General features: G+C 46.9%; 2 protein-coding genes and 2 pseudogenes across 4 annotated transcripts; 2 read left to right on the top strand and 2 right to left on the bottom strand.

Annotated features, from left to right (window-relative positions):
- The first annotated feature begins 27,885 nt into the window (after positions 1-27,885).
- Positions 27,886-75,220, top strand: ST3GAL5 (ST3 beta-galactoside alpha-2,3-sialyltransferase 5). 2 transcript variants are annotated; one of them, XM_087823672.1, is made up of 7 exons: positions 27,886-27,970; positions 48,151-48,274; positions 50,611-50,722; positions 62,176-62,519; positions 66,524-66,710; positions 67,943-68,101; positions 72,213-75,220. In XM_087823672.1, the coding sequence occupies exons 1-7, from the start codon at positions 27,886-27,888 to the stop codon at positions 72,459-72,461; spliced, it is 1,260 nt and encodes a 419-aa protein (XP_087679798.1). In that variant the 3' UTR covers positions 72,462-75,220. The 2 variants fall into 2 exon arrangements, with proteins under 2 accessions (XP_087679798.1, XP_087679799.1); XM_087823673.1 differs by lacking the exons at positions 27,886-27,970; positions 48,151-48,274; positions 62,176-62,519 and having other exon boundaries at positions 50,706-50,722.
- LOC148091677 (large ribosomal subunit protein uL13 pseudogene) lies at positions 53,460-53,985 on the bottom strand (annotated as a pseudogene).
- A 3,924-nt stretch (positions 75,221-79,144) lies between the features above and the next one.
- ATOH8 (atonal bHLH transcription factor 8) lies at positions 79,145-142,467 on the bottom strand. 2 transcript variants are annotated; one of them, XM_087823671.1, is made up of 3 exons: positions 141,651-142,467; positions 134,450-134,641; positions 79,145-79,353 (listed from the first exon to the last, which is right to left on the bottom strand). In XM_087823671.1, exons 1-3 carry the CDS (start codon positions 142,398-142,400, stop codon positions 79,240-79,242), a joined length of 1,056 nt encoding a protein of 351 aa, XP_087679797.1. In that variant the 5' UTR covers positions 142,401-142,467; the 3' UTR covers positions 79,145-79,239. The 2 variants fall into 2 exon arrangements, with proteins under 2 accessions (XP_087679797.1, XP_016057288.2); XM_016201802.2 differs by lacking the exon at positions 79,145-79,353 and adding an exon at positions 113,825-114,063.
- LOC148091676 (small ribosomal subunit protein eS6 pseudogene) lies at positions 110,083-111,278 on the top strand (annotated as a pseudogene).
- Positions 142,468-143,200: the final 733 nt, after the last annotated feature.

The following is a 143,200-nucleotide window of genomic DNA, read 5'->3' as shown; positions in this document are numbered from 1 at the left end:
TTTGACAAATACATACATGGTGTAACCACCACCCTAATCAAGACATAAAACAAAATTTCCATCACCTAGAAAGTTCCTTCTCACCCTTTTCCAATCAATCCCACTCTTCTGACTACCATCACCATAGGTTGATTTTACTTTTTCTAGAGTGTCTGTTTCGGACCCAATGTTTGTGTCCCTCCAAAATTCATATTGGCAGGGCCCAAGGCAGGCTGTTCTAGGACATTCCACAATGGCATATTGATTATTTCAAACTAAATCACCTGAGAAGCAGCCAGAGCAGGAAAAGCTCTCTGACTCTCCTCTGTCCCCTTAAAAGCAGAAAATAAATCTCCATGACAGGTGCCCTTTCCACTCCTGAAGGACGAGAGACAATTTTATCTTATAAAATCCAGAGTAGAAAAAAGTGGATATAAACAAGTCTTCTAATGCCTTTACTAATTTACTAACCAGGCCCAAACTTTGTTTCGATTCCTCACTTACGAATAGCCAGTCCTGCTTAGATTCCTTTCTAACAAGCACTAACTTTCTTTATCCTGTGAATTGCTCACACGTTTGTTGTTTCTTTATCTAAAAGTATAAAAAGGCACCTAGTTCAATCACTTTGATTTTCTGAACGTCATACTGATTCTCCTGTGAACACATATTAAATTGTTTTTTCTCCTGTTAATCTAGTCTTGTGTCCATTTTATTATTTAATAACTAATCCAGCCAGAACTAAAGAAGGGTAGAGTGGGGAAATCTCTTTTGTATCACCCATATATGTTGAAACCTCAACTTCCAGTGTGATCGTATTAGGAGGCAGAGTGTCTGGGAGGTATTTAGGTCATGAGGGTGTAGCCATCACAAATGGAATTAGTGCCCTTGAAAGAGGGATCCCAGAGAGCTCCTGTGCCTCTTCTGTTATGTGCAGACACAGTGAGAAGAGAACCAGGAAGAGGGCCCTCACCAGGCACCAAACCTGCCTGCACCTTGATCTTGGACTTCCAGCCTCCAGAAATAAATTTCTGTTGTTTATAAGTCACCCAGTCTATGGTATTCTGTTAAACAGCCCAAACTAAGACAGTGTCATATAAATGGAAACAAACAGTACATAATCTTTTGTGTCTGGTTTCTTTCACTTAGCATAATACCTGTGAGATTCATCTATGTTGTCACGTGTATTGGCAGTCCCTTCCCTTTTACTGCAGAAGAGTTTTCCATTGTATGTAGATTCCACAATTTGTTTATCTATTCATCTGTTGATGGACATTTGGGCTGTTGCAGTTTGGGGCTGTTAAGAATAAAATCGCTATGAACATTTATGCGCAGGTCTTTGTGTGGGATGAAAAGAAGTTACATCTGTCTAGGGTAAAAGTACCTAGTCATGGAATTCCTGGGCTAGAAGTGTATGTTTAACTTTATAAAAGATTTGTGGCTTGTTTTTCATGTAACCTTCCTAAAAAGATGTTTAGAAATCAGCTTGTAAAGACCACACCAAAAAAAACCTCCCTAGAGAGAAGATGGTAACAGAGAGGTGACAGCTCTTATTGAAAAAAGCTGTTTTTCAATAACTCCTGAATTAACTAATTCCTAAGTAGGTTTCATAATTGGTGCTAACTTTGGGCTGTACCCAAGAAAATAATTTATTCACATTACTAATGGAAATGGACTAAGCAGGACAGCAGAACTAAAATACACTGAAGGTTATTTACGCTAAAATGTTGACGAAACCTTCTGGAAGATTGCCTTAAGCTCCGTCAATTACAATTTAGCAGGGTGATTTATTGGGAATATAAACCATGGAAAGGTCATCCTTTGAAAAGCTAATGTGAGTTCTGAATTTTCACTGCTGTAGACTCCTGTCCTACCCCAGGAAAGATAAACAAGCTTTTCTGTGACTCGAGAGCCTTTACTCCCTGCCAGGCATAGCATCAAACCATATTGTACAAGAAAGCAGCATGAGAGAGCTTTTGTGTTTGGGTGACTGAACAGAAGAAAGGGGTCTGACCCTGCTTGGACCCCTGGGAACTGGAACAAAGGGGTCTAACCAGACCTGGTCCCACATGGGGGAGTCTGCTGGAACCCTTGGGAAGCCCTGCTTCTCTTGGCAAGGTGTCAGAGGAAATGGTTGTAGGGTAGCTGGTGAAGCCAGAAAGTAGAGATTCTGGCTTAGAAAACTAATGTGAGAGCCTGTACTAGCACAGTCCCCTACCTGGAAAGTGGGGCCATCAAAGTGGGAAACTAGAGCAGGAGACTGCAATTTTAAGAACGGCAGAATCAGTAGGCCCCTGGGAGACCTCGGGGGACCAAGACCACTGATACTGCACCCCCTGGCAATGTTGGCTATCCTCTGTTGTAGGATGAATCATTGTTCATTCCAATACAGACACTTCCTGTATTGGAATTTTATACTCACACCCTTTGTCATGTGATTTTGCAGTGTTCCCCGTTGGCGTGAGTGGAGTACACCTCTTTCTACTGACATTGGAGTGGTCGTATGACTTGCTTTGGTCAATGGAGTGTGGGCAGAAGTGACTCAAGAGGTCTCAAGAGGTACCACGTGCTCGCTTTCCTGTGCTCCTGCAATTTGCCATGAAAAGAACTTGTCTTAGTAGGGCTGGTCCAAGGAAAATCTGGACATAAGTAGACGAGCCAATTTAAAGCTTTAATCCTAGCCCAGCAGACTGGTAGCCTCAAACAGAGCTTTCCCAGCCAACCTACATACCTAAGAGCAAGGAAAAGAAATGATCCTGGTTGTATGTCATTGCATTTTGTGTTGCTTGTTATGCAGAATTATTATAGCATTTGCTGACTGATATTAATGCCGTTCTCCCCTCTTCCAGAACAATGCAAATCTCAATTTTTAATGGCCTATTTGGAATGAAGCTAAATTCCTCAGCCTTCCTTACAGCTAGCTGTGGTCATATAACTGAGTTCCGGTCAATGAGATGTTAGTAGAAGTGTGGTGTGACAGCTGCTGAGACCTTTCGTATAGTCCCATGGCATGCATTGTTGATCCCTTCCTACTTCTTGCTATCTGGAACAAGGAGGTGATGGCTGGAGCTCTGGCTGAGATGTTGGATCCTGAGGAAGAAAGCCATATCCTAAGGAAGATGGAGCAGCGAGTTACCTGGAGCTACTGAGGCTATTCTAAGAGAGAAATAATGTTCTTTAAGTTTCTTTATTTTTACAATTCCCCTGCTGAGCTTATTCCTGACACAATTCTCAAGCTACCTTTTACTAAACCTGATAAAGAACTGTGACATTACTTTAGAAGCACACTATTGTGCAGCAATGATCAACTGGTACTACTAGTCAACTGTTTTTATACTAATCAAAATGGGTATAGCACTAAACAGTTTAAAAATAAACCTCTTGTGGGGAGAAGGGAAAGTGACTGATAATCGGTACAGCTTTTTTGGGGAGTGATAAGAATGTTCTAATATGAGATAGTGGAGATGGTTGCACAACTCTGTGAATATGAAAGGCAATGAAAGTGTATACTTTAAAGGGGTGAATTTTATGGTATGTGAATCTCAATAAACTGTTAAAAAATCAAGGGCCTATTCATTGTTTACACCACTGTGAGATAGGCACTAGTATTTCCCCTACATCACTGTACATGAATCTAAGGCTCAGAGACCTTCCATGACCCTCCCAATTCATTCATAAATGTCTGGGACAAGACTGGAACTCAGGTCTCCTGACGTCAGCACCCATGCTGCTTTCAGCCCACCCAGCCATAGGGTCCCAGGGAAACTGGACTCAGGGCTTAGACAGCACTGAGCTATGGATACAACTTGTTTTCAGCTCTTCTTTCTAGCACCTTCTCCCTTGGTGCCCTCTTCCCTTTAGTCACCTCTTTCATATGCCAACTACCCTGTTTGTTCAGGGCCCCTGCCCACTCTCTTTGACAAGCATTCTTGCCAAGAAATATAAAAAGGTATAAACAAACATACTATGTCACAACTGCAAGTAGTTTTGCCCAGGTTGCCAGGTGCCGCAACTTTCAAATGCCCCTGCCCCCCCTTAGCATGGCTGGAGATGTGAGGCACCTTCCTCTGGGGCCTGCATCTGGGGGCTCTCAACTTGCAGCAGCACACACCTCTGGGAGGCCGCCTGTGAACCAGCGATTTTGATGAATGCTTGAGTGTGCTCTTAAACTCCCACAATCCACAGAACGTGGGCACTGAGGAGCGCATTTCACAGATAAGGAAACCGAAGCTCAGAGAGGTTAGGTAACCTACCCAAGTTCTCACACACAGAGAGTGACCCAGCCAGGGTTCCAACCCAGGTCTCCTAATTCCAAGTCTGACATTCTTTTCTTTATTTCGTACATGCGTTTGTTCCTCAGAATGCCCCATGGCGTCTACCACAGGCCTGGAACAGAGGAGGAGTTCAAGAACGGAATGGCAAAGAAATAAATAATAGCCTGCTTTTGCCAGCTTGCCCAAGGGCCTTTTCCCCTTAAGCAAGATTTACGAATCAGCCCTTAATCCTGGCACTTGTGTGTGTGACAGCAAGACTCACTCGGGGGCTTTCATTTCCAAGAAGAGAAGAGTACCAACAGCCCTACGCTGGCAGAGGTTGGGCATTAAATGGGCAGAAGGAGGAAGGGGGAAGACAAGCAGGAGATATGTGGCTTCACCTTCTAAGAGGCAACAAAAGCTGTCTACTAAATAGCTGCTGGGGAGATGGGAGGCAAGCACCCTGAGAAAGGAGTCCGCTGGGAGAGTTTGAAGGTGATTGAAGGTCAAGGAAACTCACAAACTACAGAAGAAAAGGGGAAATTGGAAAAGCCACAGCTTGGCAAGATGTAGAAACTCTCTTGCAAAACTAACATCATATAGTATCGTTTACAATACCTTTCCCCCTTTCAAAATGGATTGTAGGTAGCTGGACACTGGGCCCTCTGCCAGCCCTGTGCTCACTGTTGGCCCCAGTGCCACCAATGCCAGGACACTGGATGTCCGATGCCATAGCCGTCAGCCCCACCAGAAGGAATTCTGATTACATTGTTTCGTCTGGATTTAAAAGTCTCGGGTGAGGATCTGATTGGCTGTACTTAGTTCATATGTCTGTGCTCCAGCTGCCAGAGGTCTAGGGGAGCTTGTTTTCCTCTCAGCATTCAGAGTGGGATTCTCACACCAGGGCAGATTCCCCAGAATCAGGACACATGCTCAGATGCCACACAATTATGACAAAAATATGTCTACTCTAAGCAAGACAGTGCTACCTACTTCTCAAGGTTGCTGGGAGCATTAAGATCGTTCAGTTATTCTACCATCATATATTGAGTTATCTATAATATTCCCAGCACTGTGCTAGGTGCTGGGTAACATCTGTAAGTCCTGGCACATAACCAGTGTTCAATGGTGACTGTCTTAAAGGAAGCTATGGCCCTGGCCAAGGTGGCTCAGTTGGTTGGAGAGTCATCTGTACACCAAAAGGTGGTGGGTTTGATCCCTAGTCAAGGTGGGTGCAGGAGGCAACTGATCAATGTTTCTCTCTCTCCCTCCCTCTCTCTCTAAAATTCAATTTTTTAAAAAAAATTTTAAAAAAAGAAGCTATGAAATGGGAGAGGAGTGGAGAGAATGACACTTAGGAGGGGATCTCTGTTGAGCACTCAATTGAGCTCTGATCTCTGAGCTTCCTGGAAGCCAAGGGGAATAGTTCTAATGATGATACCACAAATAGCTGATTTATTGAGTACTTTCTATGTACCAGGCAGTGTGACAAACATCTACATGTATTATCTGACTTTTAATCCTCATAACAACTCTATAAAGTAGATATTATTATTGCTCTGATCTTATAGATTATGAAAAAAGGTTCAGTGTGGTTAAGTAACTTGATCAAGATCTTTCCATTAGTAAATGGTGGTGCTGGGATATGACACATATCTTTCTAACCCCAGAGCCCAAAGTATTAATCACTGCTCTGTAATTCTCTTCAGCACCAAATGTTTGGGGTGAGTTACTGAGGGGCTGCCAACTTCCACTATTGTGGACCAAACTTCCCCAAAGCTCCTAAGGTCAATTTGCTAAAACTGCCATCTTTTCAACATTTTTATTTGCTGGGCTGGGTTGCATTTTATGCTGATTTGCATTTTATGCAACCTCTCTTATCCTTGCCTAGGAACAGTGGCAGAAATAAGTGAGAAGTAAGTGAGAAGGTGCTGAGGATAGATGGGGAGGGAGCACAACTGCTTACCTGGTCATGGCAGATTTGCCATGGCAGACAGCCTGGCAGGAGGAGATGGGCCTTTGAACCTCTGTTTTCCATTAACTCTTGGAACCAGCCCCTCCCTGGCACAATGGTAAGAAAGACAAGGTTGATTTTCTTTATATTTTTGTAATCCTCACCCGAGGAAAGGGGTTGGGGTAGGCAGAAGACAAAGGAGGGGTAAATAGTGACAGAAGGAGACTTGACTTTAGGTGGTGAACACACAATACAATATACAGATGATGTATTATAGAATTGTACACTTAAAACCTATACAATTTTATTAACAAATGTCACCCCAATAAATTCAATAAAAACTTTAAAAACTATTAAGAATTTCAAGATGGTGATAGAGCATTTAACTAAGCACACCCCTCACCACCACCTATGCTGGAGGAGCATGGAGTGTGACCAAGAAATAAATCTATTTTAAGATACTGATATTGCAGGGTTGATTGTTACTGCACCATAACTCACTACATCCTGACTAACATGCACCAATGCCTCCAAGTTCCTACATATTTTGACTGTCACTCTGCCCATGTGGTTGTCTCCTTGACACCAAACAGGACAGCCAGAGTTGTTTTCTTGGAAGGAACATAGCTGGACTGTTATCAGAAATTCTTTCTCAAAATTACATGAGGCACAAAAATATTCCCGAATCCTATTTTTAACACGTGAACTTTGCCAGTGTAATGAAACAGATGCTTTCTACCAACATTCAGATAAAATAGTAAAATGTGTATTTGGAAACATTTAAGTACATCACCACAAAATAAAAAGATGTATGTTTCATTGGCTGCTTCTCTCTTTTGTGAGTGCCAATTTCCTCTCACTTTTCCTGGGGTTGAGGGGAGGCAGCTCAAACCTACTACTTTGGCTTTTACTGATTTCTGTAGCTACCCTCCTTCCTGGAGGGGTCCTGGGTGAACAGAGAAAAAGAGCAAAGCCCTGAGCAGTGCAGGCCTCAGAGGGGAGCTCGCAGCACCTCCTCCCACCCAGTTCTCCCTTTCCTACTCTACCCCAGGCGGGCACTGAGGTGGGTTTATCAGCATCAGGGCTTGGAGGGAATGAAGTGCTCAGGGTTAAGGAATACACGTAGCCAGAGGTTCAGAGCAGGAGTGGAAGGAAGGGATGGAAGCTGGAGCCCAGGGGTGGATACATGTCATTAAACCTACAGAACGTCCAACACAAGAGTGAACCCTGATGGAAACCATTATACAATAATGTATTAATTTTGGCTCATCAGCTGAAATGAATGTATTACATTAACGCAAGATGTTAATAACAGGGGAAAATAGGGATCAGGGTGTATAAAAGAACTTTGCATTTTTCACTCAACTTTTCTGTGAACTGTTCAAAAAGAAGTGTATTAATGAAAATAATAATAATAACAAATGCGTACTGGATAAAATGCTCTCATTTCTGTTTTCCCCTGCCTGTTACCACTCTTGCTCAGCGCAGCATGGAAGGATAAAGAAAGTGATTTTGCAGGAGAAAGGCCACTGGTGCTTGGCACTTGCTCAAATCTGTAGCAGAGCAGAGAGGAGCCCAACAGCAGCAACTCCAAGCACTAAGGGCACAAAAGAAGATGCAGCTCGGAAGGTATCGGGTTGAATGTAAAGCTTTGTGTAACGTAGAAGCAGAACAAAAGGGATTTATTGACCAATTTATGTTTCCGAAATGAATGGAAAATTTCCTTTTATAGCAGCAGGGCAAAAGAAAAAACACACAACAACAAACGAGACACAATCCCGATAAACAAAACCCAGACACCTCTGAACCAGCCCAGTGACTTTGACTAAGGAGCAGAGTAGGCCGGGCAGGATGGCGTGCGAGGGCCCAGCATCTTGGAGGTGAGAGAACAAATCGGGGAGAGCTCGTTTGGGATGCCAGTATGCATCTGGTGAGCCCCCAGCCTTCTGCATTCTTAGCCTGAACTGAGGAGTCTGTAGACTTCAATATATTTTTTGTAAATTCCCAAAACTTTGGAAGAAAAAGCAATGTTATTGTTTTCAAAAACAGAGAGAAATGAAAGAACCTTGGTGGAGGTAATAATGTAATAAATGTGTAGACACAGGATAGGGTGAGGCCTGTAAGAGACAGTGGGTCGGGTATTGGGCCAGGGAGCAGGGTAGAGGGAAGGGAAACACAGGAGATGACGTTGAACGGGTGTCTGGGACCAATAGGTGCCCGACAAAGGCTCCAGGTCAAGTGGGTACAATGGGGCTAATTCCCAGGTCAAATTCCCCTTTCCAAGTCATGTGCCCTGGGCCTGGAGCTGCAGCAACCCGTGGAAACGGTACGTCTGGCCCTGGGTTTGTACTAGCTGCTGCCCTGGGACCAGGTGGAAGAAGGCCTCTGAGGCCAGGCTTAGGGGATGGGAGTCAATTCAGTAGGAGCCTGATGAGAGTCTGGAAACAGGAGAGCGATGTATAGAATTGAGTTAGACTGAAGGATGGATTCATTTATGAGCCGGATGCTGAGAGGGGAGATGTGGGGCTACACCAAGGTTAATTGGGAACCCCTGAGATGAAGCAGTGTCCATATTTATACGATGAGATGGAACTGGGAGACCAGAAAACCGAAATTGCTCAGAAGGGAATTGAGCCCTTTGGATGGGAAACAAGAACTCGGGTGGAATGCAGAAAGAGGGATTGCGCAAGAGAAAGAAAGTGGTTGCCAGCCTATCGGAATGAAAACAAACACCTTGAACTTGAAACGAGACTTCAAACATTACTAAACTCTTTGGCAGTTTTCTCCCCTTTAACCAGCCTAGTGCTGGACTATAAGGGAGGGATTATTTCCAATCCCATTGCTGTGGTGTTTTCAGCTCAGAACAGTCTCATGGGAGCATCAACGGTGTAGAGAGTCTGACCAATGAAGGAAATTTGTGAAGTTGTGCTTTGTCTTTGGTAAGTCTTCCCCACCCCCAGCCTCCTGCACAAGGAGATAACAAGGTCCCCCCTTTCCCGAGGAGAATGGCAGTGCCAGCAGGGTATCCTGTGGAGGGATCAGGACTTCTGCTCAGAAGTGTCTCTTGCCAGTGTTCCCCTGAACTTAGTTATTTCCTACTCTTTTCTCTAAATAAGAGCATGGGAGGTCATGGTTATAAGTACAAATAATTTTCTGGGACAGGAAACAAAAGTTCATTACTAACCACTGATCACACTTTAGGGTAAATTGAAGACTTTCACATTCATTATCTTGATCTTCTAAGTAGCCCGGAGGGCCTTAGAGGATTGATGCCTCCCTTTTACAGCTGAGGGAATTAAGACCCAGAGAGGCTAAGTGACTTGCCCAAGAATACACAGGTAGTTGTTGGCAGAGCTGGGACTTGAACCCAGGGCTCCTGACATCCAGTGTGATGCCCTTTCCTAGGTGTGGATGGTGGGGTGGGAGCTGTGATAGTCTGGGGCATGGTGCCCTCTCCAAGGGTGATGTGCGGTAGGGAGGGCACCAGCGGACCTGAGAGAGCAAGAACTGGGAACTCTTTCGGCACACCACCAACTGCTGGGACTGAAGCCACAGTCAGGCTCCTCTAAATTTCACCCATCGTCCAGGCCTCTTCTCTCAGCTCTGGGTGAGAGAGATAAAGAGGAGAAGAGAATAGTGGGCAGTAAACCCTGGGCCATCCATCAATCCTAAAATCCAACCCCTCATCCTAGTTCTTTGCTCATCTTGGGGAAGCCTGCCCTGGAGAGCCAGCCCTACAATCACCACAAGCTCCAGCTCTCCCTATTAGAGGCAAGATCACCGTGTAAGACCTTGGCCCCTCTTGGGAACCTCTACAAGCCCCCTTGTGCCATGTGACCACCCAAGCTCACGGTCCCCGAGGTGCTTAAAGCTGGGAGTTGACTGCCTGTGGGTGAGCCCACTGTCAATGGCAAACACGGAGGATGCTCTTGGTGTAGGAGCTGATACTCTCCACAAAGGACTTGGCCTCCAAAACTCAGGCCCTGGACACATGCTCACAGAAACTATGTCTGAAAGAGACAATGACTTGGCCTTGACTCTAGATTCAAACACCTAGGTCCCAGATAAGCTGCCTCTTGAGGTCAAAGCTACCCTTCCTCAAGGCCCCTGTGGGAGATCCATGCACAGAGGAAAAGCTCAGAAGGGACAATTTATAACTTGTGGGGGCTTTGACCCAACCTCAGACACTGGATCATCAAGACCTCCTTTAACTTCAAGGCCAAAGGAAGGAAAGAGGGCATCCAAAATGCTCTTTGGACCTGGGCCCCTTTGGGAATTCAAGGAGAGCTTTGAGACCCCCCTCCTGACCCTCCCCCTACAGCGCACGTGTACTCAACAGTTTGCACATGATTACTGAGGTTTATAGGTCCAATGCTGCCCATCCAAGGACGCCAGAGGATGGACCCATGAACCGTAATGAAACTAGATGACCACTTCCTCACCCCTTTCCCGCAGGCCTCACAGGGAAAGAATAAGAGACTGGGAAGTAGCCCCTCCTCCACCCTCTAGGCTCAGATCATGTCTTCAGTATACTATTCTAAAATAAAAAATCGTTAAAAAGTATCAGGATAGGAGTTCAGATGTGACCCATTAGAACATCTTTCATGCTTTAATGTTCTTGATGGCCTAATGAATGTAATTTAATTCAACGTAGCACGATGAGAGCCTACTTAAGTCAGGCTCTGTGGTGGGTGTTGAGGATAGGAAGAGAAATTCCAGGTGGTCATTCATGAAATAGTCACAACGTAGTCAAGAAAACACATACACCACTGGTTATCGTTCAGGCCAGTGCTAGGGTTGAGTAATGGCAGAACAGAGGAGGCACTGATTTTTTTCTGAATAGAAGAGAGAAGTTAGGTAGCAGGCTTAAAGAAGGAAAGATATTTGGGTCAGGACTTTGGGCTGTCTCCAGGAAAGATTCACGATCAAAGGAGGAAGGTGAAATGCATGTATGTATGAGAAAAGGTTAAGAGCTCTTGGGGGGGGGAGGGTGCTGATGCTTGACAAGTATTGGGTTAAGGGAGAGAAGAATTGAGCCAGCTGTGATTCAGTAAGATCTGGGGCCCAGCAATAAACAGATTAGGCCAGGTGAGGTTGTGGAGAGAGAGAGATATTAATAAGAGGACTTGCAATATTGAACACTTGGACAATGTTACCAGAATTGACGAGTTTCTCTCCTGAGGAGTAACATCTATGGCAAGAAATGCGTTGAATCAGGGAGACTATTCCTAGCTTTGGCACTCACAGCTGGGGGACCTTGGATAAGTGACTTGCCCCCCTGGGTCTCAGCTAGCACTTGTACAGGTGCAGGGAAGATATGCTAACCACTGGTGGTGTTTAATAGCACATCCCTCCCAGCAGGAAACAGATCGCTCCGTAAAGGGGGAAGCTAAGGAAGACTTAGTGAAAAATTGTTAATAAAGGGTTGGGCACAATTAAGAGAGCCAACAAGAAATGGTAAAATGCCAGGAACTTGCAGCATCTGGAAGCCATTCTCACTCCTTGACCTGAAGGTGTAAGGGGATGAAAGTATTAGCTCTGAGGGAGGGGCCTTTCCCACCAGACCTGTAGTCTCTGAGAGAGAAGGCGGCCGCTGCCAACTGTGGTAGGGCAGCACAGAGGCCAGGGGAATAAATACCCTGACCTCTAGCCACCTTCCTGTGCCTCTCAGCTGAACACAGGCCAAAGCCAGAGAGCAGCTTCCAGAGCAGAGTCTGGAGGTCAGCTTCCCAGACACAGCAGTCCAGGGAAGGGACGAGAAGACAGCAATAAAGAATATCTCACACAGTAGCAGGCTGACAAAATTTGAATCATTATATATCTATTTTAATGTGTAATAAAAACAATATAGCTATGCGTTTATAGCTATGTTATAGCTATATAGCTATATTATAGCTATAAACAATATAGCTATGTAAACTCTACAATATTTAACAATATAGCTAAGTAAACTCAACACTATGAGTTTACAGCTATTACTGCTTAGTATAAGACTAAAGCAGGTCTTTAAATGATTAAAAGTTAGGCAGTTGAAAGAAAAATATTGTGCTAGTACACATGGTACAACAATATGGCAAAAATCACAGAGATGGAATTTATCAAACTGAAGCTTGGGGAATTCGGGGCTGGGTGATATACAAGATTTCTTCCTCTCAGACTCTGTTTGAGTTTCTAAGTGTCTAAACTGAGTACAGCATGTCCTCAAATAACTTCATTTCGTTCAACATCGTTTCGTTATAACCTTGATGAGAAAAAATCGTTCTGGGCAGGGCCACTGTCTGTGTGGAGTTGGCGCATTCTCCCCATGTCTGTGTGGGTTTCCTCTGGGGACTCTGGTTTCCTCCCACATCCCAGAGATGTGCACATGAAGAAAACTGGTGTGTCTACACTGTCCCAGTCTGAGTGAGTGTGAGTGTGGGTGGAGTGGTCCTGTGATGGAAGCGGGTCCCACCTTGTGACCTGAGCTGCCGGGAGAGGCTCCAGCCACTCCAGACCCTAAACTGAAATCAGGGGGCTGGAAAAGAGAATGATCTGACTTGTTTTTATTAATCTTTCTAAAATGTACGTATAGCTTACATTTATTTCCATGTTTAATATTAGAGTTTTAGGGTCTTTATTCAGAGTTTGGTGATGTTTTTGTGACTAGATATATATATAAATGATACATATATATATATGATATATCATATATATATGTATATCATATATATATATATATAAACCAGATATATATATATAAAATCTTGTTTATATCAACTAGCCTATGGTCAAACTGGTTTCATTGTACATCATTTCACTTAAAGTTGCGGTTTCCAAGAACCTATTGATGACGTTAAGTGAGGCCTTACTGTACATAGAAAATGCCAAGAATATGATAATGTACTTTTAGATCATCTCAATTCAATAAAATCTTATGATCATGAGCAATATGATGAGATGCTCATGGGACTCCTAGTCATCTACTACTCATCTGAAGATTTTAATTCCTCTTTTGAAGGTTAAAAATAGCACAAGGACATGAGCAATAACATGCATAGCAGCACTATTTGTTATAGTCTCCAACTTGAAACTGGCCAAATTTCCACTGAGGGGATAAAAAAATTGTGATACAGTTACACTGTGTGGCAATGAAAATGAACAAATTTAAACTGCATACAGCCACATAGATAAACTCACAAACCCAACATTGAGTGAAGGGAGCCAGGCACAAAGAGTCTGTACTGTAGAATTTCTTCTATATAAAGTTCAAAAACAGGCTAAACAAATCTAAGGGGTGGAAGTGAGAAGAGCGGCCACCATTGCAGGAGGAGGGTGAGGTTGGTGACCGAAGGAGCCATGCAGCAGGCTTTGGGGAGGTAGGTAATGTGTTTCTTGATGTGGTCTATTCACTTAGAGATAATGCATTGAACTGTACATTTATGATTTTTAAACTTTGTGGTAAGTCTCCTATACTTCAGTAAAAAAAGTTATTTTAAGTGTATAGAAAATGGAAAAGCTGTGATTTCCCCCCCCTGTTGACCCTAGTAAAATTGGCCACAAAAGAAGTGCCCTTTTGGGATGAGCAGAGATGACATGTCCCTGATGATTGAAGGCGTGGTAATTTCTCCCATTTCCACCAACTCCCTTCTCCCGCCTCCCTCAATTTCCGTTCTTGGTGGAGCTTCCACAAATATTTCACAAATGCCCATGAGATTGGCATAACAGTGCAAGGGACAACGCCCAACCAACCACACTGGCCAGGGCTTGAGTTTATTCTTGTGCATGGTTTCATTCTTTTGCAGGTATCTGTCCAATTTTCCAAAATTTATTGAATTTTGAATAGACTGTCTTTACCCCATTGTATGTTTTTACCTCCTTTTTCAAATATTATTTGAGCATAAAGATGTGGGTTTATTTCTGGGCTCTCTATTCTGTTCCATTCGTCTATATGTCTGGGTTTTTTTTTTATGCCAGTACTATGCTGTTTTGATTACTATGGCCCTGTAGTATATTTGATATCAGATAGTGTGATTCCTCCAACTTGGTTCTTTCTCAAGATTTTTGTGGCTATTCGGGGTCTTTGGTGGCTCCATATAAATTTCTGGAATATTTGCTCTAATTTTGTGAAATATACCATTGGTATCTTCATAAAAATTGCACTGAATCTATAGATTGCTTTGAGTAGTGTGGACATTTTAATGATATTAATCCTGCCTGTCCATGAATATGGTATATGCTTCCACTTGTTTGTATCTTCTTCATTTTCTTTCTTCAGTGTCTTATAATTTTCTGAGACAGATCTTTTACATCCTTGGTTAAATGTATTCCTAGGTTGTCGTGTGTGTGTGTTTTAATGTAATTATAAATGAGATTCTTTTCTTATTTCCCTTTCTGATAATTCATTATTGGTGTATTAAAATGCGACTGATTTCTGGATATTTATTTTGTATTCTGCTACTTTACTGAATTCATTTATCAGTTCTAGTAGGTTTTTTGTGTGGAACCTTTAGGGTTCTCTATGTACAGTATCATGTCATCTGCAAATAATGACAATTTTACTTCCTCCTTTCCAGTTTGGATGCCTTTTATTTCTTCTTGTCTGATTGCTATGGCTAGGATCTTCCCATTTTTTAAATGGATTGTTTGTTTTTGGTGTTGAGTTGTATGAGTTCTTTATAAATTTTGGATATTAACTCCTTATCTGATGTATCATTGGCAAATATGTTCTCCCATTTGGTGGGTCTTTTCATTTTGTTGATGGTTTTCTTTGCTGTACAAAAAACTTTTTAGTGTGATGTAGTCCCACTTGTTTATTTTTCGTCTACCTTGCCTGAGGAGCTATACCAGAAAAAATATTTCTAAGATAATGTCCAAGATTTTATTGCCTGTTTTCTTCTAGAAGTTTTATGGGTTTGAGCCTTACATTTAAGTCTTTAATTCATTTTGAACTTAAGGAAAAAACCTCTTGAAAATGCTGAATTAGTTTGGTTTACTGATGGTTCTTACCTAAAAGATTAAACAAACCACTGTCAAGCAGGCTATACAATAGTCTTTCTAAATAAAACCAGAGACCAGTTTGATGCTTCAGGCCACTTCTGCTCTAAAAGCAGAGCTCTTTGTATTAATTCAAGCTTGTGATTTGGCCAAAGGCAACATGGCTAACATTTATATTGACAGAAGGTATGCCTTTGGTGTTGCCCATATTTTTGTATGTTCTGGAAACAAAAGGATTCTGGACAAAAGATAAAAAACAGTTTTTCTGTTTTAGAACTCTTAGAGGGTATCCAATTACCTAAATCTTTAGCAATCATAAAAGTCCCTGGACAGTCAATAGCAAACACAGAGGTAATCATTTGGCTGACACTACTGCTAGATTAGTAGCATTAAAATAGTCTCAGCCCCTAATGCAAGCACCTGTGCTAGTCACTGAAGCAGTTGGAGATTTAAAAGATAACATTATGGAAGCACAGCATTTAGATGTTCAACAAAGTAGAAAGTAGTAGTTAGAACGAGGCTATAAATTTGACCCTAAAAGAAACCAATGGGTAGGTCCAAGTGACTGACCCCTCCTCCTTGATTGCATATATCACACATTACAATATGTACATGACTTAACTCACTAAAACACTGACAAAATGGTTTTATGGGAGAAACAATACTACTGTAAGCCATCTCTACAAATAGCTTCCCAGGTATACCAAAAATGCCAAATCTGTCCAAAGCACAACCCTGGAAAGCCCTCTATGGGGCAATTTCCCCTGCCTTTAGGACACTCTGAGGTCTGGCAAATAGAATGTATTCAGTTACTCCCTTCTCATAACACCTATGTTAATAATTATTTTGTATGTTTTCTCATTGGGTGGAAGCATTCCCATGCCACAGAGCTACAGCTTCAGAAATAAGAAAAGATCTTCCCCACTTGGGGAATTCCCTCAGAGCTCCATAGCAACTGGGGAACTCCTTTCTCTCTCTCTTTTTCTCTCTCTCTCTCTCTCCCTTTTTTTTCTTCTTATTTTTAATCTTCACCCAAGGTTTTTTTCCCCCATTGTTTTTCAAAAAGAGTGGAAGGGAGAGACAGAAAGAGAGAGAAATATCGATGTGAAAGAGACACATCGAATTGTTGCCTCCCACACACGCCCCAATCAGGGCTGGGGATTGATCCTGCAAATGAGGTATGTGTCCTTGGCTGGAATGGATTCCAGGAGCCTTCAGTCTGCAGTCCAACGCTCTAACCACTGAGCCAAACCAGTAGTGCTGGGGAACTCATTTCACAGGACAAACTGTACAATCTGTTTGTAAGATCTGGACAATTTTACATTTCCATTATCTTTATCATTCCCAGTCCTCTAATCTTGTAGAATGGAATGAGGTAATCAAAACTCAATTGGCAAAACTCATCAAATCTTTTAATCTGCCTTGGTATTACTCAATTTTATATCTCCCATTGGCAAATATAGACTGTCTCCATTTGAAATGATTACTGGCAGACCTGTGAGATTAGATCAAGGAATGTATGAACCTGCACTGCTAAAAGCAGACCTCCTGATCTACTGTGAAGAATTTATAAGGGCCCTTAAGACTAACAGCTCATACAGCAATCATTGTATAGCGTGTTTCTGGGAGACGCAGATCTACAACATCATGATCTCCAATCCTAAAATAATGTCTATTGGAAACACTATCTCCATAAAGATGCCCTTCAGTCCCAATAGAAGAAGCCATATCAGGTATTACGTACTCTTATGCTGCTAAACTTAAGGGTATTGACACATGCACTCACATTTCTCATCTAAAAAAAACAGCCGCACTTGAATGGTCATCTCAGCCTACTGCAAATCTTAAGTTAAAAATCTCTAAACAACCCAAGACCACCACTAGGATTATCATTCCGGTATCAAAGCAGATAGCACCTGATGTAGATGGCTCTCCTAAGACCCCCAACCAGGCCAGTCATACATAATTCCACCCAGAAACCCTTGTGCTTAGTCTTCCTTTTGACCACCTTTGTTTCATTTACTGATTACATTGCTATTATGACCTAATTTTTGCCTGAACAAAATTCTTGAGAAAACATTCTTCCTTTTCTTAGCTCTTTAACCTAATCTGAAGATGAACATACTCAAATTTTATGTCTGCTTACTGGAATGACTACTCTATTTTCCCTTCAGCACTCTTTTGTTACTGCCATTCAACGATTATCCAATAGCACCAATTTAGTCATACTCATGATGAACCAGAATTAGTGACTTTGCCTTTAAGCTCTGAAAGCTTACAAAACCTAATTGGACATGAAGTTGGATTTAAAGTCCTACTTTATTCTCAAACCTCAAGAAGTGTTGATGGAGCACTCAACCTTCCTGTAGCCAGATTCATTCATAAGGTTCCCCCAACACACAAGGAAATACCCATAAATCCAATCTGGATTCTTCCTGATAACTTGTCTGTTTTGAAAAAATACATGACTCAGGCAGGATCTTGGATTTCGTCCCTTTGAAAATGTGTAACTACACTCTTTTGGATGATTCAGATGAGCATGACCTTACACCTCAATGAGCCTGAAGCAACTACCATGTTACTACATCTTGCAATGTCACTCTAATGTGGGGAAATTTAGGGAACAACGCCGCTCAGTCCTGAAAAGCAGATGTCTTTCCACTCCTAAACACTAGTTCTGGACTAGGTAAAAAATCTAGTATTTAATGAAAACGAAATGAAATCTCTCTCTTAGGGAATCCCAGGTGGAAAACTTGGAAGAATCAAACCCATGCTAATCTTTCTATCCTGACCCAAATACATAGAGAGCACCTGAGGTTTATTACCACCCAAAGTGTGAGGACATGGAGTCACTGCCTCAGAAATAGGACTTAATACTTCCCTCAGAGCCTGGTTTGAGGGCACCTGGTGCTCCTTCTTTTTATTTTTCCCTTAATTTTTTAATTTTATATTTCAATTACAGTTGCCATTCAATATTATTTTATAGTAGTTTCAGATGTACAACACAATGGTTAGACATTTATGGAATTTATGAAGTGACCACCACCTCCCCCAGTAAGTCTAGTACCTATCTGGCACCACACAGTTATTACAGTATAATTGACTATATTCCCTACGCTGTACTTGACATCCCTTGACTCTTTTGTAACTATCAATCTGTACTTCTTAATCCTTTCACCTTGTACACCCAGCCCCCTAACCACCCTCAAATCTGGCAACCATCAGTTTGCTCTCTGTACGAGTCTGTTTCTGTTTTGTTTGTTCGTTTTTGCTCTTTTTTAAAAATATATTTTTTTATTGATTTCAGAGAGAGAGGAAGGGAGAGGGAGAGAGAGATAGAAACATCAATGATGAGAGAGAGTCATTGATCGGCTGCCTCCTGCACATCCCCTTGCTGGGGACTGAGTCCACAACCCAGGCATGTGCCCTGACCAGGAATCGAACCTCCATTTCCTGGATCATAGGTCAATGCTCAACCACTGAACCATGCTAGCTGGGCCATTTTGCTCTTTAGATTCCACACATAAATGAAATTATATGGTATTTGTCTTTCTCTCTCTGGCTTATTTCACTTAGCATAATACCCTCTAAATCCATCCCTGTTGCCCCAAATGGTAAGATTTCATTCTTTTTTATGGCAGAGTAATATTCCATTGTGTCTATGTACCATTTCTTTATCCATCCGTCTATTGATGGGCCCTTAGGTTGCTTCCATATCTTTGCTATTGTAAATAATGCTGAAATAAACATACAGGTGCATGTATCTTTTCAAATTAGTCCTTTGGGTCATAAGGTAGTTAGTTCCACATTTAATATTTTTCAGGAACTTCCCTACTGTTTTCCACAGTGGCTGCACCAATATGCCGTCTCACCAACAACAAACAAGGGTTCCCTTTTCCCCACATCTTCGCCAACACTCGTTTGTTGGGCGCTTTCTGCTACCTTATTTTCCAAATCGCTTTCTGATCCTCTGTGTTCATCTAACCTGCTATTGATTTCTTCTAGTGTGTTCTTCATTTTAGTTATTATATTCTTTAATTATGATTGCTTTTGTTTACGGTTTCCATGTTCTTTTTTATGCTTACTACCTCTTTGTTGACGTTCTCACTAAGTTTCTTGATCACCCTTAAAGCCAGCGTTTTGAATTCGAAGCTGGTAGTTTACTTGCCTCCATTTCGTTTCGTTCTTTTTCTGGAGTTTTGTCCTATTTTTTCCTTTGTGACATGTTTCTTTTTTCCTCATTTTGACTGTCTCCCTGTGTTTGTTTCTATGTATCAGGTAGAACTACTACATTTCCCAGTCTTGGCAGAGTGGCCGTATGTAGCAGGCGTCCTGTGGGGCCCAGTGGTGGGTCTCCTCTTTACCTGAGCCAGGTGCTCCAGGGGCGTCCCTTGTGCGCGTTGTATGTGCTCTCTTATTGTAGTTGGGACTTGATTGCCGTTGGCACGTTAATGGGTAGGACTGATGCTCAGGCTGACTGGCTGTGAGGACTAGCCTTGACTACGGGGGACAAGCTGTTGTGTGGGGGATGACCTCATGAAGCAGGATTCACTTTAGCAGGTTTCTGGTGTCTGTTGAGTCCACCCTTTGGGTTTGTCATTTGTGGCACTAATTGGGTGGTGCTCTGTTATGTTCTGAAGGCAGCAACCAGGTGTGTTGGTTCTGGGGACTCTTGGGAGGTGCTCCAGTGCAAGCTAAAGTCAACTACTCTCTGTGTCTGGCCCAAGGCCACCTGGTAGGAACTACAAAGTATTCCTTGGTTGGAAGCTTTCTACGCTGGGCTTGGAGGCACGCGGGAGTGGTTATGCTGTGAACGAAGGCTGGCTTCCACCAGTGCTGGGTTTGGGCCACATAGCAAGAGGTACGGGGAACTCTGAGGCCAGCTGCTGCTTTTTTGGAGCTTGTAGACCTTTGAGAGGTTTTAGGAAAGTTTGCAGTGCGAAGTCAAGCTGGCCACTTTTGTGGATTAGCTCTGAAAGAGGTTCCAGCTAGGTGCGTGAATTGGGTGGGGCTGGAATAGTGTTAGGTAGGTTAACGGAAAGCTCCGATTTGGCGTGGCCTGTGCCTGAAGGCTCTGCTCTGTGGAGTGGGGGCTTGAGGAAAGCACAATGGTACCTGAGGGCACTTTAACTGGAGAGAGCTGCCCCACTAGCCCTCACCCTGAAGCCAGACAATTTCGTTCCTTTTGATATGTACCTGGCCCTTTTCAAGCTGCTGCCCCAGCCCCAGAGCTCAGAGCAAGTGAGTCTGTTAGCAACTAAATCCTTGCTCAGCCCTTTAAAAGGAATACATGGGACTCCAGAAGCCCTCTGCCCCACCCTGATGGATTCCCCGCAGATTTTCACAGCCAGATATTGTGGGGACTCCTCTTCCTGACACTAGTGGTCTGAATTGGGGAGCCCAGTATGGGATTGGGACTCCTCGCTCTCAGGGGGCACATCTGAAGCCAAGATATCCCTGCTGATTCTCAATCACCACACATGGGTGTGGGACCAACTCATTTTAGGTCTCTGCCCTTCCTATCAGTTTCCACATGTCTTCTTCTTTATATCCTTAGTTATAGGAGTTCTGTTCAGCAAGGCTTCAGGTGGTTCTCAAGGGTGGTTGTTCTGTAATTTAGTTATGATTTTGATGTGGCCGTGGGAGAAGCAAGCACAGGGTTTACCTATTCCACCATCTTGACTGGAAGTCAAAACTGAATGTTTGATCTGGGCTAACCCAAATGGCTACATCGTGATACAAATGGTTCTGCATTATTGAACTTTTTATTAAAAAATAAAATTTTCACCTAGCAATAGACATAAGCAGTTAATCAGGTATTGCATACCATAAGTCTGCTTGTCAGCACCAATTACAGGTCTTTCAACACAGCTTGTAATCCTTTTGAAAAACCCCCTTTTTCTGTCTTTATAAACTATCTCCCTATCTTTTCCCTTTGGAACACACTTGGGTTTCTACCCAAATCTGTGTCTACTGGATTGCAATTCTTTAAAAAGACCCCCAAATAAAGCTTTTGTTTGTCTTGCAGTTCTTGGTTAAAACTGATTTCCACACCCCTCTAAGAGGTGTCCTTGAGCTCTAAGGAATATCCAGCCATGATCCCCTTGAAGCTCCCAGGGCTCTTTGTTAATAGTTCTTCTCTTATATCTCATCGTGTTACTGGTTTTGTTAATTTATTTTAAAATATCCTCTTCAGTTAGACCATTTGGTCCTTCAGGGCAAGAACCATGACTTAGGTGGGCTCTAGAGTCTAATGGCTTAGGTTCAAATCCTGACTTTCCATTTCTTGGCCATGAGACCTTGGGCAGTTTACCCATTTCCCTAAGGTTTTCCAGACCTCACTGTCCTTGGAAAAGATATGGGAATAAGAAGATCCTACCACATAAGGGTGTTCTGAAGGTAAAAATGATTAATTTATATAAAGCACTTAGCATAATACCTGGCACATAAGAGGCACTCAGCAAATGTTTGTGCAATTTAATATAATGGACAGAATGAGGACCTGAATCTACGTGTGTGAAGATGTGTCCCACAGCTTCCAAAAAAATTTTGTCTGTGTGGAACTCTTTCTTCCATCTGAGCTGCCCTCTGCCAACAGAAAGCCTCCCCCTGATGTTTTTGTCTTTTTCCCTTCTTTGTTTGTTTCACTCCTGTTTGCTCACAGGAAACATTCCTAGAAAAACCTCAAGGGACTGACTTCCTTTGTACTTCAGGGCAGCAGACAGAGCTTGTGTTCTGTTGGCTGCAGCTGTGCTCCAGCCCCCCTGGGGACTGAGGGAAAGACTGCATCTCAGGAAGATGAGAATGGGAATTGGACACAAGGTGAAGCCCGCCAGGAGAAAAAGACAAAGGCAATGGCTGGGCCAGAACCCCCACAACAAGGTGGTAGTAGAGGGCCAGGGATTCCCGATCCCCTACTTCACACACATCCTCAGTTTTGGCTGCTACAGCTTCCTTCCTTTCTTTCCTTCTGGCCGCTTATAAAAAAAAGTCACATCAGTGCCACCCCTAACAGCTTTGAAAATACCAGGTCCTGGAAAAGGCACAGCTTTTTTCTTGGTGTCAGATGAGAGCCATTTGGCTGGCGCGAAGAAACAGGCCATCTGGAGAGGACTCTGAGACCTCAGTAACTTGAACCAGGGACTCCACTCATTTTTATTTATTGTAAAAAATAATATTATAACAACATGAAAGGCCATTTCTTAAAAAGGAAGAAAAGATTACTCATGATCCCACCATCCTAACACCACAACTGTTTCCTTTTCCTAAGCTCTCTTCCAGTTTTTGGCCACATGATAGTTTGCATATAATCTCTCTCCTCTTTTTTGTTTTCAGTTAATATTATATCTTAAGCCTTTTCCAGTGTTAATATGATCTTCACTTTGGCCTCTCTCTCTTTTTTTTTAAACGGCAAATATTCCAGCTGATCTGACCGAGGCATAGTTAATGATTCCTTAACCCTTGGGATTCTTGCTCATCCCCTTGAATCTTTGAGGTTGGCTCTTGGCAAACTGTAAATGAAAGGAAGTTTGTTTTCTGGGCACACAGCATTCCTTACAGAGCTTCTTTCTTCCCTGCTAGCAATTTTAGCCCAAGAGCTCTCTTGGCATATCCCAATGCCAACCTGCTCTCTAAGCCTATTCAGTGGGCTATTAAAAAATAATAATATAGGCCCTGGCCAGGTAGCTCAGTTGGTTAGAACGTCGTCCTGAATGCAAGGTTGCAGGTTCGATCTCTGGTCAGGGTACATATAAGAAGCAACCAATGAATGCACAAATCAGTGGAACAACAAATCGATGTTTCTCTCCCCCTCTCTCCCTCTCTTTTTCTTTCTCTCTCTCTCTCCCCCCTTCCGCTCTGTAATGCAAACGATCAAGGCAGGGGGAGGTTCACACTAGATCAGGACAGTCCGAAGGAAAACTGTGGAGCCAAAGGTGGATGAGACATGACTATTTGTCTGAGGCCGGCTGAACGTACACAAGAGACAAACCACACACTCTTCTTCCCGGTGGCAGCCCGCCGGGCATACACGGGGGGATGAACTGCACCCCAGGGGACAAGCTGAACCTCTGAAAGTCCCCGGCCAGTCTTATAGGGGCCAGAACAATAGTGGCTCTCAGGCAAGGATGGGTCAGACATTAGTCAGCTAACACGGCATCTGTTATGACTCTGTTATGTCATGTTTATATAATTGGGGTCTTCACTGGGAGAAGGGGGCGAGAAAGCCTAAGTGTTTTCCCTTTTCCCACACTTTCTCTCTAAAATCAATAAATAATAATAAAATAATAATATTAATATAGTTCTAGTTTTCCCTTAAAATAAAGGCAATACATGTTCATGTCCAATTTGAGAAATACATAAAAGCAAAAAAGATTTAAAAATCTGCTGTAATCATGCTATTCAATATCATATGCCACAGTTCTTTATTGCTTTCAAATATGTTAGCATTTTTTATCCCACTTGTCCCGGCTAGGTTCCTTTCCTCACAGACCCTGCTCTGCCTTCCAACTTTACTCAGAAGCTAAATCGTGTTTTAATGATAATGGCTGAATAAGTATACCCTACAAAGTATATTATCTGAGACATTAGGTACTTGGTTTAGGTAAAAATGTGCACAAACAGGTCACAATGCATCAGATGAGGCACCTGAGGTTAACTAGTTTAACCTATAGTGGAATTGATTGGCTCAAAACCGGGAATGTATAGCAAGCAGTAGGGTGGGCTGTGGGGTGGTCTGATCTAATGGCTCAAAAATGTCAAAAAGGAAATGGTTTCTTTCTAACCTCTCTGCTTCCCACAGCATTATCCTCTTCCTCAGATAATCTCTTCCTATAGTCACCATTGTTGCTTTATCAGCAGCTTGTGAGGCTACTTACTGCCTGGCTCCTGTGTAGCAGGAAATGGAAGCATCTCTCTCCCACCATCCAATAAATTCCTGAGATTCCCTCTGATTGGCTCAGTCTGGTTCCTATGGCGACCCATGGACCAAACCTAGAAGCAAGGAGGGTGGGGTGACTGGGTGGCTTAGACCAGCAGATCTCAAACTCTGGTCACAAGACCCCTCTTACACTTCTAAAAGTTACTGAGGATCCCAAAGAATCTCTGTAATGGAAGTTTTACCTATTGCTGTTTGCCAAATTAAATTAAATTCTTGCCCTGGCCAGGTAGCTCAGTTGGGTAGAGCATTGTCTTGATGTGCCAAGGTTGCGAGTTTGATCCCTGGATGGGGCACATACAAGAATCAACCAATGAATGCATAAATAAGTGGAAAAACAAATAAATGTTTCTCTCTAAAATCAACCAATAAAAAAATAATAAATTAAGTTCTGTTTAAGACCAGGTTGATAGAAAACAGCTGAATTTTCATATCTGCTTCTGCATCCAACCTGTTGCAAATTGTTTTGGTTAAAATACATGAAGAAAATCTGCTTCACATCAACATGTACTTGGAAAAGGGAGAAGTATTTTAATAGCTTTTAAAAGAAAATTGTGGATATTCTTCTTTGATACTACACCAAAACTCTCCAAGAGGTAATTTCTTAAAGGTTGGTTGCACTGTGGAATCTGAAATCTTATATATAAACTTTTCATATAGTTAAATTAAAATCCATTGTCTGCCTTGCATATAAAATCAATTATTTTGTAACATCATACATTAGCCATTTGGAAAACATTGTTTCACTGAGTAAATGCAGATCTTCTGAATGTTGACACATAATACATTATCCAATATCCAAAAATCACATTCCTTAATTTCACCATCAGAAAAGTCCTTAAATATTGAGAAATGCCAAACTCATAATGATACAAGTTTTCCAAAATTCTAAATTTCTTTTGGAAACTGGAATTTTTTCATCACTGGCAACAGTCAATTATTTTCCTTGAACAAATAGGCTCACTTAGTTCATTTTCAAGGAAATGTCTACCAAATACCCAAGCTGGAATAACCAGAATTTGTCAGTTGTTTTATCAAGTAAGAATAGTGTTTCATGATATAAAACAAACAGCTAGTTCAGCTTGCAATGCAAATGACTGCACAAGTCAATCATCATACTTTAGTAGTTTGTAGCAAAAGTGTTTTTCAAGCAGTTTTCATTGTTATTAAAAAGAGGCACATTCAATGACTGAGATTATAATAAAGTTAATAGTTTTTACTGCTCTAGTAAGAATGTTCTTAAATGAAACTGCACATTTCAATTTTTTTTTTTTTACCATGAGTATGTGGTGGTAGAGAATATTAGTACAATTTGGTGCAACTACCTTGATTTGTGAAGGCACCTGCAGATTTGCACATTTTTGCTTTGAACCATCAGTGAGAACGGTAAGTAATACCTTAGATTATTATGAAATAATTTTGACTTCAGAGATTCCCTGAAAGGTCCTTAGAGACCACCAGGGGTCCACGGATCAAACTCTGAGAAACACTTAGATCAATTAAACCCCACTCACGGAGCTAAGAGTTGGGCAAACTTACTTAAGAGGGGCAGGGTGGGATGGATGCTGGGGGCAACCAAATGCCTGCTAACACAATGACCAACGTAATGAGCATAAGGAACTGAATAATTAAAAAATCATGGTTCCTGAACCAGATTTACAGCCTCTCTTTCTAAATATATCTTTACTGATTTCAAAGAGAGGAAGGGAAAGGGAGACAGAGATAGAAACGTCAATGATGAGAGAGTCATTGATCGGCTGCCTCCTGTACGCGCCCTACTGGGGATGGAGCCCGCAACCCGGGCCTGTGCCCTGACCAAGAATATGACCAAGAATACGATCTCCTGGTCAATGTTCAACTGCTAAGCCACGCTGGCTGGGCCCAGGTTTACAGCCTCTCTGCTAGTACCGTCCAGAAGCTTTTTTTGACACCAGGCACTGACATGAAGAGGTTCCAGGTGAGGCTTTGAGATCTATCGGCGGATCCTAATCTACTGTTGGGGGATCTCTGTCTTAATCCAGAGCAGTCGCTAGAGATGGCTCTGCAGTCCGTGAAAAGGATGTTTTGTGGCAGGGCTTGTTTTTGTTTCACAAGTGGGTCAGCCTGTTTCCCCACCAAATGTGAGTGGGTTGCAGCAGGTAGTGGGTACAAGCGAAGCTAAACAGCTGTCCTATCAGGTTGAGATCGGCAGCAGCTTCAAGTTCCTGATTTTCGTCACCACTACCTTCCAAACTAGGGTACTGCTCACCCCCAAGCCAGCCAAAATGCTTTCAGGGCCTGTTCTATGGATAAGGAGTACCTGGGAGAAAAGGGGAAGAGTAACTGAGCAAAGAGGGGTAAAGTGTCTCATCAGGCAGGCAGGCCTCAGGCTGGTCTCCAAGGGAGAGGGGGTGAGGTGCTCAGCATTCTCTCTGCAGCTGTCACCGACCCAGGCAGCTGCTCTGCCTGGCCAGCCTTGGACAACCTTCTGGATTAGATCTCCAAGTGAGAGCTTTTCCTCCACTTTTTTTTTTTTTTTTTCTTTTCAAAATGCTCAAGTGTCCTCACCTTAGAACAATCCAGAAACATTTTTACAACAAAATCTTTTTGGGAGGTGTGAGGACAAAGTCCTCCCACCCTTTCCTTTTGAAGGCTTCTTTCCTTCCTGAGTAACTTTGTTACTCAGATACACATTTTTTTCTAGCACTCCTGACCTCAGAGAAGAACACAGACATCTTCAATCCTGTTTGGAATTGTGCAAATCCTGCAGGAGCCCTTGAAATAAAAGAGTGACAAGACTCTTGGCTTATGCGAATATATTTGGCTCAAATTCTAGGATCTTCCCTTTCAAACAGGAAGTGGTATCACAGGCACAAAGGGATGATGCTATGAGTTCCTTAACCTTAAGGGAAATTCCGAAAGCGGAACGACTTCACTGAAGCCAGTCAACAAGGCATAAGGCACAAACATGTTGCAGGTGCAGAATACAAAGCCGGCTGTTACAGAAATAACACATCAGCGTTTTAAGCTCTTTCTAATTTCTGAATTTGGGGATTCGCTAATTCTGTTTTCTTAAATTCTAGAATCAAAGGGGACTCCGGAGGTATGGAAGTGGCCGCTCCAAGTACAGCTTCTGATTCTGGCTCTGTCACTAAATGATTTAGGGTGACTGACTCACTTCTGCTCTCTGGACCACCATTACCCCATCTGTAAAACTGGCGGATAATCCGCGCCGTCCCTCTCTCTTTTATCCTACGCGTGGAACAATATAAGGCTGTTCCACAAGTTCCCAGATACGCCCAGGCTGCCTTCTTGCTGGTCTGGAGGGCCCCAGAAGTCGTCCTGGGGTGCAGTGCTGGCGAGCAAAGCAGGCGACTACGTAAAGCCCCCCCACTCACTGGCTCGGCACCTACAGTCCTCCGCGCAGTAAAAGCCTATAAGCCGTCTGAACACATCTTTTGTTCCTTCCACCATCTAACCGCACGCGGAGTTCGAAAGAGTGGGGGTTGCGCGGGCGCCCCAGCCCCAGCCCCAGCCCCAGCCCGCCCTGGGTGAGCCCTTGCAGGGTCGCCCGGCTCCCCCAATCCCACTGGGCGGAGGGGCGGTGCGTCCCGGGGGCGGGGCCACGCGGTAGCTCTCGCGCACTCCGATTGGTCCTCCGTGTCCTCGTGACTCGGGGTCCCGCTCCCACGCCCTCCTCCGCATCCGCGCGGGGGCGCAGAGGGTCCGGGGCTGAATGGGCGCGAGCGCGGCGCCCGGGGCAGGCGGGCGCGCAGGGCCGGGTGCTGGCGGGGGGCCGGCGCCCTCTCCCTAGTATGCGGACGAAGGAGGCGGGTGGCGTGGAGCGGCGTCCCCTGCAGGCGCGAACCGAGGCGGCGGCGGCGGCACCTGCCGGCCGAGGTACGTGGCGCAGCCCCCTCCTCGGCGCAGCGGGGCCCGCGGGCTGGGGGCGGCGGCGGCGGCGGCGACCTGTCTTCGCCCCTGCCTGGCTGTGCCTGGCAGCTCCGCCGCAGCCCCCGCGGGCAGCGCCCACGGCACCACTGCCCCAGAAGCCCCTTGCGGGGAGCAGGCTCGGGCCGCGTGGGCGGGCGTGGGGCGCTGCGGCCCGCGCAAGTGTGGACGCGGTGGAGGCGCTGGGGTGAACGCCGAGGTGTCGAGTGCAGCCGCAGTGGCCCTTTTCCCCCAAGCTTTCTGCAGCGGCTCGGGATTTAATTCATTGCTGGAAGCTGTGGAGCCAGCAGAGCCGAGTTAACTTCTTTCCCGGAGCCGGGGTTGGGGGACGCTTTACAAGGTAACGAGCTGCTCCGGAGAAACCGCGGTTTGCATCCATGGGAAGGCATAATGTGTGATGTCTGCAGGTAGAAACTCGTCAGTGACCTTTCCTGCCCCCGCTCTGCGCAAGAGACACGTTTTGGTGATTTTGGTTTCTTCTGATTTGTAAGCAGTGACTTGACCTGGGTATGCGTTTATTATGCGCCTTTAAGTGTGTAAGTAACACCAGGTTTTTCAGAGAGCGTCTCCGAGGAGCTGGGCGAATGGGGAGAGGCGGGGTCCTACCTCCACCCGCCACCAGCTGGGTGACCTTGGCCGACATCTGTGCCCCTGTGGGGCTCCGTCTCCTGGTCTGTGCTGAGAGGTTTGACCTGCTCGTGGTCGAGGTCCCTCAAAGGCCCCTGGTTCCGTGGTTCTGACCCCAGAATGTGTTTAGGAGTGACGAAGGTCCTGCAGAATCACAAGTTGATTTGAAAGACTAATTTTATGTCCTCATGTCTTAATTCATGTACTAGACATAACCTCTGCTTAATTAGGTATCTTTTGTTTAAAAGAGAAAATGGTTTTACCTGCTGTGCTTTAGCTGGCACCTTTGGGTTGCCTCCTCTTTGTGCCAAGCACTGTGCTGGGTGCTGGGGTTATAAAGAGGAGGGAGACTGATCTGGCCTTGGGACTGCTAATCGTTTTCCACAGAGGTGCATGTCCTGAAACTGTGGAAGAGGAATCCGTGTCTGTTGGAAGGAGGACACAAGACTCAACAACAGCCAGGACGGGTTGTGGTTTTACTTGAGTAATCCTGTAAGCTTGACAGCTTTGAAGAATGCCTTACAGATATCTCTCGTGGTAGTCCTGGGAATCACCTAAATTCCAACCAGTGCTTGCTTGGGCAAGGAGAGGCTGCTGTGAGCTGCAAGAACGCTGTCATGGGTCTTTTTACATGTCTGTCCATTATGTGTGAGTGCTGCTGTTCCTGTGATATGAAATGAACCTTGCTTATAATTAGTAGCCGTTTCTTCCTCTAGGCAAGAAAAGAAATGGGTGAGATAAGAAGGCATGAAGAGAGAAAGAGAGGGCTGACAGGCATAAATGCTAAAAACTTAAGCTTATGACTGTCTATTTTGAAAATAACTATAATTTTGGCACAAACAACCAAATTGTCCCATGTTACCAAAATAGATTAGTATTGAATTTTAAGGATATATTCAAGGCAGAATAAGAACAAACCCTTTGTTCTTTCATTTGCCTCCTCTAGCTCTTCCCTGCTTTGGCAGCAATAAGGGACATTTATCTAGCAGGTTGGCTCTTGGGAGGTGAATGGACAATAAAAGAGGATGGTAACAATTACCTGGCTGCCCTGTCAGTCTTCATATCTTCATGGGCCTCCTGTATATGTGTATGTATGTATGTATGTGTGCATGTATGCTCAGCTTTGAGATCTACAGACAAAGCTATTTTATTCCGATTTTTAATAACTACATTGGTAGTTCCTCACTGCTAGGTGATTAGTGCAACTGTCACTTTTCATCGCCACTTTTCACCAAGGAGACTGAGGCAGGAGTTGGACTAGGATTTGCACCAGTTTCTACCTGGCTGTACCCTGTATGTTCTCAGCAAGTGCCGTCACCTCTGGGCCCCAGCCTCCCTTGGGTCAGGCAGCAGGACTGGCTGAGCTGTGGGAACGCTTTAGCTCCAGGAGCCCCTGTCTTCAGGGAAGAAGTTCTCTGGCCAAACTGCTTTTCTCCATCTCAGCTCCCTTATTTCTTACTGCAAACGCTGCTGGGAACCTCTCCTCCCTTAGCTTTCGTGACATTGTACTTTCTATACTTTGTTTCTCCTTCTCTGATCTGCCTTCCCTGCACCTCTGGATTTCCACTTAAGAATTCCCTCTTGCCATAATGCAGCAATTGCCGATTGCTGCAAGAATTTTTAAAACATACCCCTGACTATTTAGTGAGGGGCACTGGCCTCTTTTCCCTTACATTGTCAAATAAAAAAAATGGCAGCAGCCAACACAACAATAGCCATCCGGTGTAAATGAATCAAAATTATACCTAATTTTTTTTTTTTTGTCAGATCTGCAAAAAAACATGTTTCGGTGTGCTGCAGAATTTTAGTAGTTTATGTGTGCATGAGATGAAAAAGGGTGAAAATCGCTGCCCTAGAAGAAAAGCCCCTTTCTTGTTTTGTTTTTTGAGGCCATACAAGACATTTTTGTTTTCTTACATGCCATAGGAAACTTTCCAGGATTAAGCGATTGGACGGTTCATCAACTCATGTACCCATGAATTTCCCCACTTCCCTTTAAGTTTTTAGTATCTGGAATCATAGTAGTTAAGAATCATATGATATGATACGATTCATTTAAAGAGAGAAAATTGATGAAAACAAATTAAATTTTAAAAGTCTACTTTGATGAAATAGTAGCCCTGTCTTTTGAAGTTAAGGCTTTTTTCAGGCCAGGTGCCATTTTCATGAGTAAAGGCCCGTATGTGTTACATTCAGAGCAGGAGCAGTTTCTCTAGCATACATTCAGAGCTCCCCCTTCCCTGGCCTTCCTCTCGCCCCACTTTCTGCCTGTCTTTGCCCCGCTTTTTCTTCCCCTTCTATCTGTCCTTCACCTCTGTTCTGCTTTTCACATCTGGTGCTCATTTCCTACGTAGACTACAGCAGCAGGAGAGCACCGAGCGCGTGCTTTATCAAGGCCGCCGGTATGCTCCCCTCTTGGCTGGTCTTATCTGTAACGAAACCCTTAGTCACCCAGGACGTGGTGGCTGGTGCCGGCTTCTTGCTTACCTTCCCTAGACCAGGGCCGTCCAATGGAAATATAACCCAGGCCACACATATAATTTAAAGTTTTCAAGTAGCTACATTTTAAAAATGAAAAAGAAATAAGTGAACCAAGTTTGAATTTTCCAGGAAGACAAAAACTTATCAACTTCTGAACACCTAATTACACAGCTTTAAACAATGTAAAGTAAAATAACAAAATAACAAAAACAGTTGACAAATCTGCCATCATAGTGGGAGATTTTAGTATAACCTTTTAGTAACTGGTAGAATAAGCTGACTAAAAACTAATAATGAATTATTTTTAAAAAAACAAAACACAATTAATAAGCTTGATCAGACTGATTATATAGAAAACATAATCCCAGCAAGTGAAGGTTATACTTTTACAAAAATTGAGTATACGCCAGGTCATAAAATAAGCCCTAACATATTTAAAATAATCAGTATCATACTAAGTTCTCTGAACACAATGCAACAAAATTATGTAAATTTTAAGAGATAATTTATTTTATTTTTTAATTTGAATTTGAAATTATTTAAATTTGAAAGATAGAGAAGTAATAATAATGAAAATATATATCAAGTGCTGGCCAGTGTGGCTCAGTTGATTAGGCTGTGTCTCCTGTACCAAAAGGTTGCCAGTTTGATTCCCAGTCAGGGCACATGCCCAGGTTTCAGGCCCCATCCCCAGTAGGGGGCGTGCAGGAGGCAGCCAATCGTTGTTTCACTCTCACATCGATATTTCTTTCAATATTTATTCCTCTCCCTTCCTCTCTCTAAAAAAATCAATAAAAATATTTAAAAATATATATATATATCAACACTTTAGGATGAATCATACACTTAAAAATACTTGTGGGATGCAACTAACTCAGTATTTAGAGAGAAGTGTGCAGTCCCAATTGTTCATATTAGCAAGAAAAAAGGCATTAATGAACTGACCAGCTAAATTAAGACGTTAGGAACATAACAATTAAAAGAAATCCAATGAATGGGAAGGAAGCAATTTTTTAAAAAACAGATGAAATTCACTTTAATAATATATTTTAGTTAACCCAGTATGTTCAATATATTATCAAATCAAATTATAAAAATTGTTAATGACCGATTTCACATTTTTTTGTTCAACTGTGTCTTTAAAGCCCGGTTTGTTATCTTACCCTTACGTAGAGCGCATTTCGGTTTCATCTGGCCATATACGAAGTGTTCAGCAGCCACAGGGACAGTGAGAGCTACCAGTGGGGGGACTCAGTTATCTGCCAAGCGCATCTAGAGTCACGGTGATCTAGCAGTGTTTTTGTGAAAACCTCAGTATTAAACAACCCCCCTCCCCCAAAAAAACCCATGTGCTACAAAACATAGGGTAGGAAAAAGGCTAAATACTCTACTGACTCACTTTATCCTTGCCTGTTCTAGACATGTTATGTACATCAGCCCGTTTAATTTTCACAAAAGCCATATGAGTTTGGTACCATTGTCATCCCCAGTTTACAGATGAGGCTACTGAGGCTCCAAGAGATTAAGAAACTCTAGGAAGAGAGAGCTGGGATTCCGATTGGGGCAGCCTGGCCTGCAGGTGGTAGATGAGGCAGTTGCATCCCTGTCTGTGTAGCCTATAGTGCATTCCCACTCCGCCCCTCAAAAAGGCTCCTGTGGAAATTCTTGGGAGGGTTTAGCGGAGGTTGGTGAGATGGCTGTGTTCCCTGCTCCAGGTCTTGCAGTCCCAGGCACACCTCCTGACTAGTCTCAGCTCATAAGAGGACTTCTCCATCACCAGTCCAGCCTCGAGAGAAGTCTCTCCAAAATCCAATTCCAGTTTCAATTCTCCCCTCCCTCCCCCCCCCCCCCCCCCCACGCCAGTGGTTCCTTTTAGGATAAAATTCCAACCTGCCATGGCACAGTCTGCTTCCTTTTCTAGCCTCTCTTGGTACACTGTTCCCTCCTGGGCTGGACCTGCAGACACTCCACTGGGAATTGGTATCCTCTGTGCCTGCTGTCCTTGCTCAAGGTGGCACCTGCCTCTTCCTGCTCCCAAGCCCCACCAAGCCCCACTCATTCCTTTCTGGGGGAAGCCTTTTCTAAGCCCCCTACCAGACACACATGTATGCACACGTACCCTAAATCTAAAACATCTCTTAGCACTGCCCTCATATCCTGTGTAGAGTATGTTAAAAAGAAATACTATGAAAATGATTACATTGGTGATAAATCTACTTGTCCAATTTAAAAAATGAGATAGAGTTTTTAGAGGAGGAGACTGTCCATGTTGCTTATTTCGATATCCCCAGGTGCGTGCTCACACTTGATTAAAAACTGGGTATGTGCATGAAGGCATGCCTGTTTGGAAGCCTGCCCAAATGCTGGTTTCCCACATTTCTGGAGCAAAGGGTAAAAGGAATGTATGGTTGGGGTATCAAAGGAAATTGGATGTTTTAGCCATACCCCCTACAGACCTAAATACGTGTTGGTTTTCGGAATTCAGACATATTTCGCTTGTGCTGAGCTTGATGGGGCCCTAACAAAACTTCCCTTTGTCTCCTATATGATTGCTCCCTCCCTTCAGGCTCTCAACAGCCAGGCCCTGTCAAACTCCAGTGACCGTCCCTTTGCTGGGTCATTACACTTGCTGATTCGGGGTTTTATATGACCAGCCTGGCTCTTCTGTTCCTATAGGACAAATAAGATTATCGAATATGGGATTATTGCATATACTGCCTGTGGAATCGTCCACCTTCCCTTCCCCGTCCACCCAGCCAGATGCTCCCTGAGGAGTATTACTGAGGTCCTGTTTAGTGATGTCACTTCATAGTCCCATACATCAAGAACCCATACCCCCTACCTTTTCTTTTTGGGGGTGGGAGTCTCAGTTACTGTAGAATTTGCTTACTGTTTTCCATTATCTCATCCTTTGAGGTTCCCGTTATACTCAAGTTTGGGGGAATTCCCTGCATTGGAGGCTGCTTATATTGGGTGCAGAGTTGCTTTTGTTAACTCCTAATTATACTAATTTTCTCTTACTCAGGATTATTTATTCTGCCCAACGACTTGCATTTCCCTTCAATTAAGAGTGGAATCTTAAAGAGGTAGCCTTTAGAGTTTGCTTTATTTGTGGCTGTTGTGGGGTTGCCACAGCCTCATTCTCCTGTGACATATTCTGCATATGTAATTTGCTGCCACAGGGGCCACCACCAGAGAGCTATAAGCTAAGGTCTGTTGTTAGAGCTTGGAGGGACGCCAAGAGAAGGGGCAGTTCTATGAGCAGTTTCCTCAGTTTACCGTAATGTCATGTCGTATTCCCTCTGGCCCCACTTCTGCTGTTAAATCATCTCAGAATGGTGGCATATGTGGAGCCTTCTTGCATGCTTCCCCCCCCCCCCATTAGTGGCCTGAATTTGTTATTATGCAGGCCAATCTTGCTGACTGGGTGTTGTAAGAACCGCCCCTGCCAGCTCAGTCACCAAGTTTTGTAGCATCTTCTTCCTGCGCATCTCTTGGCCCCCTTCCTGCTCTCCCTGCTCTGGCTCAGCTCCCCCCTCACCTCTGGCTGCAGTGATTTCAGTGGCCTCTTGACTACCCTCTCCCTTGGTCACCTTTGGCCCAGGGTGAGTTCACCACTCCTCTGCTTAAGAACCACTTAAGGGTCACCTGATGCCTCCTTTGGGGCCAGTTTGGAGGGCCTGGTTCCATCTTGGCCGAATCTCCCTCAGGTCCCCTGTGATCTGGCCTGAACACACCTCTCCAGGCATTCGGCATGCCCTTCGTGCCATCAGGAATGCCCGCTGCTCGCTCTCTGTCTCTGAAGTCCTGCCTATCCTACAGGGACCCGTTTACACACCACCTCAGCGAAGCCGCCCTGATTTCCTGATGGAGCTGGCAGGTCCTTGCCCAGGGCACTTCAGGGGCACTGCCGCTCCTCCATCATGGCGTTATTCAGTATTTGGGGTACCGAGGTGTTTCTAATATTGTGGTAACAGTTTTAAAAAATATTTCTCGAATAAGTGAAATCGGAGCTCCCAAACTTAGTTGTGTCTCAGCATAAGGCAGTGGAGAGTTGGAGGTTTTTTGTTGTTGTTCTTATCTGAACAACAGATTGCTTTTTCAAGAGAGTGGAAGGGAAAGAGAGAGGGAGGAAGAGAGACAGACTGAGAGACATCGCATCTGCTGGTTGCCTCCCACATGCGCCCCCACAATCCAGGTAAGTGCCCTTGACCGGAATTGAACCCAAGACCCTTCTGTCTGCGGGCCAAAGCTCTAACCACTGAGCAACACCTACCAGGGCTGGAGTTCTTGTTTTTAAATATAGCTCCCTGTGCCCTGTGGTAGTGCGCCGAGAATCACTGAGCTGAGCCCCTGGGAGAATTGGGCCTCCGTGTGAGGATACGTGGCTGTCAGGTCTCTGCACCTGGCTGGTCCTTTATGCTGCCACTGGGCACCTTGTGAACGGAAGTTCCTGAGTTCCCAGCAGGCGTGGCTCAGCGTGAGAGAGACTGGCATATTCGTGGATACTCACGGCTGCTCTCACAAGCAAATCCAGAGGTGGAGTTTTTTCCTTAATAGCTAAGAGTGGACACAACCTGGAGTTACTTGAATTAAGTCTGATAGAAGAGTCTTGCATGCTCATCCGCTATCACTGCAACCAGCCCTAATTTTCCCCCTAAGTTTGACGGTGTTTGACCTCACACAGAATGTTATCCTTAATCCAGGCAAGAATCCACCAGTGGGTGGTAAAACAAGTCGGTTTGGTGAACAACGGGATATTTATTTAGTCTCTAAGCGTCTCCCATCAAGTTACTTATTAATTACAAAGGGAAAATTGTAACTTGACAGTGGAGAACCTGCCTTACGCCACTTTAACCAATTGGTCAAATTTGACACCACCAGTATTGGGACAGATCAACATCATGTGCCTCCAGAGAAACTGCATCAAGAAGGGCACAGAGCCCAGCTGGTGTGGCTCAGTGGTTGAGTGTTGACCTATGAACCTGGAGATCACCGTTCAATTCCTGGTCAGGGCACATGCCAGGGTTTTGGGCTCGATCCCCAGTAGGAGGCATGCAGGAAGCAGCAGATCGATGACTCTCTTTCATCATTGATGTTTCTCTCTCTCCCTCTCCCTTCCTCTCTCTGAAATCAATAAAAACATATTAAAAAAAAAAAAAAAAAGGAAGGAAGGGCACAGAATCCCTTCTGTGATAGTCCTGCCCAAAATGGGTAACTTGAATCTAATCATGACAAACCAGACAAACCTCAATTTAGGGACATTCCGCAAAATAATTGGCCTGTACGTTTCAAAAAGTGCCAAGGTCATAAAAGAGAAAGGAACTATTTCAGATGAAAGGAGGCTGAAAAGATGACAGCTGAATGCCACATGTGATCCTGCGTTTCCTCTGAGGCCATTCTGGGGACCACTAGAGAAATCTGTATAAGGCCTTAGAGTAGATAACACTGCTGAAGGAGAAGTAATTTCCTGGTTTTTATCATTATATGTGGTGGTTGTGTAAGGGAGTACCCTTGTTTTTACAAAATACTAAAATCTTTTTTTTTTAAAATATATCTTTATTGATTTCAGAGAGAGAAAAAGAGAGGGAGAGATAGAAACATCAATGATGAGAGAGTCATTGATCGGCTAGCCCGCAACCCGGGCATGTGCCCTGACCGGGAATTGAACCCTGATTGCCTGGATCCTAGGTCGATGCTCAACTGCTGAGCTACGCCCAGCCGGGCAAAATACTAAAATCTTTAGGTGTAAGTACCATGTCTTCAACTTACTCTCAGATGGTTAAAAAGTAATATGTGGGTTATATAATAGAATGTGGTAATAGGACAAGTGTGTTGAATGTTAACAATTGGGGAGTCTGAGTGAATGGAATATAGGATATTCTTGCAGTCTTTCCATAAGTTTGGAATTATGTCAAAAAATAAAGTTTAAAAACTTGGAAGCCTCCGGGTCATGGTGCTGCGGCCAGTCTGGCATCAGAGCCAGGTGGGGCTTCTCAGCATCCGCCTTTTCTATGGTCGGCACTAAAGTCATTTCCCACCACACCGAGCTCTCATCAAAATTGGCTTTGCTTCCTCTTGCATCTGCAAGAGGTGAAGAAAGCAAGGTGGCCAACCACTAATAGTGTGGCTTCAGCTGACAGGAAGGTTGCTTTCTCCAGCTGCCTGGGGGGCAGCAGCTGCTGCTGCTATTGTTACAGATTCACTCCTGCTGCTTGTCCTCAAGTATGTGGTCAACCGTCTCTGATCTATACATTGACCTGGTTTAGACGAGGCCTACAACTGTACTGTGAAAGAGGCTTCCCATGCAGAATGTGACTTTGAAAATATATTTAGATGCAGTTGAGAGTGTTTGTGCATGAGTTCAGTGCACTTCATTAATGCCAACGTAAGAAATGTCCATACCTGGAGAGAATTTTTATGAGTTTATTTGAGCCAAACTGACAGCGCATGCCGGAAAGCAAGATCTCAGATGCTAACAGTTTTGCAGCTTCTTTTATGCGTTTAGAATTAAGATGGGCACATCAGGAAGATTGGAGAAAGCAAGGCAGGGATTGGGTTATAGGATAGTTATTAAAATTACTTGTTTCCTTGAGGATTAACACCCCCCTTAAAGGGTGTGACTTCTGGTATGTCGAAGGTGTGTTAACCTAGATGCACAGAAACAATGGACAGGGTTGGCTTAAAACCTTTCACTAAAGAAATTATGGGCATGACTACCTACCATGACCTGCCCAGTTAGGACTTTATGATCAGATCACCCTGTGAGGTTACTTTCCAAAGAACCCCTTTTGCCTTTTGTTCATCTACACCAAGATGCTTTGGTTGAGCCCTTGCCATCAAATAAGCCCAGACCCTGAGGGCAGGTCTTAGCCAGAGGGTCAGCACTGGGCAGTTAAAGATGGCCCCCTCTCCTGCCTGACAGAACCTTGGTTTGTATGTTCTGGTAGAAATCCTGCAGGTACTATGTTCTGTGGGGGGGTGGGGGTGGAGGGTCCTTTTCTAGCCCCTAGTTCATTTTTATCCAGGTAAGGGGGACCTCCTGTGCTCTGGCTGGGATCCCTCCTATGGGGTGGGGGTGGTAGGGGCAGTTCTTAGATTCAGAAGGGGAGCTCTAAGCTGGGGCCTGAGGGTGGTTTGTGGGTGGCTTTGCTGCTCTGAATTTGCAAAGAGAAGTTCCTCTGAAACTTGTTGCCCCAGGGAACAGAATATAGTGAGAATAGTGACACAGCTTCTGTTCCCCTTTCTGTCTCCCCTTCCCGCTCTTCTTTCCCACAAAGTCCATCCTTCACCCACACTCCGTTTTCTCCTCTCGAGTCCCCATCCCTCTCCCCTTTTATCTTTTTAAATGGCCATGAAGCATTAACATCCATTGAATAAGCTAAGTATTATATTTCCTGTTCTTTGAAAAGTAGGTCTGGGAGACTCAGAATTTTAGTGGAGGAAGGAGCAATGAAAGTGTCATCGCCCAAGCCTGCTCTTTACACATTTGCAAACATCCTCACGAGGTGACATGGCTACAGTAAAAAAGCCAGCATCGGAACAGTTTAGTGATTTTATCTCTTTCCTCTTCTCTTTAAAAACAAAATAACACCCTGGCTGGGTAGCTCCATTGGCTAGAGTCCAGCCCTGATACTAGGAGGTTGCAGGTTCAGTCTCCTGTCAGGGCACATACAGAAGCCACCAGTGAATGCACAAGTAAGTGGAACAACAAATTGATGTTTCTCCCTCCCTCTCTCTGGAAATCAATAAATTAAAAAAAAGAAAAGAAAAGTAGATCCAGTTTCTTTCCCCTCCCCCCTCCCCCCATGGTGGTAGGTGGGACAATCACTTGATTTCATTTAACCCCTTCATCAACATACATAGTGATTCTTGTTTGAAAAAAGATTCATATCCCTGTTCTCCACGTGCCAGGCATGCTCTGGACACATCATAAACACCCAGTGGTTGTGATATCTGGACCCACAGAAAGGTCCTGTCTTCACATCTGCTGCTTGTCAGGACCATGCCGAATTTGGGTTGGTTTTTCCGTGGGGATCTAGGTGCAGGCCACTGACCAGTGCATTCATTCACTCATTCATTCTTCAGTTCATTCCTTCAACAAGTATTTCTTAAGTGCTTTTTACGCGCTAGGCCCTGTTTTAGTTCCCAGGTTTTCAGTCCCTCTGGCGGGGAGAGCAGATACGGGTGAGCAGCAGTGGGCACTCTGAAGTCAAGTAAAGCAGGAAGTGAGCCCCGGGGCTGGGGGTGCGGATGCTGTTTCACAGTGTGGTCAAGGAAGGTGACTTCTCAACAAAGCGCTGAGGGAGGCAGAAGAAACAAGTGGAGACCTGAGGTAAGGATGGGGTGGGAACAGAGGTCTGAGGAACAGTAGGAAGCCTGCCAGGCCGAGGTGGAGTGAGGAGAAAGAGAAAGTAAGGTGGGGAGGAGAGAAGGTTCTGGGTTTGACCCTGCAAGAGTTGTGGCCCCCTTAACATCTTGGCCACTTCAATGAAATCTTAGAGAAATACTCTGTACTTGCTAGGCGTGGTCTCGTTTTGGAGAATGTTTTTGCACTGGGAGGATTCAGAATTAATTCCCTTAACACTTTTTACAAAGATTGATTTAGAGAGGGAGGAAGGGAGAGAGAGACATTGATCGGTTGCCCCTTGTGTGCACTCTGACTAGGGAGCGAACCTGTACCCTGGGTATGTGTCCTGCCTGGGAATCGAACCCCCTGCCTTCTGGTGCACAGGGTGATGCTCTTATCAACTGAGCCACACCAGCCAGGGTGCCTTAAGACTTTCAAACATGAAAAGCAGGCAGCTGAATGATAGTAATGATGTATTCTCAGCATTAGAGGAATACCAGTTGATTAGAAGTAGATTAAACAGCATACCTAGGAATCACTGAAGGGCTTGCATCTTGGTTGGTGGCCAAAATTAGTGGAGTGTAGACTGTGCATTCACAGAGCAACACTTTTGTTTTTCATTGCTGGAGACAAGTCCTCATAATTTTGCAGTCTTTAGGATCTGAAAATCCTTAGGCTAAAATTTTTTGTAATTATAGCTGCCAGAAGCTTGCTGGAGAACAGGGTTTCTCAAAGTGCCATACCCACGTAGCTCAGAAAACTTGCTTACAATGCACATTTGGTGTCCTTACCTGGGCCTACCAGGCGGGACACTCTGAGGATGAGGTCTGGGAATGTGAATACATTACAGCCTCCTCCAGTGAATCTCGAATGTGGTCAGACTGGAGACTCGCTGACCGAGACAGCTGTGGAGGCCTTGGTCCATTAAACTGAATAAATAAATAATACCTGTAAAATATCGGAGATGGTTGGGTGTGATCTTAGCACCACTGCTCTTGCCAGCGCTTTCTTTATGGTTTTGATATCATGGGTGAAATTTCACAACCCTGAAAGATGGATGAGACACTGCCTACCCAGTGAAAACGGGCAAGTACCATATAGTGGGGTTCCCCCGCCCCGTTGGTGGTAGGAGTGGAATGAGATGGTTGAAGGAGCTCTGCTTGAGTTGCATGGGTCCAGGAATGAGTGGTGTTCTTCCCCCACTCCGTGCACACCTGTGAACCTGTGGTGTGAATGCAGGCTTGTGCATGTCTGTTGGCTCCCGCGTAGATACTGAAGCTCAGGTATCATCAGTATTTAATCCACAGTCTTTAATTTTCAGTTTTTGCATTAAGTTTAATTATCTTTGTTAACATATAAATAAAGGGCCAAAATGAAAGGCAACATGCCTGTATTTGAGATACAAAAGAACAGTTACTCCAGAAGTGCTGGTTCAGGCAGAAACCCAAATAGTGTTTTAGATTAGGTAAAGACAAGAGGTATTTGTGAGAAAGGAAAGGGAAATAATTACATGAATAGAAGGAAGGAATTTATAGGTGTAGATTAGCTAGCATAGTGGTGCTAATGCTAAAGAATGTCTTTGATTTTCAGTCCCATAGTCAAAACTAACAGTTGATTGGACTACAATACTGCTTTAGGTCCAATTTTAACATTCCAAAGTTTGAAGCAGTTTCTCTGGGATGGCAGCTCTGACTCCATTTTAAAGTGGCTCTGTTTATGTTATTTTTTTACATTTTCAATACTTTAAAAATGCAGCAATGTTGGAATTTTAATATATACAATGACTTTATCCCAATGCGTCAAATCGGGGTAATTTTGCCCCCCAGGGGACATTTGGCAATATCTGGAGATATTTTTGGTTGTCACAACTGGCAGGGAGGGGGAGGACCAGAGATTCTAGTGGCGTCTAGTGGACAGAGGCCAGGGATGTTACAAAACATCCTGTAATGCGCAGACAGCTTCCTACAACAAAGAGTTACCCAGTCACTGTTTCCTCAACTTCACATTTTTGTTTATAATGATCTGTACCTTTGTACACCTTCATCATTAAAAACAAAGCAAAAAACCAAAAATCTCTTCACATATGTGTATACCCACCTGTTCTAAGACCTACCTCTCCTAAGCACCCACAGGTGGAAGGGCATGGACTTGGAGGTGAATGGCTGTGGGTTGGAATTCTCAGCTCCTTACTTAGTCATGTGTGGCCATTGGCAGGTTAAATGCAGCTAGTGAGCAAATGAAGTAGCTGTTTTTAAGGCTTAGTGATACCACATGTAGGCCTGTTCCTCCCTTCAAATATTAATGCCCTACCCACCCTTGCACTAGTAACTGTGTGTACAGTTATTTGGCAATTCATCATGTACCACTTTGTGGTGTCTATTCTACTCTTGTCTTGAATGGCTAATTCTTAATTCTGAAAATGTTAGTACCAGTTGTACAAATGGACTGAAAGCCTGGGCCTTGCCCTATTGTTCTACATCAGTCTTAATAAGAATTGTGTCTTCATCAGGCATGCAAGCATCTAAGAAGAATCGCTTACATTTTTATATGTGAGTGTAAAGATGGTAAGTGAAGCAGTGGTGTGGAGGCTCTCCCCCTGGCAGTCTGTGTGGAAGAGCCTCAAATTTGTGATTCCTGACATGCTAGCTCCAGGTAGCCGCGCTTTAAGGGCCACAGCAGACTCCATGTGGTTTGCACCATAATTTACCAACAAATACTAGATGTTTCAGTAGCACATTTTAGATATTGTTGGGCATTTTTGATGTTTCAGTAGAGCATATGCTTTTTTCTTTGCTGTTATAATTTCTGTTAACATTCAGTTTCAGTTTTAGTCTTAAATATAACTGAGAAAACACATTTTGGGGGTTGGGGAGTTTATCTTATCCGGTGACAGGCCATAGGCGTGTAATGTGCATTCCATTCAATGTAAGATGTTTTTTTAAGGGCCTGCTATGTGCCAAGCCCTCTCCTAGATGGTGGAGATACAACGATGAACACACTTCTGGCCTGGCAGCTCAGTCACCAGGTGTTTGTAAAAAGATAGAGGAGATCTAAAATGTTAACAGAAAGTTTCAGTTCACTGTAGTAAACAGAGATAGCAAATGGTATTGAAAAATGGTCTTCACAAAGAAGGAGAGCGTTTAGGGATGAAAAGTAGTTCACCAGGCAGATGGTTGAAGGGACTCCAGACTAAGTGTGCATCATGTGCAAAGGCACTGAGGCAGTAATCTGGCAGATCCAGGATTCCAACAGTACTTCTTTGTGGCTAGAGTGTCACAAGTTTGTCACCTGGAGTCATAGAACTTGAAATGAGCTGGGAACTACCAACCACATAATATATTTTAGAAAGATGGCTTTGAAGGTACAAAATTGAGATGGGAGTCTAGGTAAGTGATCTCCATTAAGGGAATGTCAGTGGGCATGGGAAGCTTAAGAAGGTATGATTGAGAGGCCCTGGGGATTAACCGGATTTGGGAAGAAAGAAGGAAGTCTGGGGTTAACCTGCAGGTTTTGGGCTTGGGTGATTGAGGGGAAGGTACAGCTACCATATAATAGGGATATGCTCGGTAATGGTGTCTGCTTGGTAATGGTGTCTGAGATGAAGATAGTGGGCAGGTCATTAGATATATAGGTCTGAGCTCGGGTGAGGGTTCTGCAGAGAGAGGGATTTGGGGATCCACTCCCTGGATGAAATCTTTAGTGAATTAGTGTGGGGCAAGGAGAACATTGTGTTGAGGGTGCAAACTGGGACTCTGGAGTCATAAGATGTGCACATGGGAGTTGAAGATTGCAGGTCATGAAGGAAGTGTGGTCCCAGGCATGGTGTGCAGGCTGTGCAAAGGAAGGCAAGACTCAGGCCAGGAGTGGCTCAGCTGTCACAGGGAACAGTGGCAGTGGGGAGAAGAGGCTAGTGAAGGAAGCCAAACATTTAGAAAGAGATTAGTGGGGAGAGAGGATATTGACAAGGACCCGACCTAGGCTGAGTACAGGAGTGGCTGGGGGAGGATGTTGCTTCTCCAGAGGCATCCAGAAAAGGAAATGGAATGGACTGAAGAGAGGACTCTGCCATAGGGCCAGAGCCAAAGCCTGTGGCTAGAAGTGAGGGTAACTGGAGGACGGCAGATGTCTTTGAGCCCTAACAGAGCTGGACACCTTTCTGTGTAATAATAGCAACAACCAGCACTTACATAGGGCTTGTTATGTGCAACCACTGTTCCCCATATTAATCCTCTGAGGTAGGTAATATTACACCCATTTCACAGATGAGGAAACTGAGCTATATGAGTTAGTCACTTGCTCAAAGCTTCACAGCTGGTAGGTGGAGAAACTGAGCCCAGGTGTCAGGATATAAATGCTGTGCTCTCCTGAGATCCTCTCCCGTTTGATCAGGAAAACAAAACAAACAAAAAGGAAACACAACCCTTTTTTCGAGCATTTTGAATGGGTTGTGTGAGCATGTTATATGGCAGTGATGGTGAGAGAGGAAGGTGTTCAGGACTGTACATCCTCCTATCACCCCCAGAGTCCCTACTTTCCTTGCTTGAGTCATTTCCTGAAAGTGCAGAGGAAGATTACCTGATGTACCAGTTAGGTCCAGCAGGAAACCAGAAACCACATAGATACTTAAGGCAGGGAGGGCCTTCATGCAGGGGATTGATTACAGAGACACTGGCAGGCCTGAAGATGCCAAAGTGAGAAAGAAGTATTAGCCAGAGATCGAAAAGCTGCTGTCGCCTGGCTTGGCATGGCTCAGCGGTTGAGCCTTGACCTAGGATCCAGGCGATTGGAGTTCAGTTCCTGGTCAGGGCACATGCTGGGGTTGCCGGCTCGATTCCCAGTCGAGGGTGTGCAGGAGGCAGCCGATCAATGACTCTCTCATCGTGATGTTTCTATCTCCCTCTCCTTTCCTATCTCTGAAATCAATAAAGATATATTTAAAAAAAAAAAAAAAGAAGAAAAGCTGCTGTCACTCAGGGCTGACACTCATACGTATTACAGAACTGGAGGTGCTTTCACTTCTGTCAAGTAGAAACCTAGGACGCCGGGTGCTCACCACACTGCTGGAGTCCCATGTTCACCCTTCATTGCCCGATACTGTGGCTGCCCCATCAGAAGCTCCACCAGATCAGGGGAATGTAAAGGCTGTTTCTTTCCTCTTGTCTTCCAGTCTTCCTCCAGAAAGTCCCATATCACAACTTAACGGGAAACCAGCTGGCAAGAGACAGTCTGAGAAATGTCATTTACACTGAAGGGCAGAGTAGAGCCAAGAGCAGCAACAGTAGGCAGAGGTGGAGACCGGGTTCCTTCTGATACCACAGTCAGTCTCGTTCTCTGGAGGTCCACTTGGCTGACTATGTATTTAAGTAATCACAAAGTTGTGGTGTTTGAAACCTCCCAGGGTCTCAGTTGTTCTAACTTCTCTTTTAAGAATTCAGTAGATTCTTCAGTAAGGGTTTACTAGTGAAGTCCTTGACACTGTTTTTTAAAACTACTCAAACAGAATGATACATATCTATGAAAAGTCTTACACTCTAGTGCTACACAGAATTGGCGTTGAAGGAGAGATTGTTTACAGCAACAAAAAAATTAAACACTTGAATGTCAGTTTGATAAAAGTTTGTGGTTTCTTTAAACAGAATAGCACAACCCTAATGGGGGAAATGAAATGAATAATGAGATATAACTTCCTCTTGGCTAAGAGATTAAATATAGTATAGACATTTCTTAAATTAACATAAATTTATTATTATAGAAATAGGTGTCTATGTTAGTTGAGATATGACATTGCATTTAACTAATAATTGCTTAAACAAGACAGAAGTTTATTTCTCTGTCGTGTAACAGTCCAGAGGCAGACAGTCCAAGGTGGAATAGCGACTGCCACTGGGATTATTCAGGGACCCAGGCCCCTTCTCACTTGTTGCTCCACCAGCCCTTGGACGATGTGCTTGCTCTCTGTGTGGTCTAGAGTGGCTCATCGTGTGTCAATATTCCAGCCAGCATGAAGGGGGTTAAAGGAAAAAGTGGGAGTATGCCGAGAAAAGCACCCTGTAAGTTGTACAAGTCACTTCTGCTCATAGCCCATTGGTCAGAACTTAATAACCAGGCCATACCTAGCTCCAAGGGAGGCTGGGAAATGTAGTCTTTATTCTCGGAGGCCATGTGCCCAGTTAGAAATCCAGCCTTCTATTAAGTTAAGAGCAAGGGAAAAACTGATTAGGGGGAAGGGAGGAGATATGTCCATTTCTACTGCAGTACCTTTTGGAATACTATTTAGAAACTGAAATTTGAGAATAAAATTAATTCAAAAGAACAAGTAGACAAACATACCCAAGAGCACAGATATTTTTTAAAGAAACATTTAAAAAATTGCCATATTTTCTTTTTTCTTAGTGTAGCACTTTTCTTGTTTTTAATGTTACACTTTATTTTTAGACTTGTTCACTATAGAGAACTTCAGGCAAAAGTATGAGTATAGAGTCCCATGTACCCATCGCCCAGCTTCAGCAGCTATCAGTGTAAAGCTTGTCTTGTCTCATCTGTTCCCCCACTACATGCTTATACCCTGCCTGACTTTTTTGAAGCAGATCTCCTTTCTTCTCTTTTATCTGTAAATATCTCCATATGTATCTCTAAAAGGTAAAGCCTCTTTTAGATACGTACTCACATTTATTTGTATTCTTTATTTTGCCAGCTATTGAATCATTTCACTACTTATCAATAATTCCATCATGTAACTTGCTCCATTCCTTCTTTTTCTGTCACCTCTCTCTGCTGTCAAGCTTTCTGCTAATTTTTCATGTTTTCCTTCATCCTCAAATGTACAAAGTATCATCAAGCATTAGTAGGTCTTTGAAACGTAACTTTATTCACTGAATAAAGGGAACAAGTGTCATCCTCTCTGGTTCTTACTTGGCCAGACAGGCATATTTTAAATTGCTTTCTTGTCTCTGAATGTAACTTCATCCTGTTATATATGTTTTGTATTCATAACTTCTTTATTCACTTGGTTAATTTCAGGACAAATTATTTGAATTGGCTTTCATATCAGTGTTGTCTTTTTCAGATAGTGAACATTTGGAGAGCAGGAACTAGATTTATCAACTCCGTTTTCCCCAGTCCTTCCTGCTTTTTGTTGATGGGGGAAATTCCAGTCTGAAAAGTTATGAGCTGCCCGGCCGGCGTGGCTCAGCGGTTGAGCATCAATCGACCTAGGATCCAGGAGATCGAGGTTCGATTCCCGGTCATGGCACATGCCCGGGTTGCGGGCTCGATCCCCAGTCGGGGGCATGCAGGAGGCAGCCGATCAATGACTCTCATCATTGATGTTTCTCTCTCTCCCTCTCCCTCTCCCTCTCCCTTCCTCCCCCTTCCTCTCTCTGAAATCAGTAAAGACATATTATTTAAAAATCAATAGAAGTATTAAAACAAAGGCATAATCTATTATACTTTAAAATAAAATAATTAAAAAGAAATTTTTTTAGATAAAAAGTTATGTGCCGATTCATAAAGCTTCAATTACCCATGACACTGCACTGAGATGTTTGTATGTGTTTCAGGCTAACTTGAAAGAGTGAGATACCCTTTTATATGAGACGTTACTTTTATGTAATGTGAGTGAAATTCAGGAAAGCCAAGAAGGGATATAAAGAAAATAGTTTGCCTTATTTGGTTATCTTAGCTAATCTAATGTTCAAGCACTTTGAAGTTAAATTTCCGTTTTCAAATAAAGTTCTCTATTATATTCTAAAGTAAATATTTATGGACATTCTAAATCTGTGCATTCAACTTTATAAACTATTTACACTGATGTTTTCATCAATACTGTAAGATTGTATAGCTCTGAATTATCGGAGAATTTAATAGTTATCATTAAAACTCCTATTGTCCCCAACCCCTAAATAATAAAATAATAAAATAAATAAAATAAAATAAAATATAATAAAATAAAATAAAATAATAAAATAATGTAAATTTTTTAATATGTCTTTATTGATTTCAGAGATAAGAAGGGAGAGAGAGAGAGATAGAAACAATGATGAAAGTCTGATCGGCTGCCTCCTGCACGCCCCCTACTGGGGATCAAGCCCACAACCCGGCCCTGACTGGGAATTGAACCGTGATCTTCTAGGTTGATGCTCAACAGCTAAGCCATGCTGGCCAGGCAAAAATTAGACTTTTTATTTTGGGATAATTGTAGATGCACATGCGATTGTAAGAAATAATACAGTGAGATCCTGTGTAATCTTTACTCAGTTTCCCCCAGTGGTATCATCTTGCAAAACTATAGTATGTATCACAACTGGCGTAGATACAGGCAAGTTACAGAACATTTTCATTACCACAAGATTCCTTCATGTTGCCTTTATAGCCTTACCCACCATCCCTGGTATAACCCCTGACAACCACTATTCTGTTCTCCATTTCTATAGTTTTGTCATTTCAAGAATGTTCTGTAAATGTAATCCTACAATAGGTAACCTTTTAGTCTTTGGCTCAGCATAATTCTTTCTTGATTCATCCAAGTTGTTGCATGTGTCAGTAGTTCATTCCTTTTTGTTACTGATTAGTATTCCTTGGTATGGATGCAGCACATAAAGGCTCTTTAAGAACGTCGTTCACTTAACTCGTCCCTCTTTCATCTTTCTTCTCTCTTCCCCTGTCTTCCCAGCAATGCCGAGTGAGTATCCCTGTGCAAAACTGAGAAGCGAATGCTCGAGACCCTCCCTGCAATGGTATACCCGAGCTCAGAGCAAGATGCGAAGACCCAACTTGTTGTTAAAAGACATTTTCAAGTAAGTACGAGCCCTCGGGTCAGAAGATCTCCCTGATTTGGGTCAACTGTGTAGAATTGGGAATAAAATTCAGTGAGACCCTTAAGGATGGCTCTTATACTTGGTCACGGTTGGTCAAAGGATCGTTTAAAAGCACATCGATTAGAGCGTCAGTGCACAGATGCCCTGGGTTTGTGCATCAAAGTGCACTTGGTAAGAGTGCAGTGCCCAGCCAGGGGCCTCTGGGTTCTGTACCTGAGCTTGGATACCCAAGAGAGCTGCTCTGTCAGTGCACAGCTCTTCCTGCCATTATTTAACAAAAGAGGGCTTTTTCCCTTAGCTATTTTAAGTTAATCTAAAACATGATTAATTAAAGGCCCCTAAAGGCATTTGAAGAACATTAAATATTGAATACTAAAAAGGGTGACAGGTGTCTCAGCCAGGTCACCCTTATGTCCTAATAAGTGGTAGAATTGTTAAAGGAGGAACTTGTCAGTTTTATTTGGTAGCAGCTGAACCAAGTTGAAAATTACCCCCTTTTCTTATCTAACTATAGAAATGGAACCCTGAAGTCTAGTGTCTCATCTCACTTTACTAATTTAGGAGGTGTGGATTTAAAAAGGTGGCAAAAGTAAATGTATATTCATAAACACTTATATCACTTTCCATCTCCTTTTAATCATTAACCAGCGTTTATTGAGGCCTACATGTGCCTGTCATTGTGTTGGGTGTCGGCCACATGGCAACAAACAGAGTAGACTCACGACCCATGCTCCTTACAGTGTAGGCAAGAGAGACGCGTGACCAGGAGTTACAGTACAGTGGGGTCAGTGCTGTAGACACTGGGCCTGCTTTTAACCCCTCTTTCCCTTCCTTTAAAAAAACATCAAAATAAGGGAATTATTACTGTACTGAATGACATACTCTTTTAGGGGCTGGGGAGAGGAATAGGTAATACGACAGTCACAAGATTCAAAATTCAATAGATATTAAAGGTACTCAATAAAACATCTTCTCATTGCTGCTCCCCACATTCCCTCATCCCACTTACAGATAACCAATATTACCAGTCTTGTGTATGTAAGAAATACTGTGTGTGTTGTATGTGTCTCCGCCTGCCCCCCCCAGTGCCTTTTTACACAAAAAGGCACATCCTAAGTGATTAGGATGATTGGTAGCATCCTAATCACTTAACATTGTACTTGATCCCAGGGAGCCTGTTAAAATGAGAATCAGAAAGTGCTGAAATTCTTGCATCAGCATCTTCAAATATTAAGAAATATTTAGCATCTGTTATGTACCATGTACTATGCTGGATGCTATGTTTTTTAAACTGCCCCTTTCTTTAGAAAAATAGGTTATTTTCCCCTTAAGGGTAATCCTTACCTTTGTTTTTTCAGACACAAATTATGTAAAGCAGTGGTTCTTACACATTGGTTTAAACTTTTTTTTTAACTTTTAGTTTGTCAGAATCACTTGGGGAGCTTATTGAAAATGAGATTTCTAGAACCATAACTAGACTCAGTTCTCCTCTCCTAATCCTGTGTGTGTGTGTGTGTGTGTGTGTACCCCAAATGTGTGTTTGAAACTATAAAATAGTGGGAATGTATCAGATTTTTAAAAGCAGTTTTGTAGATGGTCTTAAGTGGCGGGTGGCACTGCCTCACCTCAGTGAGCCTCATTTCTGGGTAGAATTCTTTAGAGGAATAATTAGTAGATTGTCTTTTGGTGTTTTTTTAAAGGACTCAATCTTTTTCCCCCAATTTTTTTACTGTGGTAAAATACATATAATATACAATTTACCATCTTAATATTTCTAGGTGGACAGTTTAGTGATGTTACGCACATTCACATTGCTGTGCAACCATGACACCATCCATCTCCAGAACCCTTTATTTTGTAAAACTGAAAATCTGTACCCATTAAACACTGACTCGCCATTCCCCTCCCCCTGGCCCCTGCAACCACCAGTCTGCTTCTGTCTCTATGGTTTTGACTACTCTTAAGTACTTCATAGAAGTGGAATTATACAGTATTTGAAGGATTGACAGTATTTTAAAGTGGCAAAAATTGAAGCTGAGATTCTGTAGTTGAAAATCTATTACTTGGTTTTTTGAATTCTAGTCACCTGCATTTTGATTCAGATTTTATTATGGTGCTTTTATGGAAAAAGGGTTTTTTTTCTATATTTGCTTGTAACAAAGACAATCATAAATGATTAATTTATCTTCTCAGGAAATATGAAGTAGTGCCTTAAATTGATCCCTCGGTTTGGGTTAGGTTTTCACTTATTTCACACGCTCGCTCTTGGTTGTCACATGACTGCATCATTATACCTAATTGATTTTTTTTTCTAGGTGTATATTGCTTGTGTTTGGAGTGTGGATCCTTTATATCCTCAAGTTAAATTATACTACTGAAGAATGTGATATGAAAAAAATGCATTATGTGGACCCCGACCGCATAAAGGTTAGATTTCTCATTGCTGTGGTTTAAATTAAAACATTTCCAAGCATACATTTAAACAGAAATATCATCTCTGAAGTATTGTAAGTAAATGTTCATGAAAATTAAAACAGAGGGTAAAACACTTAGTCTTAGCACTCTAAAACCAAAATCAGAGACAACCACCCTGAAAAAACAACCAACTCATCTGTATAGCCCCCAGCATTCTTCCGCTTTACTGAGGTCATGGGGTGGGGGAGAGATCCATTTACCACACTAGGACACTTGTCATGTGGTTAATATGCCTCAATGCTGTCCGTGTGCCTGTTCTCAAAGCAGAATGGGAAGAATTTGTTTTAGTATCACCTGTCATTCCTGCATTTCATTTCTCTTTTTAAGGATTTCACATTGTATTTCAAGATTTCCCCCTAAATTTATATTTCTTTTCCTAAGTCATTCGACCTCTTCAGTGCTCATTTCACTGATCATTTGAGTGGTTAAATTATCCAGTAACGTTCAGCCTTAGATGAAAGAAGAGATGATTTAAAGCAAGGTAGCATGGTAATAGTGATAACCAAACATGTATAGTTATTGTCATGACTGGGAGATTTTCCCGTATTCTTTCCATTTTACAGATGACAGCCTGGGGGTTAAGCTGGTTGCCCAAGTTCACATCTGGTTTAGTTAAGTAATCCAGTTTGTTGTGTATTGTGTAACTGTTCTAAAAGTGCTTTAGTAATGTAAACTCATTTAACCCTCTGAACAGTCTTGGGGCTGTAGGTACTGTTACTAACCCAGCTCACAGTGCAGGGAGTAGAGGGGCAGGAGATCGTCACTTATCCAAGGTTACCATAGCTAGTAAGCGGTGGAGTCAGGGCTTGGACCCAGCAGTGTCGTTTGGGGGTCTGAGCTCCTGATGACCTTGTTCTGTGCCTGGGTAGGGAGTGTCCACAGAGAGGAAGCCAGGAGATGTAAGCAGTGTGATGCAAAGAGGAGAGAGCTGAAGTTTCTGAACTACAATCAAATGTAAATTTCACCTAGAAACAACGAGACCTTGGGCAAATTACTTAATTGTTTTGAGACCCAGTGTTCTTAGCTGTGAAATAGAGATAACAGCATCTATGCAGTAGGTAGTCATCCAAGTTAAGTTGCATAATATCCAGAAAGCTCCTTTTCTAATCCTGCTTTTTATTCACGTGGCTCTGATTATAGACAGGTCTAAACAAGTAAATGGAAAGAGTGTAGATAATAAATGCACAGCTTGGCTGTGTAGACACTTGTGTCTCGGGTCTTGCTCATCACGAGCCTTCCTGTCCTCGCTGCACCTGCCCTCAGATGTTCGCTGACTCGGTTCACTTCATCAGCATTAGCACACGTAGCCTCTGCTCAGGCCTTCCCTCTCCTCCCCATCTGGCTGGCCTTGCAGACATCCCCAAGTCTCTGTCAATTCCAAGACCCTTCACAGCTCTCTTGGATAAACTTTTTAGACATCCTATCTCTTTTTTGTCTCCTCGGAAAGGCCCAGATGGGTGAGACTTGATATGACTTACTGATAGCTGTGAACTCTTCCCTTCATTTCTTTGCCCCACTCTCCACATTCTCTGTGCATCCTTTTGCACACTGTTGACCACCTGACCAGCTGCAAAGATAATTCCTCTTGAGTAGGGATTAACTGGGAAATGTGAGGTCTCTTGTGCAAGGGTCGAGCACACCATTACATAAGTACAAGTTGGGAAGATGCGGTTTAGTGACACCCTGGATGAAAATCAACTTAGTGATTTTAGTGCCTGGCCAGTGCCCTCTGCATCGACATGTGCCGTGGCTGCTACGGCCATTTTCCGTAAGCTACATTAATAGACCGGGATGGTGTGCGTGTCCCTGTGGTGTGCAGATAAGTGCTCTGAACATTATGGCCATCACTCTCTTAGGTTCCCCAAGAAATCATAGTGACTGCTGAGAATGACCAGAAAAGAGACTCAAGATCTTGTCCCTGAAGAACCTTGGAAGGAATGGGGACATTTGTGTAGCCTGAAGGAGAGCAAGACCTGGTATAGGGCACATAGCAGCTGCTGTCAGCAAGCTGGGGACCTGGCCCATGGAAGGGTCACCCTGCCTAAGTGGCCTCAGTGTCAGAGATGCGGACTAGGCTATGGCGGCCAAGCTGAAAGAAGGGTTTGATGGTCCAAGGCATCCAAAGATGGAATAAGTGGTCCACCTTTGTGGCAGATCTCTGGAGGTCTTTAAGCAAAGCCAGGGTAACTAATTTGGAAGTCCTATAGGTAGAATTCAGGCATCAGACAGCGGGTGGCTCACCTGACTCCATCTGGTAGTATAATGATTTATGGAAGCATTTCATTGTCCCATCTAAAGTACATGTTTTTGAGAACAGAAACGATGTTTATAAAAATATAGTATCTGGGATTTTAGGAAAAGGAATAATGATCTAAGGTTGCCCTTTGGAATTCTGTGCACTCACCCATTGCCCCAGATTCGTGTCTCCTTGCCCAACTGTGTTTGTTTTTTAATGTTTTTATTTATTTTAGAGAGGGGGAGGGAGAGGGAGAGAGAGAGAAACATCGATGATGAGAAACATTGATCAGCTGCCTCCTGCACGCTCCCTACTGGGGATCAAGCCAGCAACCCAGGCATGTGCCCTGACCGGGAACTGAGCTGGTCACCTCTTGGTTCATGGGTCAACACTCAACCAGCCAGGCCCAGCTTTTTTTTTTTTTTTTTTAGTAATTACCAGCCAATTACTGGCTCAGACCAGGAGTCCATGGGACTCGAGGACCTCTGTGTGTATCTGTCAGCTTTCTTCTCCGCGTTCTTTTTGGCCTGTTTCTGTAGCCTCAGGAGCTGCTTTTCCTCCTGGTAATGGGTCTTCGCCTTCTCCTTTCTCTTCCACTCCAGCGTGGCTGTGACTGCCAGTCTCATGAGCCAGGCTTCCTGGGTAGGCAGACTTCTTTGTAGGCTTAGAATGCACAACCTTGAGGACAGCAGGAACCACCACTTGCTTTTACTTGTCATAGGGTGGCCGGATCCCATCAGACACTTTGGTCTTGAGGGGCAGCATGCCTTGCCCTGTCCGCCAGAAAATGCGCCCAGGGCTTGTAAGTGGTAGGGCCAGGTACTTCAACTGGTTTCTGTAGAAATTGCCAGAAATGTTGATGCCCTCACAGTGCACAACCACCACCTCTGGCCCAGCAGTACCTGCTTGACCACGGTGGCTGCCAGGTGCCCAGGAGATGGCCTCAGCCATCTAGCACTGGGATCTGTCCCTCCGCCATCTTCTGCAGCCACTTGGGAAAGCTCCTTACCTGCCTTTCTGCATCCAGGCATGCCCCACTAATTGAATCTAATTGAATCTAACGTGTGGACTTACACTTTTTTAAAATTGATTTTAGAAAGAGAGGAAGGGTGGAGCGAGAGAGAGAGAATGAGAGAAACATTGATGTGAGAGAGAAACATCCATCGGTTGCCTCCTATATGCACCCCAACCAGGGTTGAACCCTCAGCCTCTTGGTGTATGAGACAGTGCTCCGATCATCCTGGCCAGGGCACCACTGTGGTGTTTCGACTGTTTGTTTTCCTCACTATCCAACAAGCAAGCCCTTGGGAGACAGGGAATGTGTGCTAACATTTTACATTAATGAATATGTACTAATCTATATTAAACTCCACAGGGAGTGGAAGATATTACTTGAACCACAGTTTGTTGTCTCGTCTTTGATCTCTAAATTATACAGAAAATGCACAGTTAAATAACAGGAAATTCTTTGAGTACTTTCAGTAATGCACATTAAGTTTTAAATTCCTTTGAGGAGTAGGTCAGATACCACCAGTAGACAGTAAGTAGACAGGAAAAAGCTCCTCTATCACCTTCCCCCTGAAACATGGAATATGAGTTCTCCATTTAGGCTGTGGGGCCAGTTTTAAAACCTAAGTTTACTGCTGGACCAGTAACAGACTCTGATGGCTGTCATTGCCCTGCCTTGGCTCCAGTGAGGATTCCTGACCAACCACCAACAAGGGGGAGAGAAGTACCCATGGGCAGGGTCAGCCTCACAAGCCCATTGCCTGCATGGAGAAGGCGTGAGCAAAACTGTGGTGACTGTCCTGGCCAGTTCTGCTTAGTAGTTAGAGCACTGGCCCTCAGACCGAAGGGTCTTAGGTTTGATTTCCAGTCAAGGGCACATACCAGGTTTGCAGGTTCGACCCCTGGTCCCTGTCGGGGCACGAGTGGGATGCAGCCAATTGATGTGTCTCTCTCACATCAATGTTCCCCCTCCCCCCTCCCACTCTAAAAGAAAAAACCTAAAAAAACTGTGGTTCCTTACAAAGAAGGTGTGGGAAATGTAGAGCCAATAGGCAGCCCATGGTGACCACCACATCAACTCAGTTCTAAAAATTATTTTACCATTATAAAATTAACACCAAAAGTTCAGATAATACAGAAATTAATAAAGTGGAAAGTCCCCTGTAATTTGTGGGGAGAGGGAGGAATAGGGGCAGTTGTAGAAGACACACATTTGTGAAAGTCTCAGTTCAGAAGTTAAGAAAATAGAAAGTAAAACTATCCTATAACCATGGTGGAATTATGGGTATTTTTTATTCTATTACTTGAGACTTTTTTTTAACATAGCTTTTTAACATGTTGACCCTGTTGAAATGCCACACTTTTCACAGTGGTCCTCACAGGTTGTCCTGTTTCATTCCAGGCAGAGGGAGCAGTGTGTGCAAAAAGCAGGTGCCTTAGAGGGCCTTGCAAATTAGAGGGAAGCAAGAGTTGGATATTGCTGAGGATTTGGGGTGGGAATAGCAGAATATGAGATTGAAAATGAGATAGGTCCAGAGAGTACAAGGCCTCGAATGCCACACTAAGCAGCTCCTAAATTTGATATGTAGTTGTGCAGAACTACTAAGAACAGAAACCCTATCTCAAGTCCCCAGAATAGAGGGAAATGGTCATGGAAGCTGGCCAAGGGTGGTCATGTTATTCTGACTGGCTGGGAGATGGTGTTCAGTAAGAGCTCTCCACAAAGAAAACCCTGCCTCCAGGCCATTGGTGGAGTTGGTGCAAAGCTTTTGTACAAATCTGAGTTATTGTGGGTGTATATTAGCAGAAGATTTTCTCAAAGCCGTGAGGGGGGCACTGTTAGCTTTGTTGATGACATTCAGCAACTTGCAGTGTTAGTGGGACCCTGCTGACCCTGTTGGCCTCTTGAGTGTGTTCTGGTTACACTGGGCCTGGCCTGCAGTAATACAGAGATGTGTGGCCATGCTGGTTGTGGGTTTTGTATTTTCTATTTAAAGATGTCCCTTAATGTATCACGTATTTAAAAAAAAAAAGATGAGCAGTGGCCTCTGCAGGAAGCTCGGACACTGTGAAGTTGCACCTACCCTCTTCCACATCGCCTACCCCTTCCCTCTGGGAGCCATCAGATGATTGTCTGATTGGATAAAGATGTGCTATTTATACATATGAGGGAATGCTACTCAGCCATATCAAAGAAGGAAATCCTGCCATTTGCAACAACATGGATGAACTTGGAGAGCGTTATGCTAAGTGAAATAAGTCAAACAGAGACAGACAAACACTGTGTGATCTCATGTATATGTGGGATAGAAAACAAAAAGCAGCATACTTGGATTTTTTTTTAAATACCCTCCCGTGAAATTTCACACTGGCTTTCCATGGCAAATCACCATTGACATTTGCAACTACCAGATGTCTGTTTATTCTTAATTGTGGGCAGCCAGCAAGCTCCGCTTGGAAGACTCTTCTTTTAAATTTTAATTTATTGATTTTAGAGTGGGAGGGAAGGGAAAGGAGAGAGAAAAAAACACTGATTTGTTGTTCCACTTATTTATGCATTCATTGGTTGATTCTTGTATGTGCCCAGACTGGGGGTCAAACCTACAACCTTCGTGTATCAGGACGATGCTCTAACCAACTGAGCTACCAGGCCAGGGCCCTGGAAGACCCTTAAAAACTGAAGCCCACATTCCCATGCCTTGATTTGAGAGATGTGGGAGTTCTTGTGTCTTTGCTTCTTGGTGGGCCTTACCCTGGGTGAATGCCATCCAGACCCTCCCACATCTTTCCTCGCCTGCCTGCTTTGGCTTCCAGCTTTGGAGCTGTCTGCAGCAGAGGAGAGGCATGCCTTCCTCTCTTTATCACAGCCCCTCGAGGTGAGATTCTCCTCCCAAGGTGAGATTCTCCTCCCGTGGGGTTTTTCTTCTGAGCTTTAAAGCGAAGAAGAGGGAGGAGAAAGGCTAGGAGTTTCTGGTTAGAAGAAATTGTCCCTGGGGACTTTCTCAGAGCTTGTTTCACATCTTTGAAGGGGTTAAAACAAAAGAAGAAAAGGAATTGCTGTGGCTTTAGGCATTTCTAGTGGCATTTGAAGCATTTATTTGCCAGGGGTTGATTTATTGCACCCGCTGTGAATGAGGTCCAGGAGGGGTCACAGTCCGAAGACGATGCTAAGCCCTGGGCTCTGCTCACAGTCTAGAAAATGAAGTTTGAAGCCTGAAATGGAAGTCTGCCGAAATGGAAATGGAATGAAATTTCACTCTTTCCAAATGAAACTTCTGAAGAGAGAAATTGGCAGCCCAGCAAATTGCGCACAGGTTTCTGGCCTGATCACCTGCCTCTCCTTCCAGCCAGGAGTCAGTCACCCAGCCTCTCCAGGTCTCTCGCTGCACTTCTGTCCTGGGAGATTTGTAAAACCAGATGCTTGGGATATCACTCTGTAGCGAAGACTTAGACCTTTGTCCCCTTAACAATTGCTGTTTCTAAACTTCAGACCCAGAGTCTAGAGATAAGAGTGTTAAGTATGCGCAGCCCCTCTGCTCTGCCCCCACCAGCCAGGCATTACACAAGAGCCCCCAGGTAGCAGGTGGGAGGGCCTGGCCCTCAGTTCTGGGGCTGCCCCGGACCAGGACCAGTTCTTCTCTGTGCTTTCCCACTGATTCTTCATGAAGGTGCCAGTTCCCGTTCAGACTCCTGTTCCCCAGTGTTTGTGTGCTGCTCTCTGTCTACAAAGGCTGTGGTTTCTGGAGTTTGGGAGGTAATCATTGGCCCAGGTTAGCTTGCCAGCTCTGCCCTTACTGGTTATCCTACCCTGAGCCCACAAAGGGACGATACTAGCGATAGTCTTGCAAGGGGTCATAGGCATCATGATGTGACCTGAGACAGTGGCTATGCATAGTGTCTGCAGTGTCATCTGAGGCTCAAAGAGTATCAGTTTCCCCTGTCAGAACCAGGGCCAGAGCCTTAAGATGTAGATAGCGTGATCTTTCCAGGTACTAATAACTTTTTAAAATTTATTTATTTATTATTTATTTATTTATTTATTTTTGTTAACTCTCACCCAAGGATATTTTTTCCATTGATTTTTAGAGAGAGTATAAGGGAGGGAAGGGAAGAGAGAGAAACATTGATGTGAGAGATACACATCAATTGGTTGCCTCCCACACATGCCCCAGCCAGGGCCAGAAATTGAACCTGTAACCCAGGTACGTGCCCTTGGATCAGGAATCAAACCTGAGACCCTTTGGTGTGCAGGTCAACGCTCTAACCACTGAGCACACTGGCCAGGATAGGTAATAACTTTTTGAAGCTATAATTTTTTAAAAAGGGGGGGTGGTTCTGGTATAAGATATGTTTCTATAAAAAATTATTATAGCGGCTGCTGAAAGATGTACAGAAGCAGTGGTGGCCAGGCTGTGGGGCTGGTAGCCACGGGGTCACAGTGAGAAGGTGGCCATGGAGGATCTGTTCAAGATCGGGGGGCTTTAGCAGCCACCTCTGGAACAGGGAAATCTAAGGTGGCGAGAACACTTGACTAGCAGGCTCCCTGAAGAGTGGAAGGCTGGAAACATTGTCCAAGGAAGATCTTACCAAGTTTGCCAAGAAACAGATGATGCTTATAAAGTCAAGATGTACAGGTATTAGCCTGGCTGGTGTTGCTCAGTGGTTGAGTGTTGACCCATGAACCAAGAGGTCACGTTTTGATCCCCTGTTGGGGCACATACCTGGATTTCAGGCTCAGTCCCCAGTAGGGGGCGTGCAGGTGGCAATCAATCAGTGATTCTCTCATCATTAATGGTTCTCTCTCTCTCTCTCTCTCTCTGAAATCAATAGAAACATATATTTTTTAAAAAGATGTACAGGTATTAGATGGAAAATATCTTCACTACAATATTATTTAATCTTGGTTAAAAAATATTTTTTAATAGTACATTGGCTTGTTTTGTTTACCAGCAAATCAAGTAAAATCTTAGACAGTGTAGTAGAATCTTACTATTTGACACTCTAACCATTTGCCTCTGATGTTTTTTAATCTCACATCTCTAAACTGCAGTTACTTTTGAATTATTAAAATAAAGTCAGGGAGGAGGATTTTTTTTTTTTAATAGATCTTTATTGATTTCAGAGAGAGGAAGGGAGAGGGAGAGAGATAGAAACATCGATGATGAGAGTCATTGATGGGCTGCCTCCTGCATGCCCCCTGCTGGGGATCGAGCCCAAAACCCGGGCATGTGCCCTGACTGGGAATCAAACCTCGATCTCCTGGATCCCAGGTCAACACTCAACTGCTGAGCCACGCCCAGCCCGGCAGGGAGAAGGATTTTTAAAAATAATTTGTTAAAGTTAAGCACATTTTGCATTAAAGACTTAAATGTTAGACCAGAGACCATAAAAATCCTAGAAGAAAACATACAGAGGCAGTAAACACTCTGACGTTGCTCTTAGTAATATTTTTTTTTGGATATGTCTCCTTGGGCAAGGGGAACAAAAGAAGAAATAAACACAGCAAAGGAAACCATCAACAAAACCAAAAGATAACCTATCAAATGGGAGATGGTATTTATCAATGATATATCCAATAAAGGGTTAATATCCAAAAGATATAAGGAACTCATACAGCCTAACACCAAAAAGACAACCCGATTAAAAAATGGGCAGAGGACCTGAATAGACATTTCTCCAAAGAGGACATACAGATGATGCTCAACATCACTAACCACCAGGGAAATACAAATTAATACCACGATGAAATATCACCTCATACCTGTCAGAATGACTCGTCAGTAAATCAACAAACAAGTGCTGTGATGATGTGGAGAAAAGGGAGCCCACGTGCACCTTTGATGGACCTTTGGTGAGATTGTAAATTGGTGCAGCCACTATGGAAAACAGTATGGCAGTTTCTCAAAAAATTAAAAACAGAACTTCCTTATGACCCAGCAATCTCATTTCTGGGTGCTTATCTAGAGAAATTCAAAACACTAATTCAGAAAGATATATGTACCCCTGTTCATTGCAGCATTATTTATAATAACCAAGATACGGAAGCAACCTAAGTGCCCATCAGTAGATCACTGGGTAAAGATGTCATATATATATATATATACAATGGAATATTACTTGGCCATAAAAAAAGAATGAAATCTTGCCATCTGTGACAGCATGAATGAACCTAAAGGGTATTATGCTAAGTGAAATAAGTCAAACAGAAAAACAAATACCATATGATTTCATTTATATGTGGAATCAAAAAAAAATAAGTGAACAAACAAAACAGAAACAGACTCATGGACACAGAGAACAAATGGACAGTTGTCAGATGGGAGGAGGGTTGGGGGGCTGGTGAAAAAGTGAAAGGATTAAGAAGTACAAGTTAGCAATTATAAAAATAGTCACGGGGATGTAAAATACAGCATTGGGCATATAATCAGTAATGTAATAACTGGTGTCCAGTGAGTACTAGACTTCTTGGGGTGATCACTCCGTAAGTTACATAAATGTCTAATCACTCTGTTGTATAGCTGAAACTAGTATAATATTGTATGCTAATAATTGAAAATAGAAAAAAATGTGTTATACAAAAACCTGGCAATAAAATTAACAAGGCTTTGAGAAAAAACATAGTTGGGGAAAACATGTAAGACTATATACAACAATAATTCTACTCATAATAGTACTGACATAGTTCAAAGGACATGTTCAGTCCTAAAAGTATTCCAGTTAACATAGGACTACACACACACACACACACACACACACACACACACACACGAAGGTAGTTTGGTGGCAAGAGGTCTAAGGCAGGGCCAAGGCTGCTGAGGGTGGAGCAGACAAAAAGCCCGGCAATGAGGGAGAATTTTCTGCCAAGCGGTTGGTTCTGAGGCAGCGTTTGGCCAGACTAGGCCAAGAGGAAGACTGTGGGGCAAAATGGGCATCGGTACCATGTTCCTCCACGACTTGCTGTGTTTGGGTGGACTGGTGTACTTGGCGTTAGATAGTTGTTCCTATTGAAATGTTAACCTACAGGGAAATTTGTGTATGAAACCAAGGCAACTTCTGTGTTGACATGACATCGTTCCCTGACTACGTTTAATTTGCATTCCAGACTGTATGAAGCTCATGACCCCAACTGATAAATAAGCCTGTTTCTCATCTTGTTAGATTGGAACCTGAAATATGAAAAAAAATTTAATTGTGGTAAGAAACACATAACATAATATTTACCATCTTAACCATTTCTCAAGCACTATAGTGAAACGGATTTCTACAACTTTTTCATCTTACAAAATTGAAAGTCACGTTGTGAAACAGATTTATCTTACAACACTGAAATTCTACCCATTAAACAACAACTTTCGCCCTGGCCGGTGTTGCTCAGTGGTTAGAGCATTGGCCTGTGCACTGAAGGGTTTCGGGTTCAATTCCCTATCAGGGCACATACCTTGGTTTCCGGTTCACACGCTCCCCGTTGGAGCACATGTAGGAGGCCGCCAGTCCGTGTGTGTGTGTGTCTCTCACATAGATGTTTCTCTCTCTCTCTCCCCTCCTCTCTCCCTCCCATTGTCTCTGAAAAGCAACGGAAAAAAGTATCCTCACATGAGAATTAACAAAAAAACAACAAAAACAACTTCCCATGTTCTCCCCCCTAGTCCCTGGTAACCACCATTCTATTTTCTGTTTCTATAAATTTGACCACTTTAGATACCTTAGATAATGGAATCACACAGTCTTTGTATTTTGGGGTCTGGTGTATTTCACTGGGTGTAATGTCCTCAAGGTTCATCCACGTGGTAGGAAGTGACAGTATTTTATGAAACATGAAATCTTAAACACCTCAAAACGTATCTTTTCCCCCCAAATTTATTTGAACAAGGTTAGGCTGGGAGGCAGTAGGAGGTGGAGGGCCTTCCTGCTTGACTTCTGTGATGAAATAAATATTCTTGTCGAGTCTGTCTCCTTGTCATGTGATTCCCCCCAATTTTTTCTTCAAGTTTCTAGTTTTAAGTTAACTCTTAAAAGCGGATGTTCTGTGTTAAAAGACAGTAATCAAAAGGGGAGGTACATCAGACGCCTTACAGATGACACAGGCAGAGTGCCGCCTCTAAGAGCCTATTTCTAGCGCCTGCCAGTGTGGTCAGCGCAGCTCGGTGCGATTCCATTGCAGAGAGCTCAGAGGTACGCGCAGCAAGTCTTGCAAAAGGAGTGCCGACCCCGGTTTGCCAAGAAGGCCATGGCGCAGCTGTTCGGGCACAGGTACAGCTCGGACTTGCTGCCCTTCCTGAAGAAGACCCCCAGGGTGAACGAGGCCGAGTACCAGTACGACCCCCCTTTCGGCTTCCGCAAGTTCCCCGGTGAAGTCCAGAGCCTCCTGGAGCTGCTGCCTGAGCACGACCTGCCTGCGCACCTGAAGGCCAAGAGCTGCAGGCGGTGCGTGGTCATCGGAAGCGGCGGGATACTCCATGGGCTAGCGCTGGGCCCCGTCCTCAACCAGTTCGATGTGGTGATAAGGTACGTTGGCTTCAAACCATCCTTCCTCCTCTAGAGCCCGTTCCCGGCTGTTGGCCAGTGCGCACCAGGGACAGTGAGGGACACAAGCAGCCCCCCCCGCCGCCATCCGGGGAGTTAACTGTTTAAGAAACCAAACCAAAACCATGAACTGATTAGATGCTCCAAATACTGTGCTGTGCTGACCCCAGTCGGGCAAAGCACTCTCAGAAGAGGTGAGGTTTAGAAGGGGGGGGTAGGTTCAGATAAGCCAGCAAAGGAGGAAAGCTGTGCCAGGCGGGGCCAAGAGGAGAACGGGGGAGACTGAGTCAGTGGGATGCCTGGCTTCTGGGAGCAGGGCTTGGCTGGGCGAGCCCTGGCAGGCCTGGCTGGGCTGTGGGAAGCATACACAACAGGCCATGAGGTAGCCAGCCTAGATTATCCTTGGTTTAGCTGGCTAAAAATTTCTCTGGTTATAAAAGCAAAATATGTTTATTCTTGAAGATTAAAAAATACAGGAAGAAAATACCACTCATAGCACAGATAACCAACCACTATTAATTTGCTGTATTTTTTTCACTTTTGTTCTATACACATACTAATTAATGAGTGCATTTATATTCTTATGAAGTATTTTGCTATTTTATCTTAATATTATGGATAGCTTCTCAGGTCATTTTTTTGGGAAACTAAGTCTACTAAGTGTTATGTTCCTTTACATGAGCATATCATAAGTTACTTAGCCACTCTCCTGTTGCTGGGCGTTTAGAATGTTTCCATTTTCTTTGTTATTATGAAAATGCTTTGCACGTTCCCATACATGTGTCCTTATGTACATCTCTGATTATTTCCTTGGAAATAATTCCAAGAATTCCTAGAATTGTTGGCTTAAAGATATTTGAATTTTTTTTAAGGCTCTTGATATGTTTTAGTAAATTTTCCCTATCTTAATGATATGCAGTACCAGGAACATGATGAAAGTTGAGTCTTAATTAAATTTGTTGAGAGCAGGATGTGGATTTGATTGAAGGCAGGAGAAAATAGGGATGGGAGCCTGGGCTTGGAGGTTGCAATCAGGGCATACAGCGTGGGGGCCTGATGTGAGACTGAGAAAGAAGAAATAGAGGCTAAAGATCACACATAAGAGGCATATTGGAAAAGTGGATTACAGGACTTTCTGGCAGTTTGGTAATTGATGTCAGAGAACACCAGGATTTCTGGTTTGGGGGTCTGAGACAGTAACAGAACTGCTTTCAGAAGTGGAGGAGTTGAGGAAAACCTCTGGTTAGTGAGGGAGGATGACAAGATCCATTTCAGATATTTTAAACTAAAAGCAATGATATGTATACATGATGCCTTTGTCCCCAGCAGCTGAGATCTTGGGCAGGTCTCCTAACTGTCCTGTGCCTTCATTTCCTCATCTGTAAGTGGAGGCGGTAATAGCACATACCTAGTAGGGTTGCTGTGAAGATAAAATGAGCTAACAGATTCAAAGCACTTAGAATAGCAGCAGGCCTATAGTAGATGCTCAGTAAATGTTAGCATCTGTTTGGGGGGAATGTGTAGGAATGTGGGGGTTAAGGAGGAGAGGGCAAGGGGTATAAGGTGTTTGTAGGCAAGAACCAGAGTTTTGTAAGTTCCAAGAGATAGAAGAAACAGGTAAGAACCAAGTTTTAATGCAGAAGGGGTCCCATAGGCCCCAATGACCAGAAAGCAGGAACGGTGTGAAGTGGGAGTGTAAAGGTTGGGGTGAAGGCAGATACATCCGCTGTCTTTCACTGGCTCATGTCTATGTGACAGTGTGTGTCATGTGCTTCCTCATTCCTCAGCGAAGCCATCACTGTTGGCCAGTGTCATAGATGAGGACACCATAGGGCCCAGAGTCCAAGCCAGACCCCAGCATTCCAGATGCAGGGTTTTGAGGCTTCCAGAACCTCCACCCTGGCCTTCTGGGCACAGACAGCCCTGGGGGAGGCAGACGGGACCCCGTGCTCATCTAATGGTGCATGACTGGGATGTGGGAGGAGAGGAGGTGAGAAGCCAGGGGCGCCAATATGCACACTCTGGGCCAGAGGAGAGATGTGGAAGAGATGGGAGGCTTTGAGCAGAAGAACAGCAGGATTTGGCTTTTCAGGGAGGAGGAAGGCAGGCAGCAAGATCTGTGTGAGGAGCCTCACCTGGCAGGAGGAAGGGGGGGCCCTGGGAGGGTGGAAAAGGGGGCTGGGAAGGTGCCCGGTGATGGCGGGCCCCAGACTGGGGAGCGTGGACTTTATGCATAGGCACTAGGAGGCACTGAGCACTGGGTACAGAGAAAGGGTGACAGTGTAATTATGGAGGAGAAGATCAGTTAAGAAGCTTTTGAGGGGTAACTTTTAGACTTAAAGTGATTCCAGACTTAACAGAAAAGTTGCAAAAATAGTACAAAGAACTCCCATTCACCTTTCTTCCAGATTCCCCAATTGTTAACCCTTTTCACATTGGCTTTATAATTTTCTCTCTGCATATGCTATTATTATTTTCTGAACCCTTTCCGAGTTGATCGCAAATATCTAACTCCCTTACCCCTAAGCACTTTAGTGTGTGTTTCCTAAGAACACAAGGACATTCTGTTATAGAAGCACAGAACAATATTCAGAATTAGGAAGTTAACACTGACACAACAGACCTTATCTGCAGTCTTGATTCAGATTTCACCAGTGTTCCTAATGTCCTTTATTTAAAAAAAGAAAGCAGGGGAAAACCAGAAAGAAAAAGAAAAAAAATAATTGGTCCAGGAAAAAGACATGTCTTGCATTTTATTGTCATGTCTAATAAAATCTTTTAATCGCAGGGTTAGGTGTCTAGAAGAGGAAGTGACGGTGGAATAGAAAGGTTAGATATAGGTGACATAATACAGGTGAAGAACCAGACAGACTACAAAACTGTATAACAGGGTGAGTAGTATTGCTTTGGGAAGAATTCTTAGAATTTTCCCCTAAACAACTGAAACCGGACACAGTGGGCCTGGGCTGCCTGTCACTACTTCAGCCAATTAAGCAGAGACAAGGTTGAATCATATATGAGCTTTTATTCCAATAATGCTGGCAACAGGGAGAGCAGCAGGATTTGCCCACATAAAATCTGTTCTACCCGCCCCCCATAAGCCAGTTCCTTATACTGGGTAGGAGAACAATGGTTATATGGGGAAGTGGGCAAAAGAAATGAGAATGGATATAATGGTTTACAGGTTACAAGAAATGCAGACTTTTTGCATTTGGTTTGCAAAATGGTGGGGTGCCTCCCGGACCCCTTTGTTTCAGGAACAAGGTTGTTATCTTTCCATGATAAAAGGAGAATGGACCGAATTCCAAGGTTAACTCCCAGCCAGGTTAGAAAGTGCTTTTTCTAAATAGAATAGAACCGTAACAGTTAATAAAACATGATTAATGTTTCTTATAACTGTAGCTAACAGTCACGGTCAGCAGAGCATGATAAACATCTTTGTCCCCAACACAACCACCCTGGTAAAGCCTTCACTGATCTAACAGTTATAAGTGTCCCAAATCCTTGCTTTAAGACCAGGCTGCACCTGGTCCGGTTGCCCGCCTTGGTTCCACCCTGTCCATATATAACTGCCGCTCGGGTCTGCCTTGCCCTGGTTTCTACGTTTTCCCCTCTGATTACTTTTTTGAAATTCTGGTGAGAGCCACTAATATCTGAGCACAGTGGGAGGCTTTCAGGGAAACATTACTAGTGCCCAGAGAAAGCCCAAATATAATATATTTGGATTGGCCCAAAAGGGCCAGGATTAGAGAGAATTGCTGGACATTCAGAGATGAGATGAGGGCGTCCCTCACAGGGGACTGAAGCTGCATTCATCAGGCACCTGGAAAGGGTGGAACTGGGGGCTGGGAGGGACACCTTACCCCTAACCACTAGTCATTCCCAGTCCTAAAGAAAGTGTGGAGAGCTTGAGGAGGAGGTTATTTTGTGGTGTGATAATTAATGGCTTGCTTTGTCAATTTATCTTGCTGTTTTTATTTAAATAGGTTAAACAATGCACCAGTTGAGGGATATTCAGAGCATGTTGGAAATAAAACTACTATAAGGATGACTTATCCAGAGGGTGCTCCACTGTCTGACTTCGAATATTATTCCAATGACTTGTTTGTTGCTGTTTTATTTAAGAGTGTTGACTTCAACTGGCTTCAAGCAATGGTAAAAAACGAAACCCTGGTAAGCACTAGAAATTCGGCCACCACATGTCTTTGTGAAAAGTGAAGGGGTCTCTGATTGTGATTACAGACTTTCACTTTTAAGCAAACACAGTGGAATGCATACTTTTGTGTTGTGTTTTAAATTAACCACTCCCTTTGTGGAAACTCCTCAGAATTCCGTGCTGGAAATTGCTTTCACAACTTGATTGAGTTACAGCTGGAAATCATGATCATTACTTAATGGGAATATCAAGTTTTGGACCAAAATTGTCATTACTAAGGTTGATCACCCGATTTATTCACCAGACTTGCACTTATATGACTTTCGGCTTTTCCTAGAAATTAGGTTTACATGGATTAATGTAACCATTATTGAGGATATTCAAAAGAATATACATAAAACCTCTGAGGAATATTCTCAAAGAGCTTCTTACAAACTGCTCTGATTGGTGGTGTAAATTCCCAGCATTCCAGAGGGGTGGGTGTGGAGGAGATGTCCCTCATTGATCATATTCCTCTGTGTCTTTATAGTGATCAATCACATTACTTTATAGTCTCAACCCATTATGTTGAAATTAATTTCAGAGGCCAACTGTCATGGAGTGTGTGTGCGTTTATATACACTGGCTGTCCACAGAATTAATAGGATATATTAGACTTTTCACATAAGCTTCATGTGATGGAGACTGTACCTCTGGAGTTTGATTCTGTGCAGGCTGTCATGGTCTTCTGGACTTTCTATTGAGTAGAACTTTTTCTAGTTGAAAGATGAAGCACATACAAAATGACTTACAGTCAGTTACCAAGAGACTTCACAGGATTGGGAAACAGAGTCAGTGGAGAGAGAGGACACGGGTGAGGGCCTGATTAGAGCCGGGTACTCACAGCACTTAATACCCTTGAATTGGCTCTTTTTACGTAGTCTTCTCTGGGCAGGATGGTAACTTTCAGTTCTAAAAAGGCTACCTACCACCTCAGGTCAATTTCTTCCCCAAACACGAGCTGTTTCTGCAGTTTCTCTCCTTGTCCAATGCCACCTTCATAAATCAGGTCCTTTGGAGTTACTTCTTTGCGTTGAGATACTGACTTTGTAGATAGTTAATAAAGTCAGATCTGTGACTTTGCCAAAGAACACATGCTCACCAGGGGTCATGACCACAGCTTGGCCTGATTTTCAGGGATTGCATTCTCACCCTCCAATGATCCATGACTACTGAATACCCCTAACGATTGCTTGTTTTCTTTCTTTAGCCGTTTTGGGTACGACTCTTCTTTTGGAAGCAGGTGGCAGAAAAAATTCCATTACAGCCAAAACATTTCAGGATTTTGAATCCAGTTATTATCAAAGAGACTGCCTTTGACATCCTTCAATATTCAGAGCCTCAGTCAAGGTTCTGGGGCCGAGATAAGGTATTTTTTTGTTACTTCTAAAGTTAATTATTGTTCTCTGCGTTTGTGGGGCCTAAATTTCACTTAGGCTCAGTTCTATACACAGAGGCATGTTCCAGTGGAGAAACCTAGTCCAGATTAGATGCTGCATCTGTATCCACCACTCTGCACCCTGACTTCCCGGCTCCTCGTTGTTTAATTGGTCTCCCCCCGGTGACTCGTCTTGTTAGTATAGTCAGCACGTTAACACTGAGGCCACTGAGATGGTATTTAAGATATTCTTACTCTGAGACTCCATATAGCTAACTGCAGGACACTGAAAGTGATCGTCTGCAAAGTTCTTTACATTTTTAACTCTGCGGGCCACTCAGGTGAGAATTGACATTTCTCGTGACTTTATAGGTGATAGTAAATAAAGTCAGCCCCTGGAGCAGTACTTTTCAGTTGATGCCTGGGTCTTACCCCAGACATTTTTATTTAGTTGGTCTGTGCTGTGGTCGATACATTGGGATTTTCAGAGTTCCCTGGGCGATTTTATTTTGCAGCCTAATTTGAGAATCTTTGCGCTATGGGCTGTTCACCGCAGTCCGTTCTTTACCTGCAATTAGCCTGTGCTGCCAACAGGCTAATTACCTATTACCTATTTCTTTACGATCTGAATAGTTAGACCTGTGTCTTTAAGACTTGTTATTAAAGCAGTGGAAGTCATTCTTAAACAACATTTGGAGCAAAACCGTTATATGTAAAGGAAAGCAAGGAATTTTGAAACGTGGGGGCCACTTCTCACATTGAGGGCCTGAGAGATTTCCTAGGAAGCAGAGCTGGTCAGGGTCACAATTTGCAAACACTGAGCTATACTCTTAAGTGTGGTCGACCGATGGGCAGATCAGCAGGTTCTTCTGTTTGCCATATAAATAAAATTCTAATTATAAAGATTCTTGAAAACATGAATTGTATAAATTGTAAAGGAATAAGTCTGTGGTTATTAAGGAAAATAAACACCTACACGGGCTCCTTGAAAACAAAACCTAGTTCTTTACTGTGATCAGTGACTAAATTCAACTCTGGCTCCAGCCTCAGGCATAACTACCCGGCTCACCTGGACGGTTCATAGTGCTGAAGCTCTTCCCCTAGCAGGCTGCCGTTTTCCGCAGGTGCTCTGCCCTCTTTGGTGCTTCCCTGCCTCTCCATGGCAAGGCCACGAAGGCCATGGAGTTCCTGCCGTTGCAGGAGCTTGTCCAGGACCAGTTTCCCAGTCAGGAGGTGGCGCTTTGTCCCTCTCAGAGGAGAGAGGCTCTGCCTGTCCTCAGTGACTCTCGGGGTCTATGGTTGGAATCATTTAATAGGCCGCGTTAGCTGCTGTCTCCCACACAGAAGCACATAGGGGCCCCCAGAACATGTCAATCTGTTAACATCACTTTTAACAAAAGTTTTTTAAAAAGAAACAGACTTTTACGAGATTCTTAAACTAAGTTATAAAGAGGCTTTACTGTAAATATGCTTGGGTATCTTTCAGTAGTTTTAGGTTTCTGTATCTTTTAAAACTGCCCTGTTCCTTTATTAAATTCCATAGTATTTTTTTAAACAGGCAAATGCTCATTTGTTTGTTTATAGATAGATTTTATTTAAAAGGTAACCTTTTAAGAATGGACAGATTTGACTGCATAAAATATGAAATCGCTGAATGGCAAAAGGTATCAGAGACAAAAGTTAGAACAAGGGGGGGAAATGTAGCATCTATATGACAGTAAATGCTCTCAAAGTACAAAGAGATCTTATTAAATCAAAAAGGAAAAGGTGACCAAACAAAAAAATAGGGCAAGGCTATGAACAGATATTTCACAAAAGAAGAAATTAATACAGCCAGGGAATATGTGATAAAATGTTCAACTTCACCAATAAGCAAATAAAAGCAAATTAGAGCCAAGTGACATTTTTCACCTGTTGTTTCCTTAGCAAAGATTTAAAAGCTTGGCAGTGTCCTTGGTGGTTTTTTGTTGTTGTTTTTTATTGTTGTTATTATTATTAACAGTATTGGGTGGGTAGGCAGTAGGAAAGCAAAAAGTATAAATGAGGCAGAGCTGAGAAGTCTGAGTACTTAACAAAATGGGCTTTTTGGAAGGAAAGCAGATAAAGGCGTTCAATTTAATTCTTAGATTTTGGGTAGAATTTAGTTCTTAGCTTTTAGGTAGAATTATATGTTGGCACTTTTTCTGGGTCATAGTCTAGCAGTATATATCAATTTTAAATATGAAGAATTTTTGACCCAGTAATTTTACTGTAAAATTTTTAGTATAAGGAAATTTGAGAAATATGAAAAGATGGATATTCTAAGATATTCACCATAGCATTTATAGCACAGGACTAAAAACAACCTAAACATTCATCATTAGAGGATTGTATAATCATATTATGGTGTAGTCAGTGCGATATTGTGTGACTGTTAAGGATGAAGAAAAGCTAATGGACATGAAAACACCTCCATAATATATTAAGCAAGGAAATTGAGTTACAGAACAATCCCATTTTTGTTTAAAAATAAAAAGTTGTGTAGAGAGATGCCCAGGAAAAAGCTTGGAAATAAACATCAAACTCTGAAGAAGGCCCTTCTCTGGAGGGCGAGTCTATCGAAGACATTTACGTTTTACATTATAATCCATTTATTATTTGAATTGAATAGTTGTTTATTTTTATAGTTGACAAGATGGTATTTTTCTTTTGGATGAAAACGGTAACTTAAAAGATGACTTCTGATCTGGAAAACTGCACTGTCAGAAACTTGCCTCATGCATGTGGCCCTCCTCAGAGAGAGGTCTGTTGAGGAGTGATCTTAGGGGATATGTTCTGGAGATAACATGGTTGTCGTAGTTTTTGACAGTTTCTGAGCTGCTCTCCACACGTTGCCCCTGTGAACAGTGATTTCATAACACTCCTTCCACAAGCTCTCTGGCCGAGTGTTCCCGACATGCTGGGTGCTGAGCTGACCACAGGTGGAGATGACAGAGCACTGCCTTAGGGTCCTAGGCTAAACAGGAGGAAGACTTCCTTTGGGTTAATGTCTCAATTTCAACAGAGTAAGTCAATTAGTAGATCAGCAGCAGCCTTCAGAGGGGGCTTAGATGGCTGCAGGGCCTTTTCTGCTCCTCTTTGGCCTTGTGTACTTTTTTTTTTTAATTTTCTTCTTATTATTATTGATTTCAGAGAGAGGAAGGGGGAGAGAGAAAGAAAAGTCACTGATGAGAGAGTCATTGATTGGCTGCCTCCCGCACACCCCCTACGGGGGGTTGAGCCCATGACCCAGGCATGTGCCCTGACCGGGAACTGAACTGCCATCTCCTGGATCGTAGGTCGGCACCCGGCCTCTGAGCCATGCTGGCTGGGCTCTGTGTGCTCTCTCTATCCAAGGCTGGGATGGAGAGCCCGGAAACAGGATGCCAGGTCTGCAAGTGGCAAGATACCAGCCGTGAGGAGGGAGTGCTTGTACAGTCAGAGTCCAAGATGGTTTGGACATTTGGGGCCTAAAAATGTAATTGCCCAAACAGAGGGTGAGCAAAAACTGACTTGGCAGCTATACCTGTGAAAATGGCCTGGAAGTTTTATTTATCAGGAAAGCAAATGGGGCCTTAAGTGGGATGTGGCTTCAGGTACGGGGTGAGTACAGTCTCCCCTGGAGGTACCGATGCTGCTGTTTTCAGACAGAGCTCGTGTGCAGGTGCCAGCCAGGAAGGGATATGTCCCGACAAGGACTGTAGAGGGTCCTTTGGCCACTTATCCGACAACAGACCATGGACATTTGTCATGTGAGAGAGGAAGTGGGCTTGTTTTGCAATGCTGGTCGTCATATGCAAGACCGGTACGTAGAAGTTTCAGAAAAAACCCCAAACATCTCTTAAGTTGGTGCAAAAAGAACTGCCACGCCACCTCTTGGTGGCACGTTAAAGGAATTCACACCACTGACCATGTTTCAGAGTCTAGAACCCTGACTTGGATGGAAAGTCAGACCTTACAATTCTGTGATGGATAAAATTGTTTGATGTGTCAAACTACAGCCCCTTTGTTACTTGGAAGAGCCTGTGTACTACTTGAGAAGCAGTGAATTATGCTCAGACTGTCTGGCCTTTTTCTTTTTCAGAACATCCCCACGATTGGTGTCATTGCTGTTGTCTTAGCCACACATCTCTGTGATGAAGTCAGTTTGGCAGGCTTTGGATATAACCTCAAACAACCCCAAACACCGTTGCATTACTTTGACAATCTCTGCATGGCTGCCATGAACTTTCAGACCATGCATAACGTGAAGATGGAGACCGAGCTGCTCCTAAAGTTGGTCAAAGAGGGTGTGGTCAAGGACCTCAGCGGAGGCATCTACTGCGAGTTTTGAACACAGAAAACCTCACTGGAAATGCACCTCTGACTCTGAGGGCCAGTTTCCATGGCCTTCTTGAAGTATTTCATCCTGCAATTACTTTGAAGTGCAGCTGGTGTTTTTAACTTTTAATTTAAAAGACGAAAAACAGTCTTGTTCTTCCCACTCCCCCCCCTTATTTATTTGAGGTGTTTTTGCACAAAATTTTGTAAATGAATCTTGGGAATTGAATTGGAAAGACTTTTCTAAGAGAATTGTGTGTAATGATGTTTCGTTGTATTTTTAGACAGTTATTTGATTTGTAAGGACCCTGCCCATGTCTAGCGCACATAGAATAGCAGGTAGTTAAGTGGAAGGAGAGGGGAGGCCAGTAGTTTAAGGAGGGCCCTGAATGCCTGATTCTAGGCCTTGCTGCTCTGTGTAGCGGGAGAGATGGAGCCACTGTCAGGATGACGTGCTCAGGAGCTAAACCACTTTCTGGCCTGGCCATGCTGCAGTGTGAGGCTGGGCTGGTCGGAGAAGTTCACAGTCCCTCTCTGTTGGTCTGCCTCCTGCCAGGACGCCTGCAGGAACCAACCAGAGGATCTGTCCTAAAGGTCCCTGGTCAGGCCGGGAAGTGACACAAGACATTTCCTGTGTCTTCCCAGCACCGTGAACCTGCTCTGGGCTGCAGTGTACATTATTTTCCCCGCAATTATCGCAGCTTTGAATTTCTTGGGAGTTTCTAACTGCCCTTCCAAAGCACTTAAATGTTAATCTAAGATGTTCCACTGTCCATCCTAGGTGGCTTATAAAAATTAGGGCAAAACCTCTGTCATCCAGAGTCGTGGAAAAATAAGCCCTTTCCAAGAATAACCACGTTTTCGGAAACACTGAAATGAAATTTTCCCAGTATTATAAATTGCCTGTTGTAAAAAATATTTTTTGAATGCCTGACTGGCAGTATGTACCAGGCAGTGTGCTGGCCAAGAAAAAAACAGAACGTTTTTGAGGAGCTCTCACAGTATAGTTAATTTGAGTGCAGTGCTTTAAAAAAAAAAAAAAAAAGTCTACCTGAGATATCCTTTTTGGATGCTGCTAGATGGGGACCTCACTGTGGATGCCAGCAGTGAGGGACCGAGGATGAAGGCTGCCTTGTCCTACGAGGGGTCCCAGGCAGCTGCAAACCCGTCTGGAGAGGGCGGTCGGTGGCAGCTTCTTCCCGGAGAACAGGCTTGTGCAGCTCTCGTCTCTGAATTGCTCCAGCCTTTAAAGTGAGAGACCTGCTGGGTCTCTGTCCTCCCTCCTCGCTCCTGCTGCCGCCTCGCCCTCAGCCCGCGCCTCTCCACCTGCTTCTGCAGCTCCCGTGCGGCTGGCACCCCGCGCCCACTCTGATGTCGTCTGTGTCTGCCGCCCCCTGGACGTACGCAGGCCGGGGAGCCGGGCCGTGGCGTTCCCACAGAGTCCCCTGGGTCTCCGGGGCTCTGGGCCATGCTCCGATTAGCTGGTGTAACCAAATGATATTTTTCTGGTTCTCTGTCTTACAGTTTTCCGTGGATTTTACTGTTTAAGAGAAGATGCTTTAGAGTTCTCCGCAGTTAAGTGGATTAAGGTTTGAAGGTTGAGACGCGGGAAGATGGTCCGCAGCCGTCTTGTGGCTCAGGCGCGGGCAGGCCTAGACCACACACCTCCAGTCCCTCATCCTTCAGGGGCTAGTTAAAGCCTGATTTTTTTTTCTCTTAAGCCAGGGCTTGTAACTTCCTCAGACAACTTTCCCAGTGTTGTGAGCGCCTCCTCACGGGTGCGTGTGGATGTGTGTCCTTGCAAGGTTGCTGAGAAGTGTGTAGCTCAGTGCCCAGCAAACGTCACACCTGGTCCGTCCCACCCTCCTCATCAATATGCCCCTTTCTGCATCCTCAGCTTTCAGTTGCCAGCAGGCAGTAGGTGCCCTAAAGGAGTAAAAAGATGTATTTTTCAGACCTTTTATGGAGTCCCCCAGCCAACTGGAGTTGATCAGAGGCCGCTCCAGGGACGTTAGCACTTTGGCTGTTGCTTGTTGCTTCTGGGCTGCCCCTTCCTTACCCCCCCCCGCCCCTCACTTTTCTGGAAACAGACCTCTAGGTGCTGCAGGTGTCACCAGGTTGATCTCTAGTAACTCAGGTTTCGCCATCACTCTTCCAACTTCCCACAGCTTTGCAGGCGCACACGCATCCCTCTCGCATGGGTTTTGAGGCAACTTAGGACCATTTACACGTTCTGTGTATTTTAACATACTTATTACTGGAACTTGGAGCCACAGAAAATATCAGTGAACTTTACTGTGTGTTTTTGTCTCTATTTTTATTTTTTGTTTTTTGGTTTGTTTTCTTTCTATAGAAAGCATGTTCTCTCCAGACCTAGTGGGCCTTAGAGAAATGCTGTGGCACTGGGATGGTATCACCCAATGACATACCTCATGTTTTTAGGCAAAAACTAAATTGGGATCTGGACAAGGTCGTGTATTCTAGGTGCTACCTTGCCTGCTTCATTGTTCCTTTTGTGTCACACTGATTTTTTTTTTTCATTTCCCAAGAATATATTAATAAGCATAGACAATGTCTGTTTCCACAGAACTGGGGGGTTGAGGAGGCAGCTCATCTGTTGGACCCATAGGTTAAGTTGTCAAACCAGCTTTTTGACTGGACCGCTCGTGTTGACAGTCCTGTTTGTGGGGTAGACGGGGGCTTCATTGTAAAAGAAAAAGCAGTGGTCACACCTGGTCTCCCCGGGTTATTAAAGATTTCTAAAACCAAGGACCACCTTGTCTTAGCTACATTCTAACTCCAGCGCGTTGGGACTTGATATGAGAGGGACTGTCGAATTCGCCTTATTGTCTCGAGAAACTTTCAGATCAGCATTGTACGTTGATTGCGAAACGGTGACTTAGTCTCCTCCCTGGCAGGTTTATAGCACCCGATTGTGGGTTATTTCTCACCTTTTCTTGGGGACACTTCATTGAGTCCATTGGAAAGGAAGAAAAGGAACAGTGCCTGTGATTTAGCTGAACACCCCTCAGAATGAAGTGAGCCCTTAGTGTGCTTGAGGAGCGAGCAAGAGCCATGTGACACCAGGGCTTTCCGTCATTCACGCACACGGTAGCAAAGCTTCCCTCAAAGGGCCCTGTGTTTGCTGCCCCCGTGACCAACGCCCTCTTCAAAGGCACTGACCCTCCGGGACCAGTCGGCTCTCAGCCCAGAACACGGACAACCAGGGAAGCAATCCAGGGAAGCCTCCCTGCCCTTCCCCTGGAGGCTGAGGCACCCTGGCCCAGCCTTCTGCATCTTTACTCTCTCCTTTCCCACTGCCCAAGGTCTCTTTAGACAGCATGGATTTGTGTTTTCAAAACACAAATGTGTTTATCTGTATTTACCTACAACCAACACTCCATATAGGACTGAAGCACATTGGGAAGGAGAACTATTCATTAAACACACACACACTCAGATTTTATTGACTAGAAATTAATGTTCCCCAAAAGGAAATTACAGTCTTAGTAGTTTGACCTTCATTCTCGAAATGATTAAATTGGACTAATTTCCAGTATTAAATTTCAATCCATTTAGCCAGAAGAAAAGCATCCATAGCAGCCGGCTGTGGTGCAGCAAGAGTAAATGGCATGCTATGAAATTTAGTTCTAGCTTTTTTTAAAAGCAGATTTTCCAGTGAGCTGTGTCCAGAAAGCATGTAGGAAGGAAGACAAGTTTATCATTTCCTGTCTGGAAGAAGTGAGATGACAAGTGTTGCGTTGGTGTCAGGCTGCCTGCCACCCAAGACTTGGCAGATGTAGCTGATACAGTTTTGTGCAGATGGAAATATAACACAGTGAATCTTCAGAAAATCTAACTATTAAAGAAACTGACTATTCAGTAGATACCTCATAGCAACACTAGTAACTGTACACTGAAAATCTGTAACTCCTAAAAGAGCAGTGTTTCCACTGCGTCCGCTGTTACCTGGCTTACATTTTTTGACTTATCGAAGAAAATCAGTTCCAAGAAAAACTGATATTAAAAACGATGAGTTCATTTAAAATGTTGGTTAGTTCCTTGATTTGAAAAGAACACTCTAAATTATCAGACAGTGATAAGAATGTGACAGATGACCTAAGGACAGAGCATGTGCAATGAGGGCCAGTTAAGGGCGATTAAAAACAATAGTCAAATGCAAAAGTAGTGACACATAACATCAAGATATTCTATCAGGCAAGCTCATATGGGGTGGGAAGAAATTGGCCATTAGCCCTAAAGCGATGAGAATTTGAGAGTACACCTCTAAGTTATAAACCCTAATAACAGAATTTTATACTTTATCCCATCTACAGAACCTATAACAAGGCATTGCCTACCTTAGGTACTAAATATCTTTCAATTTTATTGGATATCTGTAATGGAATTTAAAGATAGGCAGCTGATAGCCTAAGCTTGACTGTAGTGGAGAGCTCTTGGGTCTAGAAGCTGGGTGAAGACGGTCTCTTATGCTAAGAGGAACAGAATGCAGGTAATAAAGCAATAAGTGAACACAGCCACTTTTTCTATGTGTCATTGTCCTAGAGATTTCAATGATATTTTAAAAGAAGACGCCAGAAGCTGAGCAGGCCTGTCTAATGGCTGTATACATTATCCATACGTTTAGAAAAATAACATTGCTGAAGTATCCAAAACAGGTACGTACCTTGTCTTTTCAGAGACCTGCTGCGTGGTTGTGATTTATAATAAGTACATGTTTTCTGGCACAGAGCTCCCCAAACCCTTGGAATGCCCTAAGCAGTGAGAGTGATAAAGGTGTCTGTTGCTGTTAGTGATGACTTTGGGAACTCAGCTAAGGATGGCGGCTGGTTGCCAACGGAGCCAACGATGTGATGAGAGGGTTGGACCTTTCAGCCTCACCCCTGACCTCTGGGGAGGAGAGAGGGGCTGGAGGTTGAATCAGTTGCCAGTGGCCAATGATTGTATGATGCCTGTGTAATGAACCCCCCTAAAAACCCGAAAGGATAGGGTTCAGAGAGCTTTGGGTTGGGGAGTACGTGGAGATGCTGCAAAATGGCGCATGTGGAGAGCACATAGAAGGGCCCCCCCTTTCCCCATGCCTTGCCTCATGCTTTTCCATCTGGCTGTTCTGAGTCATATCTTTTTACAATAAACCAGTGATCTAGAAACATGTTTCTCTGAGTTCTGTGAGCCACTCTTCAATTAGCACATTAGCTGAACCCGAAGAGGGGAATCTTGGGAACCTCTGATAGGCAACCAGTCCCTCAGAAGTACGGCTGACAACCGGGATTTGCGACCGGCATCCTGAGTTGGAGGGAGTCGTTGGCACCTCCAGTTTGTAGCCGATTGGTCAGAAGTACAAACCTGGGCTCGGAATTGGCATCTGACACGGGGAGGTGGGGAGTCTTGTAGGACCGAGCCCTCAACCTGTGGAATCGGACACTCTCTCCAGGTGGATAATGTCCGAATTGAGTCACGTTCTCTAGCACCCTGCTCGGATCTGAGCATTGCTTGTTGGAGGTGTGGGGAACCCCCCCAAACACATTGAAACTGGGTGCTCAGAACACAAAACACCTACCAAGGTACATCCAGGTCGGGTTGAGGTTTCAGAGGGCATCAGAGGCCCTCTGTTCTGTATTCAAGCAGTCATAGTGAGTTTATTATCTGGAATTTGGAAACCAAGATAGCATACCACTATGGTCTTATGTACGTATCTGTCTGCTTTTTTCTCTCTTTTTTTTTTTTTGCTATACATCGTTTACTCAGTTAAAACTATTTTTAAAAGACGGTAATGCTAAAGAGCTGATCATTTTGAATTATGCAGCCCTGTCTTTAAAATAATGGTAGACAGAAGACCTCTGACGGGCTTTGTCCTGGAGCTGCTTTCTCCTCTAGTGTAATGTTCAGTGTGAAGACTGAGGGACATTCCACACTCACACACACACACGCACGCACGCACACATGCACACATACACACACCAAACAAGCAAAACTAGATTCTCGTGTAAACCAAGAGTCCTGTCCTAAAGGAAAGGTTGAGAGGAATGTCACAGCAGTGGCCGGGCCCTCCCCGTCTTTTGCCTGCGGCTCACCTGTCCCTTTTCTCTGCCACCCTGACCTAAGTGTAAGAACAAGGGTGCACTGCGAGCCCAGGGGTGAGCTGGGGAGAGGCCAGACAGTGCAGACCAGCTGTCTGTCCTCTTCTCAACCTCCTAGTCTCTGCACACGGCCACCCCTGGTCACACGGAAGCCTGGCGTGTGGCCCATGTGGTGTAGCCGGAGCTTGGGGAACCATCCGGTGCAGCTTCTTGCTCCACAGGCAAGCTCTTCCTTTTAGGGTTCACACCCACTAGCCCGCACCCCTTGCCTGGAAGGGGTGGGCAGCCTCAGTTCCAGTCACGCCATCCCATCAGCGGGTCGAGTTCTGATTTTTACTTCAGACAATATAACGCCCCCCACACACACTCATCATTGTTTTGTACGCTTATCTCTGGTGGCCCAGTTTGTGTTTTGTGAAGTATTGACTGAGACACATTTGGAGATTTGGAGTCACTTTAGGAGGGGTTTCTCCTGACCACTTCCATCGCAGCCTGCAGCTACTTCAAGGTCTCCAGAATTTTCGCCAGACCACTTTTTTTCCTAAGAGCTAGTCCTGATTTTCTCCCCTGCCCATTCTCGCTGCCCATCCCCAGCCCTGCTCACATCCTGTGGATGTGAACATAGATTCAGCTTTCCTCCAACCAGAAAACACGCTTCCTCTTCGGGAGATGTCGAAATTTGGCTGCGGATCAAGTTGGTTCTGGCCAGGGGCGAGGACCACGGCCGCGTTCCTCTTTGTCAGACGTCAAAACTTCCTGCAGAAACAAAGGACTCCAATTCTTACTGTCCAGTTTTGAATACTCCTGAAAGAAGATGACATTTTAAATATTATTTAACATTGAAATATGAAACAGAAAAAAAATCTTTTTAAATCATTTTTCATTTAGCCTTTTGGCAGTCTCCTTGTGAACAAAGAGATACAAGACCTTCTTTGTGTAACAAACCTCTGTTAACACACCAATGCAACTCGGTTGTAAGAGAGAAAGGAGAGGGAAATGTTTTGAAGTGTTGGACCTCTGAGCCAGCAGGCCAAACAGGGATGGCATGTTGGGGTGCTTGTCCACCATCAACTTTGTGGGCCCCTCCATGTTGCTGTCATTGGCTCAAGGGTCTATGGGTCCCAACTGTGGGAGAGCTCTGATCAGGTCGGAAAAAAAGCCATGCTGAGACCCACCAGCTCCAGATGCACCCCATTTTCCAAAACTTGGAACTGAAGGCAAACTCAATAATTGCTCTACTTTCACACACATGAAAATATACCAGGTCTCAGAATGTGGAAATGAGACTCACAGTGGGAGCCCTTCTGCAGGACGCTCAGTTCCGTGCCTCTGGCTAATCCTTCTGGCACACATTCTGTTCCCAACACCATTCGTTCAGATGCTGATGCTCTGTCCACAGAGCCAGACAGACACTCCTGGCTGTATCTCAGTACCCGGCAGGCCTGTCCTAAAGATACTGCCCTGTGACACCTCTCTGCTCTGCCAGCATGGCCATCCTTAGTCCCGACGGCCGGACCCTGGTGGACAGGCTGCCCACAGAATGGACCTGTCCTGCCTACCGCCCTGGAGTTCAGTCTAGAAGAGAAAAGTAGTGAACATGACCACGGTAGGTGTTAGAGCGAATGGGAAGTGCACCGCAGAAAATAAGAGGGGCTGTCAGCGAAGTCACCCTGAAGCCAAAGTAGTGGTTAGAGGGGCAAGGGATGACAGAGAAAACAGGTTTGCTTAGGTGACACTGCGTGACAAGCTTTATCAGACCAAACCCAAAAGGCAGGGTGGCTCAGGGAGCACCTTCTAGAGGGACAGCCCCACAGGTCAGGCTAAGAGAAATGTCAGGGTAAGGAGCATTTTGGAGCCACTGGGCGTGCTAATGGGGGAGTGATTAGACCCAGCTTATACTGAAACACGTCACTGTGGCTGCAGGTGGAAAGAGACTGGGGGCGGGGGCTAAGCAGAAACAGGGTGGGTAAAACAGGCGTGTGTTCCGTTGTGCGCAAGACCGCAAAGTGGGTGGTGCTGGAGGTTTCGGCCTGGTGGGCCTCATGGCCCTTCAGGCTTCCTGCAGGATCCTGCCAGCCACTTTTCTGGATTTGTCTCTGGGGGTGGTGACTGAAAAGAACCTGGGACAGGAGGCGAGGAGGTAGGCCAACCTCTGCCATGACACCCGTATATGCTCTGGGGCAAGTCAGAGCCCCTCTCCGGGCTTCTCATTGGTTAAACGGGGCATTTGCAGGGAGGGCCTCAGCACGCATTCATTTCTCTTTAACAAAAAGAAAATTGGCCAATGCAGAAGAGTGGCCACAGTGCCACCTAGTGTCTGTGCGGAGTGTGTCCCTGGTGCGCCGCGGCCTCCCTTCTGGGGCTCAGGCCGTCCTTGGCGGCTGGGCACTTTCCTCCTCCCTGCACTGGCCCTGACCACTCCTCTCCCGGCTCCCTTCCCCGTCCCACGCCTCTGCCCTGGGTCCCCGTGTTCTTTCTCCCTGCTGCTGTCATCTCTTCCTGGGAGCTCAGCCACTCCCATGGGTCACACGGCCCGCTTTGTTATTGTGCCTTTTAATTCTCATACCCAGGTCTGCAGAGGGGCCTCCCATCAAGTCTCCAGAGCCCCAGGCCACCGTGTCCACCTTCTTCAGGACATTTCCTTTTCCCCTGCTTCCCACGAGCCTAGACCTCAGACTCCAAAGACCACAAATGCTGGGCCTCACGCTGGAGCTGACACAGCTTTCCGGCTGAACAGCCCTTTCTGGAGGGCACCATCTCACAGGCACCATGACTCGGTTCTCCAGCCGCTGGCAGGCCAAGTGGATTCTCCCCTGCAGTGTCTCTTACACCCAACCTTGTCACTTGTTAAATGGATGGCGTGGGAGAGTGAGGCTCTGAAAGCAATGGAGCTCCCACAGCCCCTGCAGGACCCCACAGACCCTGCAGGCCCCAGCTCTGCCTGGACACTTCCTTCAGCCGCCAACTCCTTGGCCAGCCATCAGAAAGTAACACTACATGTGTTTTTCTTTATGGTTAAAATAATACATGTCACTGGAGATACATTTAAATATATTCTCACAAAGATAAAAATAAGAAAATGAAAATCACCCATTGAATTTTATGCTCTATATGGATGAAGTATATGGCATGTGAATTACATCTCAATAAAGCTGTTAAAAAATATTGTTCATGTGTTTCTTCATCCTTCTGTTGGCTCAGTAGCCTCCTCAGAACCCAGGGCATCCCTTTGTGGCCATTTAGGTGCTGCAGGCAAACAGCAGTGATACTTGGTCCCCTTTGCAGCCAGTCTCCCAGCCTCGTGCCCCACTTCACCCCAACAATGGGTCCAGCTGTCCTTTCTGCCGCCTGGACCAGACTCCACTTCTAAAACGTATCCTGGAGCCTCAGAGATTGCATACAGCTAATCCTGCAGCTGCCAGAGCACAGCTGCCAGTGGAAGACACTGGGAATGTCCTCCAATCTGGTCTGATGTGGCTCACTCTGAGGCTGAGTGGACACTCACCTGCAGACTCAAAGAAGTCCAAAAGGTCAGTGGAGGTTACATCATCTCCTTAACCCAAGAAAGGGCTCCACACACCTACCAGCATGGGGTCCCCGAGGCCAGAGGAAAGACTGATGCCTCCCCAGGGTCACCCATGCACCATATTTCCACTTCCCCTCATCCCTGGCCACAGAAACCTCCTCTGTTGCCAGGTCACAGCCTTGGCTGGGCCCTGGAGGCCGGGTCAGCTGCCTCATGAGATCCCCATAGCGAGAGGGGACAGCCACACACAGGCGGGCTGCCCAGTCTTGCCTGAAGTGGGCTCATCAGAAGACGCAGATTTGCCTGAAATCAGTGGAGCTTAAGCTCCAGGGACCTCGCTTTTTACTGACTCTTTCCAATCCCATTGTAATCTTAAACGACACTTTGTATGGTTTCTATTTTCTTTTAACTTGTTATGGTGTGTTTCATTGCCCAGAATGTGTCTTGGTGTCTTAGTCTGCGTGGGCCGTTATAACAAAATGTCATAGATTTAACGGCTTAAACAAAAGAAATTTATTTTCTTGCAGTTCTGGAGACTGGAAGTCCAAGCTCAAAGTACCAGCAGGGTAAGTGTCTGGTGTGGGCTCTTCCTGGGGCCTGCAGGGTGTCTGGTGTGGGCTCTTCCCGGGGCCTGCAGGTCGCTGTCTTCTTGCTGTGCACTCACATGCTGTCTCTTATTATATGGACACAAATTGTATCAGATCAGGGCCCCACTGTTATGACCTCATTTAACCTTAATGACTTCCTTAGAGTAATTACAATCTCCAAACACAGTCACACCGGGGTTAGGGCTTCAACATAGGAATTTGGGGGGACACAGACACTTGATGAGCGCTCTGTGTGCGCTCCAGTAGAATATGTGTTCCAAATACGTAATCACTGATTTTCCCTCTGGTTCTATCAGTCTGCCCAGCTTTTCTCTTGTAAGGATGAGAGAAATGACTTCTAAGATCTTTACATGTTGGAGTTGAAACCCCCTCTTTGCTTTTTTGAGCCAAAGGGAGTTACAAAGAGAGTGGAAGAGTGGAGACAGCCCTCCCGGTGGCCTTTGAGAATGTCTGCAGTTACTCCGTCTTCATCCGTGTGTGTTGGAGAGGAAAAGGGTTCCCTTTAGAGTGTGAAAAATAAACGACGGGCGGAAACAGCGACAGAGAAGGAGACGTGTCTACGGGGATCTTGAGTCTGTGGCCTTTGAATCCATCCCACCGTTCTTTTAACATTGTTTCTGTAAATAATTACCTGTTAGCTAATTCATGATTGCAGTTTACAGCCTGTCTGCTTAAGAGTTCTAGGGACTGACTTCAAAAGAAGCAGCCTCCAGCCTGCAGATATTCCAGCTCTGGGAGATCTGCTGACCTTCCACCTGCTACCTGAACAGACTGTGTTGACTTGCACGTAGTGCCCTCAGGGGAGAACTCTCACCCCCTCCTTTTGATTCCTTTGGTCTGGTGTTTTTTTCCCTTCCTCCCCCCTCGTTATAAAAACCCTTGCCCCGCCCTGGCCAGCCTGGCTCAGTGGATAGGGTGTCGGCCCCTGCACCGAAAGGTCGCGGGTTCAATTCCTGATCAAGGGCAGTACCCGGGTTGTAGGTTCTATCTCCAGCCCGGTTTGGGTGCGTGTAGCAGGCAACCAATGGATGTGTCTCTCTCACATCAATGTTTCTCCCCCTCTCTCTTTCATCCCCCCTTCCACTCTCTCTAAAAAATCAATGAAAAAAATATCCCCAGGTGAAGATTAACAGGAATAACAAAAACCCCTTGTCCAGGTCAAATTGATAAGGTCGTCCTTGTGACATTTGTCTGTCATCTTCTCAGGCGGCTGGCTCTTGATTAAACCTACTTTCCTTCCACTGGCCCTTGTCTCTTGATTATTGGCTTTCGAATGGCAGGCAGCTGAACCTGGGTTTGGTATCAGAATTAGCGAGGCCGCCAGAAAGGCTCGGACCCCGACAGGTGTAGCCCTTCTCAGTCTCACATTACCAGGGAGAGAGCAATGGTAGATCCGGAGCCTCAGCTGCTTGCAGCAGGCTGACCCCAGAGCAGGGGTGCAGGGACTGCCCAGCAGCTGCCAAGAGTTTCTTATGTGGGGGGCTTATCCTGCTCTCCCTCCCTTGGCATCAGCGGTCCTTGGGGCATCGACGGGCTCCGAGACTGGGTAAACCGGACCCAGTCCCCCGTCTCTGTCGTTGGGGCTCTGTTCCATGTGGGCCTTGTAAAGGCCATCTGTGGTACCAGCTGGTGTGAGATAAGTCTAAGACTAGTGTCTCAGTCCCTCCTTCCTGAGGGTTTGGTTTGAGAGCACTGGTTTTTCCAACTTAGTCTTTGCTATGCTTTGGACTTTATTTCTGTTTTAAAATGGGCTACTTGGTGTCCGTTCCACCTGAGAGTCTGTGAGGCCGTATTTTAGCTGATTGGTCAACTTACAGCTATAAGCCAATGACTAAGAAGAAAAGTTATTTTTTTTTAAATCCTCACCCAAGAATATGTTTCTATTGATTTTTAGAGAGAGGGAGGGGAGGGGAGAGAAAAAACCCGTCTATGTAAGAGAGAAACATTGATCGGTGGCCTCTCGCGTGTGCCCCAACCTGGTATCAAACCTGCGACCTGGGTGTGTGCCCCGATTGGAAATCGAACCCGCCACCTCTTGGTGTGCAGGATGGTGCTCTAACCACCTGAGCCACACTGGCCAGGGCAGACGTTATTTTCTGTTGTAATACTGCCTGGCCTGTGTATGTGCTGGAGTCTAAAGAAAGAGGGCCTCTAGCCCAGCAGGGCGTGGCTCAGCGGTTGAGCATCGACATAGGCTCCAGGCGATCGGGGTTCGATTCCTGGGCAGGGCACATGCCCAGGTTGCGGGCTCGATCAATGACTCTCATCATTGATGTTTCTATCTCTCTCTCCCTCTCCTTTCCTCTCTCTGAAATCAATAAAGAAATATTTTTAAAAAAAGAAAAAAGAAAGAGGGCCTCTAAATGGTCCTTAAATTATTACACCACTTTACAATTAGAATTTTTTTGCCGAAGGTCTGGTAAATGGGATAAGATCTCTTATGCATAAGCTTTCCTTTGCTACATAATAAGGATTCTACTCAGAAAGGATCTAAATTGATGGTTCAGAGGGGGGGTAATGATTCCGCTCCCCTCCCAGACAGTAAAACTCACAAATAAGGAAAAAAATAAGAAAATGAGTCTTTCAAACACCCCAAATTCTCCTCCTGGAGGCCTGGGAGCTGCGGCGGTCTGGGAACAGTGAGGGGATTGACGCCACCCCGAGCCCTGCGCCCGCTGAGTGGCGGCCCCACCTCAGCGTGAAGGCAGAGACCGGCACTTGTAAAGCTCAAGCTGCTCAAGTCGCCTGGTATCTCCCCTTTCTCTTCTCCAGCCTCCTTAAAAGCTGCCAAGCACAAATAAAACATCTTGTCTCCTCTACAGTTATTAGTAATTCTGTTTATGTGTGTGGTAAAAAATAAAAGCTATCCCAAATGTCGTTGTTGTTTTCCGGATCATGTGGTCTGGGGAAACATTTCCTATTAAAGCTGGTGTAAGTTTGGCTGATGTCTTTTAGAGTTATTAACATAAAATACATGTTTGTTTTGCCTGGGTTTACAAAAACAGTTTATGTTATCTCTGTTATGTCTCTTAAAAATGTGAGTGTGTTTGCCAATGAAAAAACCTATTTCTAGAAGTTATAAAACGTATTCCTTTTAGTTATCACTAGAAATTAAGGTTTCTAAGAGCTAAAAAATCTAACTAGGTTGGAAAAAAAACTGTATGGTTTTGGTAATAAAATGTGTAAGGTATGGAAATATATTTTCAAGGGACTAGAGGAAAAGTGTGTTGCTCTAAAGTTGGTTATTTAAAAGCCAACCAAAAGGGACTAGGAAAATTGTAGAAGGGTTGTGGAGAGGAAATCAGAGGAAAGGAAAGAGAAATGATGCAAAGGGATATAAAAAAAGAGCTCTAGGTGAGAATCAGTGTTCATATCGCAGCGGGAGGGCCCTGGAAGGCTTGTCCTAAACTCAGGAAGGGACGTGGAGGCAGGAAAGGGGGCCGTGAGAGAGGCACCGGGCAGGCGGCTGCGGGGAGGGGTGACTCTGATGATGAATGAAGAGCCCTGGGAGCTCCCCGGAATTTTTCAAAACCAACTGTAATTTCCCCACAGGAGCTCCAGGTACAATTGACAGTGGGGGACAAATTGATTGATTTCTTAGTCAATACGGGAGCCAATTATTCTAAGTACAAAAAATGACCAAAGGAAGAAGGAGACCGTCTCAGTAGCAGGAGTTACCCGACAGATGCACCAAAAGGCCTTTTTCCAACCTTCCCAGTATTTAAATTTTTGTTTGTGTGTTTGTTTGTTTTGTTAACCCTCCCCTGAGGATGTTTTTTCCATTGATTTTTAGAGAGAGTGGAAGAAAGGGAGGGAGAGAGAGAGAGAAACATTGATGTGAGAGGAACACATGGATCAGCTGCCTCCTGCACTCACCCTGACTTGGGCCTGGGATTGACCTGCAACCCAGGTACGTATCTTTGACTGGGAATTGAACCTGAGACCCTTTGGTGTTCAAGCTGACACTCTACCACTGAGCCATACTGGCCAGGGCAGCCAGTGTTTAAATTTTCAGAGACTTTTTTTTTTTAACTGAGAAATGGCTTTGAGTTATTGCAATGGGCTTCTGGAATACCTTCAGGATTTGTTCTCTCTCCTTTAAAAATAAAAAATTTAAACTGATTAGGCCTATTTAATATGCTTGAAGTACATGGAAAGCTTTGTCAAATAAAAAAATAATAACTATGTTCTATTAGTATACATATATTTTTATTTATAGTGGATGTTCTGGGGGTTATTTTAAAATCTCCAAGAGTCTACAAAGTTCTGATATACTTCCATTTGTAATTTTAATTGTTATCTTAAAATGTTGTTACAAAAAGCAAATTCCTTTGTCAACTGCGTTAGACTCAGATCTATAACTATGTCATTTTAAGTTTTGTGGGGTTTTTTGGATTTTTTTTTTGTTATTTAGAGACAGTCATTGTTTCCCTCAGATGCATTTACAAGTATGTTACATCTTCAGAAAGATCCATGGAAAGGACTCTGACATTCTACAATATGAGTTTTCTGAGAATAAATTTTCAGATCACACCTTTGAAATGGATGAAGATTTATAGAATTCTAAGGAATAACTGGATTCATGGAAATACTGGCAACAATCAGGATAAATAAGAATTGATTATGGGACTGAATGAACTAAGGATAATTGTTATTTTTATGACTTTGTTCAAAATTTTGCTGATTTTTAAATCTTTTTTTTTCCAGATACTAGGGAACTTTTCCTTAGAGCAGTTTGGTGAATTATACCTTTATAAGCTATGTTGAAGGATTTATATTTTCTCCCTACCTGATTCCTCCAGAATTTAGAAACCCTTAATGGGTGAGTATTCTTGTTTTTATGGCAGCATGCTTGTTTGCATAACATCAATAAGAATTTGTCCTTTGTATAATAAGACACAGTTGGAAACTGGTTTTATCAACCAAGACTTTGACTGAAATGTCATGTTTGAGAGAGACTTGCCTAGACTCTGGATGTCAGCAAAAAGCTTTAAGGAATTAAGATTCACTTTGGAAGCCAATAAAAGCTCCTTGGAAAAACAGCCTGGTTCCTTCCTTATTTACATGGTTCATGGCAGTCTTTTCAGGTAAGGAATGAAGGCTGCTTTCCTGGAAGATGGCAAAGAAAAACCTCAAGATGTTTTCGGTGACCTTGAGAACTTGAGGAATTTACCCAAACCTAGGAGTATTGCAGGCAAAGTCGGATGGCAACTATGTGGCTTGGCCTCCTTGTCCTGAGGGGCTAATTAAAGTTCAATCTGGAACTTTCTTATGAGAGTCCAGCAAAGCAGATTTAAGAAAGCCTATATGATCAATTGCCATTCCTGTTGTGTTTATGCAAATAATCAGGCCAAATTGAAACTGGACTTAATGCAGTAAATAGTATTAATTTGGCTATCTTTGATAAAAATGAGAGTGATTTTAGGGGGAGAAACTGTGCTTCAATAAAATCTATAATACACAGTTGTGGATATTAGACTCTAGTTAATTGTCTTTAACGTTTTATTTTTCACCTATAAACTGGACTGGATCCTGAATTTTTCTAGTTTTCTTAAAATTTTGGCTACAACTTTCCGAACTGATGTTTTATTTTTCTCCCATCCTTTTACTTGAAATTATTGAAAACTAAAACTTTTCTCCCTGAGCTTTGCAATTACAAATGGCAGCTAAAGGACATGGCATGAACTTAAGAAATCGCCACAACAGCTTAAACAACGTCAGTAACTAGTGCTGTGTAAGCAGTGCAGAATGTACCTGAATACCTCCAGATACCACCAGAGACATTCAAACTACAGACACGGAGGCTCTATTAGATCGTCACCGCCTGCCTTCATTCCAGAAGAAACTTTCCGCCTCACCTTTTCTACTGACAGCCTTATGGACTCAGAAACTGGTTTATAATTTGCTCTGATCATTAACCTTTGTCTTTTCTTTTTTTTTTCATAGACAAATACCTTATTAAATACCTGACTGCTTGCTTACATAATATAGGCCTCACTTTAGGAGTCCCTCTGCATCATCACCTTCTGAAATGAGACGCAACAATTCTACTGAACTTATTCTCAGGACTGAATAATTGAATCAGTGAAATGAAACAATCTATCAGTTTAGCTTCTAGAATATAAAATTTTATTATTTAAAATTTCAAAGGCAGGACGAAAGAGACCAGGATTCTGTCACTCTGAGGCTGCTTTTTAGGATGTTGATTTGGGGCTGTTTGTTGTGAAACAAAAGACTCAGAAGGAACCTCTGACCTCCCCCCTTCCTGCTCAAGAAATTCAGACAGAAAAAACCTGCTTCAGAAAGGAGATCTTACAATATTCCCCTTAATTTGAAGTAAGTGTGGTAAATGAGAGGGCTTCAGGCAGGTGCCTGTTAACCAGAAACCTTCTTATTCCAAGGTATGGAAAATTGGTTCTCTGACTTATTTTCCCAGATACCATCCAGATTAAAGTCTTTCCTGGAAGAAATTTATAGACCTAACCATCTCATTACTAATATTACACTTTTGTGGATCATTTAAAATGATCATGTTATGTGTAACAAGAATGTGCAAACAGACTTCAGCAATTGAAAAGCAAATTCACCTTGAGGCTTCTCCAAATAGGAAAAATAAAAGTTATATCTTGAGACAAGCTCAGGCATTTCAAGCTAAATTAATGCCCCAAGGCCCTGCTACAGATTAGTCAAGGAAACTTCCATGGAAATGGAATAAAAGATTGACAGTGGGGAGTTGTAACCCATCCCACCATTCCTTTAACATTGTTTCTGTAAATAATTGACCTGTTAACTAATATGTGACTGCAGTTTACAGCCTGTTTGCTTAAGAATTCTAGAAACTAACTTCAAAAGAAGCAGACTTCGACCTCTAGACATCGCGGCTCCCGCAGCTTTGCTGACCTTCTACCAGTTATCTGAACAGGCTGTTGACTTGCACGTAGTCGCCTCAGCGGAGAACTCTCAGCCCCTCCTTCTAATTCTTTTTTGTTGTTTTCTTCTTCCTTCGCCTTCCTTGTAAAATTCCCTGCCTGCATCAAATTGTTAAGGTGATCTTTGGGATGCTGGTCCACCACCTTCTCAGGCTGCTGGCTCCTGAATAAACCTACTTTCCTTCCACCAGCCCTTGTCTCGTGATTCTTGGCTTTCGAGTGGCTGGCAGCTGAACCTGCATTTGGAATCAGCCTCAGGACCAGAGACAGAAGGCAGCCTGGTGTTACCACGGAGCATCCTGAAAGAGAATTTACAAACTCAGAGAGACTCCAGAACATAAGCACGAGGGGCTCTGGGGGCCTTAGGTTCAGTGCGCAGGCTGGGAGCCAAGCAGTCAGAATTCACAGGGCATTTATAGGCTCAGACAGACAAGATATTCAGTATTGATATTGTACCTTATCAGCCATAAAAAGCTCTACCAGACACTGGGCCAAGCAACTTGCAAACACCGCCAATCTTTATAATAAACCTGTAAAAGTACATGATATCCCCCACTTCACAGATAACAAAATTTACCCAAGCTGACTTACCCAAGCCGTACTGCTAATGAGTCTAGAGGCCAGAATTCATTTCACAGGTGAGGCAACAGAGGTTCAGAGAGGTGACATCATTGCACAAGTTCCCACAAAATGGCAAAGCCCTGGGATTCAATGCTATCCCTCACGGCATGCAACCTTGCACAGGTGCTCTCCTGCCTGGCCTGCGGTTGGTTCTCTAAGTCTCATCGACCCCAGGGAAGCCCTTAGAAGGACCGTGGATCTGCGGAAATTAGGAAATCATAGGCAGGGCTTTCCGTGCCATCGGCCTTGCTCATACAGCAACAAGGCAGATAGTCTGGAGAGGCCCTGTTACTGCTGTGGATATCCAGGTGTCCCAAGCTGAACGCTGTTACACACAGGCTGGCATTGCTGCCAGAACTCTAGTGCAGCAGTCAGGCGGTGTGTTAAGAATCCCAAACTTGAATGGTAAATTTAATGTTATGTGTTTTTTACCACAATAATAATAATAATAATAGAATTGTGAACTTCATTGCAACATTGTTGAGAAATAGCACCCCCAAAAAAGGAAATGTCCAACAATAATGGCCTATGTTCCTTGGATTCTTGCTAAATGCCAGGAAATATTAGAACACTTTGTATGCATTATCTCATTTAATTCTCGTAACATCTTAATGAAGCAGGTACTATTATTATCTTCATTTTTTAAATGGGTAAACTGAGGCACATGGCTGTTAAGCAATTGTCCCAAGGTCACACAGCTAGTGCAGGGTAGAGCTGGGATTTGCAGTGTCATTCCAGAAGCTGTTATCCTAAACATTGTTTGAATTGTTTCAGTAGGCGTTGATTACGGTTCATACCTTAATTTTTAAAAAATGTACCACAGTTGAAACTGTTTAAACTTTTGTCTTATGTAAAGTGGGAGAAATCGTTACAAAAGGGCATATGTAGAATGATCTTTGGGGGAGGTGCAGCTATTTAGGAGCGCACTATTGCAGTACTTAGTCAAATGTGGTCTGGACATGCCTGAGATCTATGGCAAAACAATGTCACTCCTGAGCATATGTTTTTACTGCAGAGAAATTCTCACACAGGTTTAGAAGAGGCCCATGCATAAGGATATTTAACACAGCACGTTGGGTGGCGCTCTGGGTGTGAACCCTGGGGGCAGGGCAGGCGCATTGTGGTGGATGCACACCCACCGTGCGATGCACCAGGCGGCAGTTAGAGGTGGCAGACCTAGTAGAGATGTACAAGATGGGTCTATTTAAAATCAAAGAGTGGAGCACAAAAAGAAACGAGAGGATGAGATCAGTGTCAGCCAGTGTCCAGTTAACAAGGTGGAAACCACTAGAAACATTTTAAACAGAGGGAATTCAGCACAGAGCATTAGTGACAAAGGAGCTGGAACTGCTGTAGGAACAAAACTAGGTCAGGATACCTACAGTTCTGTACCTGCAGGAAGCAAAAAGGAAACGGGGCTACCGAGAGCCCACACTCACCAGCTGTGCGCAGATGGGCAAGCGTGAGACACAGACATGACCCGGCACAGCCCACCCCTTTCACTCCTCAGCATCCGTCCCACCCATCCTTAAACCTGCAAGTCACAAAATCGCGACACCCATGTTTCTGCCTCGCAGGAAGCAACCATTGCTCACACAAATGAGGACACACTTGCCCTCGCCACAAAATATTAGACACAAATCCCACTAGTCACTGCCTCTGTCTCTGGGTAATGTTAATTCCTCCTCTAGTTCAGTCACCAATTCCACCCAAATTTTCTGTTACCTAAAAACTATATTGTTATGTTATACACCGTTAGCATTTCTTATGTAAATGATTAGGAGAAAGACAGGTGGGAAAATAATTAACACCTGTCACTGACTGGCCTCAGGCCTTGGCAGATATCAGAATTTCTGGGTTTTTAGGACACAAGTATGTGGCAGTTCTACAAATGGTATTTTGGGGTTCAAATCCAGGCACTCAAGAGCCTTCATTTCTGCTGAGAACCAAAGTTACTGGGCAGGTGGGTGTGCTGACAAGGTAGCATTCACTGGTATAAGTTAGGGAAGTTGTGGTCCAGTCTCCGGGGACCTAAGTGCAGATCCCAGAAACCCCCAAAGATCATCCAACACTGGTTAATAGTGTAGCCTCTGGAGTTATGAGCCAACTCAAGTCCAACTTGTACTACTTCCTAGAGGTGTGGACTTGGGCACATTCCTGACCTCCAGTGTCTCTCATCTACAATAGATTAAATGAGGTAATCAGTGTAAAGCACTCCATAAATGTTAGCTATTAGTATCAATATCTGTCACTGTGAATTATTTTTTTGTCTGAGGGCAGTCCAGAAAGGACTACTTACACTTACTTAGGTTTTAAATTAATGTTCCATTCATTAAAATAGAAATAACATAGTTATCCTTAAGCTGTTATGTTCAGTTTACAAACCTTGTTATTCTGTTTACAAATATGGCAAATTAGAAGTGACCTTCAGTTTTCTTTGATTAATGTCCTATTAACTCAATTTAAAGACCCCAAACTTCCTTTAAGAATCACTTGCAAACTTAATTAATTAAATTCCCCTAAACACTTTGAACTGCATTTATAAATTTAATATATTACATTTCCTTTGTAAGCACTTCAGTTGCCTAACAAAGGAAACATATGACTCTAACAAGATATAATAAGATATAACAATATCTCCAAGTAATAAATTCTTATTAGCCTAAGAAACAAAATATATTAAAGCATCAGTTTTCTTTAAAATCCCATTAATATTCACAAAAATGAAGTAAATTTTTTTCTTCTAACTTAAAATCACGATTTTAACTTCTATTACATATTTCAACTGGAAGCATCAGGCTAATCTGTCCGTCTTTAATACGTTAGATTCTCCCAACTATTACAATATTTTAGAGATACAAATATACACAGGTTACTCCTACACTTTTAACATAAAAGTGTGGTCCTAAGGGCTTAATTTGTTTTGTCATTTTCTTGTTTAAACCTAAACTTTCCCAGGTTGAAGAAGCTGGTGTACCATGTCCAGCAGGCTGAGGGCGCCACCCTCAGGGAACTGGTGGCATTAGGCTGGCAGGTTACGGCCACCATGTGGAGGTTTTCTGGTCAGGGCCTCAAGGCAGGATTGCGGCTCTGGGAGCTGCAGACCCCATAGGGCCACTGTGGGACCCTCCAGTTCATCCTTCTTATACTTGAGATGACAACAGGGGACCCCACGTTTATTCTTTTCGGATAAGATTGGCTTGGCAAGCTACACTCTCGAGACATTTAACCCCTTATCCAACTTTCTGTCATTTCTTTTTCAACTTTGATTGGTTTGGTTGGGGAGTTAGCATGCCCCTTCCCCACGGCCATCCCCTACCCCAGCGTCCTTCCATTGCATTCAACCGGCCTACTCACTGTCTAAACCGCATCTTTTTGGCTTTAGCTGCATCATGAAGGTCACTCCAAGGACATAGCATTCCCCTCCTCCCCTCCCCTAGCACCTGTTGCTGCCTAGCAAAGTTTAGAGGCGGAGGATATTTTTTCCATTGCTTTTCAGAAAGAGTGGAAGGGAGAGAAAGAGAGAGAGAGAGAGAGAAACAACGATGTGAGGGAGACACATTGATTGGTTGCCTCCTGCACGTGCCCCAACTGGGTCCAGGGATCAAGCCTGCCACCGAGGTGCATGCCCTTGGCTGATCTTGAGGGTCCAGATCACCCCAAGTGTGTGACTCCCACTGAATAAACCAACACTTCAGCTCCAACCGTGTTCCAGGGCCTCCCAGGTCGCTTAATCTTGACAAAACGAGATAGTATCACCCTCATGGGGAAACAGGCTTAGAAGAGGTGAAGTGACTTGCCCAAGACCTCATGGAACTGCAGTTCGAGACTCAAACCCAGACCCCATTTCCAAAGGCTGTGTGACTCCCACTTACTGATTGGTCTTGATTTTCCTTCCCAGATTCAACCTACTTTTCTGTTTTCAATTTTCAGGATCTTGAGCAATTTAAGGGGATTAGGCTGGTGGGTGGGGACAGAGAAAACAGGTCGCTTGGGGATAACTTAGTGACCAGGAGTAGCAGTGCCCACAAGGGTGGGGCAGGACCTCAGGTGGCAGGGCTGGGCTGTGTGGGCATCGGGTTCAGGCTGCCAATCTTGGCAAGGCTTCAGCAGAGAATCCCTGAGGTTTGGACATGGAGCTCTCAAAACAGCCCTGACACGCTGAGGAGCCCCCTTTACCCCCCACCCCAACCCTGGCCTCACCTTAGACTCCTGGGCTCTTGCACAGACCCAGGGAAGAAGAATCCCACTCCCACCTCCAAAAGCGAGAAAAAGTAAAATTTCCACAGCCCTGGCAGGGGTGGAATCAGATATAATTTGATTTTAATGAAGCATGCTGTTTCCAGTATGCCTGAGTTCTGTTATATCCGCATGAAATGATTCTCTCTGGAGTAGGGGGAAGAGCCCTGCAGGAGGGGTCTGGCCCAGCCATTCAATAGCTGCGGGACCCTGAGCAACTTACTTCATTCCTCTGGCCCTCAGCTTTCTCATTTGTAAAAGAGGAAGGAGCTTCCCATCTACCAGGTCCCTGCCAGCCGGGGCTGTGGAGGAGCGCTCCCAGTGGTGGTGTTAGAGTCACAGTGTGGCCAGCAGAGGGCACTGCCACACCGTGCAGACTGTTCTGCTTCTGACTGAAGGCACAGGGCTGCGTGGAGCAGAAGGTGGTATCAGTCCCCTTTCAGTGGAGCCGTCCAGATGCCCAGGCCCTCAGGTCTTGCCAGCCTGTAGGCATATGTGACATGTCTCCAGGTTCCCTGTCCCCTGAGGCTCCCACTCACAGATCTTCAACCCCCCTGGCACTGTGCCTTGTTTGGAAGCCCCTGAGGTGGCTCCCATGTGGTTACAAACCAGTCTTCCCCCACAGGGCACCACTGCAGCTCTGCCAGGCATCTGGGGTGTCTCACATGGCATCTGTGGCACCTCAGACTCAAAGCAGCTTCTACCTGTACATGGACCCTTTCCCCCAGGGGTCAAAGCTGAGAACTGGTCAGGGCAGAGAACACCCTCCCCGTCTCTGTGAGGGGAATGAGGTCTCGGCTCTGAGTCCTGCAGGGGCCAGACCAGGAGACATCGGCCTTCGCATCATCAGTTCCTCCCTTCTCACGGCTGGGGCCAAGTTGCTGGGACATCCCTTCAGGCCCAGCTCCCAGATGATCTCGAGGGTCCAGGTCACCCCAAGCGTGTGGCTCCCACTGAACAAACCAACACTCCAGTTCCAACAGTGTTCCAGGGCCTCTCATGCCACTTAATCTTGAGAAAATAAGAGTCAGTATCACCCCCATGGGGAAACAAGCTTGGGAGTGGTGAAGTGACTTGTCCAAGACCTCATAAAACTGCAGTGCAAGGACTCAAACCAGACCCCGTTTCCAAACGCCAAGTGATTCCTACAACACGGTCCAGTCTCTCAGGTACGGGCCCTGGGGGTTCAGGCTGTTTGAGGGAAGCAGTATGGGGGTCCTGGCTGCCCAGCAGAGGTTTGGAGGCTCCACCATACAGGTGCAGGCTGGCAAGGCTCAAGCCGAGGTTGGTGGCCTGTAGAGCACCGGCAGGCCTGGGGAACAGATGCCCTTTGCAGGCTGTTGGTTTGAGGCAGCCCAGCCAGAGGGAGCTCAGACCCCTGTGAGGTGCCTGTCCTCCCCTGAGACTGAGCAGGGCTCTGGCAGGCCCTGTTGACAGGACCATTAAAGGGGAGGTAGAGGCAGGGCTTGGCAGGGCCCCACAAGCACCCATGAGTAGGGGCGCCAAGGCAACATCTCACTGTGCTGGCTGCTTCCTGGGCTGGAACATGGGGCTGATGCCCACCTTGACCCCACCTGTGGAGAGCTCTGGGACAGGCTGAGGATGCCATGGACACATACATCTGACCAGGAGTTCAGAATGTCAGCGAAAACACCTAAGACTCTGACACAGACCGCCTGGGTTCAAATCCTGCCTCTGCCAACCACTAGCTGTTATGACCCTGAGTATGTCAGTCAACTCCTGCTGTTTTAGTTTCTCACCCATAAAATGTGGTTGAAGTATTGCCTCATGGGGTTCCTGTGAGGATTAGATCCATTAAACGGTATGTGGCACTTAGCATGTGCCTGGCGCATAACGGTGCTAGTCCTGCTACTTCACCTAAATAAGAACAGCTACCGTTTAGTGAGCACCGATGATGGGCCGGACTCCCAGCCGTTTCCCTACTTCCATCATCTCTAACGTTCACAGAAAACCTCGGAGGCGGCTTTCCACTGTTACACCCATTCTACAGATGCCCATGGTCACAGAGCTGCAAAGGGTGAGTGGGGTCCCACCAGGCCTTGGACTCCAAAGGCCTGGCTCTACTGACCCCTACGCCCCCCGGGGTTCCTGGGCTCCGAGGCTGCATCTTTCTGCGGGGAGGGGAGGGTGTCGGCCTGCAGAGTGTGTGCTTTAGGGAGCACCGGCCCGGACCCAGCCTTGTGTGCCAGGGACCCTGGCGCGCAGGGGGGAGTGGAGGTCCGTTCCCCACCCTCCTGCCCCTGCCCACACCCTGGCGACTTGGTTTTAGGCGACACCTCAGTGCTGCCTGTTTAAAACAGAGCCAGGCGAGAGGAGCGGAGCCCTTAACAGTACAAACGTGTCCCTCGCCGCTCCCGGCTCTCTGGCAGGCGCCCGCGCACAGACAGAAGTTGTGTACACAGGATTTTAGTGTTTCCTCTCCGGCTCCAGCCCCAATTTGAGGGCCTGTAAAAGCTTGAATGGCGTCCAGTGCGGCGTGGTTTGCCTGAGCTCGGCTCCAGCAGAGTCAGAGCAGCCCACACAGGGCCCGGCGCCCGCAGGGGCGCTGGGGAGGGGCGCTGCGGGTGGGGCCGCCCCCCACCCAGAGCCAAACTCAGAGAAATGGGGGGAGGAAGGAGGAGGACTTGACTTTGTGATCCAGCCCTCCCCCTGGGCCCCAGGAAGAAAGGGTGGGCTGGAAACCTCTAATACTTTATTGGGTCGGGTGGGGCATTCCCCATATCCCCTGGGGGTGGGAGGCTCTTAAACATGCCCCCAGCCCCTCGGCCCCTGCCTAAAGTCACCCAGTCTCACTCCCTGACTATGAGAGTCTATAGGGCTCACCCTCATCTGTATAAAGGGGCTGGTGGGGCTCCATCTCAGGCCCCCAAGGGCTCCAGGTGCAGCTCCAGCTCTAGCATGTTGGAGTCTGAGGAGACTGTGAGCAACCTGGGCTGCAGGCAGGGTTCTCTCAGAAGGAGGGAGGCCAGGCTCTCCTCCAGGGGCTGTGACCTGCACAATCAGCCAGTAAGGGGAGGAGGGTTTCAGGGCCAGGAAGAGAGACCCAAGGAAACCTCACATTCAAGAGACCAGTCAGGGCCTTCTAGGGGTCACCCACACTGAGCACAGTGTCCTCTGTGGACACAGCTCTGGTCACTCAGGGCTTGAGCCTCACACAGTGAAGTCATGGTAGCCTATTCAACCTGCACTTCACAATCACTGCTCTGCAAATCCAAAAGCTCTGAGCTCGTGTGTCATTTGGGGGCTAAATCTGACCTGAATGGAACTCATTTGGAGACCTGAACTGACAATCTTAATCTGTGTTTATCCCATTTACTGGGACTATTCATATTGCATGAATGAATATTAATATTAATGTGTTTAATTACAGGATACTGCCCCCCCACCTTACTGGTGGGGAGTTCCATAATAAACACCATAGTACTATATTACTTTTCTAAATCCCTTTTTTTTAAAAAAAAGCCTTGAAAATGGCCTGACCCCAAGAGTTTCAGATAAAAAGCTATGGATCAGTGAAAACCACAAACCAAAAAGACAGAGGGAGACAGAAATGGCAGTGGCAATGATTCGGGTGGTTCTGTGATGCATTCCAAACACTGACACACCCATCTCAGTTCCTGGAGGCCATCAGATTCAGAACATCTTGAAGATATGAGAGTGTCTTTGGTGTTTAAATCTATGGATGCTTAGCAAGTCCAAGCCACAGCAATCAGACAAGAAAAAGGAATAAAAGCCATCCAAATTGGAAAGGAAGAAGTAAAACTGTCATTATTTGCAGATGACATGATGCTAAATAGAGAGAACCCTAAATATTACACACAAAAAATATTGGAACTGATAGATAAATTCAGTAAAGTAATAGGATATAAAATTAATATTCAGAAATCTGTTGCATTTTCATACACCAATAACAAACTATCAGAAAGAGAAATTAAGAAAACAGTCACACCATGGCCAGTGTGGCTCACTTGGTTGAGCGTCCTCCCATGCACCAGAAGGTCATTGGTTCGATTCCTGGTTGGGGTACAAGCCTGGGTTATAAACTCGATCCCCAGTAGGGGGCGTGCAGGAGGCAGCCGATTGATGTTTTGCTCTCACATTGATGTTTCTCTCTCACAAAGATTCTCTCTCACATCAATGTTTCTCTCTCGCTCTCCCTTCCTCTCTCTCTAAAATTAATAAAAATATATTTTGAAAGGAAGAAAACAATCACATTTACAATTGCACAAGAAAATATTTAGGAATAAACTTAACCAAGGAGGGAAAAGACTTGTACTCAGTAAATTATAAGACATTTAAAAGAGAAACTGAAGAGGATACAAATAAATGGAGGCATATACCATGCTCACGGATAGGAAGAATTAACATTGTTAAGATATGCACACTACCCAAAGCAATCTATAGATTCAGTGCAATCCCTATCAAAATACCAATGGCATTTTTCACAGAACTAGAACAAATAATTCTGAAATTTATATGGAACCACAGAAGAACCTGAATAGCCACAGAAGTCTTGAAAAAGAAGAACAAAGTGCAAGATATTATGCTACCTGATATCAAACTATACTACAAGCCATAGTAATCAAAACAGCATAGTACTGGCATAAAGACAGACACACCAATCAATGTAACAGAGTAGAGAACCCAGAAAGAAATAAACCCACGCTTATATGGTCAATTAATCTGTGACAAAGGAAGCAATAAAATACATTGGGGATAAATACAGTCTCTTCAGTAAATGGTATGGAGGAAAACTGGACAGATGCGTGCAAAATATACAAGAATATTCAAATATACAGGAATATTCAAATACGTGAATAAACTCAAAATGGATTAAAGACTTAAAATGTAAGACCCGAAACCATAAAACTCCTAGAAGAAAACATAGGCAGTAAACTATCTGACACAGCTCTTAGTAATATTTTTTTCGATACGTCTCTTTGGGCAAGGGTAAAAAAGAAAAAATAAACAAATGGGACCACATCGAACTAAAAAGTTCTTGCACAGCAAAGGAAACCACCAACAAAACAAAAAGACAACCTACCAAATGAAAAAAGATATTCACCAATGGTACATCTGATATATCCAAAATATATAAAGAACTCATATAACTTAACACCAAAAAGACAAAAAATCCAATTTAAAAATGGGCAGAGGACCTGAATACACATTTCTCCAATGAGGATATACAGATGGCCAATAGACATTAAAAAATACTCAATGTCACAAATCATTGGAGAAATGCAAATTAAAATCACAATGAGATATCACCTCATACCAGTCAGAATGATTATCATTAGTAAGTCAGCAACAAGTGTTGGCAAGAATGTGGAGGAAAGGGAACCCTCGAGCACTGTGGGTGAGATTGCAAATTGGCACAGTCATTATAGAAAACAGTATGCAGTTCCTCAAACAATTAAAAATAGAACTGCCATATGACCCAGCAGTCCCACTTTTGGGTATTTATCTGAAAAAAATCTAAAACACTAATTCAAAAAGATACAGGCATCTCTATGTTTATTGCAGCATTATTTATAATAGCCAAGGTGTGGAAGCAACCAAAGCGTCCATTGATAGATGAATTAATAAAGAAGATGTGGTACATGTATACAGTGGAATATTACTCGGTCATAAAAAGAATGAAATCCTACCATTTGCGACAACAATGAATGGACCTAGAGGGTGTTATGCTAAGTGAAATAAATCAGACAGAGAAAGACAAAATACTATATGATTTCTCTTATATGTGAAGTCTAAAGAACAAAATAAATAAACAAAACAGACACAGAACAAACTGATGGTTGCCAAAGGGGAGGGGCTTGGGGGGGCTGAGTGAAAAGGTGAAGGGATTAAGAAATACAAATTGGTAGTTACAAAATAGTCATGGGGATGTAAAGTACAGCATAGGAGATATAGTCAATAATATTGTAATAACTGTGTATGGTGTCAGGTGGGTACCAGATTTATTAAGGGATCACTTAGTAAGTTATATAAACACCTAACCATTAGGCCGTACACCTGTAACAAATATAATATTAAATGCCAACTGTAATTGAAAAATAAAAATAAACATAAAGCCACGTTAAAGGGGGAAAAAATCATGATGCCAACCAGGCTTACAGAACACGGGGGTGGAGTGTAAGAGTGAGTGTTCCTGTGCCATCACCAAAGAGAAGTCTTTGTGTGTGTACCAGTTGGTGCCACCCCACAGGGCATCTGTTCCCAGCATAGACCTACAACCTGGGAGCACCTCTTCTAGTCCAAGAGGACAGAATCAAACCCTTTCCCTGGCACTACCAGAAGTTAGACGCCATGTGGAAGATAAAATGAATAAAGATGCAGGAAAGAGAGAAGCCAATTCCACTTTTCTTAAGTGTCTGTGGGAATTTTGTAGAACGTATTGGAAAAATCAGCCCTGGTGAAAAGGCATTGATTAAAAACTTAATCCTCAGTCATAAGATGGAATGAAACTCTGGCATGGGCTACAACATGCATGAACATTGAAGACATTATGCTGAGTGAAATAAGCCAGACATAAAAGGACAAATGTTGTATGATTCCACTTATATGAGGTACCTAGAAAGTAGAAACCGAGACAGAAGGTAGGACAGAGGTAACAGGGCTGAGGAAAGGGAAGTGAGAGCTATCATTTAATGGGTCTGAGTTTCATTTTGGGGTGATAAAATTCTGGAGATGGATAGTGGTGATGTTTGTACAACACTGTGCATGTCCTTGGTGCCACCGAATTGTACACTTAAAAATGGTTAAATGGTACTTTTTTATGTTATGTATATTTTACCACAATAAAAAAAATCTCCCCCCAAAAAGAAGAAAAAACTTATTTTAGTGCTCAAAGCAAAGTTTGTGCAATCACCTTGGCAGATACTGACACTAATTTGAAAATAAGAGCCTGAAACAAGCCAACAGCCAACTCCAAGACCAGCAGTGCAGGGACGGCACAGCGTGGAGGGTGTGGGGAGCAGCGGGCTTGGCAGGAGGGGAACCACCAGGTCCCAGCTGGCACTGTCTCCTGGCCCCACTGCTCCGCGCCACCCCCCGCCAGTTACTGGTGAGGAACCGCTGAGCAGTGACATCAGAATGTCACTGCGGAGTATTTATGGCCACACAGATTTGAGTCTATGTTTGCGTGTCGTTGTCAAGTCCCAATGTGAGCGCCTCATACTAAAACAAATTCTTTTGTTGAGTTCTGAGTTTAAACGAAGGGGAAGACCCCTTAGCTAAATACCTGGGACAGGTGAACCTAAACTTACCAAGCTATTAAAACTGAGATCATGCTGTTCTGAGTGGGTGAAATCAGGAAAGCCCTAGTCCTATCCCTCTTAATAAACTTCTGTCCGAGTGAGGGTTGGTTCTGTCTGGATGTGTACCCATGACCATCGCCAGGGAGAAATGACATTATTAAACAGCATATGAGAAGATGGGGTGCGTCCACCTCAGCTCTGTTGCTACCTCTGTTCCTGAGATGGGCAGATCCCAAGAGGGAAGGGAAGTTGGGGTATGGGTACAGCTCAAGGGGAGGAGAGGGGAGTTAAAGGCGGACCCAAAGTAGTTTTGGTTCTCTGAGGCTGGAGTAAAGGGCTCATCTCTCTGGTTTGCAGGCAGGGTGAGTGACGACCAGCAAGGTGGTGCCTCTTTGATGTGGGAAAATCCTGACCACCTGCAACACCCACTAACCTCGCCTTGCTGACTTCTGACAAACTCCTTTGGGGCATAACTACCCAGGGATCTTATTAAGGAGAGTAGCACATGTTAAATGTACTAAGCAACATCTCATTTTGCAGGGTACATTTGTTAGGATAAAATTTGGCAGTTTGGGCAGCGATCCCAAAGCTTCCCAAATTTTGTTCTCATTATAGCACACAGAGAAAATGATAACAGTTATATAGCTCAGTGGGGCGAAAGCATAAGGCTGCTGTGTGCAAAGGCCACTGGCCCAGGGTTGGAGGCGATCAGTAGCTTCACACACCTGTACCCCGTTTACAGACACCAGGAAGGCCCCACATTGGCTGGAAAGTTCTGGCTTACTTAATACAGATGTTTATTTTCTTCTCATATCGAACAGTGAGTTGTTAGTTGACTCTGCTCCATGAAGCCATCAGGGCCCAGACCCCGTCCATGTGGTTGCTCCTCCATCTCTTGCTAGAGCACCTGCGTGAGCACCACACATCCACCTTGATCCGGAGAGAGGGTAGAGGGGAAGGGAAGTCCCCTTCCCCTTGTTTAGGGCATGTATTAGTGAAAAATGCAGGTTGAATAACAGCATGGTCCCATTTACACATATCTTATGGGAGTGGCGGCAGAGAGGTGACTGGAGGGATGTTCACCAGCACAATAACTGGTTATCTCCAGGTGGTTGAATTACTGACAATCTTTTCATACATTTCTATGTCATTTTTCTAGATCATCTACTGTTTTTCCAAAAACAGAAAAAGCTATAAAAATATTTCTTCCTATCCTTTCTAATCAATCCACCTCCCCAAGCTGGTCTAGAGAAGGAGGGTGGGCGTGGAATTCCCGAGTGTCTTATGGTGAGTCTTGCTGGTGAATCTGTCAGCTCTGAGGCAAGCCAAGTACAGGGCAGGTAGGAAGGGGAGGGTCAGGGGCCTGTTAGACAGTCAGGATGTGCCACTGGCATGAAGTCACAGCTGGGACCATGAGGGGATGGTGGGGTGTCATGCCAGGAATCATGAGAACAAAAATCAGAGGCTGGAGAGTCAGGCCAGAAGCGGGCAAGGTGTAGTGCCTGATAGGATATGCCAGGGTCTGGACCAAGTCACATCTGGGCTGAGGACAGTGTTCCTGGTTCCAATAAGCCCCCAGGTTGAGGAAGAAAAGAGATTCCAGAAAGTGATGGGAGCCAGTGCAGGTTGAAGAGACTCACATGCCCCAGCCCGAGCACGCCGCTGGGTAGGAGCAGCCACCGGGACTGCAGCTCCAGCATGTCACTGCCCAACAGGAGGGCCCTGCAGGGCTGGGGCCGCCTGCACGGCCTCCTGCCCAGGGAGACGGGCTCTTGCCTGCCAGCTCCGATCTGTTAGCTCCCTGGGCAACTGGCTTGAGAAAGGTCCCTGGGCTTAGGAGGGACCACTGGAGTGATGGATCAGTGATGGATCAGTGATGGATCAGTGATGGATCAGTGATGGATCAGTGATGCCCGCCAAGGCGCGAGGCCGGTGCAAGCTGAGCACCATGATTCCAGCAGTTCATCTTTTTCCTTAGGGCTTCACTGTCACCTTCCTCGCCTGCCTCCCATGGTAAGAAAAAACTACCCGCAATCCCCCCTTTTCTCTTTGGTTGATTGACTGCTGAGTTTCTATTTACAGAGAGCCTTTTCGTGTAGCTGTCATCAAAAAGCACATCCTAATTGTGAATGCTTTTTCCACTTGGTGTGACAGCACCAAGATTTTATGATTGTTTTTAAATATCTTTTCTTTTTTAAGTAACACCAGTTTATTGTAGAAAATACAAAGAACCAACAGGGGAAAATATCATTAAAACATCTTTAATTCCAAAACACCTGGCGACCCAGGGCGTGTCAGGCCGTGCAAGCCAGAGTGTGCTCACGCTAGGGTGACAGCTTCAGAACCACCAAAAATCTCAGAATTATCTGGGATTTGGGTTTAAGAAATGAAGATACCCTCTACAAACTCTTAAGGGAAGGTTAGCCATCCCACCCCCAAAAGACCAAAACAAACACATTCACAGAAACAGAAATTCAAGTGGTCCATAAACGAGAAACATGTTCTTCTCTAATTAGTCAGGGAAATGAAAATTGAAACAATGAGATGCCTTCCCCCTCCGGCAGCACACTGGCCAGAATTCAAGTGCGGTGACATCCAGCACAAGTGGGGAAACGGGCATAATTGCTACAACCTCTTGGAAAAATAATCTTGAGAAATAATCTAGAGTTGTTTATTAAAGTTAAAAATACTTTGTATGAACATTTGACAAACAACCTGACTTCCAGGATCTACTCTACAAAAAAGTAAAAACGCCAGAACATGGCAATGTACGTACAGGAACATCGACGGAAGGGCCCACTCATCTGTTCAACAAATATTTGTTGATCAACTACTGTGCCCAGGCACTGTTCTAGACACGGGGGAGACAGTGAATAAAACAAACAAAAATCCCTGCTCCCATGGAGCTTACCTCCCAGAGGAAGGACATAATCAATGAACAAATAGATGTATTTGAAAGACATAGCATGTCAGTTAGTGATGAGAATATTGGAGAAAAGTAAAGCAAGGAAGAGAGAGAGAATGCTGAGGGAAGTGGGGTGGCTTGGGGGTTGTCATTTAAGGTCGAGTCATCAGGGAAGACCTCCCTGAAAAGGTGGCATTTGATCAAAGAACTGAAGAAGGTGAGGGCACAACCATGGGGATATTTAGGGGGAGAGCACTCCAGGTGGAGGGAACAGCCAATGCAAGGCCTAGAGGCAGGCTGGGTGTGGTGTGTCAGTGAGCCACACAGAGGGCAGTAGCGGGCAGTGAGCTCCAGGAGGTAACAGGGCAGGGGGTGCAGGCCTTGGAGGTCATTACCAGGACATGGCTTTACTCTGAGTGGGACCTAGCCATCTCTCAGATGCAGATATGCGTTTGGAAATCAACAGCCCACAAAGGGCACGATACCCTGAGGGAGGGAAGAGAGAGAACAGAGACCCGAGGACCCTGCCCCAGGGCATGCCAACAAGCAAAGGAGGGGCACCCTGTGGCAGGAGGCGACCCAGGGAGACTGAGCTCTAGTTCAGGGAGGGGGACGGGCTGTGCCAAATGTGCTGACAGGTCAAGTCCATGAGGCCTAGGATGACCGTGGACTTAGCATCGTGGCTATCCCGAAGGAGAATGGCTGCAAGTGGCAGCCCTGGGAAGGACTTCCATCACAGAGGGTGGGCACTTGGACAAGGCCCTCAGGGAGGGAAGCCGAAAGACCCCTGAGAGCAAGGAGGAGCAAGAGGGCAGCAGCTGACAGACCCGAAGAGCAGTTGCAGCGGGCAGCTGGGTTTCTCCGGAGGACAATGGAGTACCCTGTGTCCTTGAGCTCCCAAGGAGGCGCCTCTCACCAGGGCTGGGAGGAAAGCAGATCCCTGCGGTAATTAAGTCTCATCAACTGCAAGTGGGTGCTTGCCAAGCCCATCCAGGCCCTGCCTCGGAGGAAGCATCCAGGCAGCAGGGACAGGCGCTGGCTCCTTGGGAAAGTGCTCAGGCCCGGAGAGGAAATGAATCCCTGAGCAAGGGCCTTGGCCAGAGGAAGGCCACAGCCCTGGGAGGGGCCCAGAGGGCCTGGGGAGAGGACAGGCCAGCCCAGGCCAGTCCTGAGTGAGAAAAGCAGATGGCATGAAACACCTCTTACTTCCCACTGTGGGTGATGTCTAGTGGGGCAGGGCAGCCTTAAAATGGTGAATTAAGATAGAAATTCAGCAGAGTTTTCACTCAGCCTGGTGCTGAGTGATATTTTCTGGAGAGAGAGGATTATGTAGCAGGCAGAGGCTTCAGTCATCGTGTCCTCCAACCACATATTTTGCAGATGGAGAAACTGAGGCTCAGATAGGGGAGTGATTTACCCTGCGTGACACAGCCAGTGAGTGCCAGGGCTGAGAACCAGCATCCAAGCCCTGGCATCTATGACCACCTGCATGCCAGGGGATGCCCGCGAAACGCTGCTGTCCCCTGAATCCATCACTGAGGACACCACGCCGGGGAGGGGAAGCAGGACCCAGGAGAGGCAAAATGGGCCCCGACAGAGGTGCAGAGAGGCCTGGCGAGAGCTGCGGTGGGCTGGTGAGCAGGGAAGGGAGGTCCGGGGAACAGGCCCGGCGGGTGGCAGAGGGAGAGAGCTCTGCGACAGGGCAGGGCTCAGGTGGGCGCAGACAGGCCCGGCAGGCATGACCGCCTCCGCCTGTGCTGTGGGCGAGGCAATTCCGCTTCCACCCCGTGCACAACGCTGGGCTGGAGAAGCTCAGGACTCACGGGTTTCCCTCTGTGTGTTTTGTCCGGCTCTTGTTTTTATTCACTTCACAAACTACAAACACTCATCTATTTAGTTAACACTTTTCTCCCTCGCCTGAATCTCTACTGGGCTCCAGGACCACCTTCGGGCTGGAGTGGGATGGGCAGGACCCTGGCCCTGCAGCCCCTCACCAGGTCAGAGAATCACGAGGCGCCCTCCTGGCCCAGGCCAGCAGTGCCATGCGTGGTCGCCTCAGGTCCCGAGGGCTGGCCCTGCACTGGGCAACAGCCAGCCATGCACACCACCCTCCAGGAGTGTACAAGCGAGGCAGGAAGGCAGATGGAAAGGCAGGTAACACTGCCATGAGGAGAAAAGGGGTGCCCTGGGAGGCCCAGGGTGCATGGAGTTTGCACCAAGTTTAATTGAAAGGCACATGTAGGGTCTGGGGAGGCGACCTGTCCCCAGATTAGAAGGATGAACACTCATTCATTTGTAATTTCTCCAAAGATGCTCTTGTTTTTGTTTTGTTTAACAATTCCAGAAGGTTTTTGCACCTTCAAATAATTATCTGGCTCAAAAGATGATCCGTCAGGAGGAGAGTAAACTGTTCTAGCAAGAACAGGGTTCAGGCTCCACGTGGGGGTAGAGCTCCTGTGGGGAGTTGTAATCTGAGCCCTGAGCCCAGCAAGCAGGCGGCACAAGGCAGTGTGGGGCCCAGGTTGGAAATCGCTGCGAGGGGTCTTGGAGGTCACAGAACCTCTGTCAAGAGGGGTCACATACAGAGTTGAAGGTCAGGCCAACCTGGCCCAGGTCTCCAGGTTCCCAGAGGGGCCCATGTTTCCCCCTCGTCACAGGACTCTGGGCATTTCCCCACTTGCCCGTCCCAGATCCCTTCCCCTGGGGTGAGCCCAGGGGGCGCATACCTCACCCCACTGCCCCAGGCAGGTCTGCCTGCTAGAAAGGGGCTTCTGTGGGAAGTGCTGACAGTAAGGGCAGGGAGGGGGCACTGGTCCGGAACAGCCTGTCCAGCTCCCTGGAGGAGGACAGGGCGCACCTGTGGGCTGCCAACAGGGGGCCAGGGCCTCTCAGGCAACTGCTCCCCTCAAGCTTGGCTGCTGTCCAGTGCTGTCATCAAAGCCAGGGAAGGCATCCCTGACAGATGTCACCAACACTGAGCTGTCAATCATCCCAGCGGGTCCCCACAGCACAGCAGGGTCATGTGTCCTGTGAGGTTAGAGGACAGGTTCTCCCTTGCTTTCCCCCAGGACAGACCACAGACCACCCTCCTGGGTGCTTTCCATGTGGCTTTTCCCCCCGGGCTTCAGCCTCTGCCTTGAGTTTGGAGACCTCGAGGACCAGAGCCCTCTGGCAGTGCCTGGGGCAATGTGTGGGTAAGAAAATCCTGGCCTATCCCAAATCCAAACATTCTAGGGCCTCCATACACCAGCAGTCCCCAGGTGTTGCAGGGACCCTCCTAGGTGTCCCATGAGAGATCAGGGCATGAAATAAAGAATAAGGACCCTTCATCAACAGATGAATGGACAAACCAAGTATTTATCCATAAAATGAAAATTATTCAGCCATCAAAATGAACAAAATTCTCATATATGCTACAACGTGGATAGACCTTGAAAACACATTATGCTTAGTGAAGGAAAAATATTGTATGATTCCATTTACATGAGGTATGTAGAACAGGCAAGTTCATGGAGACAGAAAGTGGAATAGAGACTACCAGGGGCTGGGCGGAGGTGGGAAGGGGGCAGTTATTGTTTGATGAATACAGAGTTTTTATTTGGTTGATGGAAAAGTTTGGGATATAGATAGTGGTTATGGTTACACAGCATTTTGAATGTATTTAATGCTACTGAATTATATACTTAAAATTGTTAAAATTATGAATGTTATGTTAGGCATGTTTTACCACAATTAAGTTTTTTTAAAGAGTAAGTGTTCAAATAAGTTTGGGAGAAATCAGTTCTCAAATTTAAGTGGGTTTTCTTGCTGCAGCACTTTTCAGAGCTTTTACAGAAGGGGTATATTATGCTGTGATCCCCAGCGGAGAGGGTCATTGAACACTGTTCTCAGAGGGCCTCGCCAGGTCTGTTCATCTTAGAGCTCTTCATTGAGTTGCAATATCTGGCTTCCTAGGCTGCCTTTCACACGTGGAAGAGGTATGAAAATCTGTGTCAAACCCCTTGCCCGGTTTTATGTAGAAAATAAAGGTCAGCATAACTATCCCAAACTATACCCCAAATCTTGCTTTTTAGTCTGTTTTCTTCTCCGAAAAATGGAGATTTATTTCCTGGGACTTGGAAGCATTTTAAGGGTGTGTGTGTGTGTGTGTGTGTGTTGCATGCATGTGCACATGTGCACATATGCAAAAGGAAATTCCCTAGAAACTTCCAGTTGTGGAATTGGAAGAGAAATCCCAGAGATTGAATGCATGCTGTCTGTGGGCTAGGTAGCTTTGAAGGTAGTTTGGGGTATGGGCTTGGACCAGGCAAAGTTCAGGGCTCCGCAGAGCTGGGGGTGATATGGCTGCTCCAGGGCATGGGTCTTTCCTCCCGGAGGGGAGGTCTGGCTGGCTGCTCAGCTGAGGGTGGGTGGGTGAGTGTCCCGTCAGCTGCTGTGTTTGCTCATGACCTTTCCACTGGGCACCATATTTCGCAATCTCCTTTTTCAGGCCTGAGTTTGATGGTGACCTGGAGTTGAGTAGGTGATGTTAGGTTGAAGAAAAGAGACTGGATTCAAGTCCCAGCTGTGGGACAACTTTGTGTGAGTCACAGCCCAGAAATGCAGTGTCAGGGAGTGAAGCCAGAAGGGAAAATATTTTTAACTGCCGGAAACATGATGAACCTGTCAAAAATACATGAAATCAGCTAAATTAATTGGGAAGAAAATGGCAAGGTCTTGTTTGTTTGTTTGAATATAAACATTTTAAAAAATTTATCTTTATTGTTCAATATATTTACATGTATCCCCTTTTTTCCCCCCTTTGACCCCCTCCACCCTGCACCGGTCCCCTCCCCCTCAGGCCTTCACTGCACTATTATCTGTGTCCATGGGTCATGCGTATATGCATATAAGTTCTTTGGTTTATCTCTTCCTGTCCCCCTCTCCCCTCTTCCATCTGAGATTCCTCAGTCTGTTCCATGCTTTTTTAATGGCTGTGCTCCCCTTTCCATCTGAGATTCCTCAGTCTGTTCCATGCTTTTTTAATGGCTGTGCTCCCCATAGGAGGCAGTTGAGAGAGATTATGAATTCCGAGGACCCAAAAGATCAAACCCAGAGATAACTCCGGGAATATAAGCCCCTGAGAATCCTTAGAAATCTGGGGCAATGCTTGGCTTCCCACTGAAGGTGGGTGGAGGGGTAGATGTTTTTATTTGTGTATGAACAGCAGCACTTAGGACGGGAGGGCAGGCTCCTAGGCCACCGCTAGGGGGGAAAGCAGGATCCCTCATCTGCCCAGGCTCAGGGATTGAGAGAACTAGAGCTCTAGGGACACCAGAGGGCCTGGGTGGATGTGACGCACTGGCAAGTTAGGCTGAAAAGAAATCATTTCCTCTTTTTTGTGGCGCCTGGGAAGCAGTCGGCTCCTTCAGGATAAAGCTGAATGTACATCTCTTTCCCAGCCACTGGGGGCCAGAAACTCACTGAAGTGGGTGATGAACGCAGACTTCGTGCCTTTCGTGAGAAGCCTATGGCCACAGAAGTTGCTGCTGATGCTCTGGGTGAAGAACGGGAGGCTTATGTGGCTTGATTGTGGTTGAGTCAGTGGTGGAAACGCAGACAAGGTTTCCCCATGTAGCAGGGTGTCCTGACCCATGGCCATGTCTGCCTGCTGCTGAGTAAAGGGCATTCCTGTTACAGACCAAGGAGAACTACTGGACAGAGAAAGCGCAAACCTGTTAGGTGCATGGTGGATGCCAATGTCACTGTTCTCAACTTGGTCACTGTAAACAGGAGGAGAGAGATACCCCTGGCCTCACTGACACTACTGTGCCTTGTTGCCTGAGGCCCAAAAGAGCTAGCAGAATCCGCAGACTTTTCAACCTCTCTAAAGATCACGTGCACCAGTATATTGTGAAAAAGCCCCTAAACAAAGAAGGTAAGAAACTAGGACCAAAGTACCTGAGATTCAGCATCTTGTTACACCACGTGTCCTGCAACACAAACATCAGCATATCGCTCTGAAGAAACAGCGGACTGAGAAAACTAAGGAAGAGGCCACAGAATATGCTAAACTTTTGGCTAAGAGAATGAAGAGGCCACAGAAAAATGCCAGAACAGCCTGGCTGGTGTGGCTCAGCGGTTGAGCATCAACCTAGGATCCAGGAGATGGCGGTTCGATTCCCGGTCAGGGCACATGCCTGGGTTTTGGGGTCGATCCCCAGTAGGGGACCACAAACCCTCAGTTGGCCTGGGAGTGCCCTCACAGGGCCCAGAAGAGTGGCTCTTCAAAATGTTTATTTTGGCAAGGGTCTTCTTGTATGGTTGCTTACAGAAACTGTTTAGAAACTTCTGATGAAATTTGAATCTATCTGAAATGGAATTCCCTACCTGGGAATGTACACAAGTGTGTGTCTAGAAGTGCATGTGCACACAAGGGGTGTGTGTGTGTGTGCGCGTGCACAGGAACACAAGCTGCTATACTGGAGAAGCTGGACCAGAAAAGAACAGCATGAACATTTATTAGTCATACACAAATGTGCGCGCGAGCAAGCACGCACACACGCACCTCCACATTTTTTGGCACAGCCTGTATCCCGTATCAGTGATTCTAGATCCTTTTTTTATGCAGAGGCCTAAGCCTCCTTAAGCCAGTGGCTCTCCACTTTGCCTGCACATTAGAATCACTTGGGGAGCTTTTACATATCCCCATGCCCAGCCACACTCCAGACCAATAATGCATCAGAATTTCTGGAGATGAGACTTTCGCATTAATACTTTATATCAATATTTAATCATCTCCAATGTCCTGCCAGGGCTTAGTATTCCTCTACACAGAAAACTTCTATTCATCATTCAAGACCCAACTCCCATGGCCCCTTTCTAGGAATGGCCTTCTTGATACCTCCCCGGGGAGAGTTAGTATTTTCTTTCCCGAAGCTCCCAAAACATCATACTCACCTGTCTCATAATCATTTTCTTGTCTGCCTGTCTATAAAGAACCGTAAGTTCTGGAAGACAGGCACTACTAGGGATCCATTTCTTTATTGACAGCACTTAGCTTAGTGCTGATGTGCGCACATGATCAATAGATGCTTTGGAATGAAAGGAAAGTGTGTAATGAAGGCCTTAAACAGGAGAGGAGTGGGGAGTGGAAGCATGGGTGGTTTCTGGGTGGCAAGGCCATGCCTCTGGTTCCCTGGCAATGAGATGAAGGTAATCCCCCCACCCTTTAGCAACAGAGAGGGTCCTCTGGTGCCTCTGATGCTGATTGGGCCTCATTTCCTGCTTCAGAGAGACAACTGGGTGGGGCTGTTACCTGTCTGGGATCCCAAAGTGACTGAGCCTTCCTAACTGTCCCTTCTCTGCTCCCATTCCAAGCCTACTTTGGTGGGCTTCCAGGAGCTGATGAAATTTGAGTCTGTCTGAAATGGAATTCCCTTACCTGGGAATGTACAGCAGTGTCTGTTGAGAGGTGCATGTACACATAAGGAGGGGTGTGTGTGTGTGTGTGTGTGTGTGTGTGTGTGTGTGTGTGTGTGTGTGTGTGTGTGTGTGTGTGGTGTGCTCTGAGGAGAGCTCTGAGCAATCTTGGGCCCCTGGTTCTGCCCAGATCTTGGTGCTTGGCAAAGGGCCATGCAGGGGAAACATCAGTGCAAGAATGGGAGGCTTCTTATAGCCAGTTCCACCCACAGACACCCCAGCCCCAGCCCAGAAGCCCATGGAGCAGACAGGAGAGAGTGACACTGGGAGGAACAGGGACAGAGGTGCATCCTGCATGAGCACAGCCTTCTTTCTCATCACCTCCCTCTCCTTGGGCGGCCCTGCCCCACCCACACAGCCCTTTCCTGGTTCTTATTACCCCCTCCCCTGTCTGCAATGGGCCCTTATTGCCCTGCTTTAGGGACACCCACTGAGGTGAGGTGACATGACAAGGCTAGTCACAGACTCACTGTGGGGCTGGGAAGGGGTGAAGAGCACAGGATTTGGAGTGATGCCACCTGATCTAAGAACCAGCTGTCACTGACTGGCCCTGTCTCTCTCCTTGGGGTCTCAGTCTCCTCATCTATAAAATGGGATTGAAAGTACAGCCCCACCTCATAAACTCTGCTATGGATTAAGTGAGATACAAAGTGGAATGAGCTCTTCACATGTTCCTGACCAAGCCTCCTGGTCATTAGTCCAGACTGAGGCCATGGGGAGGGCCCCCTCTACCCCTTACACACACACACACACACACACACACATACACACTACCCACTTCCTGAAGGGCTCCCAACCTCTAGACAGAGACCAACCTCTCCTCTCCCACAGAGCCCCCTGCAACTGACCAGCCAAAGTCCTGATAATCCACAGAGTCCACTCAACACAAACAAGTGTTTTCTTTACACGTTGGGGCTTTTACTTCAATTTGAAGCAGTTGGTTGAGCACAGATGTGAACAGCTTTGGCCTTTTGAGCAAAGAAAGGAGCAGGCCTTGGCTTTGAACATGCCCCACTCCCCCACATACTGGCCCATTCCCCTGGTCCCTGCCTCCCTTCTGCCCCCTGCATGACTAGTAAGAGAACACTGGCCTCCAAACAGGCGCCATCTCGTCTGCCCAGCCAGGAGGGCGGCCATAGGCAAGGAGGGGCTGGTGGGGAGCAAAGATCTTTAGGCAGATGGCCTTGCGGCAGGTCCCTGGGGTGGGGTACAGGGTGGTCAATATTGCTTCTCTCCCCCACTTACCCCTTTCTTATGATTCTCAGGGCCCAAGAAGAAAAGCCTGAGCCCAGGGAACATTGAGAATGAGGGTCAGAGACCTGGGCAGCCAGTTAGAGGGAGAGAAGGGGGCCGGGATCTCAAATCCCACTCCCGATAGGTACCCCAGCCTGCCTCTCACAGCTCCCAGGAGGCTTATCTTAACCCAACCAGCTCAGGGTCCAGTGTAGAGAGGTCCAGGTCAGAGGTCAGAGGCTTCCAATGGTCACCAAACGTCCATCTTTCTGAGTTCCTGGTGGAATTGCTGACTTGTCTTTGGCTTGAGATGGAAGTCGGGCACCAGGAGGGGCACAGGTCATAGGGCAAGAGCGTGGCTTTTCATGGTGGGGTTTTCTCAGCACATGTTCAGTGTTTCTGTGATATCTTTGGCAATGAATTTCTGCAGCCAGAGGGTAGGCCTCAGGCCCCAGACAAGAGGAAGGCTGAGCTCTTTCCTCCCCGCCAGGCAGAGGGCAAAGTGCGGAGTCACCTTGGAGTGGCCTGGGGAGGTCAGGAGGGTGAGGGAGGCAGTGTGTTCCTGCCTGACCCTGAGAGGCAGTGGTCTGAGCATGTGGCGGCACCTTGAAGAAGACGAGGCTGGACTTGGCGAGCTCCCCTTCTCCTCAGGCTTGACTGGAAAGAGGCCCACAGCAGTGTCCTTGGTCCAGCCCAGGGCCAGTCACTCCTGAAAAAAACAGCCAACTGTCAGGAGCTGCCCCCATTCATCCTGGCTTATTTCCAGAGGCCGACCAGTAGCAGCCCCCCAGCCTCTCCTCTCACTTAGTCATCACGGCTGCCCTGGGAGGGACTCGTATGGCCCAGGCAGGGGACTGCATCTGGGGGGCTTCCGAAAGTGGTTGAGCCAGCATTTGGACCCAGGACTGGCTGCCTCCAGGGTCTACATTGTCCCCTTACCCATCTCGCCCCCCCACCCCCGGCATTTCAGAGCCACTGCTGGTTGTGTTGGTTTGGGGGAAGGGGCATGGCTGCAAGGGGGTAGAGGGAGCTCAGGGACACCTGGTCCTGAGACCGAAATGCCCGGGTCACACAGAGATGTCGGAGTCAGGCCTGCCCCCACAAGAATGGCCATCCATGGCTGCTTCCCCTCCACTGTTCACTACACCAGGTGTCAAGAGGCAGGCAGGTTGCAGCTCATCCACCTGCAGCTGGATGACCTGACACCTGAGACAAACCACTGAGCTTTCTGTGCCTCAGTATCCTCATCTGTAAAATGGCACAACTGGAGCAGGTAACTAATGTTCAAACTTTCTCTTAAGCATCAGAAGTGAAGTCTGAGCTGTGGACCTTAACACAGAACACAGATAAACACAGTTCTGGCCTACTTGGAGCATTGGGGTGAGGGGTACACATCGAGAGGGGGACCTGGAATCCCACAGCATTTCCTGCAATGTTGCATCCCTCGGGCATCTTGAGAACCCAGGGCGCTGAGGAGCATGACTTGAAAACCCCTAGCTTAGTCCATCTTTACGTTCTCGCAGTCCTGACCTTCGCAAACTTTACCCTGGCTGCTGAACTTGGTGTTGCTTGTGAGAAAACTGTCTGCAGGGTGTGACCTTCTACCAGGAAGGGCCAGGAGATGGGGAAGGTCATGGGGGATGCTGGGATTTAGCCTTTTGGGGAGGTCACAGCTGGTGGGGAGGCTCTGTGAGGGCTCCAAGTCTACCCCGAGCATACGAACAAGAAACAGCAGTCCCTGAACCCGGCACAGCACACCCCGAATAAAGCAGTTCCAAATACTGCTCTCCTGATTCTTGCAACAGCCCTGAACAAACAGCTAAGCACTTATTTTGGAAGCCAAACATCTGTCAGGCACCTCCAGCATGCCAGGGCACCTCCTCACATCCCCGTCTCAGAGGCGAGCAATCCCCGGATCGGGCTCAGGGGAAGAAGCACTAGAAGTTGGCAGCATCAGGATTTGAATCCAGATCGGCAGTGTTTATTCTGCCACAGAGGCTGCTCCTGCTGAAATGGAGGCTGGGGGAGCCAGGACGGAGCCAAACCGCGAGGCTGGAGGGCCTTCGAACCACAGTCCTGGGGCGCCCCGCTCAGCAGCAGCCAAGGTGCGAGGCAGGGGCCAGGCTGAGAGTGGGGTCCTAGGGAGCTGGGCCGCGAGGAGGGCGTGTCCTCCAGCTAATTGAGGTTAAGAGGGAAAAGTGAGAGGCGGGAGCATCTTGATGTGGTGAGTCCAGGCTCACATTCTCCCAGCCCACTGTGGTGCGAGGCTGGCCCCAGCAAGAATCTGCTTTTTGTTACCGAGTCTGAGGAAGTGGGCTAAGCAGTAGGAAAGGAAACCCGTGGGGATGGCACCGGGTCTGTGGTCCACGGGGTGATTTACAGCCCGCGTCATCCTGGCGCTGGATGCCTGGGCGGGCCCTGCGAGGACAGCTGAGCTCCTTTCTTGTTCAGCTTGCCTGTGGTCTGGGGGAGGGCGTGAAAGGCTGGGTCAGCTGGAGTAGCCGAGCCCCGAGACCTCGACCAGCTCTCACACCCTCCTGAAGCCAGGGCTACCACCCAAGAGCAAGGAAGATGAGGTTTCACTCTCCAAGGCCTGACCCCACCCTTTCCCTCGAGTCTCCACTGGACCTGTGTTCCCACCACCCACCTGGGCCCAGGCACATGCATCATCAGTCTAAGGAAGCCTTAAATCAGCTAGGGTGTGGTAGGAGGAACACTGGGAGGAACTCAGGTGCCAGGATCTTCTCTGCGGTTAACCAGCTGTGTGACCTTGGGGAACTCCCTCCCTCTCTGTGCTTTAATTCCTTCACTTATACAGCAAGGGGGTTGTATGTGGATTTGCACTCCCCAGAGTGCTCTGCGGAACACAAGACAGGTGAGATAGGACTCATGAGTTTGGGAATCACCAGATCTTGGCCCCATCCTGGAAAATCACTATGTCTACTAGCATATTAAAGGCTATGTAAAGTCCTACAGTAGAGAAATTCCTGTGGCTTTATTTACAAAGTGTTTTCTGAACTCGTTCGATTGATGCAGTTCCTACTCAACTGCATCTTGAGTAGGAACTCACTCAACCTTCTGGTAAAGTGCAGCTTCTTTAAGGCTACAGAAGGCCAGGGGGAAATCTCAGGAATGGCAGTAAAGGGTTTGCAAACCTCAGAATGGGCAACGTGAGGGCCTTCCCTCTGGGTGCCAGCCAAAAGCAGGACGAGGCCACTTGCAGGAATCTGCTTCTTTCTTGCCTGACCACCAACTGGCCCAGTCTCTCAGCATCCGAACCCCAAATGCCTAGCGGAGACCCTGATTGTTCCGGCCTCAGTCAGGTTTCTTCCCCTGGACCAATCAGATGCGAGGGAAGACAAACCTGCCTGTGCCATCCCTTCAGAAGGAGCTGTATGGGGGTGTGGAAGGGGGTGTGAGTGTGTGTGCGTAACTGAAAATCTGGGGGAGGAGGCTAACAAGCACTCCCCACCGTGACAACTACACCACAGACACCTGGCAACATAACCCCCGTGTGAGAAGCACAGCCTGAAGCGCCTCTGGGATCCCTACCCCTCTGTCCTTTTGTGGGTGCTGGTTCTGCTGTGGGCCAAGTCTCTGGCTGTAGCTGCGTAAGGCTCTTGGCTCACTGTCCTAAGGACCCCCCTGCATCACAGCCCCTCACCAGAGAAGATGCCCTTTAAACACAGGTTCTGCTGCTAACACAAACTTTAAAAACAAGAAGACAAGACAGCCTATCCAGTCCCTTTCAGCTGATCAGACGTGCTGAGTCTGACCGAAGTGACCGAAGTGCGTGGCACGGGTTCCGGTTATCACACTCAGAAATCATCTTTTCATTTGTTTGCTCATTTGCGGTCAGAACACCAGCTCCACGAGAGCAGGGGTGTGGTCTGTTTTGTTCGCTGTTGTAGTCCCAAGGCTGAGAACAGTGCCGGGCACACAGCAGCATCTCAGTAAATACTTGAATGAGTGAATAAATATCTCTAGCTGCAGGGATTTTATTTACTGTAGCTTTTATATAGGAAACAGGGTATGTTTCCTATTTCAAATGTAACATTGAGCACTTTTGTAAATGTGCCTGTGCTTTAGGGAAACTTTTAGTAGTTAATGTGACTCCTGGAACAATTTTCCATCTTTTTTTGCTTTCCTTCACTTCCAGTTCTTTATTCCTAATTATGCCTCATCTGCTTACTAAGTTTACCTCTGGCTTTAAGTGGACTGGTTTCCTCTCTTGATCACTTCTGTGTGCTGCAGGGTAATTCCACCACCTTGGGGGCATTTTTTTTAAAAAACCACACAATTATATCTGCTTTTTAAATTACTTTACCTTTTAAATTCATTTCAGTCACTGATGTTCACTTTACCTACTCAACCACTTTCCACTATTTTCAAATTAGATATTTTCCTATATTTAAGCAATTCAGATGCAGCCTTCTACCTGCAGAAACTTAAGCCAATGGGATTGAAATTCTGAAAGTTTTTTTTTTAAAAGGTTTGTCCTAAAAAGAGAAGTCAGATTCCAAATGTTATTTTAAAACTAAAATATGAAAGACAAGCAGGGAGGACATGGGAGAAGTATTTCTTGGACCCATGCTATTAGCATCATTTTACCTTTCACTTTTAAGTACACCTATACGTGGGCTAGAAAAGAGAGTTCATGTCCCATTCTGAATGCTGAATGCTGGGGTTCGTTCATCTTGGCCACAAAGTCAGTGGGCTGTGGGGCCCTGGGCAGGCTGGTTAGTCCTTCCAGGCCTCAGTTTCCTCATTTTTTAAATGAGCATAGTAATAATACCCATCTTCTTTATTTACAAAGAACCAATGAGACAATGGAGTTGTGCCCCTGTCGGGGCCTGATGCACAGTGGAGGTGCTGAAACGTGCTAGATCACATTCCCACAAAAAGCTAGGTCCTCAGCTTGACTAACTGGTATTTGAAAACATAGAACAAACTTTGAAAAGTCTCAAAACAAGTAACCAGAGAGAGTCACTTTGAACCAACTGTCATCTTGACCCATTTGATTTCAGTATACTCTTTTAAAAAAATAAACACAATTTTTAAAACTACGTAAGTCATATCCATCATCTGATGAATGCATGGATAACCAAAGTGTGGTATACCCATACAATGGAATATTATTTAGCCATAAAAAAGGAGTGAAGTACCAACAAACGTGATAGAACATGGATAAACCTTGAAAACAGTATGCTAAGTGAAAGGAGCCAGACACAAGAAACCACGTATTACCTGATTCCATTCACATGCAATATCTAGAGCAGGGAAATCTATAGTTTAGTGGTTGCCTAGACTTGGAGGGGAGGGAGGACTGGGGTAGGAAGTGATAGCTAACAACCGATGAAAATGTCCTGAAATTGACTGTTTTGATATAGTTGCACATATCTGTGAAAAATACCAAACCCACTGACCTGTATACTTTAAATGGGTGAACTATAATCTTGATAAAGCTCTTAAAATTTTTTTAAATCTGCGTAAGTAGAACATGTTAATTATAGAAAAATTAGAAAATACAGACGAGTGGACAGGAAAAAAAAATTAAATCGCCTTAATCTCCCCATCGAGAGAAAACATGGGTGATTATTTCCCTCTGCTATATTACCTATATAGTATTTTATGAAAGTAGAATTACGTTGTGCAAACTGCACCGTAAGCTGGTGTTTATATTTTCTCTAACAGCCCATACATCTTTGCATTTGGCAGATCTGCTTCCACATCTTCTCAGAGGGCCAGGCTTTGCTGAGGTTATTCTGGGCACAAGCACAGGCTTGGGCTTCCAGCCTTCGAACTTCCCAGGGAACTGGAAGCAGGTATGACCAGGCCACCCCCAGCGCCTCCCGCCCCGCCTGGCCTGGGCGCCACGGGTGACAGGCAGGAAATTTATGAGCAGCTGGAGTTGGCTGCTATATGCCGAGGGCAGGAACATGGCGTGAATCAAGGATCACACTGTGTCCAGGCTGGGAGGGCCCGCGGAGGTCTCAGGTGTCTGAGAGTTGCGCAGTTATGGCCAGAGCCCCTTGTGAGCCAGAAGAATCTGCCTGGGGACCATGAATTGGGAGAAAAATTCATTTACTCAACAAAGATTTATTGAGTTCCTACTGGGTGCCAGATCCGTGACAGGCCCTGGGGTTACGGTCCCTGTCCGGGGGCAGCATACATCGACCCCGGGGGGAAAGCTGAAAACGCCCGCTGCTGGGAAACGCCGTCGGTTCCGCCCGTCACCCCGTCTTGTTCCTCCGGCTGCTGCCCAGCAGCGACTGAGCCGCCTGGGCTGGGGATCCCCTCCGCTGTGTGGGGTGCGCACAGCTCCCTGTGCTGCTCAGAGGCGCCTGCCCGCAGGCCCAGCCCCCCAGGTTGGGGCATGGGTGGGTCTGGCAGGCCAAACCACTCATTTACTGAGGCCGCTGAGTACATCCAAACCTCAGAGTCAGCTATGCCGTCCACACAGCGCTTTCCTCCCAGTGAGAAACCGCCCGGCAGCAGACAGCGCTGAGGACGAGAGCAGGTAACCCGCGGGCCCGCCTGGGCTAAGATGCTCTGGCGGAGCTGGGCCTCGGGTTTCCTGTCCGTGCAGGGTCTGCACACCCCACGCTGTCCTAGAACCTTAGCCGGAGTCACTTCCACCCACGGAAATGAAAGCTCCAGGGGAAGGGGTTTTGTTGGTTGTGCCCCTGCTGCTCCCCCGTCCAGGACAGTGAGGGCAGCTCCAGTCCAGCTTCTTAACCCCGGGCTCCCACCTCCACCGCAGGCTGGGGAAGCGTGTTCCTGCTCTGAGCTCCTGAAGCGCTTCACACCGCCTCCTCCTGCGTCTCTCTGTGCCACAGATCAGTGTTGGTGCGACCGCCCCACGCAGCTCCCACAGGAGCTCCTGAGGGAAAGGGCCACATCGCCTGCCCCTCCAGGCCTGGGTATCGTAGCGAGCAGCTCAGTGCTCAAAGCCACCATTATTGGGGTGGCCTTGGCGCAGGCACCACGCTGCACTCCTTTGCATGTGCTGTCGCACAGACCCCTCGGGTGGACCACGGTTGCTTTCGTTTTGCAGACTAGGAAATGGGGGCCTGAGCAGTTTCCTCACTTGCCCTAGGCCACACTGGTAGGATGCAGCAGAGCAAGGCAAACCCCTGACCCCTGGAGAGTTCGGCTTCTTCACTGGCAAATGGGGCCGGCAAGTCCCCAAACCATACACTCAGCCGCCACCTCCCTGGGTTCTAAGAAAGTCTCAGCCTTCGTCCCTTGGAGCCTAAGGGAAGGTGGCTGGCCCTGGGAGTCCTGGCATTCCCAGAGCCAGGGCCAGAGCTCATAAGGAGCCCACCAGGCTGCAAGGGACAGCCAGAGAGACCGAACTGAGGCTCTGCCGTGCTGACTCCTTCTTGGGCTGCAGGCCCCCCTCGGGCTGCCGATCTCTGTTTCTCTCTCCATGCTCTGCCTGTATGTCTCTGTGCCAACTTTCTCTTGGCCTCTCCTGTGTTTATCTCTCCATGTCCATCAGCCTATCTGTCTTTCTTGGACTCCACCCCACCGACAGTACGGGGCACCGAGAGGGTCGAGCTGGCCCAGGCAACGCCTGAGGCCCAGCTGCTGCAGCTTTCCATCTGCTTCCCATCCTATGATGCTGTCCAGCCAATTCCACTTGGCCACATGCTGCTCTTCCAGACCCAGAAGCTCAAGGAGCCCATGACCTTGCCCCATAGTCAGAGGCAGCACCCAGGCTGGAGGGGAGCAGACAGGTGGGCAGAAATGTGGACCAGCCAGGTGAGGATGGCCTGCTCCCTCGCAGCTCCCCAGCAGGCCCTGCATCATGACACACACACCACACCCCCAATACACACATACACACACACCCAACCCAACCACAGTGTCGAGGGATCCCTGTCAGGCCTGCCTCCTCAGGGTTGAGGACTGTTCCTCATCACTCTTCTGCCTTACCCTCCCCAATCCTTACCACAGAGTGACAGCAGGAGTGATGAGGCGCCAACCAGACAAGCCAATTCATGCCAAAGTGCTGGCCGGCCAGCCTGCGTACAGACCACAGTGTGTCTCCCCCAGGAAGGAGACTAGCTTTGGATATTTCAGGACCAGTGGCGGCAACCATGGGGTGGCTGAGAGAGGCCCAGAGGTCCCTGGACAGCCCAAATAATCTAACGATTTCTGCAAAAACAGTGTGAAAATGCAGTTTTAAGATGAGAAAAGCACCTCTCCCGGCCCGTCCCATCATCCCTAAGCTCTTCATAGATAGATTCTGGAGTCACCGTGGGATTCGGGCAGGAACGGGACATCTCTGATCAGGGCGCTTTACTCACTACCACCCTGACCATTAGTAACAACACAAAAGTAGCTCCCAGCTGCATAAGGGAGAGGCCAAGACTGGGAAGAGAAACATTCTTTCACCCACACTCATCCATACACACACATGCAAGTGCACACACATACACTTCCCCATGCACACAAGCATGTGTACATGCACACCTACTGACATGCAACTCAGCATGGAGGTTACATGCACCAGCTATGGCATCAGACAGCCTGTTTGAATCCTGACTTCCCCATTCTACCAGCTGTGTGACTTTGAGCAAGTTACTTAACCTCTCTGTGCCTCAGTTTCTTCATCTCTAAAATAGTAATAATAATCATCTACTGCATGAGATAGTAAGCAAGCTTAAAGAACACAGTGGCTACAAAGCCAAGCACTCAGCATTAGGCAGCCACATGTCAGAGCACACACGTGTGTGCATCTGTGTTTACATGTGTGTCTTCCCCTAACCCCCATATGCTCATCAGCTCCTCAAGGCATGAACTGTGTTTCCACTTCAGATTGCAAAGGCCCCACTCAGTACTGGGCACAGGAGAGTTGCCCATTAGCTATCATTGAAGACAACTGGGAATCCCTTATTTCCTTGTGCTTCCATCCTTCCATTCATCTGACAAGTATTTTCTGAGTGTTTAGGCCAAACCAGGTTCCATTCAAAGCACTGGGGATCCTGCAGTGAGCAAAACAGAGAAGAAGCCCTGCCCTCCCTACACTGACATCCTAGGAGGAGCAGTCCCCATGCAGAAGCGAGTTTCCCTAAAGAGAGGAAGCCTTTTGCTTTCTGTGCCAAACAGCTTGGGCAGGTCCTTTCCCAATAACTGATGCACTTCCCTGCATTCTCAGCCAGATGTTACTGGATGTACTTTCGCTTCCTCTTGACAACTCAAGGTCAAGCCCAGAAACGTCAGTCTACATAAGACTCCCCAGGTCCTTGAGACTTCTGGGGCCCTTTGTCCCAGCACTAAACAGCCCCAAATCTCTTGGCTCTTCTCAGCCTCTGGTGTTGCTCCTTTTGTTTTTGTTTCTTCCCAGACCATGAGGCCACTGGCTGCGATTCTGGGTGCTGTCATTGCACCTGCTCCAGGAGCTGGCCTCCTACTTCAATAGGTCATTTCTGTTCAGCTGCTCTGATTTGAGACACCAGGGAGTCAAGCTTGTAAGAACAGATTTGCAAGTAGTAGGCTCCAAAGAAGGTCCAGACTGGCTCTCCTGTGACCTTTCATGCCTGGCCTTTGTGTCATTTAGCTCGTGTTCCAAAGGGCGGGGCCTTTGTCGGTTTTGTTCTCCAAAGGACCCAGCACCTAGAACAATGCCTGGCACACAGTAAACACTGAAAACTACTTATTCTTAAATAAATATGCAGGGCCTTCGTGCTTTCTTCATCTTTTTCTGCTCACGTAACTAAAGAGATTGAACAAGACTCACTGTGTGTATGCGTAGTGGGGGTGGGTTTGCAGATATAACCACGCAGACTGCCCACCCACATCCTGTGTCGCGTGGTGGGGGGGACGGGGTGGCAGGAGCGCATCACTGTCATGACGGGGGTGGGTAGGTGATTCTCAGCAGCGCTGTGTAGCTGTTCTACATCTTCTGGGTGGGCTCATGGGCTGCCCCCATGGGCTCAGCTGCCTGGCTCTGCCATGCCTGCTACCAAAGGGCCATCTCTAAGTGCTCCTGACACTGGGGGAGAGGAGCAAGTTCTGAACCCCTTGGACACCTTCAGTCGTCACTCAGTGTGCACTCCTTTTACCTGGACAGGAACTCGGCCCACCACAGGGGAGGCCTTCCATCCGATCCTGACAGATGGTGCCTATAGATGCACCAGCACACCTGTGCAGGTGTGTACATGCACACGTGCACGCACACACACTCACGGCAGACAGCAGAGGGACAAACCAGTGTCCTCTGCCTGCCAAGGGAATCAAGTCCTTGGTGAGCAGCCAGTCATACTCATTCTCCAAGTCACTGGATGGGGAAGAGACACTCGAGGTGCCTCTGCCACCTTCCTGACCAGCCAGCGTGTCCTCCAGGAACCCCTTGGACTGTTCTGGGCACCTAGCTGACAATCCCTTTCAGGGCCATTGTTTCCTTGAACCCTCGTCACTCACGGACACCTTTATCTGTGTTTCATGAGGAAAGTAGAGTTTGCAGCAGGCAAGTGCCCGAGGTTACAAAGTTCATGAGTGGCTGGGCTGGGCTGCAGACCCACGTCTCCCAGCTCTAGGCCCTATACTGCCAGGCACCCCAGCCGCTCACACCTGCCCTCTGCCAGGAGCGAGGACAGTGACAGTGTGGATTCAGAAGCACTTATTTCACGGGGCCAGATGAGCCTGCCTGGGCCCCATCCAGCCCGCCAGCTGTGTGACCTTGAGTGACTTCACGTCTCTGGGTCCCAGTCTTTTCATCTAGCCCCGTGGTTAGTCATGTGGCCCTGAGGAGGCCGCTACAGGAGTCAAGAGAATTAGGGGCATGAAAGGGCTCTGCAAACTGTAAATCGCTGTGCAGAGGGACCAGGTTGCTGGGCTCTCTGAGCCTCAATCAACAGAAAATGGGCTTAATGGGGTTATTGGCACTCACCTGGTAAGATTACACTGAGTGGGCAAGGTCATGAAAGTGGGGTTCTGCCCTGGTGATTAAGGTTATGACACTGGTTAGCCCCACTGGGAAGGAAACCACCTTGTCACAAATCAGGATCAACCCTCCAGGGATGAGCCACGTGGCTGTTTACCCCGCTGCCTTCCCAGCTGACAGACCTTTTATCTTTCTCAGTTTCAGAAGGATCACCCCTTACATGGAAGGTAGGGATGGCTGGGCAGGACTCACTGAACTGGTGGAGAAATGTTCTTTGAGATAAGGCCCTGCCCTGCCTTTGGAGACAGTGTGAGGATGAAGTGTTCAGTGCTGTGGCAGCCACTGTGCAGCCATGAGGTGAAGACCAAAAGAAGCCTGGAGCCCAGGAAGCAGCCCCTGCCCTTCAGTCTTCTGAACTGTGAGAAACAGGGGCCCCTGTAAGTTTAAGCTGCTGCTTGAGGGTTTTCTGTGATCTGAAATGCAAAGCTTTCCTGACTAATTCAAGGGGAAAAGGCACAAGCTCCCCAAACAGAGGTCTGGAGGAGCTCTGACCTTTCTCTGCTATGTCCAGAGAAAATTCATCCTTCCCTAGAGTCTTTGCCTCCAGCACAGGAATATTCAGCCCCCGCAGTGTGGATTTTAGCTGAAGGAACAGTGTGTAATTATTTGTCACAGAAGCAGGGACACAAAGATAAGGCTCACGGTCTAGCTCGAGAGACAAACACCAAAAAACATTATGTAACTAACACAGTGTATTGGTTATATCCCATAAAATGTCATGTGAATATCACCTACAAATATTACATAATGTAATGGTATAAAATGAACTCTAATATGTCACGTAATAGAGTATCTCATAATAGAACATTTTATATCATTACTTCATAGTGTATCATATGATGCCCTCCCAAATTAGACTGTATACACCCCTGTGGTAAGTGCAGTGAGGTGGCCATGCCATGGGGCCCTGAGAGGAGGCTGGGGCAGGGGTCAGAGAGGGCTTCCAGGAGCTGAGCCTTCCAGAATGAGCAGGAGTTAGCCCCACAGAAGGGGAGAAGGGCATGCCAGACAGCAGGGATGGCATGAGCACAGAGGTCATAAATAGCCCTTTTGCGCGAGGAGTTCCGTGTTGCTGGAGTGTAAATTGGGACACAGGGAATGACCGGCTGGGGTCAGGTCACTTGAGGGGGCGGGGGAGGTGTCCTATAAGGGAGTCCGGCCTCTATCCTTGACCTGTTTGGAGCCCGAGGGACCTGAGCAGGGAAGTGAGGTGGTAAGACCTGGTTTTCGGCAGAGCTGCTGGGAGGGACTCCGGTGGGAAAAGACTGAGCAGAGGAGCAACTGGGCACTGGGCCAGGCTCCAGTTGGCTGTGAATTCTGGGCAGAGAGTGGAGGGCCTTGAAGAAGGGAATGGGTCCTACTTGGCCTTCTAAAATATTTGAACCAGGAGCTCAAGGAAGACAAAGATTTGTATTTCCCCTAGAACCAGCTTTCTGGTTCACTGGTGCAGGCAGAAAGGGGACAACCTGCTCCAGGACAGGCAGGGAGCCAGGACCTGCTGGTGCCCCTTTGTTCCAGGCCTCCCACTGTGCTGAGTGCAGGGGCTTAAGGCTGGGCAATGGGCAGGGCAGGCCCAATCACCCATGTCTTCCTGCCTCCCCCCTTTTCCTCTAGAAGTAATTTCTGGTCACTGGGCCCAGTCCACATCATTGCCAGGGGCCTGGGCCAGTGGCCACTCCTCCTTCCCCAGGTCTTCCTCACCTTCAGCCCCATGAAGAACAACTTCTCAGGCAGGAGACATAGGAAGGAAGATAGAGTTCACAAAACAATTTCACATTCTTTTGTGCCACTGATTCCTACATAGATCTGGGAGGCAGGGTGGGCTTCTCCCACATAACACACCTGAGCAAGGCCACCCAGTCACACAGCCCCTAGGGCAGAACTGAGACTCACTTTAGAGTGGGGACCCAGACACCTGCCTGGCAAGGCCACAGTGGGGAGGGTGGATCTCATCAGCCTGAGCTGAGCCCTTCAGATTAATAGCCCTGAAATTGCAATAAACATAAATATTTGGTCCTGCTGGAGCTGCCATCTCTCCAACTGGAGGAGAGGAGAGAGGATTGCAAGAAGAATGAAGTATGGGGCCTGAGTAAAGTGTAGATGAAATGCACAAATACCCTGCAAAGCCTAGAATTTTTGCTTGTGAAAAACTGGCCACCCACAGCAGCATGGATGACAGGCTTTTTCCACTGCCGGAGTGAGGGGCCGCTGGAGCTTCTGGGTCTGATGCAATGATGGGGGTGGGGAGGCAGGCAATGTAAAAGGGGTAGAGGGAGTTGAAAAAGTAAAGGGAAAACCCCAAGCTCCCCTGCCCCTGACCTGTGCCCCCCATCACATCACCACCGTCTGACACTTGGAAGGCGTCTCCTCACCTCCACCTGGAAGCCCCAGGCCTGACTCTCAGCTCCTTCTTGAGGATCCACAGGGTATGAGGAAGGTGGCCAGGCCTTATTCTCTTTTCCCTCCCCCAGTGCTGGCCTCCCAGCTGCCAGCCCTGCCCCAGCACCCCATGGGCCCCCAATAGGCCACCCGGCGACTGCTCCCAGGAGATGCCCAGATTCCAAGCAAACATCTCCCAGAAGTTTTGGCGGTGGTGGCAGCCAGTTCTTTAAAAAGGCTTCATGTCATACTGCAATCAGCTGAGAGGTCCAGGACCTGGGGCGTATATTAATACCACTGTCTCCCAACGCATCCCATGTGGCTCTCTGATGAGCTGATGGGGGCATGCTATCTCTGCCCCCACCCTCCCCCTGCATGGACACTATTCACATCTCTGTATTCAGTTGACGACTGTGTTCACTTTCTGCTGAACACGTTGATGGACCTGGGCCCTGCCCACGTTGTGCCCTCCCAGGCACCTCTTCCTCGCCTGTTCCCTCCAGCTGAGGTTTTATGAAAACAGTCACTTCCAACCATCCCCAATTTTAACAGCTTTGAGAAGAAAAAAAAAAATGTTCAGCAGCATCTAGGATAACTAATTAGGTGGCCTTCAGGCACCTTAGAGGAAGAAGGAAAGTCGCAGCGGTGTAAGAAGAGGAAGAAACAACAGTAAAAGAAAACAAGGGGGAACAAAATAAAAACCAGAGATAAAAAGTCAAGAGAAAACAGCGGCGCCTGAGAAACAAGAATTCCAGCCGCCAACTTTTACGGCGTCCAGCCCTGTTATTCATAAGCGAGTTTCCTCTCTCACAAAGGACCTTTTGCACGGTTTTCCCTGCTGCCTCCAAACCAGCTGCTCACGCTGTTGTATCCTGAGTGATGATGAGGCTCTGAAAGGGTTTTTTGGGAACAGATGGCCAGGGGAGAGCTGGGGAATGTGCCAGCAGAGGGCTGGGCGGTCTGCCAAGGCCTGCGGTGACTGAGTGCTTGGGCTTCCAGCTCGCGTGCTTTCCCTGCCCTCTGCCCTCCGTGGCGCCAGCAGGCCTTCCCAGCGAGAGCTCGGAACATCTGGAGTCTGGGGCTGCCAGGAGGGGGGGCCGCAGTGGCGGCGGGCGGGGGACCCTCTGTTCCAGCGGAGCTCCCATGGACTCACCACCAGGCCCGCCTTGCAGAACAGCTAATCAAAACCACAGCGCCAGAATGGGAACCAGGCGCGCTCCCAGCTGCAGCCAGAGGCCGCCAGGCGACTTAACCCGGTGTCAGGCCTCGCTGGCGGCACAGCGCAGGGTCGATGACACCCCCTAGCCCACCCTACCCCGTACCACCCCCAGCGCCACCACCAGTGGGCTATTGGCTCCCCGCAGCTTAATGAAGCCTCCACGTGCTGCAGCCTGGTTGCTTACATAAGGCTGTTGCTCTGGGCAAGGCCCTGCACCCGGCATTTGCTGGGCGCCTCCTGGGTCCAGGCCACCGTGCGGGGCACTGTGTAAGCTTCAGGGCCAGACAGGCCTCAAGAGTTGAAGAGCTCGGGCTTTGGAACCAAGAGACACAGACTTGAAACAGCTCCACCACTTCTACTCACATGACCTTGGGCATGTGCCTTTCTCTTGGTCTCAGTTTCCCCTCTGTGCTATGGGAGAAGGGGTTAATGTAATTAGGGGCAGAGATAGTGTATGTGAGGTGCCTGGCACACAGTGGGTACTCACCACACGGTCAATGTGATTGGTGGTGGTAATCTGTTTATTAGCATTATTACTGTGTAAAACCAAGGCCATGCATGTTCTTTTGCTATGAGTCCATGAACTTTAGAAGCCAAGGGATTTCTGGTCTGGCTGCACATCAGCCCCCCTTTAAGGGTGAGGAAGCAGGGGTTTGGCCTGAAGTACTATAGAGGGAGGATTCCCCCACTCAGAACTATTTGCCCTCACCTGCATTTTGGCTGGTCAGTCATTTACCCAGCCCTGGGAATTGCCCTTTTCTGAGATGTTCCTTCCTGGGGTTCCATATAAAGTTTTTACCTTATAGCTGTAAATTCATGAGATTTCTTTTCTGGCACTCACAGAAAATGCCAGCCTTTTCTCATAAGGGAGGGATCTCAGTTAATCCTTCCAGCAAGGTGGCAAGGGAAGTATGTAGGCTCTCACTTTAGGGTGAGAGAATGGGGATCAGAGAGATTAGGTAACATGCCCAAGGTCACATAGCTAGGAAGTGCCAAGATCAGGACTCAAATGCAGTTCTCCAGGCCCAAATCTCTACACCTCACCTACTTCATGGTCTCAGCAAGTGTGTCCTGTTGTATTTTTACGTGCCTTAAAGTTAAATGACAGCACAGGGAACTCAAAAGAACTGCAGTGTTCTCTGGACCCGACCTCTGTCTACACAGACCCTCTTTCTCCAGGTCCCAGGAGGGAGGGCAACACAGCCTCTGCAGGGGTTTCCAGAGGGGCAGCCTGGCTTGAAGAGGGACTCTAAGGGAGTTCTCTGAAGTCTCTGCACCCCAAAGGGTGATCAGTTCAAGCATTAGAGGGAGCCTCCCATGTCTCATGAGTGGTTAGCTCTTGTTCACTATGCCCAAGACCCCAAGTTTTCATTCTTACACAGCATGTTGGGGAAGAGTGAGCTCTGGGAGTACATGTCAGGAGGGGAGCAATTTGAAAAAGGAGAGAGGAGGGGGGTGAAAAGAATGAGAAAGGGGAGAGGAAAGCAGCACCCTCAGCCCCTCCCCCCACCTTGGGACCACCCAGGGAACATCAGAGGGCAGCAGGAAAGCCGGCTCTGAGCTCACCTGTGAGGCTCCCCAGCCAATGATCCCTCCAGCCAGTCCCTGCCAGACTTGTGGACTAACAGTGTCAAATTGAGAGGAGAAACAGCAGCTGAGAGAACACTCTGTGTTAGAACAAACAGCTGGTGACAAACGTCTATGTAATTGGAATGCCAGAAAAAATAAACTGCATCCATTTTTATGACAAGAAGGAAATTTGATGGTGATTTCCCACCCCCACCCCCCTTTTTTCCCAGCATAGATGGGCTCTGTGGGCTTTGAAAGCAAATGGTATTTAACTCAATAACTTGGCTGGGGGATTTGGAAACAGAACCTCCTCTCACCCAGCGCACTTCCATTGGGGCAGGCAGGACAGGAAGGGGTAGGAGCCCAGACACACCTCTCTGGCTGGGTGACCCTGGCTCTTTCATTATGTGTGCAGAGGGGCAACACCAGCACCTACCTTGCAGGGCTGGCAGGAGGCGTCGATGAGGTGATGTGTCAGAAGCACTAAGCACCATGCCTGGCATGCAACCCAGGCTCTGAGAATGTCAGGTGTTCTCAGTGTTCTATGGTATTGGGGTCTTGACAGCTTCTGTGAGGGACTTTGCTATCTGTGTGAAATGCCTGTGATGGGCAGAGGGGCAAGTGAGGGTAACACATTTCGTCTTTTAGATAGAAAAGGGACTGAAGTGACCTCAGCTCAGAAGTATAACTGGAAAGGGCCTTAGAAATCACTTCCAGCAACAACTCACTTTACAGAAGTGGAGACTGAGGAGGCCATAATGAGGGTGACTATATATATGGCAGGTGGGGACAGAGCCAGGACAGTGGGCGTTCTGGGGGCACAAAAGGCGCTACACACGGGGTGGGGGTGGAGGGATTGAATCCAGCCAAAGCAGGAGCTCTCAAAACGGCCTCTCACACTCAGGGTCTCAGGAACAGTCCACAGAAAGGGCAGGTGCTGCTGGGTCCTGTTGGAGGCCTGGGCTCAGCCACCGGGACAGTAAGCAGCCCTTTGGAACACCCTCAGCTCCCACTGACCCCCAGTCCCAAACCAACATGCCACCTCAGCTTGTTCCCAGACTGAAGCTGCTGCAGAAGTCCGCATCCAAGACACTCTCCCAAAGGGGAGTCAGGCGACTCTCAGATTTGCCATCACCAAGGAAAGCCTCCCCTGCCCAGAAGTCAGCAGGAAAAGGAAGACACAGGTCAGCACGAGCTGCACCAACATCAGGCCTCCTCTGGCTCCAGCTTGCTCACGACATGAGGAGCAACCTCTGGCCTTGCAGAGCCAACCGTCTGTCCCCCACTGTATCAGCAGGCTACAGTAAGTCACATGGCCTGGGGTCCCTAATCGCTGTCCAGGCCTCAGCCCAAGCCCTTAACTCAAGGCATCAGAATTCCTCTTATCTCTCCCCATCTCCAACACTGGGCCTGAGAGCAACTTGAATGTAGGAACTTACTGGCCATTTATCACCAGGGCTTAAACCATGCCATCCGTGCTTGTAGCTGTTGTTGTTGTTAATACCCGATGGCTTAAAATCACTGGAAGGAGATGCCTTAGATTGTGGGAAATTGGTCCTTTCCTATTTCCCAGGTCTGACAAGGCCGGCCCAGCCTAGGTGTGAAACCGGTCTGCAGCTCTTCCTCCCTCCCCTTCTCCCCTCTCCCTCCCTCCTCCTCCCTCTCTTCCTCCTCTCCCCTTCCCCCTCCTCATTTCTTCCTCCACCTCCTCCTCCTCAGCTCCCAGGAGTTGCTGCTTTAAAAACAGGAGCTGCAGAAACATGGCCCAGAGCCAGGTGCTTAACGTGCATTATCTCCGGCTGCAGCCGGAGTCAGAACTGAGCTCTCCAGAGCCTTCAACTCCTCCCGCCTGTCTCTCTGCGGGGCAGCCTCTGACACTGGCCTCTGCACTATTGGGGCTTCCAAACAGGGCTCTGAACCCCCAAAATCACATCCTGCGGAGTCCAAAGATGGAAGACACACCAGTCAAGGGATGTGGGTCCCTCACCTCAGTAGGAACGGTCTGAGATGGGTAAAAAGATGCGCCTGGGGCCCTGGGGGCAAGCGGGGTTCACTTTAAATCCCATTCTTAACACAGGTCTGGAGGGACAGGACAATGCATCAGAACTACGAAGGATCTCAGGGGACCTGAGTGCAATTTCTCAAGGAAGCAACCTGGAAAGGATAGCCCAGACTTTCAGGGCACATTAACTGTGAGGGAGCTGTGCTAAAGTGGGACAGCTCAAGTCCTCACCAATTGCATCAGTGATCCTTACCATCCCAGCTGCCATTTATAGAGGACTTTCTCTGAACTGATCACTTACATCAGCATGTCTTATAGTTTCTTCCCTTCTTTGCTTTCTATCTCCCTCTTTAGGATGTAAGTCAGGCTCCTTCCTATCTCCAAACCCTCAGGTTGTCCTCGGTGGCTACAGGGGAGGGGTAATAGGGACTTGATCTGAGCCCCAAATCCGTACCCTCAGTCTACAGGGACTATGGAGGGTCAAGCCCACTCCGCCACTAACATCCCATCACAGTGCCCATGTGCTCATCACAGCATTCCCTAGTGTGTAACTTGCTGTAGGTGCTCAATAAACATTGAATAAATGAGTGAATGCATGAATCTCTAGAGACATCATACCCCTTGGTTGTGGTTAACAAAATAGAGGCCTATCTCAGCCACTCAGGTCCACTGGGCAGGTCACTGGAGACCATCCCTAAGGACACCTTGGAGTTCACACATCTGCATGGTGACAGAGAGGTAGGAAGGCACAGAAGATGGAATGGGGTACTCCCGTGAGCCCCCAACCTTCTGGGACAGAACACTGGGCCCAGAGAAGCCCTAGGAGATCCCACAGCTCCAGGACCCTGTCCTGTGCTTCCATGTAAGTCCTCTTGGCAGTGGTGACTGCCCAGGCCCAGCACTTGGGAGATGGCAGTGCCAGGACAGCCTGCCTGGTGGGAGGGCGATGCAGAATGCAAGCTGCTCAGTGCCCTTCCAAGGTGAGGCAAGACCTCCTCTTGGAGAGTCAGACTGGAAAGGACCTTAGAAATCACTGACGATTTAGCATCACTGTCCCTATTTATTGACAAGAAAACTGAAGCTCAGAGAGGTTAAGAAATGAGTCTAAGATGACACAACTAGCAGCTGGCAAGCCAGGACTTTGAAGTCAAAGCTGTTTGATGCTCTTAACCACGATCTTCCACCTCAGTCTCCCAATCTGGACATTGGGGAGGTTGGACCAGATGGTCTCTAAAGTGTCTTGGATTTGAGCTGATTTCAGGGGAAACCAAAAGCTCATCTACCCTGGGCATCTTCACCCCGCTCTTCCTTCTTTCCTCACCTTCCAGGCATCAGCCTCTTCCCCAGCCCAGAACACTATCTGCCCCAGTCTAGTAACAGGGAAGGGAGGTGGCCTAGGTGCTCCTGTCTTTGGAGAGTGAGGGGAGGAATTGGGGAGAGGGGGGATGAGGCGCAGAGATGGAGAAAAGGTGCCTGCCCACTTTGCCCATCCAGACCTCCAGACTGCCGAGTGCCAGGGGAAGTTCACAGAGAGTTTACAAACCTCCTTTGTCACAAAGCGCTGCATGGAGCCATCAGTCATGCTCTTAATTTACCCGTGTCACTTTCCAGTGGAAAGCCGCCCTGTGAGCAGCCACTGGCACTTCCTCTCTCACCCACTTGGTGAAGATTTCATCTAATTGGTCCACGTTAATCACTCCCAGGAATGCAATGTGCTATTATCACAGCAGCCGAGGTGGCTGGTTGCAAGGACGTGCTGTGACCCTCTCTGGTGTAGGCAGGAGAGTCCATGTAGGGCCTCCCTGGCTAAGGGCCCAGGGCTACCTGGGAAACCCCAAGAACCCCAAGAGGGCCTGCGGGGAGAGGGGGGAAGGGGAGTGATGGTCAGGGATAGGGGAGGGGCAGGCCAGGAAGGAAGGAACCGCTGGAAGGTGCCAGTTACCGGGCTCCCCACCCTCTCTATCTTTGAATGCCCAGGGCAGTCAACCACCTTCCTCATGGATGCAGACTGGGTTCCACCCTCTGTCACTCACTCTTCCTCTAGCTTCGTGGGAACAGAGATCCAGAGGGCTGCCATAAGCCTTGTTTAGCACTGCCTGGCCCTGGCCCCCAGCTGGAAATGCTGGAAGGATAGGTCATCTGGGAACCACAGTTATGCCCAACACCTTTCCTCCTACACATATGTCTCCAAACATATCAGGCTTTGTACAGGCTGTTCCCTCTGCCTCATCTGCCTGGTGACTCCTTGGTTGTCCTGCTGGTCCCAGCTCAAACACTGCTTACACTAAGATGCCTTTTCAAGCTCCCTTGTGCAGGAGAGGTAACCTGTCCTTTCTCCGCCTAGCCTTCCACAGCCCCTAGCACAGGCCTCTGGGATACCTTCACACACCATCCTGCCCTTATCTGCTGGTAGGAGAGTCTCTCTATCCTGTGAGGTGTGTGGAGGCTGGGACCATGTTTACCATCTTTATAGTCCTGCTCAGCATACTTAGGTTGGGGCTCAGCAAATCCCTCCAGAATGAATGAATGAGTGAGTGAATGAATGTATATCATCCACCTTAATGCACACCCTCAGACAACCCAGTCATATTCCCAAAACATGCCCAGGCCTTCTCTGGTCTGTCATCGGCTCAGGCAATCCCATCCTGATACAATATCTATCAGGGCCCACATGGGGAATTCAGCACCAGAGCACCGAGGCTAAAAAGAGCTTCAGAGACAAATTGCCCTCACTTCAGTAATAAGCAAATCCAGGCCCACGGGCACTGGGTGACTGTCTAAGGTCCCCAGCAGCCCCACTGCCATAATCCCAGGGCTGTGAGGAGCTCTGAAGCTGGGGCGACCCCAGCAAAGCTCCAAAGGTTGATCTCTTGGCCATTTGGAAGTCTGGGTGAGTGTGGGGCACCCCATGTTGCTGTCCCCACCTCCCCTGTCCTCTCCCAGGGGCTGCTGCCCAAGTGGCTGGCACATACCTTGCGCTTCTTAGCACGTCCCTCGGCCTGCAGGGTGCGGGTGCAGCGCTGCACACACTCGGAGAAGCTGAGGTTGCTGCGGTCGGCGCTGTAGTCGAGGTCAGCCAGCCGCGCCAGGGACAGGATGTAGTTACAGGCGATCCTCAGGATGGCCAGTTTGGATAGCTTCTGCCCATATGAGTAACACGGCACCTGGTGGGTGAGAGAGGGTCAGGAGGAGCTTCCACGGTCTCCGTGCAGAGCAGGACCCCACAGGGCAGCCTGGCCAGGCAGGCATGGGGCTGCTCACAGTAACATCTGCACCACCTGAGAGGGACTGCTGGGCACTGGAGGTGGCCTGAGCCCTCGACACAGATTTTATTCTCTGCTCTAAGCACATGCACACACACCTGAGCTCATCCACTCACAAACTCGGGAAAGTATACAAATTTCCATTTTGTAGGGGAAGAAACTGAGGCTTAGCTCTGCCCGTGAGTTGGTCCAAATGCAGCACAGTGTGTTCCCACCATAGCAGAGCTCTGTCCCACACCCTCCTTGAGAAGGAGCCCGTCTGAGAGAACAGGCATTTTTAATATTCCCTCCATTCAGCCATTCAGTGAGGCTGGTTTTTCTAGGCACTTGGGGTTCTGATGACAAATAATGTGATTCCTACCTTCAAAACAGAGTTAGGGACTCAGGGAACATACTAGAAGGGAACGTGGCAGTGCTCAGCGGGGAAGGCACACAAATGGTTAGTTTTCTTTTTTTCTCTTTTTCCTTATGCTCTCTGAACCTGAGATGCTGCTGGGCATACAACACGTGCATAATAAATACTTACAGCCCCAACCAGACTTGACATGTTTGTTGGTGGCTCATCACCAACTAGACACTGCACAGGGATTTGGACCAGGTGAAGAGACGGAGCCTCTAGTTTTTTAACATTGCCCACCAGTGTTTGTGCTGCATGAGCAAAAACCTAGGCAGTGTGCCGCACAGGTATGTGTTGTAATGTAGAAAGGTCACCACAAAGTCCACCTCACAGGGCTCATCATCAGAGCCACTGCTGCCGTGAGGCATCCTTCACCTAAATGGCCCAAATGTGCTCGCCCAGCCTCCAAGCCTCCAGGGTTCCTCCTCTCTCTGGCTGCCCAGGATCTATCTGCTCCGATATCTGGTACTGACTGACCCTCATCCCACAGAGGGGGACCCCCCTGGTGTGTCCATTCAACAAGTATTTAGTGAGCACACTCCCCCCCTCCCCATATTCCAGGTACTGTTCTAGGTCAGTGATTCTCTACCAGGAACAATTTTATCCCTCAGGGGACAGTTAGCAATATCTGAAGACATTCTTGATTGTCACTACTGGGGAGCAGGGGGGTAGGTGCTACCGATGCTAATAAACATCCTACTATGTGCAGGATCCTACAATGCCACCACAGCAAAGAAATACCTGGCCCAAAAAGTCAACAGTGCTGAAGCTAAGAAACCCTATTGTAGGCCCAGGGGGTAAAGCATGAACAAGATGGTCACCTCAGATGGGGACCCTAAATGTAACATCCACTTTGATCTCATTTTAAACCTCACTTTGTCCAGGAGCTTTCTCTGACTGCCCTACCCCAACATAATCTTTCTGAGCTTTGGTATCCTCGTCACGCTGCTAACAGGACTGACCTCACAGCGTGGTAGGGATTCAATGAGATGACATTTGCACCGCCCAGAGTAAGGCTCCAGAGAAGGTGAGAGGCAGGAAATCTGGAGCCTGGACACAGTGCCTGCTTATCCCCTACCCCAGGGAGTCCTGAGACACACCCGCACCAGAAGCAATTTACCTTTTAAAATGCTCCAGCAGCCAAGGAATCGCCCCTCACCGGGCTAGGAAACTCAGGGAGGGGCAGGGAGGTGACAGAGAGAACGCCAACTCCCATGCATTTCCCCTTCCTACCTCCCACTCCCAGCCTGGCCACAGCTCCAAACCCATCCAAGAAAAGCCGGCAGAACAATGCATTTTGCCTGTTCCCAAACAGAGGCCAGAGAATCCTGCTTTATCAGCATGAACAAATAAACAGGTCTGTGGGACAGAAAGGTTCCTGAGGGTCCTGAGACAGGGCACCCCAGTGGAGGCCCTGGACATGGAGCGCAGCTTTGTGACACAGGCTCCTAGCGCTGTTTTCACCCAGAGGCCACGCTGTGTGTAATTCAGCTCTGGGAGCCCTTGGCCCTTGAACAGCTGGCTGCCCTGCCAGCTGGGAGCGAAGATCTCAGGAGAGTTCTGCAATGTGGATCCAGGGTGACTGTGAGGTTACAGAGCAATAGATGAGGTCAAGGCCAACCTAGGGACTCCTGTGCCAGGTTCTGGGCAGGTTCTGTCCCAGATTTGTCACTCTGTCCCACTGCTTGTCAAAGTCCAGGTCTAAAAAGAAAACTATTGAGCTCTGGTTGCATATCTGGCACTGAGGTAACTATTTACAAGTAGTTCTATCCCATTTAAAACCTTCCCCCCAAAAAAAGATTATCATCCCATCTGCACATAAGGAAACAGAAAGGTGGCACATTGGGCCCTAGGTCACACAGCTAAGACCTGGTTGGAACCACAAGCTTGTCTGTCTGATACCCAAGGAAGGCCACGGGGCTCTCTGGGCTCCCATCACCAGAGGTGGCCATAGATGAGACACCAAGGGCAACTTTTGCTCTCATCACTACTCCTTCTCCTGGGGTAGGGGGAAGGGTGCTCCTCAGCTAACCTGGCTAATTCCAGATCTTCTTTGTGCCCATGCTACAGGACTCAGCACCTGGACCCCAACAGCCCAGCTCAGAGGCACCGCAGCCTGGGGAGCAACTGCAAAGTGAGAGTCCAATGGCAGGTTCTAGTTCTGGGAGGCCAAGGTAGGGAGGAAAGAGCTGGTCTGAATTCCGGGCACTTACCAGCAGTGTGACTTTGGGCAAGTGCCTTTCACTTCTGAGCCTCAGTTTCCTCATCTGGAAAGTAGAGCTAACAACCCCTGCCTACCCTCCATGACCCCTTGGACCAGGCCACCCCTTGCTGTTTACTGTGTTCTACTAAGGCAGGCAGAAGGCTGAGTATTTTAAATACAATGCCTACATTCATCTTAAAATAGCCTCAAGAGGTAGAAGGTATCCCTTCTACTGTTCAACAGCATCTGATAGTGCAGGACTCTCAGCTGGTGGGAGATTTCTGGGGTTTTTGAACTCCCACCTTAGCTGGGCTTTTTCCAATGAGCCAGAAGCAACTGCTTGGGGGTTTGGATAGGTGTCTACAGCCTAAGGTGGGGAGGTGAGCAGGCCACCTTTCTAAGGGGCAGATGGAAAATTACGGACTGATCCCATGGGACCCCGGCCTTTGTGCATTACCTCTCTGAGCATCCACAGTGAGGTCCAGCGCCCAGCTACCCCACCACCTGCAGAGAGCCCCATAGCACTTGTCTGCTCATTCTGGTCATAGGGCACAGGTCAAAGGAGGCAGCAGGACAAACTTGGCTCCAACTCCCGAGAGACTGCCCAACTTCCAGGAAGCAGAAGGCCCTGCCTTGTGCTCACCCCACAAAGATGTTTCAGCTTCAGAGGAGCAAATGGGGGATTTTCATGAGGTCTCATATGCCCCCAGGACATTCCATCCCACCTGCCCCAAGCTGGACCCTCCCCAGGCTCCAGGAAGGAGGAAAAATCGAAAAGGGCACTGGCCTGAGAGCCTGAGGACCTGCCTCTGCCCCCGGCCATCCACATGACCTTAGGCAGGTCCATAATGTTACAGGACCTCAGTTTCCTCACCAATAAAATGGGCATCAGAATACCTGCGACCTCAGAATGGGATAGCTGTGGGCAAATGCAGAAAGGTGCCACAGAGAAACCAAGCCAAGAACCTACCAGTCAATTCAGAAGAGGCCTGGAAGCCTTCTGGCTTCTGTCCCAGCTCCCACCCACCCTTCACACCCAGCCAACACCCTCCTGGAAGCCCACTGAGACTCCTGGACCTACAGAGCTCCAACACTGTGCACAGAACACAGCTTAGCACTTGATTTCATTCAAAATTACTATGTCAGTGAGTGCAGACTTCCTGAGACAAAGCCACTCTATGCAGAGCTGCTCAAGGTCCTTGACAGGTTCAATTGAAATAGGTTCTTTAAAATCCCAAATGTCTACACAGCAATGAAGCTAGACCCTGAGAAGTCTTAGTAATTAACAGTCATGGCCCCAGGGCCAGGTAGGCCTAGGTACAAATCCTGGTCACCTGCCTAACCTCTCTGTAAGTGTCCTCTTTTACAACGTGGGGAGGGAGCACTACAGATATGTAAACTTACAGGCCCAATGCCATGAGGCTCCTAAGCTGCCGCCCTGGTGACTGAGGGAGCAGGATAGAGGGGTCTGAGACTGAGAAAGGTGTGGTGCTGGGGACCCCATTCCCACAGCCCATCCTGGGTCACCCTGAGCCCTCTTGGTGAGGATCCCCTGGGAGACTCCAGGGTCAGCAGAGGAGGGGGCCAGGCCCCACCTACTTGGCACCTCCTTCATGAAGAGGCACTTCAGCAGATCCAGAGGGCTCCTCACCTTTCTCAGTCTCAGACCCCTCTATCCTGCTCCCTCAGTCACCAGGGCGGCAGCTTAGGAGCCTCATGGCATTGGGCCTGTAAGTTTACATATCTGTAGTGCTCCCTCCCCACATTGTAAAAGAGGACACTTACAGAGAGGCTAGGCAGGTGACCAGGATTTGTACCTAGGCCTACCTGGCCCTGGGGCCATGACTGTTAATTATTAAGACTTCTCAGGGTCTAGCTTCATTGCTATGTAGACATTTGGGATTTTAAAGAACCTATGCCTCTGGCCTTTGCCTGCAAGGTTGCCATTTCTCCATCAAGGCTAAGGAGCTTCCTGCTTTCAGGGGGCACAGGCAATCTGCACACACACCAGATGCCCCTAGGGTAAGCACAGTCTGAGAGCCAGAGGTTCTGCCAGGAGCCTGCGGCCCACAGCTTTGGCCCCTCCTCTCACCACTCAGCAAGGCCAGGCTTCCCCTTCGAACCCTTCCCACCTGGTCCCGGAGTAGCCCTGCACATGGGCCAGGCCCAGCTGTGCACACATGGCCTTCACATGAGGCAGCAGGGAAGGCCCTATGCAGCTGGGCTGGTGGCATGTGCTGAGGCCTGACCATCTGCCCCGCACAGCCACCACCACCCTGGCCTCACTATCACGCACCCCACAGACCAGAGGGCCTGTCTCCTACCTGCACCTCTGTAGCTAAGCAGCCTCTCCCCCCATGCTCCTTTCCTGGCTGAGAAGACAGTGGGATGGACAAAACAGGAGGCTGCCTGGCTTCCTTATGCTGAGGGTGGATAGCTCTGGGGCATTCAACAGGCTGCGGAGAAGAGCTGTGAAGAGCCAGGCACTGGAACGACTCACTGACACCAATTCAAGCCAGGCTCCACAATGACAGTGGTACACAGCTACGCAGGCTGCTACTGCACCGTGCCAAGAAGGCACCAGCACACTGGAGTCTAGTGAATGGCATGCCAAGGAGGCGTGCAGTGCAAAACCTGTGAGGCTTCAACCACCTGACATAAGCTCTCTGAACCTCAGTCTCACCATCTGTAAAATATTTTCTTCGCACTGAAAGAGGAAGCCAGAGGGAGAGAAAGGGCCCTGAACTGGCAGCCAAAAGACCCAGCCCTGCCCTGCCACTCAACAGCTGTGATGCTCTGGGCACATGGCCTCCCCAACCTGGGAAGGGTCTCCCTAGTTGCAAGGTGAGCAGGTGCACAGGCCTTCTGTCATCCTTCTGTCCTGAGGGGTGAATGGCAGAACACTCTATAGGCTGTCGTCCTCCCCAGGCACTCAGACACAGACTACTGCCGGAGGGTGGGACTGAATGCTCCACTGGGCCCACTGCCCAGGGTCCCAACTGGTATGGCTATAGTCAGTGGCCCAGCCTGGTCTGTGTCAGCTACTTGAGCCCTCCACCCTGTCACTGAGCAAACATCTTACCCAAACCCAAGCAAGACACTTTGGCTCAAAAGTCATAGGGACTCTACCCCAGCAGTTCAATTCCCTTCCCATGAATGGACACAGGCACCACTGCCTACCCCCCCCCCCATAGGAGGAAGAGCAGCATGTGATCCAAAAAGATCATGTTTTCTGAACTGTTTTTGTTGTTGGTTAAAGCCCAGAGAGGTTGAGTAACTTCCCTGGAGTCACACAGGAAGTCAGCTGCTGAGCAAAAAAAAAAACACCTGACTACTCAAACCAGTAGCACCCCCCCCCCTTCTCCATTCCCTGTGTGGGGTTGGGAAGCAGGGGGCACTGACCACCCCTTCTTAGATCTTCCTTCTCTCTAAGAAAATGAGAAGCCTAGAGCCCCATGGCAATCTTGTCTAAAAAGTGGAGTTGTAAAACTGCTCCTTCTCACCTATTGCCCGGACAAGACACTGTGGGGTGAGGGCAGTCCCCACCAGCCCCAAACTGAGAAGCCCCTGACACCCCCCTCCCCAGAACTCTCTGAAGGTCCCCCAACTAACCAGCCCCCTCAGCAGACCTGCCTGCTTCAAAGGGCAGCGGTGGAGGGGATCTCCCGGGAAGGCTCTCACCAACCAATTCCTGGGGCGGCCCCTCGGGAGGTGGAGCAGGCTTGTAGCTCGGGGTGCACAGCACAAAAGCAACCTGAGTGTAGGGGCATCCCCAGTGGGAGCCAGGGGCTGAAGAGGGAATGCAGGACCCTTACATTCAGGCAACCCCAGGACCTTCCCGCTGCAGCGTCCCGGGCCTCTCAAAGACCCGGACCATGTCAAATGCCTGAAGGGAAGGTCTTCTCCCCTTCCCGCCCCCCCCCCCCGACCGATTCCCATGGGCATCCTCCCTCTCCACTCCCCACCGCTCCCAAGGAACTCCGGGGACCTACGCTCGCTGCCACAGAGTTAACTATGAGTGCTGAAGTCAGGAGCGCGGACAGGGTCAGCCCGCGGGGAGGGGCGGGGAGGACCAGAACATGCCTTGGGGGGACCTTCACCCCCACTTTGCAAACTATGTTACCTACCAACGCGAGGGCAAAGGTCACTACTCCAGGAGGTCCCAAACCTGTCTGAGTGCCGGGGCTGAGCAGGCGGGGACAACTTGCCCCTCACACACACGCTACCCTCCATGAAGCCCCCGGGGCACTCCCCCACCCGCTCCGGCAATCTTCCCCGGGCGCAGCGAGTGCGCGGCCGGGAACCGGTACCTGCTTCCGCAGCGCCTCGAAGGCTGCGCTGATGGTGTGCACCCGCGTCCGCTCCCGGGCGTTCGCCAGGAGCCTCCGGGTCTGCTGCAGGGCTTTGATCTCGGAGGAGGCGGCTGTCGCTTCCCCCGGCCGTTTCCTAGGCGACGCGGAGGAATCCGGGTGGTTATTGTAAATTACGTGTGAAATTGACGAGTAGGAACTTTCCCCAGGGCGCGTGGGGGGCGCGGGGCGCACCGAGGTCTCCGGGGGCGCAGGGGGCGCGGAAGGCATTGGGCGAGCAGGCGGTGCGCACAGCAAGATACGCGGACGCAGGCCGGGTTCCCGGAAAGGCTGTACCTCGGGACCCCCGAGTACCTGGCCCTGGGGCGCTGGAGGCGGAGGTGGCGGCGTGGGGAGTCCCGGACCCACAGCGCCCAGGGCGAAGCCGCGTTTCCGCGCGTCCAAGACCTCCGGCGCCCGGACGCCCCCGCGCTCCCCGGCGGTGTCCGGGCCTCCACCTGAGGGAACGGCTGGCGCCACTGGGACTGGCACCGGGGTCGGGACCGGCTGCAGTCGCTGGGTCCTGTCCCGCAGCCCGTTGGTGGCAGCGGCGCCCGGCTCGGGCGCTTCCAAGTCCAATCGGAAAGTTTTATAACCATTCGCGCGCCGCGCCGGCTCCTTGCCTTTCCGCTTGAGCTTCTTGAGGCCGTTCAGCTCCTTCACGCACACGGTCTTCCACGGCCCGTCCTCGAGGACTGGGATGTGCTTCATGGCGCGGGCGACGCGCGAGGCAGAGGCGCGGGGCTGCCCGGGACGCGCGCCCGCCGCGCTCGCTCTGCACGCGGCACGCGGCGCCCGGCTCTGCCCGGCGGCCGTGCTCTCGGCGCCTCGGAGGCTCGAGCTCGCCCCTACCCTCACCCCCCCTCCCCGCCTCCCGCCCTCTCCGCTTTCTCCGCCGCCCCCGGGGCAGCTGCGCCGCCGGCTCCGCGAAGCCTCCGGGCAGTCCGTTCCCGGAGCGCTCAGAGTGTCATCTGAAGTCGCGGCCGCCGAGCCAGCGTTTCTGGAGCACGCCCGCTGCGCTCCATCTGTGTTTGTTTAGCCTCAGTTTACACAGAAGCCCGGTTCGCGAGATCAGTCAGCGCCGCCGCCCGGAGAGCAGGCAGCTCCCGCCGCCGCCGCCTCCCAGCCCGGCCGCTCGAGCCGCGAGCGCCTTTAAAGAAACAGGAAGCATTTTTCAAAACAGCTGGGCTGCCGGCCGCCTCCTTTGTCCGCGCCCTCCCTGCCTCCCCTTACCCCCCACCTCTTCTGCCCGCATCGGCCTCCTCCGGCTCGCCCTCCCCGCCCCCTCCTGCGGTTGGGAGCGCGGCTCTCCTGCAGAGGACGGTCAGCTCTCAGCAGAACTGCCCGAGCACGTGGCTCCTGGGCCCTGCAGCCCTTCCCCAGATCAGGGCTGGACCTGCTCTACCCCTGCCTTGCTGACTTCTCGGGGATGCGGCATCGAACTTCCGTCCCTAGCACCTAACTTGAACCAAAAAAAAAGCAACGACACGGGACAGCAGTTTCTCCCCAGG

This window comes from Miniopterus natalensis, chromosome 13 (genome assembly GCF_054644295.1).
Source record: "Miniopterus natalensis isolate mMinNat1 chromosome 13, mMinNat1.hap1, whole genome shotgun sequence".
Classification (NCBI taxonomy): Eukaryota; Metazoa; Chordata; class Mammalia; order Chiroptera; family Miniopteridae; genus Miniopterus; species Miniopterus natalensis.
Note: the sequence above shows the minus strand (reverse complement) of the source record. Positions and strands in the feature narration are given on the sequence as shown.

Bases quoted from the DNA above. Each gene is read 5' to 3' on its own strand.
- ST3GAL5 (XM_087823672.1), top strand. From the start codon at position 27,886: ATGCGGACGAAGGAGGCGGGTGGCGTGGAGCGGCGTCCCCTGCAGGCG. The intron at 50,723-62,175 runs GTTAGATTTCTC...ATTCCATTGCAG, and splicing joins TGGACCCCGACCGCATAAAG to AGAGCTCAGAGGTACGCGCA. The intron at 68,102-72,212 runs GTATTTTTTTGT...TTTCTTTTTCAG, and splicing joins GGTTCTGGGGCCGAGATAAG to AACATCCCCACGATTGGTGT.
- ATOH8 (XM_087823671.1), bottom strand. From the start codon at position 142,400: ATGAAGCACATCCCAGTCCTCGAGGACGGGCCGTGGAAGACCGTGTGC. The intron at 134,642-141,650 runs GTACCGGTTCCC...CTCACCCACCAG, and splicing joins TCGAGGCGCTGCGGAAGCAG to GTGCCGTGTTACTCATATGG. The intron at 79,354-134,449 runs GTATGTGCCAGC...ATCTTCTTTCAG, and splicing joins GACGTGCTAAGAAGCGCAAG to GAGTATTCAAAACTGGACAG.